At 50.5% G+C, this 141,000-nt stretch overlaps 3 protein-coding genes across 9 annotated transcripts; 2 read left to right on the top strand and 1 right to left on the bottom strand.

Annotated features, from left to right (window-relative positions):
- Nucleotides 1-86,651: 86,651 nt before the first annotated feature.
- HIF1AN (hypoxia inducible factor 1 subunit alpha inhibitor) lies at nt 86,652-96,115 on the bottom strand. Its single transcript, XM_062001273.1, has 8 exons — nt 95,903-96,115; nt 94,718-94,968; nt 93,357-93,505; nt 91,672-91,817; nt 91,076-91,182; nt 90,631-90,694; nt 90,279-90,389; nt 86,652-89,089 (listed from the first exon to the last, which is right to left on the bottom strand). Exons 1-8 carry the CDS (start codon nt 96,074-96,076, stop codon nt 89,045-89,047), a joined length of 1,047 nt encoding a protein of 348 aa, XP_061857257.1. The 5' UTR covers nt 96,077-96,115; the 3' UTR covers nt 86,652-89,044.
- A 109-nt stretch (nt 96,116-96,224) lies between these two features.
- Nucleotides 96,225-102,220, top strand: NDUFB8 (NADH:ubiquinone oxidoreductase subunit B8). 4 transcript variants are annotated; one of them, XM_062001272.1, is made up of 5 exons: nt 96,225-96,487; nt 98,371-98,497; nt 99,685-99,784; nt 101,147-101,302; nt 101,989-102,220. In XM_062001272.1, exons 2-5 carry the CDS (start codon nt 98,379-98,381, stop codon nt 102,079-102,081), a joined length of 468 nt encoding a protein of 155 aa, XP_061857256.1. In that variant the 5' UTR covers nt 96,225-96,487; nt 98,371-98,378; the 3' UTR covers nt 102,082-102,220. The 4 variants fall into 4 exon arrangements, with proteins under 4 accessions (XP_061857256.1, XP_061857255.1, XP_061857253.1 ...); XM_062001271.1 differs by having other exon boundaries at nt 96,397-96,481; XM_062001269.1 differs by lacking the exons at nt 96,225-96,487; nt 101,989-102,220 and adding exons at nt 98,128-98,254; nt 101,582-101,878.
- A 1,418-nt stretch (nt 102,221-103,638) lies between these two features.
- Nucleotides 103,639-137,449, top strand: SEC31B (SEC31 homolog B, COPII coat complex component). 4 transcript variants are annotated; one of them, XM_062001265.1, is made up of 26 exons: nt 103,639-103,721; nt 108,875-108,963; nt 109,679-109,802; nt 110,473-110,668; nt 111,461-111,556; nt 112,451-112,591; nt 113,080-113,222; nt 113,431-113,530; nt 115,486-115,647; nt 116,931-117,083; nt 117,804-118,034; nt 118,493-118,567; nt 119,174-119,257; nt 121,430-121,538; nt 121,930-122,108; nt 122,777-122,903; nt 123,947-124,092; nt 125,370-125,543; nt 126,183-126,371; nt 127,152-127,365; nt 127,759-128,085; nt 131,611-131,666; nt 132,891-133,037; nt 133,436-133,552; nt 134,886-134,957; nt 135,638-137,449. In XM_062001265.1, exons 2-26 carry the CDS (start codon nt 108,885-108,887, stop codon nt 135,815-135,817), a joined length of 3,621 nt encoding a protein of 1,206 aa, XP_061857249.1. In that variant the 5' UTR covers nt 103,639-103,721; nt 108,875-108,884; the 3' UTR covers nt 135,818-137,449. The 4 variants fall into 4 exon arrangements, with proteins under 4 accessions (XP_061857249.1, XP_061857248.1, XP_061857251.1 ...); XM_062001264.1 differs by lacking the exon at nt 103,639-103,721 and adding an exon at nt 103,974-104,078; XM_062001266.1 differs by lacking the exon at nt 103,639-103,721 and adding an exon at nt 104,088-104,567.
- Nucleotides 137,450-141,000: the final 3,551 nt, after the last annotated feature.

Here is a 141,000-nt window from a genome sequence, read left to right as displayed (position 1 = left end):
CCCCAGCCTGCTTCAATCCCTGAGCGTCCCCCTCTTTCCCCCAAGTCCTGTTTCCCTTTGTCTTCCTTCTGCATTCTCTCTCTCTTTTCCTCTTTGGAGAAGACAATGTTGATCCTCCACATTCCCTGCCCCTTGCCCCCCACCTGCCCCCTCCCCAAAAGGCTCTGGCTCAAGTCAGCCTGGAAACTGCTCTGCTCTCCTCCCCTCCCCTCCCCTTCTTCGGCTCTCTTTCGCCAGCCCTTCCTTGCTGAGTTACAGCCCCTTGCTCAATCCCTTTTCACAGTGCCTTCCTTCTCCTCCTCCTGGAGGAAGGTGATGCGGAAAGGTTGGAATTCCACTCGGGCCTTCATCCCCCATCCCACTGCCTCTGAGGGGAGGACAGGAGAGCAGAGCTCAGGCCTCAGCCAGGCACGGGGTGCAGCTCTCACCCAGTGCCCTGGGACACAGACAGGCTCCTGTGCTCTGCCCCTCTGTGCTCCTCTGCTCCCTCTGAGGAAAATACCCAAAGCAGCAGTTTGCAGGTTTCGGCTCCTTCCCTCTCTCCCCAGGCCAAAACTGAAACAGGATTTCAGCAAACTGCCTGCAGGTAGAGAAGTGCAGGCCAGTGGCTGTGAGAGGAGGCCAGGGAGGTGTCCAGGGAAGAGCCCTGCTCTCCTCTGCCGTCCCCAGCTGACACGGGTGGGGTGGCAGTGGGGCTCTGGTCCATGTGGGGCCACGGGAGACAAATCCCCGGAGGTTTTGAGGCACCTTCTCTCTTGGGCAGTAGATGATCAGTGAGGGCTGTGGGGGCTGCATGCTTCAATTCCCACTGGCTTTCCATCCCAGGATTGGCCCCTGGAACAAGGGGGACACCCAGAGACTTCTGCCCTTGTGTGTCAGGGCACTGGAGGAGAGCAGTGGGAGTGATGGGGGATGGGGTAACGTGAGCCCAGGGCTTCACACACAGGACGGGGAATTAAGCAAAAGGGACAAATTAGCCTAGACAATAGGAGATCTTTTTCACCGGGGGAGGACTTGGGAGAGAGGGAGATAATTAAATGTTGCCTCATCAAAGCGGAGGCAGTTTGCAAGCTGCTCTCCCTTGTAACTCTATCGCATTCATCTCCCCGGCCAGGCTAGGAGGGCTGTCAGCCGGCCCTGCCCAGCCCCGGGTGCCTGGGAGGGAAAGGGGTGCCCTGGCAGAGCAGGGCTGGCGGTGGGGGCTGGAGGAAGGAGAGGGTGCTGGTGTCTCATTACAGGCTTCAGATCTCTGGAGGGGAAAAGGGAAAAAAAACCCCCAACCCCGAAACCCAAACCACAGGCCTTTGTTAGAAATGCTGCCCGAGAAGGAAGGAAGGAGTCAGGAGTAGCTCAGAGTCAGTCCTTCGGTAATTAAAGCTTGCAACAGAATAAAAGGGGAGGGGGAAATAAAATAAAAAGAGCTTTCCCTCCTCCCACCTGCTCCCAGACCAGGGCTGCAGTGGCTCCCCGGGAACAAAGGGACGTGGTGAGAAGGGGCTTCTGCTGGGTCCCACAGTGGTGGGAGCAGTGGGACAAACATGTGGCCCTGCAGATGGGGAGGAAGAGTGTGTGTCTCTGTCACTGCTCACCAGAGCAGGGCTCTGCCTGATCAGGGGGAAATTTGGCAACTGAAGGCAAAAACATTTCTATTCCAAAACTGAGCAGAACTAAGTCAAACCCCTGTGCTTTCTGCTAAGCAGAATAAAGGCGAGCACAGCTACAGGGCAGCCCACAGCCTCTTCCTGTCATGGTTTGGCTGGTCAGAGCCCCTTAAAACACACATAAACCCAATTTGGGCCTTGATTTTGTGACACAGCTGGGGTCAGGTGGAGGGAATGAGGTGGTTCCCAGGGCTCTGTAGGGCAGGGAGTGGCATGGAAAAGGCCAGGGCTGTTCCTTTATCCTGCACCCACCTGCCCTGTGTCCCAGGACCTCCTGCCTATTTCTGGCTGTAAACACACCAGCATGCAGTGCAGTCATCACGAGGACTGTCAGGTAAACTGCCCCTTTTGCAGCTCTTGTTGTGCCCCAGGATCTGACTTTTCCCCCCTCCCCCCTCTGTCTGCTGCCCCTACTCCTTCTTACAGCTCCAGGCCTCAGATGGTGGGTTTTTCCCTCCAAGTGGCCTCTGGTTTTCCAGCTGAGGATGCTGCTGCTGGAGCCTGGTCTGGCAATGAGTGTGTGGGACTTGGGTCAGTTATCAGTCCTGTGCTTTTACCTGCTGTCAGGGCAGAGTGGGTGCTGCTCTCTGCCCTATGCCACCACATCTCTCTGGCTTCTTGACTCTCTGGCTTCTCTCCATTCTCAGCTACAGCTCTGCAGCCCCAGCTTTTGCAGCTCAGCCCCCAGAGGCCTGGGGCCTTTGCACTGCATGCTGCGTGTCAGAGACCAGACACACACCTGAGTGCACGTGGTGGGGTCAAATACACGTGACCCCAGTGTGGGCTGCAAGAGGAGGAAGCACTGTGCTGTGCTTCTGCCTGCCAGAAGGGAGCTCTGCTAAGAAACCTGAAATGAGTGTGATGCAAGGAGATAATCTGAAAGCAGCTGATGCTGTGGCTCGTGGGAGTGGGTGAGCAGCGACACCGCGGGGAGATGGGCTTGCTGCGTGGCGTGGGGCTCACCACTTACCTCCCCAAGGGTAATGGCACATGTCAGATCTGTTCAGGGGGAGATGGTCTCTCACGTGCCTGGGACAGGTTCCAGTGGGACCTGTGTGGCATCTGAGACTTCAAGGGTCTCTGGGAGTGCAGCGAGAGTCAGTTTGCAAAGGCTTGACAAGGTCGTGTGCTTCAGTTGTGCTGCCTGAACGAGGGACCCTGTTCTGTTCTGCAACTGTGTTCCCACTCCTAGGGCATCCTTTGCATCCTTTAAAGCTATAGGAGAATAAATAGCCTAAATGTCTCTGCCCACCCTATCTGATCCCCCCAGGCTAGCCTGGTGCGACCCAGCGATTCCTTGGTGCTCAGTGCCCTCTGATCTTCACACTGGGAGGGCTCAGGACACGAGGCCAATCAAGCAATTGGATTGCCTTAACACGCCTTAGTGCTCTGTAATACCTGCCATTCTCCATGGTTGAGTCTGTTCCTGATGCTTGCCATATTCGAGGGTTATAGTGCTGCGCGTTCCGTGGGCCACGCTGCCCTTCTGCTGAGCACTGCCTGCTGTCTCGCTTGGTTAATGGCCACGGTGGTTGCCACATGCAGCCGGGGCCGGCCCCGTGGCTGGCCCGCCGGGAGGGGGCTGGCGAGTCGCCCCCAGCTCCCCGGGAGCGTTCCACACAGCGCCTGTGGAAGTGTACAAAGTGTCAACCTCAGCGTAGTTTTTAACCTGGAGTGATAGCTTTACTGATTTGCCACTTTACTACTCTTGTTAATGAATTTTTAATCTTCTTAATGACATTAAACACAGAAAGTAATTAAGGAAAACAAGTTTGAAACTGCTGACTTAAACCCTTTATTCAGAACTATTTAATGTAGAATTAATTTGATTTTGCCCATTATTCAAATGAACACATTACCTTCCTGTGCATTGGCCTCTTTTCCTTTTTTTTTGGTGTGTGTGTGTGTGTGTTTTGTTCTATTAAATTTATCGTCTCATGCTTTGTCCTCTTTGCTCAGAGGTAAGCAGACAGTTCCTCTCTCCCAATGACAGGAAGGGTCAGCCCTTGGCATCTCTCATGGGTCTTGTAAAGTGTCCCTGCACGAGGAGCTCAGCTGTGGTGGGGAGAGGAGGCAGCGTGCCTGGAACACCAGGTTGCTGCCACCTGCTAGATCAGGAGATGCAGGAGCTTTGCTTCCCTGGGGGTCTGCTGGGCTGCAGCACAGGCACCCAGTACTGGGAGCAAGGCTGTGCCATTGGCATCCCACTGCCTGGGCCCCTGCAAAGCAGAGAGCAAAGGCTCGTGTCCTACATCAGCTTTGTCTTACAGTGGAGGAACAGGTCATTCTGTTATCCCTTCACTGACATCAAACTAGACCCTTTTTCCACATGTTCAAGAGCAGAAGTTTACTTGGTATTTTGCCCCCTCAGCCCCTGGATGATCTTTTCTTCCTCCAGCCTGGCTTTTTGTAGCTGTAAGCCCTGCTACCAGTGTGAGCCTGAGCAGGTAGCGTTGTTGTCCTGTTTCCCTTGAGATGAGGAGTCAATGTTAGAAATCAGCTGCATTCCTACTGTGATTTTGCCAACTTACTGCACGATGTCTCACAAATCCTGCTCCCCCAAAGGCTGGGACACAACCAACAGTCAATAAGTCCTTGTCTGTCAGAGGTCTCCAGGTCTGCTCCACCAGCAGCTTCTGTGCTTGCGAAGCTCTGCTTGTACTCTGTGTTGTTATCACAACACTTTCTACTTCATCTGAATTTGTTACCTGATCCCCCTGTATTTGAAAGCAGTGGAACCCCTACAAGTCCCCTGGATTCAGGCCCTAGTCAGCCCAAAATCCAGCCCTGCCCCAGCAGACGTGGTATTGATTTGACAGCAGGAGCAGGCTAGATTCCATGGCCAGCTGAGGCTGAAAAGGGTACGTGGTCCTCGTGTCCAGAGGTCTCTCATCATCTCTGCTATCAAGAATCCCCTTCTGGCATTCCAATGCATTGTACAAATAAGCCTTTTTCTCTGCAGCCACCTGCCTGGCAGAGTAGGTAATGTCAGTGGAGCCACATAGCCTAGTCTGCCTCTGAAACAATGAGAGTTGTCCAAACAGTTGTGTGCACACAGAGGATTGTTGGATGAGGGAGCCAATCTGGGGCCATAAATCCTGCAGACGAAGTGAATCTCAGTTACAAAAAGTGCAACAAAGGCACACCTCTGAACCCCCTCTCAGGCCTGGATTTGATTCCCTGTCTCAGATCTGAATTTGTGTGGAAAGGAAAGTCAATGTTCTGTACAAAAAACTTCCTGTACCTTTCCCTGAGCAGAACAGGAACTTCAGGGGGAAAGAAATTACTCACTAAACTGAACAGGGCTCTCGGGTGCTTCTGTCATCATAGACCTGTGTGTGTGTGGGCACAGAGACTGCAGGGGAGCAAGCCCCAAACCTAAAGCTCAGTATTCAGCTGTTGAAGTGATGGCTTTTTCTGCAGGTCACTGGTGAGCAGCCAGCTCTGTCCTGTGTGAGGTTTGGTCCTGTCTCTCTGCAGAGACACTGATTCAGTGTCCACTAGAAGTAACAGGATCCTTTCTCTTGGCTTCATTGTGTTAATGGATCATCCCTCAAGCTGTAATATCAAACATGCAGGCAGATTGTCATTAAAACCCTCTTTACTTTATTATGTGTTTTTGCTTCAAGAGCCAAAGCTGGAGGAAAGGATGCTTTTGCTGTGTGGTGTCTGTGAGGCACTCCCTGAGCACGGAGCTGGCTCCAGCAGCACTGTTCCTCAACAGGAGCAGCAGGGCTGGAGAGTACCACATGGGATGCAACCAGAGTTTCGGGCTGTAACGCTCCCACCATGGTACCTGATCTCCTCATAGTCAAGAACGTGTCTTAATGTGACAACATATGTCAGAATCCCTTTGGGCTTTTGGCAGGCAGCAAACTGAGGCATTGGATAAATGAAATGGCATGGAAAAAAGAATCAGCTGAGGAGCAGAAGAGGGCTCAGGTCCCCAGAGTAACTGGTGACTGATGTCTCACTTTCAGCCTCTAGTGCTTCTTTACTGCTGCACCTGAGTGTCACAGCACAGACTTGGCATGTGTCTGAACTGGATCCTGAAGGATCACAGTGGTCTCCATGCCCTGCTCAGCACTGGGGCTTGGGGAACTTGCTGAGGAACAAATGCCCATCCATTTCTCTCCTCCACTTGCCTTTGTGACTTTAAGCTTTGCATGAATGAGAAAAACATTTGCATGGCCTATGTGGCACTCACCTGCTGACCAGCAGCTGCCCTGCCAGCTCATGCACCAGCTCCTCCTGTGATGGGTCCCCTTTCCATGCCATCACCTTCCTGTGTGCTGTTCCCTCTGCTTCTCCCACGCTGCATCCTTCCTCTCTTCCTAACAGTGGCACAAACCTGAGGACAGACCCAGAGCACATTGTCACTGTAATGCAAATTACTGCCCTGCACCCAGCAGAAAAGCAACAGAAAGTGAGGAGCACAGATACCTTCTCCCAGCCTCATTCATCCTTGGGCCACGCAGGCTGGCTGCCCTTGAGCAAGCTGAGATGTTCGAGCTGGCAGGAGATGTTGGGGAAGTCAGCACCAGGACAAGCCCAGCCATGGGAGGAGAGTGTGAAGGAGAGGTGGAAAGGTGAGGGAAAGGAGCAGTGTCAGGGCAGCTGCATGTCCTTCCTGGCTCTGGGGGCAGCAGCCTGCTTGCAGGGCTCTGCCTGGTGCTCAGTTTCCAATTTGGCTTGTTTGTGAGCGTAAACCTCCCTCCAGTCTGGGCACCAATAAAGGCAGCTCTGCAGAGTCTGCACTCTGCTGTGGCAAGCTGCCCACTTTCATTTCTTTTTACTACTGGCTTTGCATGTCTCTCACCCCTTCCTCCCGTTGTGGGGACTTTATGGACTGAGACGCAGTATCATCCTTCCCCAGAGCAGGGGCTGTCTCTGGACGTGGAACTCCAGGAAGTGTCCAGAGTTGTCTCTGGCCAGCAGCTGCAAACCTCACTGCATAGGTGTGTGTTTTTCCAGCACTTCCCACCACTCTGTGTCTTTCCATTGAAGGTCCCCTGAGCAAGCCCTTGTTGTCTCAGATATTCTCTTGGTATCTCCCAGGATATTGAGAGCAGCATGACTTGTGTTTGCCTTCTACCCAACAGCTGGCCTTCTGACTCCCCCCCTCACATTCACCTTGGTTGGTTGCTTTTACCTACCACATCACATACAGATGGTTTGTGAGAGGAGTAGTTCTGTGGTGTATTTTTGCCTGGGTGGCAGTGAGTACATGAACGGTGGAAGAGGAGGAAAGATCACACTGGGAAACCAAGTATCTTGGTATTTGTGTTTGTGTTTCTTCTTCACAGGTCTTTTTTTGCCTCAAGGAGCCACTTACAGGGCTAAAATACTGCAAGATCTGGTCTTCTGGTGATATTCCCGCCAGCCAGGGAGTGAAACACCCCGTGCAGAACAGATCTTACATTTTTTCAGCTCCACAGACTGCTCCCTGAGGCATCGGTAAGAAACATAAGCACAGCCGCAAAGGCACAGAAAATGCAACACAGATGCAAGTGCTGATCTCTTAAGAGTGTCTTCCCCAGAGGAAGAAGTGGCCCCAGGTGTCTGCCCTGGCTGAGGCACACTGCAAAGCTTGGGGTGGGTGGTCCTGCAAGAGGTCTGCTTCAGGTCCTGGTGACAGAGAGCCAAGCCCAACCCAAACTGCAGGAACAGGACTCTGAGGGTGTTGGCAAGTGCATTGTTTGTGACTGGAAGCACTCAGGCTGCTCCCAGGGTGCAGAGGACACAGGACAGGCCAGGCTTGTTGCTACAGTGTCAGCTGCAAGAGAGAAGGGCAGTTGGGGCTGGAGCTGTTGCACACGCAGCAGGAATGTCCACATGGTCGATCTGTCCCCCATACTCAAAGGGGCTCAAGGGTTTCAGGGTGGGTGCTGGTGCACACCTTGGTTGAAGGTGCCCATCTCTGATACCCTGCACTCCCAACCTGAATCCAGATCACAGGGAAACAATGGGCTTGCTCTGACGCTCCTTAGTACATGATTGTTCGTGGCTGGGAGGTGGAGCTCATGCCTCTTGCAAGCCAAGGATTAATTCATTTCTTCTCCATTACGTGTCTGAAACACTCCCTTGTACTCCTGTAAGAACCTTTCAGATACCCCAAAGGTAGACGTTAGCAGAACAACAGGTAGCAACAAACCAGCAACAGAGATAGAGCTCCCAGAAGGGTGCATGTTTCAGCACTGTTTCAGACTGTTCTGTTGGAGGGCAAGGGGTGCAGCCTGTCCCCTGCTTCCGCCAGCACCAGGGGCTGCAGCTTGGCCGGTGACTGTATGCTTGCACTGCAGCTTCCTCCGCTGCATGAGCGGCTCTGGACACGAATGTAGACAAAGCCCCTGGTGTCCAGCTCTGCTGTGGTGAGGAAGGCTGAGAACTCTTTCTTTTCTGCAATAACCAAAACCTTAGAGAGAAATATTTTCCACATGTTCTGTCTTGTCCTGTCCCAGTGTTTGGGAAGATATTCCCCTGCCTGCCCGCGCTGCTGATCCCTAGAAATGGACAGGAAAGAGAATGCCAGCCTCTGGGAACTTGTGTTGGTTCTACCTTTGTTTTCACCATGAACTGAAACATAAAATGGACAGGACAGGGGAGAACAGAATGTTAATTCTGGAATTCGATGCAGAAACATGACAATGACGTTGAAGTTTGTGTTTCGGTGGCGCTGAGAACACAGAGGGGCTTGTAAGTATAACGAGAAAAGCAGAACCAAGCAACCCGTTGCACTTGAGGTCAGCTCACCTCTGCCAAAAATTCCAGTCGACATTTAATGATTCCAGAAAATGGTTCAGTTTGGAGGATTCTGCATTTTCCAGTGGAAAACTGGTACATGACAATGCCCTTTCTTTTATCAGCTTTCTTGATTGTAGTGTGCTGCTAAAGAGGGATATTTGCTGCTGTAACCATTTTCTCCTTGCTGCAGGCATGTAATTTACACTTATATTTCAACTAATACCGCATTAAGCATCCTCTCAGAACTGGACTTCCATTACCAGAGATTACATAACAACTGCAACAAAGCAGCTGCAAGGGCCAGAAAGCGCCCAGCAGCGTCCCTGGGCAGCGTCAGCGCCGTGTCCCTCTCCCCACGGCCGGGCCCAGCCGGCAGCACAGGCTGCTCTGCCTCGTGCCTGAGTCAGACACAGGCACATGGAGGAGCCATTAAAGCTCTGGGAGCTCTGGTCTTTCTCTTCTTCCTGAATTATTTTCTCTTTTTCTTGCTTTTTGCTTCTCTCTGGCCCCCTCCCGCCAGCTCTCTCACTCTCCTTTCCCTCTTCCCTGTGCTTTCCACCCTTCCTTTCAGGAAGGCATTGCCCTGTCTTCACAGGTGCACGTCTGCAGCCCGTTGTGTTGGCTGCCACTCACACAACTGGACTCGTTCTTCCCAGGGCCTGGCTTTTGGAAACACCACGTTTCCCCTTCCAGTGGCTCTGGGCTTCGGCAGGGACGTCATCCTAAACCCGCCTTTCAAATGACACAGTGGGCAGCCCCAGACAGGAGCTTTCCCCTCCCAGACACCCAGTTCACACAGCATTTCATCAGAAATAAAAGAGACAAGTTAATCTGTTTGGGCTGAAAACGAAGGAAGCGATGGGGGTAAAAAAACAGTGAGAGAAATGATATTTGTTTCCTGCGGCACAGGGGCACGTTGGGGGTGGGAAGGAGTGTGGGGGGTGGGTACAGGGAAGGAAGGTTGCTTTATTTTATTGATTTAAAAAAAAAACCCCACACACATATCCCACAGGCGCCAAAAAGCACAGGGCAATGATTAATGTCCCCTCAGAAAAAGAAATTATATAGAATAAATTAAACTACTGTGGCAGCAAATTGAAAAATAAGGATGTAAATGAGGTTTGAATACTTAATATCCGAGAAGGGAAAGCGAGTCCCGGGCACAGAGAGAGTGGTGAGAAATTGTCAGCAGCCCAGGGTCCTGAGGGTCCGGGCGGGAGCCCGGGTGAGGGCTGCCGGGGGCACGGAGCCAGCCATGCTCAGGGCTGCGGCTGCCCCGGCAGAGCTTGCACAGGAGCCCTCATTCCATGTCAACATGAAAGTTGGGCCCAGCAGCTTCAGGGGTCTCATGAGCAGCGTTTCCTGGCGCCATCCGTCTGAGGGAAGGGCCATGGCCCCGGCCTCGTCCCTGAGGGGATGGGCTGAGCTCCCACCCCAGCGGCCCCTCCTCACCCTCTGTGTGCCGTGGGCAGTGTTGCTGCCCATGTGTGGGGTGCAATGGTGTCCCTCCCTCACCCTCTGTGTGCTGTGGGCAGTGTTGCTGCCCATGTGTGGGGTGCAATGGTGTCCCTCCCTCACCCTCTGTGTGCTGTGGGCAGTGTTGCTGCCCATGTGTGGGGTGCAATGGTGTCCCTCCCTCACCCTCTGTGTGCCGTGGGCAGTGTTGCTGCCCATGTGTGGGGTGCAATGGCTGCCCACGTTAGCAGTACTGGGGGCACACAGACCTCCCGCTGCAGGGAGCTGATGGTCTGGCCCTGTTTGGCAAGGCCAGGAGTGTGCCAGGAGCAAAGGAAGCCAAACCACATGAGACAAGGTGAAGGGAAAGCCATGGAAGAGACACATGCTCTCCTCGCACTGGACTTGTTAGTATGAGGGAAATCCTTGTTGCCAGGCCGTGAGGTGACCATGGTCGGGTTCGGGTGCACGCTGCCATCTGCCACACGGCACTGCTGCAGCTCTGTTAAACCCACTGGCTGTCACCTCACCTCTCATGTGGTGTGGCCTACAGACATCAAACCTTGGCTCCCACCTCTGTCACCAATTCCCTGTGTCCCTTCTCTCTTTCCATGTATTGTCTCTAGCAGTGGGGCAGTAACGGCGCAGCAAGCTCTGGAGAGCATGGAGGAGACTTACCTTCACTCATCAGGGCTCTGGGGCTGGTGGCAAGTGCCGTGAGTGAGCAAGGATCCTTTGGGAAACCCATCCTGCTGCCTACCATCACATGCAGCCAGCCCTCGGGCTTGGTCTCCACACTGTGGGCCCAGGTGAAAGATCCTGAGGGGGGATTAAATGTTCTGTTAACATCAAAACAAGGCACAAAAATCTTTCATTGCAGCTTGTTTCTAAGAACTCACTGGCCAAAGATCCAAGAGAAAAGCTGTTGGTACTAGAGACAGCAAAGATACAAAATAATGGGGGTTTGGGGATGCCAGACACTCACTGGGGTCCTGCTGCAGGCCATGGGCTGTGTTTCTGTCCTGTCACCAAGGTGAGAAGTGATAGGGCTGGAAAGAGAAACCTGGTTAATGTCAAAATCTGCAGTCCCCACTGAAGTGGGCACTTGGGGGGTGTCCCAGGCTAGGGAGTTTCCCAGGCCAGGGGGTGCCAGCGCTGGAGCCACAAAGCCCAAGGCAGCTCCTGCTCCTGGAGCTCACTCGCGTTCCTCAGATGGCAGAGAGGCAGAATGAGGAAGGGGCAGAGCCCAGGGGGAGCAGCCCAGTGGAGTGCCTGAGTTGGGGCCAGGAGGCCAATAACTGAGCATTTCGGTTTAACCTCAGGCACAGCCATTAACCTGACCTGATGGGAAATTAATATTCCCCAAACTGCTCACTCTGGCTTATTCTCTTTCCATCTGGCTGTGGTGGAGAAGAGCCTGTCCTCAGCTTGCTGCTCAGCTGGCTTTCTTTTTTCCCTCTTGTCTCTCCATCTCCCATGCAGCCCCCTCTGTCTCTGCATCCCCTCTCTGCCTCCCTCCACCAGCGCGGGTGTGTGTGCACCTGTGTGTCCCTCTCTCTTCCCTTCTGTCTTTTTTGTTCATATATATTTAGTATTTATTTACAAGCTTGATTTTTTTTCCCTCTGAGTGAAGCCAGGCATGCACAGAAATCCTTAAGATGCTATAAAGCCGCTGAGGTATAAAATGGAAAGTGCTTAGCCTGCCTGTACAGAAATATCTCACTGCGCCGCACTGGAAGCCACCGAAGCTGGGCACTGTAAATCTCATAGAGTTTAGCTTGTTTGTTTACACCATGACGACGATCTAAAGAGAAAAAGAGAGAGAGGGAGAAGGAGAGGGAGAGAAGCTCTCGGTTCCCCTGTCAGGCCACGGCACACATCCCCTTCCCCAGGCTGTTTGCTGGGCCTCGAGCAGGACCTGGGGCCAACAGCACCTTCCTAACTGTCCCTCCCAAGCCCTGGGGAGCAAACGGCAGGAAAACCCCCTTTCACAGCTTCCCACTGGGATCAGGGAGGACCAGCAGCCAAATGCCTCCATAAGCCAAACACAGTGGTCTCCACCTGAGCCAAAGATGGGGCCACAGTAGCACAGAGGGGACAGGATTTGATGAGGAAAGGCAAAACAGTCTAAATCAGAAACTGTAAGTGCTATATATAGTACAGTAGCCGAAAGACACCGTGGAAAACAGGAGGGCCTGCAGTGACAGCACTCTTGTTTAAAAACACCTCTTGTTTAAAACATCCACCAGGCTGCTGTAGTTACTCTGACATCACCTGTGGAGAATTGAGCCTGCAGTGCCAGTGTGAGCTGACCCCAACCACACAGGGAGTGTGCTGTGCATCTGGGAGGTGAGCTGTCTCCCTCGTCCTAGACATCAGCCCTTTTCCAACATGAAGATAAAAAACCTTTGGACACAGTCATTAGAAAAAGTTGTTTCAAGTGTCCATAGGCAGAGAGACCAGGAAGGAAGGAGTCTTACCCTCTCCATGAGTGGCTGCATGCAGCTCAGGGTACCAGGACCTCCAGGCTGCTTCCCAGCTCTCTGCCAGCTCCAGGGCCACCAGGTTTATGCAGGAAGGTTCTTGTGTGGCTGTCAGTCTGCGTGGGTGCACGCTGTCCAGATACCCCAGCGGAGGAGAAACCTGGAGCTCAGTGTCTACTGGGCACACTGGTGGGTTTGCACTTCTTTCCATGAGAATCCACCAGAAAGGCAGCTCCATCCAGCCTCTTCCCAAAAACACCTGCAGGCATGACATTTATAGATAAACAGTTACAGGTGGTTGTTGACTCTCTGTTGCACCCTGTTACTCCCAAAAGCTGCTGCATTTACTTCCCAGGCAAGGGCAGGAGAAATTGGAAAAGAGCATAGAAGCCATCACTTGGGGTGCCAGCCTGTCATTGTGGCATGCAAAGAGGGTGCAAGAGTGCTCTCTGCAGGAAGATGGTTGGTTCATGTTCTTGGGCCAGAGCTGCAAGATCTGCCCCTGGAGCCAGAGAAGACAGGATCTCAAAGTCCCTGCTTGCAAGGCAGATTTGCACTGAGGCTTGTTGCCAGGAAGGCAGGGGATGTTTTTCTAGGACCTACAGAGAGGCAATGGCCTGTGTGTGCATGCGTGTTGGGAAGGACTTTTCTCCACTGCTAGAGGAGAATCTGGGTCCTGCTGCAGAGATAAAGACCTCACGCACAGCGAGGCTGGATTAGCCTTGAAATCTCTCCTCTCTGATCTTTTGCTGAAATCCTTCTTTCTTGTTTTTCTCTTCCCTCCCAAACGGCTTCCTGGCCTCTGCTTTCAGGGGGCACGCCAGAGCCCAGAGTAGGGGTGTGCACAGTGCTCAGAGCAGGCCCCCAGACAGCTGCAGTGGAAGGGATGCTGCAATCCTAAATGCCCTGTGCGCTCTACATATTGTGGAAAAAGCTGTTGCATTCATCAATGTCAGGCGCAGAGTTTGAATAAATTTGAATGCACTCAGGCGTGTTCCCTGCAGTTTTCTATAATATCACTTTCCAGTTTGAATATTTCACTTACTTTTTTCAAATTTCTTTTTATCCAGCAGTTTCTCCTCCTTTTCATCCTCTCCTCCTTTTCATCCTCTCCTCCTTTTCATCCTCTCCTCCCTTCCTCCACCCAACCCCCTCGCCAGGGTTCTGTGTTTGCAACCCAAGCAACTCAACAAGAAAGCCATGCTGCAAGCTGCCTCTCAGCAGCACCCTGGAAAAGGCAGCCACTTCTCACACTGTGCTCATGGCTTCCCAGCTGCTGGGCGGTTGGAACATCATCCCGTGGTGTAACAACACCCCACGGGACACCTGTGGCTGGAGAAGCAAAGCGTTTGCGAGACACTGGTGCAGGGACAACTTGTGAGGGCCCTACAGCCGGTTCTTGGTCGCCTGGGCCCACTGGCTGAGCTCTGTGGGTCTCTGGCTGTGGAAAGGGGACAAGCTGCTCAAACAATGAGCCATCAACAAGGTCCCAGCCATCCATGTGCCCTGAAGGTCAAGAGCTAGTCACTGAGGAGGAGCAGGTCTGCAGCTGATCTCCTGCTGGCATTGCATGGCAGCCTCCCAAAGTTACTCCAGGGCAACCTGAATTCATTATTACCTTCCTGCTCTCTGCCACCAGCCTGGAGTAAACCCATCAGCCCTTTTTGTCTCCCACACCAAGCACGCTCTTTGAAATGGAAACCCTGCTTGTAGACCACCTAGAGATGCAAAAGCTGAGAAGGCCTGCTAAAGGGTTAATTATACTCTTCACCAGCGAAAGAGAAGGGGATGCTACTTGTAACTCTGCTTTTGGGCTGGTTTTACATGCCTGCTGTACAAGTAGGAGGGGACAAGGAAGAGAAGTAGCTTGTACTGACCTGACCAGACAGGCACCTCCAAGATGGTCAGCCCTAGCTCAGGACTGTGTGTCCTGGGGCTGAGGGGGCAGAAATGTTTGGGACAGAGAGGGAAGAAAGGGCTGAGGGCACCAGAGAATGAATGAATTCTGCTGCTTGTATTGAGAATTCGCTGCTCTCCCTCCTAGTGAAAACTCTATGATCTTGTGACTAACCACTTTCCCCTTTCACTGTTTTTGATTTATATCCCATTACTTCGCCTGTTTGTGCCTTGCAGACATGAATTTTTTCCCTGACATCTCCTATGCAGCAGCCACGTCAAAACCTTTGATAAAATAATAGTGGTAAGACGTTTGCATGGCTGTTTTTATGTTTCCAGGGATATAGACATCAATTAAAACTCTTCATACAATCTGATCCGTCGTTATTAAAGGCATTAATACTGGCACGCCTCTCAGATTAGGGGCTGCTCACCGGCGAGGAGCAGCAACAGCGGCCGCTGCCGCCCCTCCGCTCAGCTCCCGCGGGCACCCGGCTCGGGGAGGGCACCCGTGGCTGTGGGGAGCTGCTTGGAGGTGGCACAGGGCAAAGCTCTGCCCCTGACACCCCCAAACCGGGCGCCTGAGCTGCCTGAATGCGTGCCCCCCACCTTGGGGCGGGCAGGGGGCAGCCAGGGGCTGGTGGCTGAGGGAAAGGCATCCTTCAGCCACCCCAGTGGCAGAGAGAGGGCTGAGGCACAGAGGCAGTGGGGGATTTTCCCTGGCAGCCCCTGCAGCGCTTGCTCATGAGTCCCAGGCGGTGTGGGACAGACGCGGCCGTGCCCGGGAGGGAGCCCAGGCTGTGGGGTCACAGAGCTGGGCAGGACCTGTCTGGCCTGCGGGAAGCAGCACGGCAGCAGTTACCCACCTCCCCCGGGGCCTCACTCACTGAGACAAACCAGAAGGGCCGAGTTACAGCTTCCCACTGCCCGGTCCAGCCCCACATGTGCCCAGTTTTGCTCATTCAGCACAGCCCAAAGCAGTTGGTGCTGGAGCTGGGAGCAGTTGGTGTCCCATCTGACCTCCCCACTGTGCCTCTGACGGAGGGAGATTGGAGTTTCTGGACGCAAGGCCCTTCACTCTGCCCTCCAGCGTCACCGCCACACAGAACCCTCGTTTCCTTCTGTAAGCACTGTAAGACACAGCCAAAAGCCCTCCTCCCTCCATACAGTTTTCCACATCTTCACTCAGTATAGCAATGAGATGTAGGAGATCCCACTCAACACATGCTATTTCACAGGCTACTGCTGTCTCTGCATTATTTCAACTTCCTTCCCTCCCCACTCCAGTCTCTTTTTTCATCTCTTCCTTTCCCTCCTTGCCGAGCAGGAAGGAAAATCTGGTCCTTCTGCTTGTCACATCTCATGATAAGAGGCCATCAATAGGCCCAGGTAACGGCCACAGAACCCCCCTGTCTCCTCTCCCAGTCACACCAGTCGCCTTCCCCCTGCCTTCTTGAGGACAAAAGTGGTCAAGAGGTGAAGGAAGGAAGGTGGGGGCAATATCTTGGGAGACAACCTCCACCAACAGTGACAATCTCTCCACACAGGTGCACATGCTTTGGGATAGACCAGCAACAGCGTGGGCCCTGAGAGGATATGGGAGGGTCTGGCTTTTCTTCCATCCCCTCCAGCCACGGGAGGGTACCAGCCCAGCAAGCACTTCTTTGATGGCTCACCAGGTGGGATAAAGAGGGAGAAAACTGCCTGGAGCACTTTGCCCTGGGATGTGAGAGATGTCAGTGGGAGGAAAAGCTCCACTCTGCCATGCAAGGAAATCCAGGAGGCTGTGTGCCAGGCCCCTCGGGGTCCCAGCACCGCCACCCCCTGCCCCACCGGTTTGTGCTGTGAGCCTGGCACCGAGACGTGCAGCCCCAAAGAAAACCACCCCCAACACAGGAGCTGGGGGGCAGGAGCAAGGTGTGTGTGCATCCTCTGTTTAAGCACTGGCTCTCCATGGCCCCCAGGGAGGCAGGGGGAAGCGTGTCTCAGGCACACGGCAGCCCTGACTGGGTAACAGTGCAGAACGTAAAGTGTTGTCTATTAGGTAGGAGACTGGTTAATACAAAGAGTTGTTGGTAATAACAATGTCCTTTCAGCAGTGACAGAGACAAAGTACCTGCGTGTGGCGTGTACCACTGCGTGCAGCGAGTGATGGTCGCGGGGAAGCTTTGGAGATCATTTGAATTCCACATCCAGGGAGAGTCGGCCTATCATTAAAAAACCCTAATTTCGGTGTCAGGTGGAGTTCCAGGTAATCGATCATGGTGTCAGCTGGCACAGGCTCTCACTGCCTCTTTGCCTTACCTCCAAGTCAGCCTTGGTTTTTTCCAATTAAACTTGTTGCTGGGCTCCAGAGGGAAGCGCAGGAGCGCGGGGAAGGCAGGCACACAGCCCCCTCCTCACCTGGGGCTGGGGGCTGGCCTGGTGTAGCTGTGGCTAGGGGGTAAGGAAAGGGGATTCTGAGGAAATGATCTCTGCTGCAGGGAGGAATCTCAGAATACCAGTGCATCTTGGGGAAGGGATTGCATGAGCCCCTCCATGTGCTGCCGATGCTGCTGAGCCCCGCCAGCCAGTTTGACTGCCTCACACATCCTCTCCACCCCTGGCAGCCTTTCAAACCTGCTGTGCTGCTCTGAGTCTCATCCTGCACTCGCTGCCATGGCCTCTTCACCTCACAGTTCTCCTGCCCCATCTCCACACAGGTATCTCAGACATAGCCAGCCCCACTCAGACAGCTCTCCAGGGCCCACCTCTTGCTCTCCAGAGTCAGGTTCCCTGTAACGGGGAGCACCAGGATCCAGGCTCCTCTCTCCAGCCTCAGTTACCAGAGCAACATTTTTGGCAAGAGAATTTTTTGGTTACAAAACAACCTTCCTCTTCCCCCAAAGGTCAAATCTGCATGAAGAATTGCCATCAACAGAAACATGCTCTGTTTTCCATCACATTCCACTCCAGTTGTAAAACCCCTACCTGCAACCAAAGTTGACTGAAGAGGCTCCGTATGGGGAGAAGAATACTTACACAATAATGCCAGTAAAAATGTGCTTTAGAAAAGTGAAGGGATCTGTTAGAAAAAGTGCTTTTTGATTCCTACACACATTCTGAAATCCCACTGCAATCCTACTACACAGAAATTATATTGAGATTGAAACACTTCTACAACATTTGCTCAGTGCTTTGACTAGTTCTGCTTGCTGCTCTATGTTGTGGCTTAGGTTTAGGAGCGGTAATAGACCCACTGTTTACTCCCACTTGTACCTACAGATCAGAAATATGAGCCCTAAGCAAGACCAGGACTCCCTGTCCCACATACCTAGTGAAAGACAGCCATTAAGCTAAAAGAGCTGAGAGCAAACAGGGCCAGACCTGTCATCCTGACTGAGAGGCAGGGCACAGGCTCACACAGAGACTTAGATGCCTCATTTTATGCAGGACCAAGGTACATAGCCTCAGCAGGGTGGTTCAGAAGAAAGGGACTGCAGTGGGGGGTAAGAGACAGGAACAGAGGATTTGGGGGCGGGATTGCCCAAAGGACTTGCAGTGCACAGGGCTTTCATGCTCAAGCAGTTCCTGAAGCCACAGTGAAGCAGAGGGAGGTGGCTCTGAAGGTCACTGTGGGGTGAAGCCAGGTCTCACAGCCACAGATCACCGAGGGCTGGCCCAGTGGGTCATTCAGGGCTGAGCAGTGGGGTTTGCAGTGTGGATGGTCAGCAGATAAGAGGTGAAGGGAGAACGTGAGGCTGACCTCGAGTGCAGGCATGGATCGAGACCAGGATGCGTCGGTCCCGTGTGTGGCAGCGCTGCACACAGACAGCACACCCAGAGCCTGGGTGGGTTTGCTGAGCTGCATGCTGCTCAAGAACCTGGGGAAGAGCCCTGTCTGCCCTCTTCATGACAGATCTGAGCCGGGCACAGGGCCAGGTGTGAGCAGCAGAGACCTTCCGGGTGCTCTTCATAGACAGAGCTTCCCTGCTGGCCACTTGGTCCTCCCAGCACTCGGGACCACTGTTGATCTTGATGGGTATCAGTGAGGAACAGAACTCCTGCAGCTGACAGTTCTGCCTAGATGGTGACTGTTGCTGTAGGGACCATGTCAAGACACTTTGATTTTGCAGCCTGGTTAGCCAGACACTATTTATAACCCAGTGCTGAGCCTGGGCACACTGCACTGGATCCCTGGCAAGTGGCCTGAACTGATCTGCCACAGTGCTCTGTGAGCACAAAGACTACTACTCATTTTTGCAGGACAAGGCACGAGGAAGAGCAGGGCTTAGTTCCTGTCTGCAAGGTGCATTAGTCACTTCTTGCCACTTCTGAGCTTGCTGATCTGCAGTTGCAGCAGTTCATTTGCCATCTGGCTGTGGGGTAGCCCTGTCCCAAACTTGGCCAGGCAAGTGTGACCCTCCCAGGCCTGCTCCCCTCTCGGTTCTGAGCCTGGCTTGAGCGGCTGGCGGCTGCAGCAGCTCCGCAGGGGGCTGGAGGCACTTGGATCCCACATGATGCCCAGAGGAGAAGAGAAACCAATTGCCTTTGTTTCAAGGACACTAAGCAAAGCATAAAGAAACTGTGTGCAAATTGAATGGGAGGCATTAGGATATATCTTTGGACAGAGCACAAGTTTCATCAGCAGTTGTATGGACTAGGATTGATTCATCTGACTTCTCCCTCTCCCATCTCCCTCTGCCCCTCACATGGCTCTTCTGGCTGACAGCTGAAGAGAGGGTGCCATGCCCATCCCTCACAGGAGGGCTGGCAGTGGCCATGGCTTCTTCCCATCACCTCCGTGACACAGATCCCCAAGGGATAATCCTCAGCACCCAGGGCAGGCTCAGAGCTATGGCAGTGCTGTGTTCCCCAGGTGTGAAACTATACCCATCTCCCACTGACACTGAGTGCTTGAGAACACAGGCACAACAGGCTCCAGGTCTGGGGACTGGAAGCGGGACACTCACAGCCTGAGGTGAGCTTGCAGCTCAGATGGTGATTCTCTGTGTGACCTCATCTCTGAGCTTTGGTTCCCTCTCCTCTTCACCACAGTTAGGGGTCCACCAATTTAAACTTCCCATGTGGTCTCTGTGGTGCTGGGAATGGCTGGCTGTGGTCTTGCACAACATCCCAGCCCATTCACACGGGTAGGAGCTGCTGCTGTGGAAGTAGCCGGTCTGGAACATGTGAGGATGCATAACGAGAGAAGGTGAGGCCAGAGCTGACAGCCTCACCTCCCGAGCTCACGGCAACAGTGACAAATCTCTCATCGCTTGTTCCTTCCTTGCCTGGCAGTTTTGTTTCTCTTTAAATGGAGTTTATCATGGTGCAATGGGCTTTTTTCCAAGTTAACGTCTGTCAGCTCCAATTTGTTCAAATGACCTTTGTAGGCTCAGGGGAATTTTAAAAATAAATAAAGAAAGGGCTGCTGGAGTGCTCAGGGAGAGCTGCACCTGACAGCCAGTGATAGAGACAGCTCGGAGCCTGCGAGGGCCAGGACCAGCCAGGGGAAAAGACACCGGGGCCCCAGGGATGTCCTTGTGATGGAAGAGAGGACAGGGCTGAGCCACAGACTGGCTGCTGCTGGCGGGGAAGGGAAGGGGAGCATGCAGCATCCGCTTCCCTCAGCCTTTCTCCAAGTCCCATCGCCCCCACAGCAGGCCATCGCACTGGGTTCATGCCCTTGGCATCTTCTCTCTCAGAAGACCTTTCTCCAATAATCTGTTGCGAAGCTCTCTTGCTGTTGATTGAATCCAGAAATCGGGTGTGCTTGCCTGGGTTGGTTGGGCGGAGGCTGGTCCAGGGGGAATAGCAGACTTCATGCTCTGCACCTTTTCAGGCAGCTGGGTGCAATCACCTGTCTCAACTTTGCCTAGAGTAATTCTGACAGAATTTACCCCAGCCAGAGTCAGCAGGTTAGGTGGGGATGTGCATGGACTTGAGTGTTTACCTGTGGGAAGAGATCAGGGCAGGAGAAGATTGGAGCAGAGGCTGAGTAAAAGAGTCCACACTTCACTTGAATGAAGCTAAAGACACAGGAGAACAGGGAAGAGTGAGAAGGTCAGAGAAATAGACACAAAGCCAACCTTCTGGCTCCAGCTAGCGTGGGCAGACTTTGCAGGGCTGTCCAACTTCCCTGAGCCAGCAAGCAGCACACCAGAATCTGTTTGACCAAAAGCCACAGGAGACCTGAAAGGATAGGGGCTCTGGAGCATTCCACAGGGATGCCCCAACTGGAGCTGGGCTGAAGGCGCATCAGAGGCCCAAGAAGATAGAGTTAGATGTGTCCCTGCTGCCTCCTTCATCCTGGTTATGGCAGCATGGCATCAGCCACCCCATGCCTGCACCTGCAGGCAGGTCAGAATGCTCAGAGGCACACCACCGCCGTCCCTGGCTTTGCAAGGAGAACCTGGAGGTTTGCTTTCTCTTCCTGGCTCTGACATTGTCCAGGTATGGAAACTCAGGCAAGTCAGATGCCTTTGTTTGCTTTCTCCCCGTGGCATCACAACAAGGGCTTTTGTTCTGAGTGGTGCTGGGAGGTAAATGTTGGTGATAATCACAGTGATACCAGTAGCCGTAAAATGGGCTGAGCTGTTCGGGATTCTTCTTCTGAACACTTCCACACTCTCAGGAAGAAAATGACCAGAGTATCACAATGAAAAAATCAGGTAGGGTCAACTGAGATTTAAATAGTGAGACAGGCTTACTGGATTTTGCTCCTGTCCCTCTGCACACCTGAGCCCTTTCCCAGCCCGTGCTGGCAGTGCTTACAGCAGCTCTCCCCACACAGCCTTCATTCCTTTCAGTTCTTGGTCTTTCCTCATTGCTTTGTGGGCTGTGAAGCAGGCTACAGAAACCACAGGGCCATCAAGAACTGTCAAACATCCACCAGCTGACGTTTCGGCACGAACAAGGCATGTGATGCATAAAGATCCCTTCGGCAGCAAAGACCCCTGTCCTTGTGAGTTGTCCCCATCCAGCCTTCCCTCCATGCTTCCCCCAAGTTGGTAGAGCTTTGCATGGCCCTTGAGATCTTGACTTCAGCCCAGACTTGGAGGATCCAGTCCAGATCTGTGCCCCAGCATTCACAAGGTCTTAGGATGATCCTTTTGTTTTAGGTAGGGCCATCAGAATACAAGACTTTTTTGGTTTGTTTTTTTCTTTACTCCCCTTAAGCTTGAGCTGGGCAAGGAGCACACCTCACCTGTTACTTCACACATGCACATGACATGTACATCCCTAGGAGGGATGCAAATAGCAGTATTGTGTTTGTAGAGCCAGTAACAAGCGGAGTGGAGGTGGGTATCAGCACTCTGCATTCAGATCCTCCTGCTTGCAGATAAGAGCCATAAACTGTGGCAAAGTGAGGGCCTCAGTGCAGTAGTGTCTTGCTAACCCATGGCAGAGGAGAAGCCAAAGTGGCCCTGTGACAAGACACAGCCTCCCACTGCAGTCTAAAGTGGTGGCACTGGGACTAGGCATACTGAGAGCAAAGGGACTTGAGGACTCAGGAGTTCTCTCCCTAACATGAATACATTGGTCTCCTGTCTGGACTGTACAGCTTGTGTGGTAGCATGGGGTTTTTACTCAGTACATCTCTGCTCTACCAGAATTGCAGCTTTAGGGCTACAATCTGAATACACCTGCATTGCCAGTACATCACAGAATCAGTCACTGAGGTTGCAAAAGGCCTTTAGGATCATCGAGCCCAACCATAAGTCTGACACTGCCAAATTCAGCACCAGTCCACGCCCCTAATTACAAACATGTTGGCGTATCTAGTGTCTGCTGTTCTCTGCTTGCAGCCTTGGGTGCAGTTTTGGAGTGTAAATGAAAGGTTGGTTTTGTCTCAGATCCTCCCAGGTTGTCAACGTGACTGTCAAGGGATTTGTGAGTTCTTAGAAGTGAACTTTGACATTATCAACTCTCTCACCATTAAAAAGAAAAAAAATAGGGAGGAAAAAGTATTGCTCTGATGAATTGTTAAAGAGGGAAAGGAAACAAACACATACAGGGCTGTCTGCCTGAGTCTGCAGGCAGCCTGGACTGTGCTGAGGAAGGCACAAGCTGCCTACACCCATCTCAGTACGTCATCTCTGAGACCTGATGCTGACACTTTAGAAAGAACCACTCAAATGGCTTTCCTAGCTGCACATTTTTGCAGATGCCTGCAACTCTTTTAATTAGACCCCAGTCCCAGGTCATTTTCTGCCCATCTCAAGAAGGTAAAACATTCAGCTGTCTCATCTTCAACAGCCAAGCCAATCCTGTGTCTTTCATGTTGCAGTCAGTTCTGTTGCACTCAGAATGAGGCACCATCGCAAAGCACAGGAAAAGAACAGAATAAAGACTTCACCATCGATTTCAGTAAGTTTAGGAATCTTGGAATGATTCTATTGCTCATGATTCTCCTCAGTTCATCTCTCCTGGTATATAGATCATGCTGCAGTGCTGCCTGTGTGCCTCCTTTTCCTTAGCAGCAGGGATCTCACCATAACACAGCCCACCTGGGACTCAGTGCTGCAGAGGTGTGACCAGGGCTGAAGGCTGCAGTCTTACAGGGGGAGACACTGAGGACAGGACCCAGGTAAGCTTTGGACTGGCTTTTAGCTTTGAAACACTAGGACTTATAATGGATTTGGGCTTTGGGTGGGTTTGGGGTTTTTTTTAAGCTGTTAAGAACATGGTTTAAAGCTGAAATGATTGTGAAAGTTGCTGAGTGCCTTGTTATGATGTTCCCAGGTTCCCACTTTCCCTTATGTTCTAGTAACACAAATGAGTAATAACCTGAGTCTGCAGACAGCCTGAAAAAAATCCCCATCATGAGTGTGCTCACGGCCCTCAGCCTGATGAAGCACGTCCACCTCCACTCACACCTTGCTTAAGTGCCTCATCCATCCCAGTGTCTCACTGGGTTCAGCCATCTCTACCTCTGTCCCATACAAATCCATCTGGAGGGCCATTCCCATCCACACCTGTCCATCTATCCATCCATCCTTCCTTCCCTAGCCGTATATCTGCCCATGAGAACTGACCCTCCAGAGCATGTAGTCAGCACAGCAGTGATAGCAGCAAATCCTCTTTGTGTGGAGAGGATGCTCCTCTCCCAGGCAGCAGCTGGGGGGACATTTGTGTTGACACACACAAGAGCTCTCTTCTCTCTCATCCCCTATTTGAAGAGGGTAGCCCTGCAACGATGAGAAGGTGCCAGCAGGCAGCACCCCACAGCTTGGCTGGGAGCGCACAGCAAGGGAAACCTCCATGCCAAGGGGTTTCTCCTTTTGTGCTGGCTCCTAGGGAGCCTATCTGGCAGAGCAAAGTCCGCTGCCCTCCCTCCCCTCGCCCTCCCTTTCCCCAGCAGCAGCCCCCAGCCTGATGGAGAGGCCAGGCTGGATGGAGAGCCTTTCTCTCCAGTGTGCCGCACTATGACAGATGATTGACTCGAAACAATATCTAAGGCGATCAGGATAAAGTACCGACCATTTCAAGGCTCAGCAGAATTCAAATTCTAATTAGACTTCTCACCACATTCCAAATAAAAATTGTTCCCCTGATATCCTTTTTGCCTATCAGGTGTCTCTCCCTGATCGCTGGAACAAAACGCATAAAGAAAGTGATTAAAGCCATAACAAAGGCATAAAATTGAAATTATCGCTGGTATCACATCTGGGAGCAGAGTGTGTCACCACACTGCCCCCTCCCCCCGGAGCACTCCCTCCCCAAACAGACACGCACATGCGGCCCCACGCTCCTCGCCTCAAACGTGAGAGAGGGGCTGAGGGAGAGGGGGCGGAGGGGATGAGAGAAGGGCTTGTTCCAGTTACCCGTCCTCGTGGTCTGGGATGGCATCTCAGCCCACACTCCCTGCCTCCAGCCCAGCGGGCTGGAGCTGCAGTGGATGTACATTGCCCCATGGGCTCCAGTGATGCTTTTACATCAGCTGAGGGTTTGGCCCGTGGCATCTGCAAATGCAACACATGCAGACGCCTGAAGCACACACACCCAGGGAGAGGAAAACACATAAGCACAGGGGCCTGCTCACTTCCAGGCGCTCTCTAATGAGCACACAGACAGACCTTCTCTAGGGCAAACACCCCCTGCATGCACACACACAGCTGAGCCTCCAGTGCGCTGCACACGCCCCAGAAGATTCCTCCTGCCCTCAGACGCCTCTGGTACAGCCAGAAAAACCGTCCCCCCAGTGCAGAGTCCACACAAAACATCTGTAAGCCTGTTATGTATCCACCACACACATAGAGCTTTGTAACTCAGAGCCCCTCACTTGTTCCCCCAAACATGTGTAAAACATATACAAACACTCTGAGCTTGAGCACAGCAAAACATGGAAACTGAATACAGCACACAAATTCCTGCTCCGTGTGCCCCTCTGCACACCCACAGCCCCAGCACATGCTGCGTGGAGACAGGCCACTGGCAATCCTCTGCATTATTGTATTCACAGCATCACCCATTTGCAACAAACGTCAATTCACACACCGGGGGGGGAGGGGGGGATGTGTGTATACACACATCAAATAGATGTCTCTCGATATTCCACATACCTCCTGTAATGGTCTCACAGTCACTGACACACAGACCTTACATACACACACACGTATGTACACACACAGAGACCCTCAGTGCAGCGCTCGCTCTGCCAGCACAGGCGTGGGCTCACCCAGACATGCCAACAGCACACGTGTCCTGTCAGGCAGGGAGGGGGCTGCCTGGTCCTGCTCCCTCCTTCCACACGAGTACAGTGCCATGGGCTGTACAGTGCCCCTCACCGGCACCCAGGGCCATGGGAGGGTCATTTAGAGCAGCGGGTGCCCATCCACGGTGGTGGGTGCCCAGCCCCAGGGCTGCCCTTTTCCCCTCCTGGCTCCCTGCCCTGCCTTGGCCCTGCTCAGGACACCCTCACAAACAGCTCATTTCATTTTTCAGATGCATGAGGGGCCACTCCAGAAGAGAGCTAAAAAGAGAGCGAGAGAGAGAAGGGAAAAAAAGAAAGGGACTAAAGCGATATAAAATTAAAAGGTAAAAAGCAGGAACGCAAATGGGAGAGAGCTCTTTCAGCTTTCACATTATTAATGACTCTTCAAAAAATCGGCGAGTTTTCCAATCTTCTCCGAGAAGCGCTTGAAGGAGCTCACAGATGAAACTGACCTTCAAAATGTTCTTTGGTCTTTAGTTAAGAAATTCGCTCGCCATTATGGCATCATTAGGGAAACAAGGATAAAATTACTCCATGGTTAATGACCTATAGTATCTCCCCACCAAAATTTGTTTCAGATCTAATAAAACTGTGCTTAACACACTCGGATGAGTTATGAGGACTGTTCTGCAGGGTATTAAAATGTGGAAAATAGATTTTCCGAAGCTGGGGGGACTGGACTTTTCGAATCAGATAGCAGAATGGAATTTTCTGGGCAATAAATTCTTCCATGTCTCAATTTCATCTCACGCTCTCTCTCTCCCTCTCTCTCTCTCTCGTGCGCTCTCCCTGAAACGCTAAAGCTACATGGAAATCTTTAAAGTGCAGAGGCTTACATAAACTTTACCCCTCACCCCCTGGAATGGGACCTCCACCCTTTTCGCGCTTTCTCTTCCTCCCACCTGAGCAGGCGGCACAGTCCCTGTCAGGAGAGCTCGGAGGCCACTGACGGGCCGCGCGGCCTTTCGGCGCCGTGGCATGGCGGGCGGGCCGTGGCAGGAGCCGGTGTCCCTGCGTGGGCTGGGGGGAGCAGGGCAGGGGGGGCCGCGGGGGGCCCTGCCCCGTCCCACACCCAGCCCGAGGCCTGGCCGGCGGCACGCAGGGCCCCGCGCCGGGCGCCTCATCCCGCGGCGAAGGCGGCCGTGAGGCGTGGGGCCTCCCACGCGTGCCCCACAGCGCGTGCCCCACCACGGCAGCAGCCCGACGCACCTCCACGGGCCCAGGGCACCGCGGCTCCGGCAGCGGGGTCACCGGCGCCCACGGGCCGGCAGCGCGGGGCCCGTCTCGCTGCCGCTGCCTGAAGCGGGAGCCGGGGACTCCAATGGTGCTTTTAGGTTAGTGAGGGCTAGTTACTGCCGCTGAGAGAGGTGGCTTGCGAGGTAATGGCATTTTGCTCTCTTTAAACTTTAATCTTTCCTATTAATTCCCTGCAACTGGAGAATGTATGAGAGTTAATGTTCCATGAACGTGTTTCTCAGCCGACAGTCTCTTCGAGCTAATTACCTTCAGGTGCTAAATGGAGGGAAATTGCAATCCATTTGGATGTGAAAAAATTTCGCCTTTCCAATCCCCTGTGAAACATTCTTTTTCCTGAGTGTTGCAGAAAGAATGCACTTGGCTTCCTTCTTTTTTTCACATGTTTTCCTCCTCTGCCCACCCCAGCCCTCCTCCCAGGGCCCCCCCGTCCTCACCAGGCACCCGCCTTCCCCCCGAGGCTCGGCAGGAGCCTCCGCGGCACGCTCAGCGGAGGGGAGCATCACCCTGAGCACAGGCACGCCGGATGGAGACGGGGGAAGGGATGTGTAGCCATGAAATCCAACCACATGGCGAAAACATGGGTGGGAAACGACGAGGAAGACAGTAAGAGACTTCCTTTGGAGGTCTGAAGTTAAAGTGTATTTACACGCTTAATAACACGCTTATTACAGCTATTTCCCAGTTGTTGGGTTTTGAATACAGAGATAATAGAATTTTACAAGCTACATAAAGCCATTATGCTTTGGGATTCAGGACTGGGGAGGCAGTTTGGTAGGACCCACAGAAAAAAGAAGGGGGAAGACGACTTGATCCAAGTGGGAGCACACACCTTCAGACTGGGCCTGTGAGTCAGTGTCTTCGCCCAGGCTGACAGAGCCAGGAAGAGCCCGTCAGGGTACACGTGAACAGAGCATGGCTAGAGCCTTTGAACAAACATCTCTCCTATCTTGAAGCCCCCGTCTCTCAAGCCCCACAGATGACCACCAGACACATTGGACATACCAAGTTTAAGTCCTAGGCAATAAGTTTGCCATTTCACCACCAAAGACCCAGAACAAGTGTTGCCAGACAAATTCACCAGACAAAAACCTTCAGTGGGAGCAGTTGCAGCACATTCAGAGGGTTCTGGGCCGTGACCATCACGAGTAGTTTTTCACTCAGTCTTTGTTGTTCACACTTAGACTACAGCATTATCTGAAAGGCTCCATACTTGTCTCAGAACCAGCCACGACAACTGTTAGGAAGAGAGGCCTTTGCCTCGGTAATGTAACTATGCTCCTGCTGGGAGAAGCGTCACTTGAGAGAATTCCTTGGAGCTTTGCTGAACCAGCAGGATGCTCCTGCAAGATCATTCAAATGCCCCATTTTTATGGCTGTGCTCATAGTCCAGATGCCACTGAGAGATACAGCCAAAGCTGCACTTTGTCAGGAGACTGAAATTGAAAACGTTTATCAATCTCTGTAGACTAAAAGATGTGCTGAACTCTCCCAGCGTCATTTCAACCATTAGCGAGTGAAGGTGCAGATGGCTTTCTATCCATCCCGCTGCCTCTTCGCTGAGACACGTTCACCCTGACACGGGTGTGGGGAGCTCGCCTAGAGACCCCATCCGGGTAAAGCAGTCAGAGGTGCTCTGTCTCTAGACTCCTCTTGCTCAATCTGAATGACCAGCATTTGACCAACTGCCCTAGCCAGGGGCTTAAATAATGAGGATGACAACAGGTCCGAGTCTTGCCAAGCACAACAACACGACAGCTTACTGGGATTGCTGCTGTGAAGCTTGGCTCTGCTAAGGATCACTAGGATGAGATACGAGGCAGCAGACTAGACAGGGAACTCACACTACTGCAAAGATTGTCAACAGTGTCCTGGCCATAGACCACATCTGTATCCTCTGCTACTGCAGAACATGAGCATCTCAGAGTCTCTGAGGGATTAACTCCCCATGGTTTCCAGTGAGACACCTTGCTGTGTTTGAAAGATTGACCCAGGGACACCTGGAAGATGACAGAAGAAAACAGAGCTGTGCCAGAGGGGTTCTGAACTTCCAGAGCATCCTCCCTGCCTGCCAGATCAGCCACGCAGGCGGGTATTTCTGTCATCAGCATGTTCAGCTGCTCCCACACACACCCATCCTTCTGCCCCACACAGCTGCACTCGCCCCAGGGCTGCTCAGCCCCTTCCCACAGCCCTTTGAGCAGCCAGCCCTCTGCTTTGCCATGTCTCCAGCCCTTCTGCACTTAATGAGATTTGCAGAGTAAAGAGGTTTGCAGTAGGTTTCTTTAAGTCATTGGGGTCATTCACAACAGTGGGGCTTTCTCCTGTGAATCACTCATTCCTCAAAACTTTTTGCTTTGAAGTTGTGGGGCTTTTTCCTCCTGTGAGGAGGAAGGCAGGTGCGGGGGGCAGTAAGGGTGGTTTCGTACAAGAAAGTACGGGGTGTTTTTGTATGTGAGCAGTATTTCTCAGGGATGTGTCTAGTATTTGCTACTCAGGATGGCTGGTAGGACTTTCCTGGCTACAACCAGTGGCATCTACTTGATGCTTCAAGCTTAGTCGGGGTTAAGCCATCGGTCAAAGGAGAGGGTTGAAGCCAGCAGCCTGTCTGAGCTGCTGCCTCCCATGTGCACAGAAGCACAAATTGTCATGAGCTGCAAAGAACCTTTTTTAAAACACCGTGCTTGTGGTACAGATGGAAATGGGCTACACAGCCCCCTCTCTTCCACCTCAGCTATGTTTTCACACAAAACCTCACTTTCCCACTCCTGACTGCCTCATTCCACATTTACTTTTTTCTCCTCTTTGCTTTCCCTCCTGCTCTCCAGCTGCTCTGTTCTCCACCAGTCCTCCTTTCCTTTTTCTCTTCCTCACCTTCCCCTCATTTTTATACACACACATATTTTAAAAAATACGGAACTAGAAATATTACAAGAATATTTAATTCCCCAGGTGGGGCTGCTGAGAAGGCTGGAGGTGGTGTTTTCCCTGCCTCACACACAGTTCTGGCTGTGTTGCAGTAAATGCTGCCTCTTTTCAACTGGCTGCTTACTTTTCAAGTTTTCTTATTTCTTTTGGTTACACTGCAAACAATCTGAACTTGAAGAACTATGCAAAATGCTGAGCAAAAGCAACTCTTCATTTTCCTTTCTCCTGAAGCTAGAAAACCATCCTCAGATTATAAAGGACAACACTGAACTCCAGACAACACACACTCTTCACTTGCTGGTTAAAAGGAAGAGGAAGAATAGCATGCTTGGGATGCAAAAGCTCCTGTGCACGTGTGTACCCACACCAGCACAGAAAAAGCATACACAGATAAAGACTGCAGCTAGGAACTGATGTACATTACTGGTGATGGTTTAAATACCATCTTTTAACTTCTTTAATCTGCTTAAAACCCCCCATGGCTAAATCTGTATAACCCCATATGTGTGTACCTAATACCTGTGTAGCTTAATTCCATGCCTACCGGAGAACAAAGTAAAACTGGTAAAGAGCCTCTTTATATCCGTGTAAAAGCTGGAGGGAAATGTACTGTGTTTACCCTGCTGCTACAGTTAACATTTCTTGTACAGATAAAGTCAAAATGGGAATCCTGCCCATCCACCATTTCTCTCCCTTCCACCCTCATGTTTGTATCAACCTTCCCTCCTCTCCAGAAATCCCCTGCACTCACATTTGTTGGAGTCCACATCCACATTTTCAGGAAGAGACAGTGAGGATGGATGAGTCCTGAGCCTCCAGCTCTGCAGCATCAAAAGGAGAACAGTGCACACCTGAGAGGAGAGACAGGGCTCCTTTCCCTCCCAGCTCAAAACTTCAGCTTCTCCTGCTTGCTTGCCCAGGACCCACTCTGTGAGAACAATGCACACCTGTGAGAATAGTGCACACCTGAGAGTCGTGATAGGCCTCGTCTCCCACCCAGCTAAAAAATTCAGCTTTTGGTGCTTGCATATGCTTGTTTCAACATCAGGAAGCCAGAACCCCCCCACCCACCCTGAGGAATATGTGATCCTCCATCTAAAAGCTGGACCCTTGGTTCCTTCACTTCATGCACTTATCTCTCCTGGCTATTTAACTTACAAGCTGGAGGTTTTCCCTTGGCTCTTTATAGCCGTCTGGGGCGGGGGGGGAAGAAGCTGTGTTTTAACAACACACAACCATAGGTCAGAGACATAGCAGCTGGACTTGAGGAAAGAGAGATTAAAAGGCTCTGCCAAAGTCACTCTTTTAGGCACTAGCACAACTGAGACATTCTAACTGTCACACCCTATGTCCTGTATATGAAGTAGGAAAGTAACGGCAAGGCAAAAAATAACCTGCTAGAAGAACAGAAGTAAAGGAACCTGTTTCCATGTAGAAGATTCTGCAGGTTTTGATGACTTGCATTGGGTGTGAAAACAATCTTAACTCTTTGTCTCCTCATTCTCAATCAAAACTGTACATCATTCCAAGACATACCTTAGATCTGGACTTGTGGGCAGACAACTAAAACCAGACCAGAAGCTTTCAGGCCAGATTCATCATCACTGGAGTAACTCCGTTGACTTCAGAGCTGTTAAACCACAGAGGGATTTGGCCTGCTGCTTTTAATTGTAGACACAAACCCCACTGCACCCTGATGAGCAGAAAATAAGACATTATCAGAACCATGTGCTCCTCTATCCTGCAGGAAGGAAAATGTGCAGGAGCAAGAGCCTTAGCTGGACTGATCCCAAGGCCATATTACTTGGAGGACTGGAAGTCTGGAGCAGCCCAGATGTCCGTGTTCTGTTTGCACCAGCATCAGGTTTAAGGTACTGTTACACACAGGATCAGTTCAGCATCAGGTGATTTGCTCATTAATTTCCTCTATAAATCATGTTCCTGCTTTTAAAATGGTAAGGACAATAAAACACACAGTAAAAGGTATGAAAGACAGACGCATACGGTAAGGGAAGATGTTTGCAAAGACAATGGTCTAGGTATAAAATACAGATAATTTCCAGCACTAGACAGAGGGCATGCAACAGTTTCCTAGTGGTCAAGAGGTACAGCCATACAAACTTCATGAGCTCAGGGCCTCTAGTAGAGGTTGGTAAAATGCAGTAAAGGACCTCCTAAATTATCTCCAAAATACAGTCCCTCCAGGGAAGGAATTGAGCATCTCGCTCACTAGTGGCACTCTGCAATTAAAGTTCTTCTTTCAGTCCGCAGCACTTGGGCATGTGCTGAACTCCTGGCACATGATTCAATCCTTCTCTGTTCAGGAATGGTTGAGTCCATGACTAAAGACACAGATGATCTATGAACGTTCAGTCCTTCTTTGGAAGATGTCTTTCAATATTTAAATGCAAAAGAAACCAAATCGTTCCCACTAAGGAAGTTTTAGCAGCGATGAGAATCAGTGTGTCTGTGCTCTCCATGTTAGGGTTTGCAACAGTTTTATAAGGCGTGAAAAACAGAGCTGAACCTGATGTACAAAGTGACAGAATTCTGAGTATAATCGGCAGGAACACGCAGACATAAACACGTATCTACCTGTGAATGTCACACGCAGTGCCTGGTATATAAACATGTTATTGCCAACTTGGATACCAAATAATAAGCTGACAGAAACATAAAGATCAGTGTTAGATGGCACCCAGAGGAAGGTGGAATTTCCAGTGGGAAGTTGTTCACTACCCCACCATGTTTTGGGGGAATTTGTAGGATACATGGGAATCACTGGGACAGAGTGTAACTGTTTATACCCTGGGGGGGGCTGGATCCTGATCCAGGTTATGGCTCTCTTTATTTTCAGGGTATACATCCGAGCTGAACTGAGTTGTAAATCCTGAGCCCTTCTTTCACTTTCTAAGAACTCAGGAGAAAATGGGGCTTTTAGGTGGTTTGAGGATAGCAGGAGAGACAAGAGAGGCTGATGGGCTGCTCTAGGCACCCTGCTGTGGTACCGCATTGTAGTGCAAGATTGGGACCATAGGAAAGGAGTATAAGGCAAGAACCAGCTGTGAGGAGCAGTGAGGCTGCAGAAGGCCTCCTCTGTGCAGGTCCAGCATGGCTTCTTTTGGCAGAGCATCCCTCAGCCTCGGGGCCAGGGCTGCCTCTGACCACGTGGACATGGTGCAGCAGCTGGCTTCAGACGGCACAACAAGAGGAATTACAGGGACTTAGCCAAGACCCAGATGTCTGAGGGCACCAGGGTAAGAGGCTGCATTAGGAGGCAGCTTGGAGAACACCTCTACAGCATTGTAACAGCTTTAGTGACACAGCAGAGCTGTACCAGGATTACTGTCCTCACAGTGCACACGAGGTACTAGCTAACCCAGGGCCACCCCCCTGCAGGTTCTCCCCTTCTTCCTCAGCAGACAGGCAGCCTGGGGCAGCTGGCCCTGTCCCTGCCAATGGCATTTCCTTGCCAGGTGTCAGGGGCAGCTGATGGCAGAGGCAGCCCATCACTGCTGAGTTGCAACGGGCATCACCACTGCAGACACCCAGGGACACCTTTCCCCATGTGCAGGAGGGGTGGGGAGCTGCTGCTTCCTTGGTTGGAGCTGCCCAGCAGCAGGAGGAAATCCCGCAGATGGCAGAGCCCAAAAGACTGCAGGCAGACACAAACCCCACTCAGTCGCTGTAGGAGTCAGAATAAATCAGACTGTGTATTAATTACTGGTTGGCCTCGCCTGAGAAGCTGGTTGTGGGGTCTCTGCTTGTGAAGAGAAGGCAGACTGCATCCCAACTCAGGATAATCTGTTTCTTCCGTGGGCCGAAATGCTCCTCCATACACTGGGTCTGGAACATGCCAGCCATGGTGTTCTGTCTGGGTCCTGCAAGTTTAGAGTGTAACCTGATGGTTTCAGTCAAGGGGCCTTGATCGGTACTGCCCATCCCTGCTGGGCTTCCTACAGACCCCTGCCCCAAAGGTACTTGCAGTGCAAAGCTCCTGCATCTCCAAAGGGAAATACACCCCTCTGTGTATAAGAAAGAGCCCAGATACGAATCCTCTCCTATCTGAACAGGCCTGATGTTAGTCTGTCGTGGTCAAGATAATGAAATCAGCCAGGGAACTTGTACTGACTCTCAGTATAGGTTTTGAACCCTCCTATATTGGGCTGGAGGCACTCACGGGAAAGGAACTGGTCCCTTACTGAAGAGCATGGGGAGAAATGCTGTAGGAGCCTCTGTGTGAGGGGGATGCTGATGTGCATCATGAGCAATACAAGGTGCAGGCCCTATGTGCCTCCAAACATCAGCTACTAGAGAATGGGTCCAGAGGACAGGAAATCAAAAAGGGAAAAAATATGTATCCCTGTGCCTGTGCTGCCACCTCCCTCTTTCTCCTCTGCCTGCGACAGGCAGCTGGAGCTGTGAAGACACAGTGCGAGGTGAGTGAGTGTGTGTGTGCCTCTCTGTGCAATTCCTCCTTCCTTGCCAAAACATCTCCTGCTGTTTATTTATTTATTTCTGCCTGATAAGGGAGGGATCGTGTTTCCGGAAGAGTGCCAGCAGATGATGGGAGCCCGGCACTGATACTGCCAGCCAGCCCCTGCCAGCCCTTTCTGCCGGAAAAATTTCATCTTTTCCAGAAGGAAGCCACGAGTGTGAAGCAGAATCCAAATCCGATTTCTCGGCAGTTTTTGTTATCGCTCAGCAGCCCACCAGGTGGGGCAATGGAGGGAGCTCACTCAGCTGCAACTCAGTGCCTTAATCCAATTTACAGCTTCTCTTGGAGAGATAATTACAGCCCTGAAACCAGTTAGCACCGTACAAAGAGGCTCTCGAACCAAAGCCCCGATCCTGTCTTTCAAATATTCACCGAGAGTGTCGGGGATGCTTTGGACAGGGAGGGGGACACCTGAGCCGATGCACTGTGAACAGGGAACTGCGTGCACAATGCCCCTCTCCAGGACACACATGCCTCCCTCACACGCTCCCACAGGTCTCCCTGTGCCCCAAAGGCCCTGACAGCGTGGCATTGTCACCTTCTGCTTCTCCAGGACGCCCAGGAAGCCGCAAAGCCTCCTCTGCCAAGCACCACTGGCGAGGTGATGGCAGCCTGAGGTGGGGCGGGGGGAGAGAACAAGGTCAGCCCTTTCCCCAGTCGTGGCCGCACCAGCTCTCGCATTGAGAGACAGCCAAACCTGTTAATTTTTGTCCCCAATGATCAGTGATAGCACATTGTTTAATACCAAGGTGCAACCTCCCTTTGCAGAGACACCACAGGTCAAGGCATCTCACATGCTGAGCAGGACACCCCCACAGTCACTCACCTCCCTGCATTTCACAGCAGCTGGGCCTGAACTTTGCACACCCCATTATCCCTCCCCTTGACCTGTGTGCTGCTGGGCAGATATGGCTGTAAGCTGCAGGACTGCCCAATAGATTCACAAGCAGTGAAGAGAAGGAGGCTGGGACGCTCTGTAGCAGGACTAAAGGCACACAGGGGCATCTGTGTTCCACATAGACATCCAAAGCCCATTCTTTCCAGCACCACAGCCCTTCCTCATAAGACCCAATGCGTGATGCCTCTGCTGTTACCATCACAGCAGCATTGTCTTTATGCCTCTAGAAAGAAAACACTTGAGAAACTGAGCAGTGGGAAAGCCTGTGCAGGGGTAGCTTTAAGATTTCCTGTCGTATTCCCACAATGAGGTGTGGGGAAGGAGACATTCAGCCAGGTGACACTTGGTGATGGACATGCTGGATTCAATATGCAAATTATCAAGGATGAAGCTGGGGGCTTCAGTGGGTTTCCTTGAGTCGTATTAGCTAACTTGTAAGCTGTAAATTAACCTCCTCTAAGTCCTTCCTGGTCTGAGATCTCCTCCTTGAGGCATGGGTCTGGAAGGTCTTCCAGGAAAGAATCAGCAAGTGTAGCTGCAGCTGCATCTGATGCAGAGCACCAGCTCAGAGGCCAAGAGGGACTTTCCTTCCCTCCCTTGCACAGATCTGAGGGAGTCAGACTGGGTCCCTGGCAGAACATCCTCTTTCAACAGGCCAGAAAAGTCATGGCAAGCCTGCAGTGACAGAGATTTCCCTGGGAAAAAATAACCTTCTTCTTCTTGTTCAAACATTGTCACAAGCAGAGAGTATGCTTGGTTGGGATCCAGGTTCAAGCCCTCACTCTTCTTTCCTCTGTGTCCGTGGCCAAGTCTCCCTGCTCAGCATCAGCAGTTGACAGCAGGCACTGTCTCTCCCTGGGTGTGCCTGTGCTGGCAGGTACAGTCAGAGCTGAGCTCTGAAGCATGGCGGTAGGCAGGAGGGGCCGGGGCTGGCTGGATGCAAGAGGCATGACTTATCTGTTCATGCATAGCACTGGAAGAATGTGCCTAGACATGGAAAGCTGGCACAGAGTGAACTTCTCCTCCCGGAACTCGGGTTGGGCTCTTCTGCAGAGCAGACATGCCCCACATGGGCTTGTATCCTGCATGGATTAAACCACGGGTGGCATTTGGGTTGGAGCCTCACAGTCATTACCTGGGCTCTGGGGGTTGATCATGTGGAAGTTTCTCTTTGCTCTAGCTGGAAAGGAAGTTCAGAAACTAGATCTCAAGAACAGTGGCTCTCCTGTCAGCCCCACCATTGCTCTCCATGGTGCAGGGGCACAGGTGCTTTCTCCCCACAGCCTGCAGGATGTGTTTCTTCCCCCCAACCACATAGCCACTTCCATCTTGTCCCACTCCTTCTACCCACCCCAAACTTGCCTTCCTAAATAGTGATGGCAGAGGCACTGGATTGGCCCAGCCAGAGTCACAGGTGGGTCCAACTCCAGAGCCAGGAGAAGATTCAAGGACTCCTTACAGGGGCCACCACTGCAGCCCCCTTCCCTGTTACCAAGAAAAAAGCTGCTCTACACAAACCCAGCACAAGGCCTCGAGATGTGTATCTGGTGTGTGTTGGGTACTCACACGCTGGACAGGTTTATGAACTCTCAAGCTGTCTTGGTAGGTGCTCACTCTGGCAGTAGTTGCAATGTGAGGGCCATAAATGCATTCCACGAGAGCAGCTGCTTACATCTAGCAGTGTATCAGCATCTAATCCTGTTAGCTCCCTCATCACTTGTGCATAATATTATTGTCCAGCAACATGACCCACAGAAGGTCTCTTTTGAACCACGATGTTCCTCCTTCAGAAGGCCCGAATCACTGCTCTAGCTGTGGCCCTTGGCTTTTCCATTGAGTGCTCCCGTGGCATTTCTGACCTGCTCGGAATGTGGCTAAAGGGCAGCAGGAGGTTCCTTCCTGGTGAGCGTGGGGCAGAGCACAGTCCGTCTGAATGCTGCCTCCCGCTCACGGGGTGCCACCGCCTCTGCACGTGACAGCGCCTGGCCTCTGTGCCACAGCTCCCTCAGACCTGCCATCCCCTAGGACTGGAACAGGGGTGTCTTGCAGAGTTGATTTGCTTGTGTAGATGCTGGCGAACACCTGGAATTCCCTGTTCTTTCAGAAGTCGTTCCACCTGCGTCTCCAGGACACCTCTGGAGGTTGGGTTGGGTTTTTCTAGAAACCTCACTTTTTGTTTCTGTTCTAACTTTGTCCAGACTCAGAAAGCATATATGGTCAGGAGAGAAACTGGAGTAAACTGGTGAGGATCCCCTGTTCCCAGCAGGGGCGAAGGGTTGGGCTTGGTAGTCTCTAGAGGCCCTTCACAACCCCAGCCGTTCCGTGATCCCGTGTTAGGGGGAGGGACGGCACAACCCTCACTCAAACCTCCCTTGGCTGGTGCAAACAGCAGCCTAAAGGCTGGTGGCAATTTTTGCCCCTCTCACGGTGGCCTGAGTTGGGAATATTGCACCAAGGATGATGGAGCCGAGTGAAACAGAGCCCTGCAGCCAGAGCAGCTGCCAAGCAGCCATCGGGCGAGCCGTGGTGCAGACACAGGGAGCTGGGCTGGGTCCTGACCCCTTCTCCAGCCCCAGCACTCTGCCCGTGTGTCTGTGAGTGGCTCAGCCCCCCAGGCCCGCTGCCACCGCCGAGCTGTGCGGCTGCAGGGGATGGCACATGGAAACAATTTGCCGGGCTGCGTGACAATTACTGACACAGATGCTCCTGTGTCAATATGGGCTCTGGTCTCCGCGCTGGCGGCAGCGATGGGTGTGCCTGGCGGCGACTCCTCTCGGCACAGGCCAGTAGCGTTATGGGGTTGGGAAGGGGCCATGTCTGCCTGCGCTTGTGAGGGCAGAAGCAGCCTCAGAGGTTGTCCCTGCTCCCTACCCTCCTCTGGCCTGTTTGTCAGGGACTGCAGCTGCCTGCCACTCCCACACGTTTCCCTCTGTCCCTCGCTACCCAAATCCTGGGGCTTTCTCTCGCCAGCACCCCTGCCTTGCTGCCCATTTGGCAGTTAGGGGCGAGGGAACAGGGCAGTGTCCCATGCACTCCTGCCCAAGGCTCTGTGTCCCTCATGCTCCCTCCTCCCTTCAGGTTTCTCTCTTCTCCCCCACCCCAGTTGTTCCCCTTCTAACTGAGATATCAGTCATTGCACAAGTGCCAGTACATTACATCCTCCTCAGACAAAAGAGAGGTGAGATGGGGTATTATTTTAGGATGGTCAGGACAGACATAAAGAATTACAGACAAACCCCTTCTGAGCAGTTCTGGGATCCATCTTCCCCCCTGCCAGTTTGTAGACCAGCATCAAAATCTATATGTTTTTCCCTGCCAAAGTCTGAAATGCAGGGAAAGTGCTCACATCCAGTATTCAAACGTCATCAACCTCCATCCAAACCAGGCTGACATAAAGCCCTGAGCCAGACGCCGTTACTGGTACACACTGCCATCACCCAGCACATGCTGCTGTCCTCCTGAATGCCTTGGGTGACTCCAAGGGCCCTGGGGATGTGGTAGCTATTGATCAGGTCTGTATGGATATGAGGGTCCTTTCTGTGGCTGCAGCGTTAGCACCAGGAGCACAGATGAGCGGTCTCAAGTCATCTGCTGTGCAAAGCTGCCTGACTTTGCCTCTGTGGGGAGGCCCAAAGGGCCTGTGTCCAGGTGTACCAGGTCTGTGTCCAGGTGTACCGGGCCTGTGCCTCCCAGCTGCACCCTCACCAGTGCCGGTCCCAGATTCTGATGTGGCAGTCAGTGCTGAACCATGACACACTCTGCCTGGCTTCTTCCAGCACATCCTGAAGTGATTTGAGATACCACTGCTTTCAGCTGCTGTTCTTTGTTTCCTACTCCTCGACTCTTGTCTCCATCGTGGAGCATGTCCTGCTCTTGGCAGACCGTAGCAGCCGAGGCACAGCCACATGTTGCCCTGTGCCAGCTTAGCAATGGCAGATGGGTCTCCAGGAGAGGGGCAGCAGGAGCAGTGATCAGACCTCATCGCCTGTGACAGACCTCATTGCCTACCAAAATGCTATCTGCGGGCACATGCTGTACAACACTGGGCTTTTCCCTTTCCTTCTACAATGCCCACCTTTGGCTTAACTCCAAGACAAAACTACCTTGGGGTACATCCCAAGTGCCTTCTGCCCTCTGAGGAAGCCAGAAAATGGGTGTCCTGCTCCTACCAGTGCTGCACTCAACTGAACAGGTCTCCCTCCACTCCAAACTTGCTTCTACCCTCGTCTGCCAAAAAAGCCCTGCACTGCTCCTTTAAACGTGGCTCACGTTACAAAAAAATTGACAAGCTCCCTCACTTTCGAAAGAGTGAGAAATTTCCATTGATTGATTTCTTCATGGCTTCTTAAACAGATAATTAATTCAGCGTGAACCTGCGGACACAGCGTCGTGAGTCGTTAATATTGTAAATCCACATATACTTCAATAATGGCCTGACCCCCCCGTCACCCCCAGAAACAGATAGCTGAGCAGCTAGGGGAGGGCAGCGGGGATCGATTCCCGAAGACAGGAAGGGATCACCCAGCGAAGGGAAGCTATTGATTCTCTTTTATAAGACACCGCTATAATATTTATTCTTTTGTAAACAGAATTAACCCAGCATCATGGGTCATTCCTATCGAACAACTTTCCCCACATGTGCACAGCAATGCTGATTGTATCAGATGAGGCAGAAACATACAAACTGCACCTCCCACCCCGGCCCGCACCAACGGCTGATGGTAAAGGAAAGGAGAGGGGGAATCGTGGCACAAAGGGGAACTTCTCTCCGTCCTCTAACCCTCTGTCACCGTGGAGAGGTTTCTTCCCTGCAGACCCCCTCTGGGGCACAAGCTGCTGCTTCTGGGGGCACAACTGCATTTCACCTTCCATCCCAGAAGGAAATAAGAACCTGGATATCAAAAGTGACAAGCAAAAGCCAAGGAGGAGACTTGTGGATCAAACACCTCCAGGAAGAGCCAAGAAGATGCCAGGGGAGGATCTGTAAGTATTGGCTGAAGATGCTTTCCTTTGTTGTGTTTGTCTGCATAAACATAGTGTCACACTTCTCCACAAGAAACTAGTCATACACATTCAAGCCTCCTGAAGATGCATCTGTGTGGAACATCAAGGTGTGTCTTGCAGAGGAAAAGATGCAAATCTTTGCCTTGGGTACAGATACACCTGAGGTTTGGCAAAGCCTGGAGGACGTAACCCAGAAGCTCCTGGCTGCCCGTCAACTCCTGAATTGTCCATCAAGTACCATCACCAAGTCCAAAGCAAAGACAGAAACTGTCAGAAAACATGGGCAGCCTTTCTCTTGCCTCCCAAATGTAAAACCGTGTTTTCCGGCAAGGTCTTCCCAAGAACTCCTGGGAAGAGCCACCAACATGCTATCAGAGCTATGACTCAGATTTGCACAAAAAGGAAAAAGAAGAAATGCTGTCTCGACCACATTTCGTGGGCCAAGCACAGCCTTGCCCACTCCAGAGACCCTGAGGTGGCCTGAGGCTTCGAGCTGTGAGCGTGGACCGTCACTCAGATGGCCAAGCCCCCAGGCCTACAGCCCAGGCCATGGCGGTGGGCCAGGTGAGATGTGTTGGCTTTGTCCCAGGCTGGCAGCGGTGGGACAGCCCCGTGCTCGCCTCTCCAGCCGAGAGCCGGACACGCCAGACCGCTGGCACTCTGGCTGGCTTCTCCTGGCCTTTCTCCTGTCCCAGCCGGCAGCCAGGCTGGGGAGAGAGCGCTAAATTGTGTCAGGGAATCTCAAGTGGTGGGGGGAGCGACAGAGGGGGATGGGGTGGCAGTGGAGGGGCAGGCACGGGCAGCGGAAGCCCTAATTAAAAGTAGGGCTGTGGGCAGGCAGGGCTCCCATTCACAGGGCTGACAAAGGAAGGGTCTGTGGAGCAGAACCAAGAGGCCATGACAGGGCCCCATGGTGCCCCTCGGCCGCCAGCACCTCACAGCACCCAGCCTGCATCACGGCCTGACCCGGCCTCGCCGGCCACCATCGCCCGCCAGCCCCTGCCCCTCAGCTGGGCCGGAGCCCCCGCAGCCTCCCGCTCCCAGCCCCTGCCTCCCGTGCCCACCTGGAAAAGGGGAGACCTGGCCAGTGGCAAGGGAGAAGGAGGAAGAGAGTGGGGAGCGCCAGCCCCCCAGGCCACCCCCAGCTCCCTGCCACCAGACGAGTGCCTTTCCACTCCAGCAGTGTCCATGAATGCACTAATTAGCCCCCAAAGCCTGGTGCTGGGAAAGGCCACACTGGTCATATGACAGCCACGAGTGGCCTGGCCCTCACGGGAGCATCGTCAACGGCCTCCCACGGCCCGGGGTGGGCCATGGCGGAGGGCAGCCCAGGCTAGGGGGGGTGCCAGCCCTGGGCACTCCTCTCAGTGGGGCGCCCCGTGGTGCAGGGGGCTCAGGAAGGGGCCTGCAACCCACCGACAGCCCAGGACATGCAACAGGAGCAGGGTGGAGCAGAGCTGCCCAGCCCTGCTTTTTCTGCTGTGAAAGGCAGGGAGGAGAAACGAGCAGGAGGCCCATAGCTTGCCGAAGGGCAGCCTGTACATCACAATTAATTCGGGGCTCTTTCCAAAACAAAGGCTCTCTATGGCTTTCGACCAGTCTCCTCAGCTAACAGATACCTTTTAAACCAGGCTGACATACAGCCTTTTGTCCCGGTGCCAATGCAGAACAAACCACACCACTTCACCTAGCTAGCTTTGTTATCAAGCTCAAGGATCCTTCAGCCCCCAGACCCTCTGTGATGGTGCTCACAGCCCTCACAGCAGTGTGGAGCACTCCAAAACCCTGCCAACAGTCAAAGCCCTTCAGGGGCTGGTAGGGAAAAAGTAGCGTAGTATACATAGAGTAACCAGCAGGCAGCAAACCAATGCCACACATTAACCAACTCATCTTTCCATTTGCTTTCCCTCTCATCTTCTCTATCCAGCTTCTGCGAGCTTTCAGCTGGGGCCTGTTTCTCATGCATACACCCCCAAGACTCAGAGGCCCCCATCGCACTCCAGGACCCTGAAAACGACTGCAAACAGCCAGGAGACCTCACACGGAAACCAAGCGCTAGTGAGGATGGCATTGCCTTCAAAGCTAGCAGTGCCAGCATGAGAGACTGCCTTTCCACCATCGCATGCTTCACCCACGTGCACAGCACCTGGACCAAAACAGCTCTGTGACGCCTTAAGAGAAGGGAAATTGCTCTCAGACACTCCTGTTGACTCCACAGCCCACCAAGGAGTTTGCTGGTTTCTACAGGCCATCCCCCATCTGTTGGAATAGCAGGAAGTTTTACGTTAGCAATAGAAAATAAGAAGCGCTGGAGTCCAACTGGTGACTGAAGGCTGGTGCCAGGCTCTGTTGCAGAGACATCACAGATGCCTACAGGTGCCTGCACTGAAAGAGGTGCACATAAAACATTTGCCTTGGGACTGTTTTCCCTGTTTGCTGAAGCCAAACATTCACAACAAAAATCTGTAAGGGAGACAGCAACCCAAAGGTTTCATTTCATAAAGACAAGTTTTACCAGCTGTGTGACTGGGCTCTTCTTCTGTCCCCTGTTCTTAGCCCGCAGGGGTTGCTTTGAAAAGCTCATGGCCACGTGGTCCAGGAGTGATGCTTATTTTCTAACTGGGAAACCTGAGATTTTCAACTAAGAGATCAGTCTTCTTGAGAAGACTTCCAAGGAGCCAGCGCACTCTTTAGAGCTGGCAAAACTGGTTTCATGTCACAGAACTACTTCAGGATGCAGAAAGGACCGTTTTCCAAGCTGCATACTTTCGGTGGAGTTCCTGGCGTTTTGCCCAGCTCCTGAGACACTCTCAAGGGTTGTAAATGCCTTCTGTGCACGAGCCATGAATGGCAACAGACCCAGGCTGAGGAGCTGGTTAACAAACTGGACCTCCAAAACATAGACGACGCATTGATGCCAGGCTGCTTGGAGAAAAGCTCTCAGCAGCAGGATCAAGACAGCAGAGCTCTGAAGGGAATTCAAAACTACTGACATCCAGATGTTAACAACCTAAGAGATGGCACAGGGAGCCCACAGCCAGGCAGCACCCATGGCTTTGCATCCTGTGGTCAATAGCATGTGGCCTTCTCCCTCACTAAATACCATTCAGCTGCACCTGAATAATTAGAGAAATTTCTTTAGCAGGTTCCACACCCTACCCTGAAGCCTGGGAAGCTCTGGCTGCTTGCAGGCCTCCCTACTGCCTGCTAAGGGCTGAGCCTTCATATCTCCCACTGCTACCATCTCGGGAAGCCAGTGCTTCCCAAGCCCACATCACAGCACTGCTGTGTAGCACCCTTGGGAGCACGACACTGCCTGCTTGCAGCCATCCTGCACTCAGAGATTTGTCTGTCCCTGGGCCTGCCCTCAGCGTGGCCAGCACCACGAGCTCTGGGCTCCTGGGGAACCCAGCCTCTCTGGGGAGCCGCGCTGTGAGGCACTGACACAAATCGATCCACAACGTGCCCCTGATGTTCTCCACTTCTGATTGCTACATTTTTTGTGACAAATTGATAAACTGCATCTCCACTCAGTTAAAGATTTGATCTCGCTCTCTTAATCCGCTATCAATAAGATATTAATCGTGCTCCCAACCTGTTCTGCTCCCCGTCTGCCTGCAAATCCAATAATCATTTCAGAATTCACAGCCAAGTGGGGCACTCCCTTCAAACAATTAATTTCAGGGGAGTCTCATTTATTTTCCCTCTAACCCTCTCCTCCCCAGCCCTTCCCTGGTTGCCTGTCTGTCCCCTTCTCCCCTCCCTACCATCTATGACTTTCCAGCTGAAACTCCTGCTCAGCAGACACGGGAGCTGGGAGTGCAAGTTACACTGGGAGCTGGAGACGTGGTGCTGAGCTCCCTTCCAGTTGATGCTCCATGTAACCGAATAAAGCTCCCTTGCTAAGCCCACAGAGTAAAGACAGAGACCAAATTCAGCCTGAAGCTCCAGCCAGCAGCCCTGCGAGGAAGGGGCTGCATCCAGGCAGAGGGTCGCCATGCCATCACCCACTAGGGGCTGAGGCTCCAGGAGCGAACTGTGTGCTCATCAGCCTTGGCTTCACTGGCAGGACATGAGGGTCACCCTGCAAGCATCCTTGTAAGGAAGTCACGGGAGAACTCCCTCCCTCAGCTCCCATCAATGTACCCATGGCATTGCCTTTGCACCACGAATGTTGCTACCCATGCAAGAAACCATTGTTGCCCACTCGCCAGTCCCACAGTGATGGTAGGGAAGGAGAGCCCCTAAAATGGGCTAATCTTGTCACCTCTGGCCAGCCAGGGCAGGGCTTGTTCATGCCCAGAGCCGCGTGTCTCAGGGCAGCTGAGGTAAAAGGGCAAGTGGGTGAGCAGCCTCTGCACAGGCCATGAGGATGGATGTGCTGATGACAATGGAGCTCTATCCACATATGCCATTGACATCTCCTCCGAAGAGCCCACACCGCTATCTGTATGTTTCCTGATTTGGACTTTAGAGCCTTTAGCTCTTTGTCATGGTCCAGAGGAGAATCGAGCTTCTTGGCCAGCTGTGCTCTCAGGCAAGGTCTCACTGCACTGTTCCTTCCCTGCCCAGCCTCTTCTGTCACTGCATCCCAACAGACAGCCTGTTTCAGGTGATGCTGGTAGGCACGTTAAGTCTATGCAATAATTTCTACCCACAACATTCACATGAAGGCCAGATGCACAAATTAGTTTGTGCCCCAAACCTGCTACCACAAGTGCTGGAGACCAAGTGCAGAGCCCATGGGGAGGTAAAAGGTTACAGAGAGAACCACGGAACACGCAAAGGTCTTCATTGGCTGTGCAACAAATACTAAGGAAAAAACCCAAGTTAGTGTGGCTCTCGCTGCCAAAGGACTCCCTTCTGAAGCACTTCTTTTGCTTCATCCTCTTTGTCATCCTCTACCTCAAAACCCACAGGAGACAGAAGTGCTATGGCTAGAGGTGGGAAAGGCTGGGAAAGCAGAGCTGTCACTAGCAATAGCTGCTCTTGGCATCTGCAGGAAGGCTAGAGGAGTGTCTCTGCTTCTGTATGGGGACAAGAGCCGGGCTCTGACAAGCTCTTTAAGCTCCCCAGGCTCCAGAAAATGCTGCGCAAAGTGTTTTAGCAACAAAAGTCTTGAGAAGAACAAACACTCTAATCCCTTAATGAGCCGGCTGATCCCCCATCTTGGCTCTGGCTTCTCTAAAGAGACACACGCTCCCCTCCTCCCTGGCCCCCAGCCCCCTTCGGAGCGAAGCACCGTGGCCGCCTCAGAACCAATTCAAGGTGCTCTTAGGGATCCAATCCAATTACCCTGCATCCTGCTGAGTGGCCCCACAGACCTACGGCTCTTTCAGGGCTGAGTCTTATGGCCTGTTAATCCTCCCCTCATTAAAAGGCCTTGTTCCTCTCTCCTCAGAGATGGAAAAAAGCAATGCACAGAAAGCCAGCCCCGCATCGGGAAGACTTTAAGACTTCCAGCACAAAGCTGCAGAGTGTGTCAGGGGAGCTGCGCTGCAAGCTGCAGGCACTCCCCGCTCCCGGGGTCCCCCCTGCGGGACTCGGGGCATCGCTGCCTCCCCCTGCCCCTGGTCCCACTCGCACCCACGGGCAGGCAGCTGGCCCTCGCACCCTTCTCGCACTGGGGCTTTATTGGCTTCTCTTTCATAGGCTTGTCATTAAGCCAGGAGGAAGCCGGGTGGGAGGGCTCCCGTAAAAGTGAGGCCTCACAGCTAATGAATGCGGCACCTAGGGGGAAAGGACACAGGAGTGGCCGTGGTAGCTGGTCACACAGGGCTGAGCTGGCCTTTGACAGCCTCGCAAGGACAGGGCCTCTCCTCGCTGGGAGAGGAAGTGTCAGAGCAGCCGCTCTGCCATGCAGCCCACTGGCCCCAGGCAGGCAGGAGAGACAGGGGCCTGCAGCACCCAGGCAGCCGTCCCACAGCCTGGGAGATCTCAGTGCTCAGCGGGAGGGATGTGCCCCAGCTCCCTCAGCTGCAACAAGCATTGCCTTGGGATGATTGGCCTCCTCCTGCTTCACAAACACCAGCATTCTCCCAACAATTGCACATGCTATCTAAAGTCTGACCACCTCAGGTTCAAATCCGCCAGTCTCACTGTAGCTACTGCTACTGGTGCCAGTACTCATTAGCCCACCAGTAGAGTGTAAAAAGGAGCAGGGCTGCTGCTCTTGTCAAGGAAAATCTGTGCATGTCCCTTCCTGCAGCAAGCATCTTCAACCCACCCTGTTACACAGGGCAATAAGGAATGCCGAGAAAATACCTCATAGTCAGCATTTTGCAAATAAGTCATAATTCTGGCTGTCACTGTCTGGAGCAAGGGATCTACATCCCCACCAGCTCATCACAGAGCACAATCTCAGTCCCAGGAGTACTAAAAGTATTGCTAAAGGTGGAGATAAACCTGAGAAGTTTAGGTGGAAGACAGTAACAGGACCGGGGTTGGGTAGGATGGGAGGATAACAGCAGGGACTTCTCTCCAAAGACAAGGAAGGAAAAATGAAGCAGAATAAAATGAAGAGAGAAACTTCCTGGCAGCCAAACTCAGCATGACTCTTCACTATTTAAAGCTTCTGAAGATTGCCCCGAGGAAAAAGGCTACAGGGAATATTTTGGTGCCAGAACAGCCTGAGTAAATGTTGTGGTACAACAGGGAGTACACAGGGCTTTGAGAATCACAGTTTTGTTCTTGGCCCCTATACCAGATCAGAGTACAGCATCATCACACGCTCAGATGCTGCTCCCATCCCTTCTAATGCCCATATACACAAGCCTCTTGCCAAATTTAGCCCAGCCAGTCAGGCTCTTGGTTATAGATAACCTAAGCATTGTGATTTCTAGGTCCAGGAGAATCATAATAGTTCCTCTAAGTCTTCTCAGAATTGAGGCAAGCTCACAATCCACCTAAAAGCAACTACAGAGGTGGCCAGCCTCCCTCCAGAGCTGCAAGAGTTCCTGGCAGCCATAGCAAACTATACAAAAACGAGCCACGGGAATGAAGCAACTCCTTTTTGTGGAGCAAATGGCTCACCCGAGCTTGGGCTAACCCAGGTACTGGTGAGCCAGGCTCTGCTCTGGCTGTGCACTATCAGGAACATCTCTAACAACACCCCTGACTGATACAACAGGGCTCAGGAGTACATGTGACCAAGAAGGCCTTCAGTGATAACAAGAGGCAGGATTAGGAGGTCTTCCCAAAATTCTGTGGTAGCAGGGAACTGGAGCCTTGCCTTACTGAACGTTTTCACAGCCAGTGTCTGATCCTTTTCCTTGTAAGACAGTTAGTGGGGAGTGAACACATGAAGCTGGAAACAAATAGTTCAGTGGGGTTCTGTTTTGAATTTTTGGGGGAAGGAAAGAGGAAAAAAAAGGGAGGGGTGGTATTTCTGACAACTTGGTTTTTTCCCTCCCCAGCAGAAAAATTCCTTACCAGTCTGTCACGGGCCCCAGGGAGGTAAACTGCATGATCTAATTGGGCATTATCTCAGTCTTCTCCAATTTCTCTCTTGTCACACAGTGTGCTTTTTGACCTATGCCAAGAGAAACAACGTTGGCATGCATCCTTTTTGGCTTTGACAGAGCCTGTTTCTGCTCAGCTCTCTTCCACAAAATCTTTCTAGTTATGCCATCTCACCCGTTCCCTTTGCACCTGCACATTCAGCACCACAGTCACAACACGCAAGGTTAGAAATGAGACTCCCCTTTTCCCACCTAGTGCTGCCTGTTTCCTGTTCTTTGCAACTCCCTTCAGTAGGACCAGTGAAGCTCAGCCAGTGTGCTTCACTTTTTTGTTAAGGGTCATTTTCTGTGCTTTTTTATTGAACCCAGCTATCTGCAGAGAACTATTGTGCTCAAGAACTTGGTCTCTTTCACTGCTGCCCAGCTCTCTGCCGCCAGCTGACAGTTCCTCCCCATCTGTCGTCTGAAATGATTTGCTAAATATTTTCGGTGAATGATTCGAACTATCTTGGTCAAGTTCGACTGGATGGAATAGTCACGTGCTCCATTCCTTTCCCTGTGGGTCCTGAGTCACTTTTAAAGTCAGGTCTCAGGTGATAATCCTGCAGTCTTTAGAACAAAATCATTTACAATTAGCTGCCACTAAATTTCACTTACAAGTGCCTTGTTTCACTAATACTGTGTCTAGTAAACCTGTCTGCTAGAATACCATCAGGACACATACATCTCAGAGAGAAATCCCAAGGAAATTTGAGTTTTTGGTTGGATGTACATTAACAGAAAATGTTTTCTGTGTGCTGATTGAAATCATCATAGGCTGAGTTCACGGTGCTGCTGCAAACACAGACCTGGGCCTTTGACAGCACAGAGAATGCTGAAAGCTCTGGATTTGATCCACCAAAATATTTAAGCACATGAGCAGCTTAAGAAATGAAGTGTGTGGGTAAATATCTAGCTAGATCGCGGCAAAGCATTTGGCATCTCACAGGATTGCTCCATAAAAATGCTCTTTGTTTTACAAAAGGTGAATTTCTCATTACATCAGGAATTACCAACGTCCTTTTAGATGCAATTTAACATGGTTATCTAACTTAACATCACTCCTGTATTAACCTCTTCTCTCTGCAGGCAGTTATTTAGAGGAAGAGCTTTTCCTCTAAAGGTTTTTAGAGGAAGAGCATTTTTAGCAGAATGTCAGAGGGCTGGCCCAGATGTGGAGGTCAGATACACATGTATAAGCCAGGCTCACACTCACTCCTTGTCAAGCAATCATTGTGGCTGGCACCGGAGCCTGTGAGATAGAGATCAGAGCCCTCTGTGCTAGTAGCCAGCATGAACGCAGAGTTACTGTCCCGTAGACCTTCTGTCCAAATGAAAACTGCAAAGACTGGGAGAGGAAACTGAACCTTTCCAACAGGCAGAGCAAAGAGCTTTCCCCTCTCTCTGTCCAGAAGCAGTTACTGGGGCTAGCACTGGAGAAGACTAAAATACACCAGCAAGATCTCTTCCTCCCCACTTAAAAACACAGCTAGCAGGTTTAATGGAGCCGGCACATGGCCCACCACGCTCTCCTCCGCCCACTCACACCTTCACCGTTCTCTCCCTGTACCAGACAGTGGGGCCACTAGAAGCCCATGAAGGCACAGAGGCACACCAGTATCTCCCAGAAAGGACAGATCAAGAGGAAGTCCAGTCCAGCTAGATGGCCTTTTACTGAATTCTCCCTCTGGAGGCCATAAGTAGCTCCTTCCTCTGTGACCCTCGGCCCCCTGCAGCCCTTCCCCACCTCCACCTCCACCCCAGCACAGGCTGCTCCTTGCCCTCTGCAGATAATTGTCCGCCTGCTAATTGCCCTGTCTAGGAGGAACAGATCAGCAGCTTCAGGTGAGAGACAGAGAGAACTGTTAATAAGTAAATGATAAAAAAAAATAAAGTTACAGAATTAACTTGTTTCCTGCCAGGCTTTGCCTTGCAACTTGGCAGACACAACTGTCCTGTTGCAAAAGGGCTCAAACCCTTTTTCTCCCCTCATCCCAAAACTCTGGCAGCAATATTAAACATGGGGCCCCAACTCCAAAACAGGTGCTACGGCACTTTCCCGTGGTGGCCTCTGCCAGCAGGAGCCTGGTGCCATGCGGGGGCCACGATGCTTCACCGGGCTCCCAGGAAATCACTCCTCAGAACCAAGCAAAATGTGAAAGAGAGACAAAGTGCTTGGCCAGCAGCCCCATCCCAGAGCAGACACTGCAGGTGAAACCTCTGATGTTAGGAGCTGTCAGAGCAGAATCGTTCCCAGTCCTAGAACCACGCATCAGCCAGAGGGTCCAAATTTCCCCTGCAAACACCACCCCGTGCTCGCTGTGCTCACAGGAGGTGCCTTGGCTCCTGCCCTCTCCGGGGCATGTTCCTTGCTGCTGCTGCCCCTTCCCAGGAGGAGGTGCCGCGGGGCGCTGGCCGGACTCCTCCGCTCCCCGCCTGTGTGAGCCTAACCCCATGGGGTCCCACAGCCCTTTGAAACCCGAGTTGTGTTGATGGATATATTTGCTGGGTGCCTCCCGTCTCTCCTGGGCTTGGGCTGCCCTGTCTGGAGGTTCTGTGAGGGAGAGGGGTCTGGAGTTTAAGAGCGTTATTGTTGCCGGAGGAAGGAATTTTCAGTCCTATAAATCAGAGCCAGGCAGCAGTAGGGCCAGCATACTTGGGCTGTGTGAACAAACTTCATTTCCTGGGAGACTGGCCTTCAATCACCCTCTGTCATACTCCACTGATCAGAGGTGGACATGAGAGGAGTTCATTAAGGTGGAAGAAAAATAATATAATAGGTCCTCCCCATGCATGCACTATTCCCGACCCCTGGGGGTGGCCAGACACCCCTTCCTTGTGCTCAGATCCAAAACACACATGCACACACACAGAGTCACTCACCCTGAATGTGCTGGTATTCCTTTGCCTAAGCAAATTTCCTTCTAAAAATGGTCACCTCGAACACAGCCCGAGGTTTTTTCTCTGGCTCCTTTTCAGATGAACTCAGTTCCACTGTCTGTTGACTCGCTTTGTAATTCTTGGCTGCACTCTGCCGGAGAAGAATCAGGCCCAGCACTTGGTGCAAAAGGAATCGACAATTTTCCAGGCAAAACAGAAAGCTCAATGCTCTCCTTGTTGATTTGGTTTCCTGGCTTCCTGAATGGGCTTGAGGTTTGGGTTGTTTGGCGGGGGTAATCTCTTCTGTTTCTCTTTACTGTCCATCAGCACTACTGATTTTGGAAATTATTGGAATTAGGAAAAGGGGCAAGAATGACAAGCACACAAAAACTAATAAAATTAAGTACAGTGAATGACAAGAGAAAATATCTTGAATAAAAGAATTGGAAAAAAGTTCCAAAGGGGACAATCATTTGCAAAAAAGTTTTGCTCTTTCAAGAACAATTCGTGAGCTGACTTGCTCTATGGAAACACAGACAACAGCTCTAATAAGGCCCAAGAGACTGAGCCAGTGTCTGGTGTGGACTGGTGCAGCGGGGATACCAAGTGGAATAAAAGCTCTTTGGACTCCTGAGCTCAGCTGAACTGGTGGCATCCGTTTGTCTGCTTTCCACAGAAAGCATTAGTGAAAGAAAAACGTCATCGATTGTTTTCACCACTGTGTATACACTGTTCTTAGCAGTTCTTACGTTTATAAGACACAAACCAGAGAGTTGGTGTTCACAGGACTCCAGCAACTGATACAACATAAATGATGTTATTTTTGAGGTGCTGCCTGAGTCCAGCTTGAGGCTGGTGGGCAGCCGGGGCTCTCCTGCTTCTGCAGAGACACCCGTGGTTTAGCGAGCTTGAATCAACGCCTAGTTGTGCTGCTGGACTCAGCTCCCCAAGAAATCTGTGGTTCTGGTCGGGCAGACAAGAGAGCACAGGCACTGCTACTCTTTGACCCAGCATCCTGACTGTCTATGATGTCTATAAGCACTGAATCCACGCAGAAGAAAACAAGAGAAGGATTTTGCCTGAACTGGAGCAGGGAACACACAGCCCTGCAGCCTGGAGACTGCACTGTGGAGCAGGAGCCTCTGCTCCCAACCCTGGCTTCACATTGCACCACCTCACCTTCCTGTCTTTGCACAGTTGTGCTGTTGATGTTTGTGCACCTCCCAGCAGCCGAGGCCGTCTGTGGCAGAAGCAATCCTTCGGGCTCTGTTGGCAGGGGAAAAGCCACAGAGCCACAGCTTGTGTGAAAAAGCAGAAAGACGATGAGCTTACAGGGACTGAGGGATACACTGATTCAGTGCGTCCTCTGTGAAGATCATGCCAAGGAAATTCCTTTCCTTATGATCTCTTTTGAGAGACGTGGTCTCCAAGGAAGGCAGCAAGCTGCATCCACAAGCAGGTGAGCTATCCTAAAGGAGAAGCAAACTGACGCTGATTTGAGAAGCAGCTCTTGAACCGGTGACTATAAAATGAATCCTTTCTGCTTAATATCAAGAGGCTGGAGCTGGATGGTGAGGAAAAACAGAGTAGTATTTAATCATCCCAGAAAACGTTGGAGGATAGTCTCAGAAGGTTTTGTGTAGTGACACTCACTGCATAGAAAACATGGAAGTGTCTGGTACCAACGTCTTCTCTAGAGAGCTGGATCAGACATTTCAGTGGCACTTGATGAATAGCCCGTGAGGGATTTCACAGGCCTCCCAGAGAAAAGAGGTTGCTGGAGAACAGGACTATGGGGATGACTTTTCCACCCTGGCTGTTCATCACCAGACAGGCTGTTTGCAAACCTGGCTATTTACCGCGTGGAATCCTTCTGAAGGGACTTTTTGAGCCAGTACCTGAAAGGACAGCTGTGCTGCTGCTAATGGATACACGTCTCTGTTGGCTTTGATGCTGCTTAGCATATCTGCATTACATAAAAGTTCACTGGGTTTGCTGAGAAGTGCCAGGGAACAAGGATGAATTAAATCCTAGCTCTGCTGGGCTGAAGAGCAAAGGGAATACTGAGCTAAAAAGCCACATCTGTGGCTGGGGCAGAGGGAAGAGAGCGGCACAAGACACTGGTGACACACTGGGGCACGCTGGCTGGGGTGAGGGGCTGTGGCTGGAAATAGCCAAGAGTGCCACCAGAAGAAAGAAAATGCATGATTGAGGTGTACCCTCTACCCAAACACAGCTCTATGCCCCAGCCCACTCCCACTACATCAGAGCTCTGTTTGGGTCATTAGTGCTTGTTTTAATTTATTTAGCCAATTTTATCGCTGGAAACACACAGTGATTTACAACCTTTCCTGAGTGCACAGATTAATAAGCCTTCTCCTCACTTCCCCTAGAGACAATTAGCACATAGCCATGATGGGAAATGACTATGAGGAACATGCATGCAATATGCTAAGAGAGCCAGACATCAGGCTGAATTCTGCTTGCAGACAAGGTCATTTGAAAGCCACCACCCGTCTTCAAATTCTCACCTGGAGAGAAAGCCATCCCCATCACTGGGCAGGACATACAGCAAACCAGACCAAACAGCTCTAGGGGCACATCTGGCTGCAGGGTGCAGAGTCCTTTGCGGCGCTGGCACTTGCTGGCCAGAACAAATGCAGACCTCAGCCTCCTGTCTGTTGTGCCATGGACTTTTTGCATGCCCTGGAAGACCTTTCTGCCTACTCAGGCCACTTCTGCTCTTGGAGAGTGGGTTCTTACCGTGTCTGATTTTGGGATTGACCTTGCTTTAGGTGGAGGCCAGTTTAGACAGCTCCCAGGGCCTCTTCCACGTGACTCTGACACACTCTGCTCTTAACCCAACCGGACCCCAAGTTGTAAGTCAATCCAAGGCAGACCAAGCGCAGGGGGTATGAGGGGGAACCCCTGAATGTGGAGGTTATAGGCAAGGAAGAGGAGGGGTGAAGAGGTTTTTTGAAGGCCACCAAATCAAAACCTCACTTTGATGCGCTTCCAGGAGTGGCTGTGGTTACTCTGTGTGCTGTGACCCTGGGCTCACCACCCCTTTCGCACTCCAGGCAGCTCTTGCACTCCTGGCAAGTGCTCTTAAAGACCTGGGTTTCAAAACAAGCACTAAGTATTCAAACTCGCTCTCAAAATCTAAGGGGAAAGAGATGGCAAACATTTGCTGACAATTTCCACCTATTTTGTTTGGGGTTTTTAGCTTCCTGAAACTTTTCTCCAGTTCCAAGCAGTCAAAAAGAATTCTGTTCTTCAAAACAGAAAAACAGACACATTTTGAGAGGGAAAATTTTACCAAGGAAGTTTAGCAAACTTGTCTTTTTTGCTGCCACAGCTATGTTTAAAAAGATCCCTGCCAGATATGCTCTGACGGAGGTGAACACGGTAAATCTCGCTTTTTAAGATAGAAAAGACTGAGTCAAGTACAGATGAATCCCAAGCATTAGGCTCCTGACACTCTGGGGGCATCTTCTTTTTTTACTGCAGTGCCATAATTAGGCAAGCAGCATGCTCTGATCTTGTAAAGCTGGGGTTGTGAAGGTGCTATTAATAACCCAACTCCTCTGCTGAGATACACTCGCACCTTGCTACAGCAGGCCCATGGGGAGGCAAAAGGCCCTTCGGTTCCCCTGGAGCACCGTGCATGTGGTACAGAGCTGTGACACTGCTGTCACCAGAGATGCTCAGGGAGTGTGTCCACCACTGTCGCTCAGCAAAGCCCTTGGCCACATCTGCTGCTATCTCGCTTTGCTCCTGAGCAGCTCGGTCTTGCCTCTCTCCTGAGACCCCATCTGTGAGCATTTCAGACTAAACCAGGAGCCCTAAGGAAAGTCTAAATGTGACTCCTGTGGCAGCCCAGCAGCTCTTTGGAGTTAGCCCATCACCTTGTGCTTTTCTATGCTTCAGGGCACCTGGTCAGTGCCCAGCAGCTCTGTATGTGCCCACTGCCCTCCTCCCTGCAGCTCCCAGAGCATAAGCCCACAGCAATGGTGCAGCCTCGCCCCAGAACACTGATGTGATTTCCCTCTCCCATTCAGGTTCCAGCAACCACCTTGTCCTGGCAGATTGTCCCCATCTCTCCACAGAGCCGAGTGCCACGGCAGGGCCCACATCTGTAGGAACAGTTTCTAGCACTCACTTGGAGCCACCATTGAGGAATCCAACCTCTCTGCTCAGGCAGAGCCTGTGCTCTCCCAGGAATGTCTTGTCTCAGCCAACAGCTCGCTCGCTTCCTCATTGCTCAGGCCACCCAGGGCTGCTTCCACTCTGGGTCTCCACAGATTCCCCTCTCCCTTCCCAGAGGCCACAGGAGGACTACAGTATGTTTCTCCTGCAGAGGATGGGTCGGAAAGGCAGAGGGGAGCAGCTTTTCGGGTGTAGCCGTGCTGACTGTGTTGCCTTTCCCTCCTCTCTGAACCCGGCCCTGCTGATAGACATTAGTGGGTGGGAGGCTGGCTCACTCCAGAGAGCCTTTGACATAAAGGGAGTTTTCAGCCCACCTCTCCATCAATCAAAACTTAAACTTATTTGTGCTTATACGCTACTTCTTAAGTAGAGAAAATAAAAACTGGGTTTAGGAGAGTGCAAATATTTAACAATAAAAAAACCACATTAATTTGCCCTTTTTCATTTCTACAGAAGGAACCTTAATGGAGTCACATGACTCTTATTCTAAGTGATAAACCACAGGTCATAAAGCACCACTTTATCACTCTGCACAAGCAGTATAAATAACAGCTATTACCCAACCTCACTCCATCTGATAAGCTCAGAGATTTTCTAATATACATTTCTGATTTTTTTAAATAATATTCATGATCATTTCCTCTTGAGCGTTATGAGTCTCTGGCTATGTGGCCCTTGAAGCCGGGGCCTGCGAGCCCTTGTACCATCTCCCTGATTTATGGCCGTGTTGGTTGGGACTGACGCCCTAATGAAATCTGTGACACTGCATTAATGGGGCTGTTTGTTACCACCGGGGTTCAGCGGGTGGCTGCGGTGTCAGAGCTGTGCTGGGGAAGGCACACACAGGGTCCATCAAAACCCCGAGCACCGCTCCACGCAGAGCTGTCCTGTGAACGCACCGGGGCCGGGTCATGGCTCTGCGCCCCACGCCACGGCCACGGCAGCATGAGGAGCGCACGGCAGGCGTGGGGTGCGCCCCGGGACCGCGGCCCTGCACGCAGACTCACGGCTCTCAAGCGTGTAATTAACACCCAGCCCCCTGCGTGCAGGCATTCAGTCGCACACACCAGGGCGACTGTGCACCATCAGACTGCCCACGAAGAAGCGCGTGCGTGTGGGGTGTAGCCGACAGCGGCCTCTCCGCGCGCCAGGGCCTGGCCGCAGCCTGCGCGCAAAGATGGTTCCACAGCCTTCGGCCATGCTGCTGCCCGGGGCAGCTCCAGGCTAAAGGCGTAAGGCAGCGTGTCAAACCCGCCCGGGGAGCGGCTGTGCTTCTGCACCAAAGCGCTTCTCGGGGGGATATGCACCAAAATGCTTCCCAGGGGAATCTGCTCCCTTCGCCCGAGACCTCTGAGTCAAGGAGCCACCCGGTCCTCCTCAAAACCCGCAGCAGTCTGGGGGACGACTCATGTCCTCGGCTCAGACAAACCAAACAAGCACGTGCACAGCAAAGATCTCACGCACCCACCGCACAACAAAGTGTATCTGCCAGGCAGTTGTCTGAATGCCAACGTGCCCTGTGGAGAGACACATTATCATCAACTCAATCTTCAAGCTACCATAGCAAGCAGAGAGGGCTCCAGCTTTCTGTAAGCATGGTGAGTTGGTACCTCTCCTTGGGCTAAGTCACCCAGAATATCTCAACATATGCACACGCTTGAGTACCTGGACATATTATGGGCTGCTTGAACCTGCTGGTGCCATTTTTTGCAACCAGCCACCACCAGCACACACTCTGTCCCGAGTTCTATTTGTTCCCCCTTGTCTTTGTTTAATTTTTCCTTTAAGAACACATTTTAGGAAACAAATGCAACACTTCACATCCAGGCAATGCAGACTCCTATACAACAGGAAGTAAAAATGCCAAAAGAGAATCCTTAAGCCTTAGTTCTATTTTGGGGTAAAACCCTGTCAGCTGCTGCAACTGCATGTTACCTACCCAATAACGCAAGAGGGTAGACACACTCTTCCACCCTCTGTACATACAAGGAAGAACCATCATTCCTGTGTGCCTCATTTTATAACTTCTGATGCCAGCCTATCATTGCACCCAAAAGCCTTCTTCAGGAACATTTTGGTGTGCAAAGGGGCAGCACTAAGGAATATTTTGTTGTGCCTATAAAAATCGTTGCCTTTCGTCAGGATTGCTTTCCTATTTGATTGTTTTCAATAGTCAAAATGTCCTACCATGGAGTCAGGAGTTTGACCAATTCACATCTGCTGGAATTATTAAATAGTTACAAATAGTAAAGCACTGAGCTTAAGATGTCCATTGAAAATCAGTGATGTTGCTACGGCCAAGTTTCATTTATCCTCAGAAGGAAACAGCTTTGGCAGGACCGTATTTTTTAACAAAACGAGTGTGGTCTTTTTCTATCAGGTCTCTTTAATTCCAGCATCATAAAAATGTGGTATATCTTTATTGATAGACTTGAGCTGTTGAATTCTCTCCTCTACAGCATATATACGTTAATGATTTTCTCAGCACTGACATACAGTATGTTTAAATGGACGGTTTCTTCCTTCCACTCAGACTTACTTCCCGGAGCAGTAATTTAGGGGGCAGTTCTCAAACGCCAGCCCTGAGAAATATGCACACCACGTCTTGTTAAAAGTGTATTTTAATGATGCCGTGCTTGACCATGTTTCTTTTTTGCAGAATTGTAAATAATTCCTACTCTTCTTATGGTCTGTGTCTGGAGGGACACATGTAAGAGGAGACAACCCATGTGATCAAGGCCAGTGCATTTGCAAACACTCTGCAGCAGGAGTTTAGTCCAAAAGAAACCACAACAGCCTCCCCTATGCCACAAACCACAGAAGATTTCCCCAAATCCTGAACCAAACCTACTTGTGCTCAAAAGACGTGAGGGGCAAAAACAACCCAGCCCTTGAGAAAAGTAATTGTACATGGCAGTAGGAGAGCAGAAGATAGCTGGAGCCACAGCAGCACCCGCTGCTGGGAGCCGCACAGGCAAGGGAGTGTGGTGAGTTAACAGTCACAGCTGATCTCAGCGCATTGCAAATGTAACTCTAGTCAGGCAGTAGATGCACTCTCTTTAATGATATTACTGAACAGATTACATAAATGAGTGAGAATTTATGTACAGAATTTGCATGTGTTTGCAACTGATCTGAAACTTATAAATACGTCTCTGTATTACACGCACAAGTAAATTAATATTGATTTCCAACCAGCAAGCACCACCAAAATGGCATTCGAGTGCATGTTTCCAGGTGCAAAGTGTTTTAGCTGGAGAGCAAAGCAAGTGAATTTGCAATGAGAACAGCAGAACTGTTGGTGCAGTTCTGGAAAGAATGATTTGCATTGTTTGTGTTGCAGCAGTGCTGCAAGGTCGCAGGCACCATGGGCTCCCCAGTCTCACTGTGCAAGAGCCCCTCCTCAGCACTGCAGTACGGCCCTCATTTCCAAGTGGTGCTCCTTCCCTGCCCAAAGAGCTTTGCTGCTTTGGGTGCACAGCTCAACCAATGGGTAGGCCATTAAAGATTTACAAGCCACTGACATTAGCTAGCTCAGGGACCTCGTGGCTACTGTGAATACCCAGCCTGCTCCTGCACTGCTTCATTTTCAAGCCCCTGCATTTCATTACCTCCCTCCATGGCTGCACTCAGCCCCCTTCTCCCCACCTTCTCACCTCCAAGCCCCAACATGCCCCTGCATTCCCCAGAGAGGACTCTCTCCCTGCCTGCCCACACTCTTGAGGCTGTATCCACTCCCTCTCTCACCTTCCTACACACCCTCTTACCTTTCCCAGCGCTGGGCTGCTGCCCTGGGCACAGGTTCCTCACGGTCCTCGGCTGCCTCCCAGCCTGGGAGCAGGTGTTTTGGGACAGAGCTGGAGAGGGCAGGGGAGAAAGAAGCTGTTGGGGCCGTGTGAGTCCCTTCTAAACCCCTCTGCACCACAGAAGGCACTCACGGAGCAAAGGTTTTACAAAGACATCTCTCTGGATTTGCTCTTTTTAACATTTCCTCTCCCTGAAGCTCCTCACGTTTCACGCATTTTCCTTGGGTATGCTTTGTTGTTTTTGGGTTGTTTTGTTGTTATTGTTGCTTGCAGCCACCGGAGAGCTCCCCTTCCTCTGGTTAATGGCCCATTAACCAGCTCTCTCGGTGCAGGGGTAGAGCCTGGGAACTGCCGAGTTCTGGAAAATCCTCACCAGCAAGGCACCTTTTGCCAGCCGCAAAATCTTGGTTTCAGAAGTCTCACGGTGAAACGGGGCAGCCAGGAGGGAGGGCCGGGGCCGGGCAGGAGGGCCGGGGCCGTGGTGGTGCGGAAACCGGCGGCCGGGCTGGCTGGAGAGAAACAGCTCCAGCTGTGGGGAAGACGGGGGAGGGGAGATGGGAGCCGGGTGGTTAGAGGATTCAATGAGCTGTGCCCAATGTATTCCAAAGGTGCTTAAGACAGCCAAATCTCCTCACCAAACTCACACTGCTGGGAAGCAGCACAGTATGTGCCCAGGGGCTGCAGAGGCAGCTCGGGTCCTCATCCCACACAGCACCCCAGGAAAGGTCTGGCATTCCCCATCCCCACACAGCACCCCAGGAAGGACCTGGCTTCCCCCATCCCCACACGGGACCCCAGGAAGGGCCTGGCATTCCCCATCCCCACACAGCACCCCAGGAAGGGCCTGGCTTCCCCCATCCCAAACACTGGACCCCAGGAAGGGCCTGGCATTCCCCATCCCCACACAGCACCCCAGGAAGGGCCCAGCTTCCCCCATCCCCACACGGGACCCCAGGAAAGGTCTGGCATTCCCCATCCCCACACAGCACCCCAGGAAGGGCCTGGCTTCCCCCATCCCCACACGGGACCCCAGGAAAGGTCTGGCATTCCCCATCCCCACACGGGACCCCAGGAAAGGTCTGGCATTCCCCATCCCCACACAGCACCCCAGGAAGGGCCTGGCATTCCCCATCCCCACACAGCACCCCAGGAAGGGCCTGGCTTCCCCCATCCCCACACGGGACCCCAGGAAGGGCCTGGCATTCCCCATCCCCACACAGCACCCCAGGAAGGGCCTGGCTTCCCCCATCCCCACACGGGACCCCAGGAAAGGTCTGGCATTCCCCATCCCCACACGGGACCCCAGGAAAGGTCTGGCATTCCCCATCCCCACACAGCACCCCAGGAAGGGCCTGGCATTCCCCATCCCCACACAGCACCCCAGGAAGGGCCTGGCTTCCCCCATCCCCACACGGGACCCCAGGAAGGGCCTGGCATTCCCCATCCCCACACAGCACCCCAGGAAGGGCCTGGCTTCCCCCATCCCAAACACTGGACCCCAGGAAGGGCCTGGCATTCCCCATCCCCACACAGCACCCCAGGAAGGGCCTGGCTTCCCCCATCCCCACACGGGACCCCAGGAAAGGTCTGGCATTCCCCATCCCCACACGGGACCCCAGGAAAGGTCTGGCATTCCCCATCCCCACACAGCACCCCAGGAAGGGCCTGGCATTCCCCATCCCCACACAGCACCCCAGGAAGGGCCTGGCTTCCCCCATCCCCACACGGGACCCCAGGAAGGGCCTGGCATTCCCCATCCCCACACAGCACCCCAGGAAGGGCCTGGCTTCCCCCATCCCAAACACTGGACCCCAGGAAGGGCCTGGCATTCCCCATCCCCACACAGCACCCCAGGAAGGGCCTGGCTTCCCCCATCCCCACACGGGACCCCAGGAAAGGTCTGGCATTCCCCATCCCCACACGGGACCCCAGGAAGGGCCTGGCATTCCCCATCCCCACACGGGACCCCAGGAAGGGCCTGGCTTCCTCCATCCCCACACAGCACCCCAGGAAGGGCCTGGCTTCCCCATCCCCACATGGGACCCCAGGAAAGGTCTGGCATTCCCCATCCCCACACGGGACCCCAGGAAAGGTCTGGCATTCCCCATCCCCACACGGGACCCCAGGAAAGGTCTGGCATTCCCCATCCCCACACAGCACCCCAGGAAGGGCCTGGCATTCCCCATCCCCACACAGCACCCCAGGAAGGGCCTGGCTTCCCCCATCCCCACACGGGACCCCAGGAAGGGCCTGGCTTCCCCCATCCCCACACAGGACCCCAGGAAGGGCCTGGCATTCCCCATCCCCACACAGCACCCCAGGAAGGGCCCAGCTTCCCCCATCCCCACACGGGACCCCAGGAAAGGTCTGGCATTCCCCATCCCCACATGGGACCCCAGGAAGGGCCTGGCTTCCCCCATCCCCACACGGGACCCCAGGAAAGGTCTGGCATTCCCCATCCCCACACGGGACCCCAGGAAGGGCCTGGCATTCCCCATCCCCACACAGCACCCCAGGAAAGGTCTGGCATTCCCCATCCCCACACGGGACCCCAGGAAAGGTCTGGCATTCCCCATCCCCACACGGGACCCCAGGAAAGGTCTGGCTTCCCCCATCCCCACACGGGACCCCAGGAAGGGCCTGGCTTCCCCCATCCCAAACACTGGACCCCAGGAAGGGCCTGGCATTCCCCATCCCCACACAGCACCCCAGGAAGGGCCTGGCATTCCCCATCCCCACACGGGACCCCAGGAAAGGTCTGGCATTCCCCATCCCCACACGGGACCCCAGGAAAGGTCTGGCATTCCCCATCCCCACACGGGACCCCAGGAAAGGTCTGGCTTCCCCCATCCCCACACGGGACCCCAGGAAGGGCCTGGCTTCCCCCATCCCTAACACTGGACCCCAGGAAGGGCCTGGCATTCCCCATCCCCACACAGCACCCCAGGAAGGGCCTGGCTTCCCCCATCCCCACACGGGACCCCAGGAAAGGTCTGGCATTCCCCATCCCCACACGGGACCCCAGGAAGGGCCTGGCATTCCCTATCCCCACACAGCACCCCAGGAAGGGCCTGGCTTCCCCCATCCCCACACAGCACCCCAGGAAGGGCCTGGCATTCCCCATCCCCACACGGGACCCCAGGAAAGGTCTGGCATTCCCCATCCCCACACGGGACCCCAGGAAGGGCCTGGCATTCCCCATCCCCACATGGGACCCCAGGAAGGGCCTGGCATTCCCCATCCCCACATGGGACCCCAGGAAGGGCCTGGCATTCCCCATCCCCACACAGCACCCCAGGAAGGGCCTGGCTTCCCCCATCCCCACACAGCACCCCAGGAAGGGCCTGGCATTCCCCATCCCCACACGGGACTCCAGGAAGGGCCTGGCTTCCCCATCCCCACATGGGACCCCAGGAAGGGCCTGGCATTCCCCATCCCCACATGGGACCCCAGGAAGGGCCTGGCATTCCCCATCCCCACACAGCACCCCAGGAAGGGCCTGGCTTCCCCCATCCCCACACAGCACCCCAGGAAGGGCCTGGCATTCCCCATCCCCACACGGGACTCCAGGAAGGGCCTGGCTTCCCCATCCCCACATGGGACCCCAGGAAGGGCCTGGCTTCCCCCATCCCCACACAGCACCCCAGGAAGGGCCTGGCATTCCCCATCCCCACACGGGACTCCAGGAAGGGCCTGGCTTCCCCATCCCCACATGGGACCCCAGGAAGGGCCTGGCATTCCCCATCCCCACACAGCACCCCAGGAAAGGTCTGGCATTCCCCATCCCCACACGGGGCCCCAGGAAAGGTCTGGCATTCCCCATCCCCACACGGGACCCCAGGAAGGGCCTGGCTTCCCCCATTCCCTCAGCAGCATGGCAACACACAGCCAGTGCCCCCAGCCAGGCACACCTAGGCCTCCCCCCACCCCAAATCACCTGTGGTGTGTTCAGGTGTGCCCAGGTCAGGGTGCACAGCTCAGACTTTTTCCCTCCCTCCCATCTCCTCCCTCTTCCTCCCAGCTGCACTTTTTCAGGTAGAAAATGATTCACAGCTTCAGGTCGTCTCACTCAAGCAACCCCCATGGACAGGCCAGAGAGGAGGCGCAGGTGAAACCTGATTTGTAATGCCTTTGTGTCCTGATTCCTTTGCCCTCTGTCACCACTGCTGTAACTGCAGTGACCAACCTCTCCTCCAGTGCCTCCCCTTGCCCTAGAAGGACCCTCAGCTCACGTGCTGTCACTGGCTTCATGTTCCATTTGGCCACTGGGCATGGAGGTGTTGGCTGGGCAGCAGAGAAGGACAGCAGAGGAGTCTGTTGTTGGCACTAACGTGGATCTCTCTTCTTTACCCCATCATTAATTTTGACACATCTTGCAGGCGTGGAATGGTTTGTGGGCTCTTCCCTTGTGTCAGGTACGGCTGACATTGACAAGTAGGTTAAACACTGTGGTGAGGAAGGGGACAAATGACAGACAGTGCAATTGCCTAGGCTGGATTACTGAGCTTAAACTTACAAAAAGGTGATGGTTTCAGTTTCATCAGTAGAAAATAGAAGTGTCAGCGTACCACCTGCCAGTTTCCACGCTCAGCCAACCGATCCCAAACACCGCAAACACGCACAGCCACTGTCACTGTTTCTGGCACCATGTCTATGCTTACCTGTGGCATCCTCCAGTGCAGGAAACATTTGCTTTCTCAACACTGCTGTGGCAGTCTGGTACTGTGCCCTCCAGACCAAGATGAGATAAAGGAGAGAGACCAGGGCTGACTGTGCCTGCCCAGCACGCCCAGACATCTTGCCAGGGGGCATTTTGGAGCTGTGTGGTACCCACTCACCTGCAGATTACCACAACTGATGAAAGCTGCAGTTTCTTACCTTGCATTTTTCATACATCTCAGTGTTCATCACCAGTGAAGTAACCATGATTGCCTTAATTGTAAAGGTGGGGAAACTGAGGCACCGGCAGCATAGTGTCTCCTCGCAGGCTGGTGGCAGGGCCACGGGCACACCCAAAGTCCTCCAATTTCAATCCAATGTGCTTATCATGTGAACCACACTCAAGAGTGACTTGTCTCAGTGGTGGCTTCTGTGAGGCCAGCTTTCAGCCCAGGGTGGTCTGGGGCCTGAGGGTGGCAGAGCGGGAAGGAGACGTTCTCTGACAAGCTTTCACCTCAGAGAAAGACCTGAAAAAAAAGTTCATTTGGAGGTCCCAATGCAAAGGGTGAGTGCAGGGCCTCCCGATGCAAAGGGTGAGTGCAGAGCCTCCCAATGCAAAGGGTGAGTGCAGGGCCTCCCGATGCAAAGGGTGAGTGCAGAGCCTCCCAATGCAAAGGGTGAGTGCAGGGCCTACCGATGCAAAGGGTGAGTGCAGAGCCTCCCAATGCAAAGGGTGAGTGCAGAGCCTCCCAATGCAAAGGGTGAGTGCAGGGCCTACCGATGCAAAGGGTGAGTGCAGAGCCTCCCAATGCAAAGGGTGAGTGCAGGGCCTACCGATGCAAAGGGTGAGTGCAGAGCCTCCCAATGCAAAGGGTGAGTGCAGGGCCTACCGATGCAAAGGGTGAGTGCAGGGCCTACCGATGCAAAGGGTGAGTGCAGGGCCTACCGATGCAAAGGGTGAGTGCAGGGCCTACCGATGCAAAGGGTGAGTGCAGAGCCTCCCAATGCAAAGGGTGAGTGCAGGGCCTACCGATGCAAAGGGTGAGTGCAGGGCCTACCGATGCAAAGGGTGAGTGCAGAGCCACCCGATGCAGAGGGTGAGTGCAGGGCCACCCACACCGTGCTCCAGTCACTCCCAGGCATAGGACTCCTCTGGCTGCAGTTCTGGGGAAAGTGGAAAAAACCCCGTATGTGGAGACAGAAACCGGCCCCACCGACCACTCACACTGTTTGACATTAAAAAGTGCTGACAGCAGAGAGGGAGGAAAGGAATGGACCAAGGGCCACTTTCATCTCATGACAGTCTCCTGCCAGCCCCAGCCACTGTGTCTGCCTCTCACCCCCCCCTCCTGGCCCCTTGCTTTCCTAGGCATTTTATTAAACAGGGTCACAGCCCGTGTTCAAGTCCCTCCCACAGCCCTGGCAAAATGAGAACACTCACCCGTCCCCATGACCCCCACCCTCCCAGATCTCTGGCTCCTCTGCCATTGCCCCCTGCTCCAGGACTGACATCTCCACCCCACTGCAACCTTGAACTTTCATAGCCCAACATCAAGACAAAGGGCTCCAGGGAGAGGGAAGGTCTCACCCTTTTTTTCTACTCTTACATTTATTATCTCATTTAGTTGAAAGAAAAGTCCAAAAGTGTAGCTTTCCCTTGGCAATTTATGATGCTGGAGCAGTAATTTATGGCTCCGTACAACTGTATTTTGCTCCTTTACACACACACACAGAGATACACACACACATACATACACTTAAGGAGACACTAACCTGAATTTATCACACTAAGTACCTGCCTCCTAAAAGTAAAGGACTGAACATAATTTACAAGGCAGGATTGGGATGGGTTCACATGTGGGGGGAAACATTTAGAAGAGTTAATGTTTGAAAGTTGGTCTTTGAAGGCAGGAAGCACCTTTAGATAGAAAGAGAAAACCTAACTAATTAAAACTGATGTATCAGTTTCAGAAGAAGAATGCACTGGCAGTGAAACTGTACCTGGGCAAAAACAAGGGGTGGAAGGGTTAGCGAGGACAGCTTAGACACTCTCTAGGAAGAAGGTCCCAATTCTAGCATCAGACCAACAGTCTGAGATCCAATTCGCTGGGGCAGTTGCCAAAACCTCCTGCCAAAGTGGCTGCTCTGGTGCAGGACACGCAACTGGGCTGCAGAGGCAAATGTGGGTCACCAGAAGCGTCTGAATCATGGCCATGGCATGCCAGCAATGTGGCTGGAGGAGCAGGGAGGGGACCTCCTGCTGCACATGTGCTGGTTGCTTCAGAAGCAACCAGGCACTGCGGATGGCTGAAGGAGACAACTTGCCTGCCCCAAAATGCTGACCTGCAAGGCAAGTCACAAAAGGGAAAGAGCAGAAGGCACAGAGAGGACTAAGTGATGGTTCCAAGGTGACCTTGCAAGAGTCATGAGAGAAAACCCAAATCTTGGCTTGGAAAGGAATTACATCCATTATGCCACTCCATGGGGGAGACTATCAGCAGAAACAGCCCATCCCAGGCCTGTGCTGAGACAAACAGCTGCACAAGGCACAGGCAAGCCAGCGTCTTTGCAGGGCTGGGGCATGGGCTCAGGCACTGAGGCCTTGGCTGGGCATCACAAGCCATGTGAAAGACGGTTTGGGGCTGGCCTGTCTCGATGATGCCTGCCTGCGTGAATTGATGGGTGCCACCTGTGAGTGACGGCTCTCCCTTTCCGTCTGCTGCTCTGGCTGAGACCTCTGTCGCTGCTGCACTCATCTCTTTCCAGGGAAAGCTATGCCACCTCCAGGAAAACAGGAAGGAGAGATCACATGGGAACATCCCAGCTTCATACAGTGTACCTTTCTGGAGCATTCCCCCACCTGTGGAGGCTCCTGTAGTGCCTTCACCAGCCAGTCCTCTTTTGCAAACCTCTGTGACTGATGCCCAGGAGACAGGTCCCTCCACACACTGTATCCAGGAAAATGAAGGCAGTGAACTCTGAGCAATTAAGCGTGGCAAGATGAGAATCATGTGCAAAGCATCTCAACTGCTAGTTGCTTATCTTCTGCATGTATGAACTTCTGCAACTTCACAAGGCACCTCTATTTTCCAACTAGGAATCTGAGCCATAGGACTCATCCTGTGACTTCGACGTGGGTCACATAGAAAGAAAATGCCATTAAACCTGTCAGCCCAGTGCCAGCTGAGCCCCCTGCAGCCAGACAATTCTTCCACTCCAGGCCACCTGCACTGCATTTGCTTGGGCACTAGCCCCTATTCCGCTTTGTACCGAACCACATATATATGGTTTCCTCTCTATGAAAATCTGTTGCCCTTAGAACACCCAAATCCATAAAACCATTAGGATGGGAGGTAAGTAGAGGTGAGGAGGAAGGAGGCAAGAGATGACCTTTTGTTTAAAAAAGGGGGGAAAAAAAGGAAGGAGTCATATTTGAGAAGTGTTTCTTACCCAAGTGCAGATTCTCTCCAAAACGTGCCTATCTGGAAGCTGTGGTCAAGCTGTCAATGTCCATTTGAAACAATGGGCCTCTGCATCAGGCAGAAGCAAGCAGAGAACAGCCCCTGCTTGGCAATCCACTCCTCAGGTTTCTGGAGCCAACCAGCAAAGCCCCAGCAGGTGATTTGTCTGTAAACACAAACTCCCTTTGCTAGGGCAGGTGTTCTTTTTCTTACAGCTTCCTCTGTTGGCATCAGCTTGTTCACAAATCTTATAGCAGCCTGCAGCTGTGGCATTAAACAGGTACAGAGAATAAGGGGGTTTTCGTATTGATTTAGGGACAGTTTCATTTGTAAGCAAAAGGGCAGCTGTCAATAGGCTGCATGATCTAAGGCACCAATCCAGAGCAACCTTAAGCACATGAGTGCTTGGGAGCAAACATGGAATTCAGGGTGGAGAATCGGGGCCAGCAGCCTAAACCAGGCTCTCTTTCATATTGCATCATAGCTCTACTGTATGCATGAGAGGGAAGCGTTATTAAGTGGGAGGATGGAAGGGGAAGAAGACTAAAACATGTCTATTTCTTGTCCAATAATGTTAGCAATATATTTATTAAAATGAAACAAGACTAATCTTCACTCCTCTGTGCTTCTCAGGGAGCCCTGTCTGCATTGTCTGTTTTGTTTAGATTGTGCACTCTTCATGACAGAGATTATCTGTACTTTGTGTCTTGTAAAGCACTGGGCACTTTTATATAATGGTAACGATCTATAAAATACACAAATAAAAGGATAAGAGTGAGCAAGTGATGTTGCAGATTTGCTTCTGCCTGAAAAGAGCAGTAAAAATCCAGCTACAAATAGGAATAGTGTGTGCATGTGACTGTGTGTGCACATGCAGATATGCATACATACACACATGCATACGCTGGGCAAAGAGAGTCAGAGAGAGAATAAGTCCCTCAGATCTGTAAGTGTGCGGCACCTTGGCATCACGCAAAGCGCCCTGGGCGCAATCAAAGCCTTCCGAGGCTGCAAGGGACTCGCTGGCAGAGAGCAGGATATTAAGAGTGACAAGCCATCAGCACTGCAATATCAGACCAGTCGGGAAGGAAAACTGAAGCAGTGTGTCAGCTCGAATTGTTGTTATCCCCGTTCAGGAAATGCGTCGGGCAATGCAAAGCAGTGGCGGGAAGAAAGGAGGTCGGGAGCCAGGGCACTAATCCCCCATCCCCCAGGGATGCTGCACCCGGCTAGGACCTGGAGCCAACAGCCCCCTCGTCGACCCCAGCACTGCTTTTGTCATCCTGAGCACAGTGTGAGCACTTGCCTTTGCTCCCTGCCAGGGTGTGAGTGCAGAGGAGCGAGGGGCAGCGCCTGCCCAGGGACGGCTGTGACTGCGGTGTGGCGGGAGTGTGCAGCACTGGGCAGCACCGGGGAGGAAGGGAGGGTGGGAAGGGGAAGGCCTATAATCCCCTTGGTAAATCCATGCCTGAACTATAAAAGGATAATCCATGTGCAACCCTGGCCCCACTTATAGGATTTAGCTCTTAGTGTGGAATACTAATATTTGGCTGTTTGTTTACCCCTGTGAACTAATTTGGCAGATTCTTGTGATTCTCACAGGGAGAATTTATTTCGATTTTGATATTACTCAAAGCCTTGGGTCCTGGAGTCATAGGATTATATGCAAAGCTCTGAGCAGACTTTTTAAATCTTTTTTCTTAAGAAATAACTGCTTGTTGTATGTGCAGCAGAGAGCTTGAAAGCCGGCCTGCTGTTCCACAGCACAATGGCACCAGAAAAGAAGCCACTTGCTATTTTTTTTCCCCTTTCTTTCTTTCTTTTTCTCTCTCTTTTTTTTTTTTTTTCCTTCCCTAACATGGTGATTTTAAAGCCAGTTTTGCAACTCTGAAAGGTGAAAGGGGATCAAGCCCATGATTTCTGAAGAGTTGGCACGGTCAAGCCAGGCTGTGCTTGTAGATTCACAGTGGCTTGGTGAGCTTCACTGCCTGCTTGCCTGCTCCTGGCCCAGTGGCACTGCCTGGGGAGAGCCACATCATGGGCAGAATGGAGATCCTGGCAGCTGAAATAGTATGCAGGGTCTGGGCAAGAAGGAGAAACAGGAAGAAAAAGGGCACGTGTTAGGATGAGGAATTCAACGTTCAATTAAAAAGTAACTTTCTAACCACAGACAATGCAGAGAATGGCTTGAAAATGTGACACACGCACCCTCTCAAAACAGAAAGCTGGCACAGGAATCCCAGCTATGTTATTTTTATACTCTCGATGGTTTGAGGGCTCGCTCTTTGATTTTTGAACAGTTGTTAAGGAAGAAGTGTCTTTTGTTAAAAATGCAAAAAGCAGCTTTCGTTGCAAAGTGTAAAGAAAGGAAAGGAGATGGACAGTTCTCTCTGAATGTATCTGTGGAAGTTCCTCTTCCAGGATCCTGGAAGAAATGAAAGGCTGCAAATGTAATGACAGCTCAGAGCTGGGCAAGGCAGGGTATTTGCTGAAGATCTGACTCTCGATTCGGGAAAACATTTGATTTTCATTCCATGTCCCAGATCGTTTCTTCTGAGAAGCTTTAAGCACATGCCTAAAGTGGAACAACTGCAGAAGGGCTTCAGCAAACGAGGGCCTTGAGCAGAAAGCTGGCAGTAAAACGCTTGTCACGATAAAAAAAACTCTCTCCCTCGGAAAAAAACAGAGGCAATGCCTAAAAAACCCAAAGCTTCATAAATCAGGTAAACAAGACAGGCAGACAAGAATCATATCAGACAGTGGAAATGAGGCAAAAATAATTTCAATTACTCACACATTTTGAAACTTTTCAGGACTGAGAAGAGAAGGTGTGATTTTGGATGAATAAAGTGGGGACACAAGCGAGATTTGTACCTGTCCGTTTGAGCTGGAAACGCTGGGGACAGGTCTGGGAGTCCAACGGCAGAAAAAAAGTTTCTAGAGGACGCATATGCATCACTAATACCTGCTTTATTTTCCTCCTCTTCAGATCCTGCCGTGACCGGCTCTCTCTCTCGCACACTCCAGCTCCAGCTCCTCAGGCTGCCTGGCTGCCAGAGCCGGCCGAGGACCGGCTGCCCCCGGGGCTCATTCGCCGCCGTCCCCGCCGGCTCTGCAGCAGCGCGGGCGGCCCCGGGCCGGGGAGCTCCGGCGCGCCGCAGCCCGTCCTGCGCTGCCACCGACACCCTCAAATCCTACATCTGCACAAACACACGGGTCTGCTGCCGTTCTAACCCTCACTCAAACACCGACAGCTGGTTCCATCTCTGGCAATAGCTGTTAATAATTAATCTGAAATGATACAGAGCCTTGGAAAGCATCTTTTAGACGAGTGGTATTGCCCCAAATTTGTTTCCCAAAGACAATGGGAGAGGAAACAATGTATTCATATAGACAAAGGGGAGGCAGGGTTTTTGGCTGTCTGATTTTCCAGGGATTTGGACTTATTTCTGTTTCCTTCTCTTTCCACCTCAGCTTGTTTTCTGGCGACATGATTGAAGAGTCTCAAACATTACCCAAAACTGGGGGAGAAATGTTACTACACCGAGGACTGGAAGGGAGCCATTTGTTTAGTTTATTAAAAAGATCAGAAGGTGACTTGCTTCCTGCATATAAATTTCTTCCCAGGGAAGGAATACCAGGTACTAAAAAGCTCTTTAATCTGCCAGAGAAAGCCGTAACAAGAGCCAAAGGATAAATGCTGAAGCCAGACAAGTCCCAATTAAGAAAAAAGTCCTGAACCTTTCTTATGTTGTTTTACTTTGTCCGAGGAAGTGGGGGTGATTAACCATTGGAGCGGGCTGTTACGGGAAGTGATGAATCCTCCCTTTCTCAACATCTTCGGCTCAAGGCTCGTATTCTTTTGGGAAGAAAGTTACTGTGTTTAATAAAGCAGTAACAGCGGGGCAATCTCTGGCCCGTGTTTTGCAGGCAAGTCAACAAAATAATCGGGAAATGATTTGTGAGCTGAAGCTGAATGAACAGCTTCACATCCCTGAGCTTACCTTAAACACAACAGTTTTTGCTGAAAAAACTAGGAGAGAATAAAAAACCTTGACCATCAAAAAAAATATTATAAGAACAGAGAACAGAAGGTGAAAATTTTGTAGCAGCAGGGAGGGATCTGAAGCAAAAGCGACGTCAGGGTGTGGGACAGAGCGAGGCGGCAGGCTAGCTGCCGGCCGGGGCCGGCTGGGCTCTCCCCAGCTCCATAAGCCTTTGGGGAAGGAGCTGCTCAGGCTCCATGGAGAATCCTGCCCTGCTGATTTCCAGCTGAGCAGCTTTCTGCACTCAATGGCCGTCCCTGCTGCTTTCATGCAGGGATGTACTCTAGCTCAGAAGAGAGCGGTTCTGTTTAGATAGCCCCCAATCCTAGCTTTACCTCATCCCTTCCAGCAGAGTCACTGTAATTAAGATTTGTTAAGGTTTGGAAGAAATCTCATTAATCAGATAAGATCTGAACTTTATTTTCTTTTTAAAGACCCAATTTGATCTCTCTTGCTTGTGGTAATTGCTCTCCTCTTCTGACATGGAAATTCATTTTCCAGGCACATAAAACACAATAGATTTCCATTGTCAACAGCAGCAACCCCAGAGGAGTTTAAAATATTCCTCCAAAGGCTAAAGAGAGTGTTGGGAGCAAATCCAGACGCAGGCAAGGAGAGAGAGCATGAGAAGGGATGCTGCTAAAAAGAGGCTGGGTGGAAGAAAGGGGTTTGTACTGCTCCAAAAAGGAGCAGGGATGTGCCAGGAGAAGGGGGGCAGCAGAATCCCCACTGACACCCTCAGCACATGGGGTTGAGCTGGTAGGTTCTACTGACGGACTCTGCACACAGAGAAGAAAAGTTGTCACCAGTCCTGGACCCTGACCTGGTGGGGGAATAGGCATCCTTCTCCCGAGTTTATCAGAAACCAGTACTTCAAAGAGCCATCAGGAAAGCTCCTGGATGGCTGACATTTCACACGAGGCAGCACCAGAATAAATGACACAGTGTGAAATATACTCCGCCACATCAAATCCTATCCATCAGCAGGATTCCTGGTTTCTAGATGTCAGGTGTGGAATGGGAACTCCTCTGAAACATCTGAATCAGAGGGCTGCTCCCTCGCCCACTGCTCCCCAGCACGCCTCGGTGGGCTCTGCCTCCCACAGCCCCACGCCAAGCTCCAGCAGCTGAGCACAGGGGCCAGGCTGGGAGGTGTGTGGGGCTGAGGTGTGTGGCCACGGGACAGTGCTGGGGGCAGGTGTAGCACCTCTCAACCCAGAAGAGACAGGACAAGAGCACGTGGCATCCCCCTGCCAATCCTTCAAATTCAGCCTGTCAGGTCAGCCCTGTGAGCAGGCACCAAGCCAGGTGCTGGGCTCAGCATCTGCTCCCTGCCCAGGGCCTCGTGCCCCTGCCACCCTGGTCCCCCCAGCCTGTGCCCTGCTCCTTACACCTCCCTATTCCTGACTTCAACCTGAACCAGGAAAGCCCAGGTCCCAGCTGCACCAAAAGGCCAGTGCCCACAAGCAGCTTCTGCTATGCTGAGCTGTCACAAGGAGAATGAAGCTGAGCTGCAGTTTTCTGGCCCTTTCAGGGACCACAGGATGCCGTGTTGGGAGCTACCTTTGTCACAGCTCAGCCCAGACACCTTCTGGGGATACTGATACTGTGAGGAGGCAGACAGAAACAGAAACCACTACTGGATGCTTTGCAGCCTCCCAGAAACGTGCTCCCTCTGGGGCAGCTGGCCAGCAAGGCTAGCTGTGGGCAACCAGGGTGGCCAAAGCAGGGAGAGTCTGCACAGCAGAAACCAGGCACAGCTGGTACATGCAGAGGTGCTAATAGAGACCTAGAGCAAACGTCCCGGCCCTGCATGCCTCTCTCCCTCTCTTTGCAGAGAGAATCTGCAAACATATTAATCTCATCTCACACACAAACCCTCTGTCGTGATCCCAGAATCCATATATTAGGAGATTTACATAAATTACCAGCTATCAATAGGGCACATGAGGTGTGGGGGCTGAGAGCCAGCACCCTTGCCAAGAAAATGGTACAAGAGGATTGGAAAAGAGAGGAAGGGAGGGGGCTGCAGAGATAGGCTGGGAGCAGCGCCCGGAGAGCCGAGCTGTGGGGTGGCAGAGGCTGGCTGTGCTATATCTGGGTCTCTTGAGTCGCTCACCACAGCTGCCATACCCTGTTTTGTGGAAGCAAAGGCCTCCTCCTCCACACACTGCACTGTGCTACAGCACACCTTCCACCCACATCCTTCCCATGAAGAAATGGCAGCTCTCTCTCCTCCTCTGTGGGGTCCAGGGAGCACCTGCTGGGCCCAGGCCCCCCTGTGGTGGGTACATGACCAGCTCTTCACGGCACTGCCTGGCTTTGTGTGGGGTTTTGTGTTTGCAGTCCAGGTCATAGCTTGCCTTAGCCTCCAACATACCCAAGCCTCAGAGGTTCTGGGGAAGCAGAACTGTGTGTCACCACCAAGGAGTTCAACAGATGCTTGACTCTCTCTCTTGTTTCTCCCTGAGGGGCTTTGCCTCTCCTGGGAAAGGAAGAAGCTGCAAGCTTGGTGATCAGCCACAGCACTTGGATAGAGACAAAAAGCTCTCCACCTTAGAGGTGCACTGAAAGGGCATTCATGCTTCTCTGAGCCCTGGCAAACACACTTGATGCTTGTCAAGGGTTGTGAGAACTGTGGACAGAGCCCTGGCAAGAAGATACAGAGAAAACCACCAAAAGAGATCCCCTCCAATGTTTTTTTTCACCAGCTCTGAGAGGAGGCTGATGGCCGAGCATAAGGCAGACACAGATCCAGCGAGTACAAGGGCGTGGGCACACCAGGGTGATGCCAGTTTGCCAGCTCCATCCCTTTAGCATCAAGGTCTGGGGCACCACCCTGACCCAAGAGGGAATGGAGAAGGATCCTTCCAGAGGCAGGCAGTGTGCCTGACCTCTCCGTCAGCATCTTCTGAGCCTCCCGGGCAGCAGCATCCTGCCCAGCGCGGCAGAGCCCCGAGCCCGGGTCCCTCTTGGGCGCCGGCGGGCAGCTCTCCTCACCCGCGGTGCTCTGCTGCCCTCCTGGGTCCGGCGCGCACATTGCAGCCTCTTCATCCCGCACCTGCCCCGCAGCACCTTCCACCGTAGAGAGGGAGACGGGGCACAGGCTGGTCACAGAATGGTAGCGGTGGCAAGGGACCTTTCTCCTCGAAGCGGAAGGGCATGAAGAAAAGGGCATGAAGAAAAAGGCATGGGCTTGGGTCTGGAGCAGGGGAAAGAGGGGCAGGTCCCCATCCCAACACTGCTGGTGGTGAATAGGGGATGAAGAACAGGAACGGATCACAGGCCATATCTTTCCTCTGTTCCTCTGCACAGGAAGCCACCACAGATGAGCCTGATGTGTTCAGGGGCTGCTGGGGCTGTTCAGTGGACAGCTGTGAGTACAGGGAGGTCCTGAAAACTTCTTTCAAGCCTGAAGTACACCCCAGTGTAATTTCTAGTGCTGGGAAAGAGAAAAGCACAGTGGTGCAAAGAAACAAAGCAATATGAGCCATAGAAAATAGGCCTGGACTTGATGTAGCTGCTAGAGAAACAGAATAAACAGGGGAGAACTTTTTGCTTGTTTTATGGCAGTGGGGATAAAAACCTCTAAGGCAAATATGAGTAGCCAGGATGAGCTCACACACAAAAGAACTCTTCCCCACAGTGTGGCTGGAGCACACACAGACCTCAGCAGGATTCTGCTGGCACAGGAGAACATGTAACAACAATGAAAATGTGACTGGCATCTCGTCTGCTTGTAATTGCACAACATCTAGCACAGCAGCCAGCATCCAATGTTCAGGTGTAGGTACCTGTTCTTGTGGACATGCCCAGCACCCCTGTGCATGATCTAGAAGAGGCCAACCCCAATCCAGGTCTAGCATCTGTGTTCCACAGCTGAGGCTGAAACTGGGCTCGGGTCCATGCCTGGTGACTCTGACACATCGAGGCTCTGTGTCAGGGAGAGGGTGTCCACGGGAAAGCTGCTCCTGCGACACTTTAAGTTCCCAGTTAGGTTTTGGACCTTCCCGACAGCTTGAGGCCCCTGCAGCGCCGTGGGCACGTCTGCGGCCGGCAGCATCCCACTGCAGGGCTCGCAGCAGCCCCGGGGCCGCCTGTGGCGGAGCGCGGGCTCCACACCGCGGCCAAACCGCAGCAGCACAGGAGCAGGGCAGCCGCGGGACCCGCGCACCCGCACCCGCCACCGACACATGCTCCTGTGCCCGCGCGCCCCATCCCTTCTCTCGCTGTCTTGCTTACGAAGGAGGGTGTTGGTTGCCTTCCTCTTAGGAGGGTTTTGTCTTTGTTCTCTCCCTCTGCTTAACTCAGACACCTCCATCTTCATCCACACTGGTGTCCCCAAAACCTGACCACAGCACAGATGCGTCAACATTCAGCCCCTTTGTGTCTGAACTCTCCTCTTTTGCATACACAGGATAGATCCTCATTTGCTCACTCCCTCTGATTATTCAGTGGCCTTTTAAGCATTCAAAGAGCAATGCCACCCCCATAGCTGCCAGATCCTGGGGCTTTCACATCCTGCCAGAGCCACCTCCTTGCACTGTGACCCGCATGCAGGGCCATACCATGCTCTCCCCCCTGCTCTTTCGCTGTCCCAGAATGCCTGGGCACTTGCAGACACATCCAGCAGCAGGCAGGCACATTTCTCCCAGTGCCTGCAAACTGCCGGTCAGTGACTCTCTGGTTGCGCTCAGGTGGCAAGACCAGTGTTTGATGGTGCCTTCCCAGGACAATATCTAATAAGCTAGCAACAACAGTCCAGCCTCTTGGATGCAGGAGGCTATACCATCATCAGCTGGTGCTGGCAGCAGCTCTGCCCTTCTCAGGAAGGAGGGAGAGGGTCTTACAGCCACACAGCAACTGCCAGAGGAGACAGGAATGCCTTGGGAAAGACAGCTCAGCACAGCTCCTCCTGAGGCACAGAGTGACCCTCACAGAGCTGGAGAGCCTCTCTGGGAAAGGCAGGTAGTCATTGCAGCACCAGAGGCTGTGGGCAGGGATAAAAGCAGTAGCTGGCCTGGTAACAAATCCTCCTGGCACACTGGGCCAGACTGACCAGCAAAGGTTTGGCTGCTGTTCAGCAACGGCAGCTGCAGGCCAGATAACCTAAAATCAGCACAGAAGGTGGACTGGTACCCAGAGGTCAAAGGCAACTTGAGTATTTGGGCCAGGGGAGCACACTCATTCCCACACAGGTCCCTAAAATTGACAGAGAAAGAGAAGAACTTAACAGTCATCCCAGAAAAATTCCAGTAAAAGGTGAGATCCAGTGATGGGTTTTATACAAAGTGATTGAGGCCTTTCACCTCTGGAGGAAATTCCTCAGCACAGCACTAGATTTTCTATCCCAGTGCCTTCAAACCTTGACAGGAGGTCCTTTGGGAAGGAGGGCTTTAGTCAAAAGAAGCCAGGAGAAGTCCCTCAGTTACCCACAAGCTTACACCGAGTGGCTGAACAGCTGCTTCTTGGCTTAAGATCTCTCCCTAGCCGTGCTTGAGCTGTACAGATCTTTCAGGTGTGACAGGCAGACCTGCCTCCAGCACCACAGCCTCCATGTGCGTGGGGACAATCGGAGAGTGACTCGGGTGGCTTCACTACTTGTCATAGGAAGAGCCAGCGCGTGCACTCTATCAACCTCACCATTTCCAGTTTGCCTATCTGAACATCAAACCACCTGGTCCAGCAAGCAAAGGGAGTGTTTTCCTCTTCCTGACCTGTGCAGAGAGTATCACTGGTTTCCTTTCTCAGAAGAGCACTTGAGCCATGAGAGAGGTGGAGGTGAATGTACTTACTCAAAGGGAGCAGTCTTCTGGTTCATCAGCTGTCTACAAAGTCTCTCACACAACTGTTTATGGACTTTCTCCCCTCCTCTGGTCAGAAGGCAGAAGGAAGACCCACATCTTTCTCCCAGGGAACTTTGCCAGGGTGACAGCAATTGTACTGTAATCCCTGTGCACAGAAGGAGCTGCCAATGCAAGAGAGGGCCTATTTACACTTCAGGCCCAGAGGCAGATACCAGCTCTCCACAGGGAACCACGAGTCTCTTCATCTACTGGTCCTCCTCAGAAGCATCCTTGTGAGCAGCTCAGCAAAGGCTGCCCCATCTAAGCCCACATTTACCCAGCAGCTCCCCAAGGAGCCTGATACACATACACTCACCCACAAGTGCAGGGCCCTGATTCAGCCAGAGCATTCACTCATGCTAAAGGGCAGTGCCATGACCGAGAGCTCATGTAGAAGGCTTTTTGAAGCCAGACACTCCAGACCTCTAGCTACACCAATGCATGCCTCAGGGAAGCACATCATAACAAAAACCTTCAAGACAATCCAGGCATCACACTTTTACTTCCATTTGCATCTGAATCCGCTCAGCACCAGATCTCAGATCTGCACTCTTCACCCAGAAGCTTACCACCTAGCAGGACTCTAGGGCAGGACAGATGAAGTTACCTCTGACACACTTGAAACAAACATAGATAGCAGTGAGAGCCTTGAGTGTTCCACCAGTCCTGAGGATGAATTTGTATGTAGCACCACGCATGCAAGGCTTACAAGAGAGCTTCTGTGATGGACAGAGAAGAGGGCAGATATGAGCTGGCACTGACAATACTGATGTACCCAGAAACAGAAAGCCTTGCTGTTGCACAGTCCCACGCTTCCCTGTGGAAACTGAGCATTACATCTCCACCCACATCCTAGCAGACACGATCCTCTCTCTCAGCTGGCAGGAGGTAAGAGCTGTTGTTCTCAGCAGAGAGCTGAGGTAGGTAAGTAAAGACTCTGCTACTCTGGGTACCAGACACACAGGGTCTAGGAGACCTCAGACTCCAGACCTACGTGCAAATTGATAAGATGAAGCAGACAAAGGACAGTGATTATTAACCCCTTTTTTTCATGTGCTGAAGGGATGCTCAAACCCCATGGGTTTAAAACTGCAGCAGCATGGAAATACCCAGAGAAAAGACGTAGCTGGCAACAAGCTACAGTCCATAGGTAGCAAAGCAGAGAGTGGAATATGCAGGGAGTTATTAGCTCAAGCAAATGCAGAGCCCTTTGAAAGGGGCAAGTCTTGAGAAGAACTTCACATTTGAAGTTTGACCACAACAGAGTACTTTGTCGGTTTTCTGGGCAATCCTTTGAGGGATGACTTAATCTGAACGTTATAAAGACAGAGGAATTCTGTAGGTGAATGTATCTGTACCCAATAGAGGTAGCCAGCAGCTTGACTTGCTCATGGGACAACAACTTCCCCTATGGTACTTATGTATCAGCAAGATTAAGAATCCTTATTGAGATGCAACACCACAAGCAGCAGGTGACACAAGACAAGAAATATAAGATTTCTTTCTCATATACTACAGATTAAAATCAGGAATTTCTTAAATGGACACAAACATGTCATAAACTTTAACACCAAGTCACTAAAATGCTTCTCTCACCATTATTGCCAATTCTATCTTGAGTTGAATGCACAAGTGTGGCAGGTGCATTCTCTTACCAAAGTCCACCCATAGGCTGTGTGCCAGACGAAGCCAAAGGTCATCAATACAGGCCTGCCTCACTTTGCTACTAAGGTACACCTTGCTAATGATTCCAACACCCAGGTCTCAGTTTCTGGGATCAGAACCAGGAAAAGGCATATTTTCATGGCTGTGTATGAACTAGCATGAAAATGAGAGGTCCTGTGCAGGGAGGTGAAGAAAATGTACTGCTCTACTCACATCAGCTTAGGGTCCCACTGTGTCCCCTACATTCCTAGAAAAGGAGTCACGGCCCAGAGACACTGATTTTGTTTATTTCTGTTTCATTTGGGCAGTTTGGGAAGATTTCTGCCTAGACAGGACTGGAATCTGCCAGGCTTTGCTGGACTAAGCTGGCAATGCCCTTGGGGTTTCCTATTTGTTGCCTTCTTCACTCCTTCAGAAGTTGTTTGCTTATCAGCTGCTAAGCAAGTTTGGCCACCAGATTCAGGACCTCAGGGCGGTCAGTAGAGCCATCAAAGCTATATTCCTCCTAGTATCCAAGCTGTTTTCCTGTGTCCCTTGTGAAAGCTACAGCCAGGTGACACTGGCAAGGCACATTTCTCCTCCCACTCACAGGTAATCTCCATGTCAGCATAAGGCAAAAGAAGAAAAACCCCTTTCTGGTACTCAGCAAAAATGCCTTTCATACGCTGGCCTCATATGCCTTTGTTCACTGCAAGCAGACTGGTCAGAGCATGAGGTCTGGAGACAGACAACTAGCTCAGGCAGGGAAGTCCCATGGTGTTAGATGTGAAAGACCTAAGTGCAGATCCAGCAGAACACAGAGCTTCTTGGCAGGGCACGACATAGCTGTACCCAGGAAGGATTCGGACTGCTGCAGGCCCTGCAATAGCTGGGAAGGTGCTGTCCTGGGCAGCACAAGCAGATGGAGCCTGGCAGCACAGGAGCTGAATGAGACCCAGCTCTCTCCCTTTCTGGGAGGCCAAGCCAGCCACGAACCTGCAGTGCCTGAGTGGCTCCCAGCCTGAGCCAGGCCTGATCCACCTAGCCCATCAGTTCTGCCTCATCGACCACACACAACCTCTTCCAAATGCTGCTGTAAACAGCAGGCTCTTGGAGGAGGATGGAAGGTGGCACTGGTGAGGTTCACGGGCCACCTCCTGGCTCTCTCCTCTCCAAGCACAGCCACCTTGCCATGTGAAGGGAACCTTTGGCAGCTGTCTTGTGCTGGGAGATGGGGCCTGTTGAGCTTGGCTGGGTAATCCCAGCCGCTCCCGTTGCTGCAGCTGCCTGCATCCTCATTCTCCCAACCCAAGGATGGCTGCCTCGCTGAATCACCCCATTAAATTGCTAATATCTTATTGTTCTTTAAGATTTCGAAACTTGCTGCGAAACGTTTACAGATAATTTTTTTTGCCTGCAGTCACTGTGCCTAATGCCCAGTCATTGAGTGCCATATGTGTTTATATGCACTGCAATTTTCCACTTGATTACATTTTACCACAAACACTTTCATCCACTCCACAAAGACAGCAGCAACACATCCATAACATTCAGAGCAGCCCAGACAGACAGCGCCCAGACACAAATGTCTCTGCTGGCCAGGGCACCTCAAAATAAGATTCCTAAAACCAAACAACTCTATCTCCAATTGTGAAGTCCCCAAGCGCACAAGCACCCATCTCATCTAAAGGAACATGCAAAGTTAGCTTCATGCTCCAGCTCTAGCGTGAAGCACTGGGTGCTGCTCCTAAGTCTGGAGCAGCTGCACCACATGAAGATGCTTGCCAACAACCAAGGATATGTCCAATTTTCCAGGAGACAGAGGATGACCCAGGCCACTACAAGGATGCTTAGCACCTGAACCTCAAGCTCTAGAAGCCCATACGGACAGCAACAGAGCATCACAGACCAGTTCTGAAATTAGATCCTGCATCCCTGAAAGCGGGGGCAAGTTCTTCTTCAGCTTCCAACTCGCTGGGTATAGTCCAGCTTGACCAGAGTGAGGATGACAGCTTCTGATTGCAACACCTTCCCATTCACCTTGCCACAGCACAGAGTACCCTGGCCAGAAGGTCAGCACTGGCCTGAGAATAGGTGTCCCCTTGACTCTGGCTGCCTCAGAGCCACAACAATGCTCATGCAGTCAGGCCACAGCCTGCCAGGAAAGGACTGACAGTAGATGCAGCTACACAGCACCACGGACTTCCCCAGGCAAGCTCATTTGTGTCACCAGCTCAGCACAGCACCAAGCAGGCAACACCAGCTCAGCAGCAGCAGTAAGACTCCTGCAGCAGTGCTAAGACTCCTGTAGCAGTGAGCCAAGCCTCAGTATCGTGCTGACGTGGCAACTCTGCTTTGGTTCTGCAGCCATACAGCTCTGTTCTTGCCCTGGGATGTCCAATCCTCCCTGCTGCATGGTATAGATGCTCATTGGCAGAACTAATAAGCGTCAGGAGCTCTCAATCCACTACCATCTACCTGAGCCTGCCTTACTGACCAGCTCAGCTGACAGACACAGTCTGAGTTCAGTGAGGAAACTTCATAACCCTGAGGTCCAAATAAAGTGGCCTACAACATCCTGACACAACAGAGAAATTCTTCTTCCACACAGAGAAACTACATAATCTGATACTTCCCTTATATGCTGGGTTATCTGGGCTCTGTAACTGTTTTATGGGGTGGACTGAAATCAAACCCAACAGGTGATGAGTTTTCTTGGGAATACCCATAGGACCATAGAACAATTTGGGTTGGAAGAGGCCTCAAGAGATCATCTAGTTCAACCTCCTCTTAAAGCAGATACAGATCAGATTGCTTACAGCCTTGGCCAATCAAGTTAACATTTCTAAGGATGGAGACACCACAACCTCCCTTGGCAAGCAAAGCTGGATTTAACAGATGAAAGGAACAGTGAGAACCCAATGCTGCACACTTCCCAGCTCCTCTGTCTGTGGTTTGGCGTTGTAAAGAGAGAAGGAGGGACAGATAGCATTGCATTCTGCTTGCCCTCCCAAGCCATGAGCAGTAAAGACAAATTTCTGTGTGATTCAGAGTCTTGAGTGAATGCAACAGGCAGGAGGCCTTAATGACTGAGGTCTCAACAGGGTTGTTGAAGATCAAAAACAGCCTTTCTAGGATGGCCAGCATTAACTGCATTGGTTGGAATCAATTTTTGAAGATCTCATATAGTCTCTCTGAAAACCACCAGCCATGACATAAACTGTTTAAGACCTCTGCTGAATTCCATTCTTATGTTATATTCAAGAAAGAAATGTTACTGCTATTACTGGATAAAACTGCCCAGAGATAGCCTATTTTCTCCTGCTAATGAACATCTCCTGCCCTTGACAAGAGAGCCAACATAACTATCCTGCACTGGAGAAGAGGCACTGAAGCCACTAGTGGTTACTAGCCTGGATGCCCAAGGTCTGTCTGTGTTCCTCACTTTGGACACAAGAGTACAAGACTGTAGATCAGCACAAGCCAAATCAGCGAGCCTAGCTGCCAAGAAGGGCCACCACGGTGCTGCCAACCACTTACAGCCTCTGGTTCAACAACACTGCTTAGCACCACCAGCACAAAAATCAGTATTTCCTTCAGAAAAATGCTAGTTCAAGAGAAACCCAGCAGTGGCCTTGGCAGAGGTCTCTCCCAAGACACTGGGCAGCACGTCTGTCAGAGGGAGCACACATCTGATGGAAAGTGCCTGTTAACCCCCCTTTAGTTTAAGTCTTCCTACTTTCCAGAGATCTGATGCAGTCAGCCCATGAGAGGCAAAGAGGTTTATTCCAGATGAGTTCATTGCCCTCCCTTTGGATTTAGGCTGCATCAGCTTTTAGGTCTGTACCTGAAGGGCAACCTTTTCACAAGGAGAAGAGAACCAACAGAGAGGCAGAGGGGTGAAGTCATGGTTTTTTCACTTGCTTTCCTCAGCATCTTCAGTGAATCAATCCAGCCTGGTGTTAAAACTGACTTTCATGTAGAGCAAGAACTCAAGCTCATTTGGTATACAGGGAGAAGAGATGTTTCATAAGAGGGCTTGAGCTTCCCAGAGTCAGTTGGGAGCTATCATCTGCCTGGCTGCTACTCAGAGAGGTGCAGCTGCAATGAGCAAGGGCAGCTGGCCTTGTTGCTGCTGTGTCCCATCTCAAGAGGTGAAGACTGCAAAGCACAGACACTTTATTCTATGTGCCCTGCTGTCTGACTCGAAGACTTGTGACAGTCTTACTCTAGGGACTTCAATCCAGACCGAGTCTATTCACTGTCTTCTAGACTCCACTCAGGGCTTATTTACTTGTATAATGGGAACACGAGACCAGAGAGGACTCCCTGGGTTACTGTATTAGTCCCCTGTCTTATGACACCTTATGCAAGGTCTTGACATCACATCCCATCTGACTTCTAGCGCATCACCTTCAACTTCTTTCTCTCCTTTGCTATCTCCTCCCCTTCTGCAAATGTTAGTTACCATCCATTGCTCCACACAAAGTGTCCCTAGACATCTATGATGCTATGATCTCCAGAGGCCCTAGGCAGAAGGGTTATTCCTGGGCCTCTCTTTCCCACTATGGAGGAAATCTGCTCTCAGGCTAAGAGGAAAAGGAGTAACTCTAGAAGTACAGCATTCCTTGGTTCTATGCCGAGAGGAGGGAGGATGCTGTAAAGATTGATTAGAGCAGATTAAAAAAAAAACCATTTGGGAGCATCATGTACCCTGATCCACCCCATTTTCATTCTCGTTAGATAGCAGGACATTTGCAATAACATGTACTGTGGCCCAAGAGCTACCGTGGCTACAGAGGAATGGAAGGCATCCTCATGACAAGACAAGTCCAGGTGAACCATGATGGAGACTCACAAGCAACTTCCTGCACAAGACAAAAGTGAGTGTCCCAGGAAGCTCTCCATATCTGTCCATAAAATCGTCCCCATTCTTTTTCCCCTGATAATCCCAGCCTGCTCTTCTTTCTTCTACAGCTTTTCCCTCCAGCCACTCTGCTGGAGGCTGATATTTTTCTGAGCAGCCTGATTTCTCCCTGACTGCCTTTGCACTGAAACCAAGATTTGAAGGGGAGCCTGGGGAGGGAGTAAAGTATGACATATTCAAGCTATAGTGAAATGACATATTCATCACAGCTAATGGGGTCCCACACGACATCCCAACTGGATGCTGCCCCACTGCCCATTTCCCAGCTGGCTCTGCTAGAGTTTCTCCCCTCACTGTTTCTGGTGGTGTCACTCCAAGCCAAGTGGCTGATCTGATTGGCGAGAGAACACGAGGAGTGTCAGAGAAGGTGCTCACAGACATTTCTTGGCTGCCTCAAGGAAATAAAGGCCATCACCAAGCCTGTCAAAATGATTAATCGCTTACAGGGAATGAGGGGGAGGAGGGAGAGGGAGGGAAAAGAAAGGGGAGGAAGCAGGAGAGAAAGACAGATGGGATGGGGAGAGCTATAAACAAACAGCAAAAGCAGGAGACACAGGATTGCCTTTGTACTGGGGAGGAGGTGGAAGCAAGGGACCCCAGGTTGTGCTCCAAGTGAACTGGTGGCAGATGAAGGGGCCTTTCAGAGCCCTGAACTCTACTTGGAGCATGCCAGGTTTGCCCCACTCCTGAATACAGGCTGAAAGAGCACCAAGGTCTGCCCTGCCAGAGCAGTGTCAGACCTGACAGCCCAAGTAACGTGGCCCTAGGACTCCCCAGCTCTATGAACCTCTGCAGTTCATGTGAGCTGACAGACCAGCAGCTCATTATCTCAAATGCCAAGTAAGGCCTTACTGGCCCATATCCTCCAGCTCCACAGCCTGTAGTGGCTGGCATTTGACTTAAATACCCACCAGCATCAGCAATTCTTTGCTGTCAGAAGCCAGTTTACCCCAGTGAAACATGGATGGATAGGAGTAGCTTCTGAGAGAATGTCAGAGGTCCTGGCAGAGCAACTTGGAGCAGAATTAGTCCATTGTCTGTGGTGCTAAGCTCTGGCACAGAAACAAACCCCTCAGATGCTGTTATAACCCCACCTGCCCTCCCCATGGGCACGAAAACTGTCCTTTTATAGAAGCAAATGGTATGACCTCACCCCTTTAGCTGCTTTCAGATCAGCTAGAGCCCTCACACGGCTCACTGCATGGGGCCAGCAGTGCTTAAGAAGCTCAAGGAGGACAGAGTGTGCAGCAGATCTCATAACACAGATGACCTGCACATGTAGGACAGCGTACCCTCCCTTCCTTGCTTCCCAAGGGGTTTCAAGAAACATCCAAAGGTTCTCCCTGTCAAGGCATTCAGTAGCAAAAAAAAAATCACACCTGAAACTGTGAGATTCAAGTGGCACCTGTGGCTCCTGCCATCGAGCACAGTGACATTGCCCACAGCAAGGGCCACACCCTGCCATGTCAAACTCTGAGCTTTCTCAGGGTTTACTGCAAGTTTGTGAAGTGGATTCCAACAGTAACCCCACAACATCACAAACTGTCTTACTGTCCTCAAAAGGCTGCACCCCTCCAACTGTGAACACACATCTAAAACGCTGCTGTGAGCGAGGAGCAGCCCTCCCTCCTCTCACACGCCGAAGAGGGGATGAAAGTCACTACCTGACACATCTCCTCACACTGAGCAACGTTACTGATGATTCTCCTAACTTCTGTCATGAGGAGCACCGGTTGAAAAGTCCTGTTAGACCCTGTCTAGAGATCCACTGTTTCCTCTTTGAGTTCCTGTGGTGAACAACACAGGAAGACACTGCAAACACAAGTTGCCATCATCCATCTGAGCTCAGAGCCAGCTGGGAACAAGGCAATACAGCTTTAGCTCCTCCCTTTGGAAGTATCTGCTTTGATTTCCAGACACAGAATAATCAGCCTAACGGAGACCTACACCTCAAGCAAATGACCTTGCAAAGCAGGAACTGTCACTGAAACCAGTCAATCCAGTAAGCTTAAGCCCAGATGAACCAACCAAACACAAAGTGCCCCACAAAGGGTCTGTCATCCCCAACTCCCAAGTTGATATAACCAGAGGCAGCACTTCCTCACATAAAATATACCAAAACGCTGAACCTGACAAGATTCTGAATGGCAGCTGTAAGAACAGGTAACAGGTGTCACGTGTGCTGAGAATTTCATCAAAATCCACAAAACTGAAACAAACGCATATCCTGCATGGTGAATGGCTGGACGATGAGCTAAGCCAGCAAATGACACAGAGAAGTCACAACTGCCTTCTTTTCTCTACCCGTCTTGCAGCCCATCAGCTTCCTTCTCACCCTGTAGGAAGTGACATTCTCAGGAAGAGAGCCTGGAACTGCTTTCATGTTGCTCATTCTTATCTTTCTGCACGCCAGACAAGGCCCACATCTGCTCCCCTCTGCACCAGCAACTGCAAGGCTGAATGTCAGGTGTGCTGAAAGGAGACCTCAAAAATGCAAGAAGTTGTGGGTTTTTGCTAAAGTTGGTGGTTCCTTCTCAGCGCCCGGCCACAAGGTGCTGATGGGGCAAGGAGAGGGCTCCGAGATGTGCTCTCTCCTTTACTAAGCAGGGGATGGGACACAGCAGCACGGGGGGATTTTGACCAGCTGCCTTCCTCTGTGAGCTTTCCAACCCGACCAAGACGCTCGCTGCCGCTCTGTACCTCGGTGGAGGGGGCTCTGGAGAGCAACTCAGGAGGTTGGCATCTCGCGGATGTCGCTGCGGCTCCAGCGGCTGCCTCCATTGTTTGCAGGATGTCCTCCCCCCCTTCCCTCTTTCTAACAAAGATTCTGATTAATGATCGCTCATTCCTAATTGTCAAATTTCTTTTCCTTCATCCTGTGTCTAATCACCAGTGACAGAAGCCATTACGCAAATGAGAGCAGACGACTTCCCACAACTGTTCTCGTTGGTAAAAGCCTTGTAATTTAAAGCTCTGATTTGTAGAGGAAAGCTGCGTTTCCCCAAGGCGTCCAGGCATCTGTTCTACTTACACTCCAAGCGCCTCGACTTCCGCTCCCTCCCCCCACAATTAGTCCTCTGCTTGCAACAAATATTTGACTTTGCGAGGCAGTAATTAGAACTTACTTTGCATGCGTTCGGCACAGCAACAGCATCTCTTCCCGTCTCCTCGGCAGCACCGATGCCAAAGAGCATCCAGGAAGACGGTGACTTGAGGACTTCCCAGGACACCGATGGGAGAAGTGCAGTCCCCAAAGCAGGAACAGAAGACGAAGACCCCACAAACCAGAGCGTGAGGAAGCTGCTCACACAGGTGTGGCAGAGGGAGGCTTGGAGAAGAGCACTTTGCAAAAGCCACGTGCGCAGAGGCAGTGCCCACGGCGGCAGCCGCTGCTGTGCTGCCGGCGCTGGGACGGCAGCACAGGCTGACCACACACCGACACGGAGGCCTGCCAAGAGCTTGAGCACACCATGCCCATCCTGGGACTTTAAAGAGCAGCTGGCTGTGCTGAAGGTCGGCTTGCTCACCAGTAACTGCTGCAAAGAGAAGCAGCAGCAGTCAGAGCCCAGGCCTGCCCCTCTTTACCTCAACAGCTGCTTTGACGCTGAGGGTCTCCCCCCTCACCCCCACCTGTGTCAGACTGCCCCTGCATTTCAACCATGTCTCACACCTCCTCAACCCTGATCCTGATCCCGATGCCAACCCACTGGCTTCCCCCTGAGCCTGCTTTATCACTCCAAAGTTCCTGTGCAATCACTGAACCGAGCCTGACTCTCACCACCATGGGGACAAATCACTGCATCAGTCTAAAAAACCCACACTCCTTTGCCACGGGAAAGGTCCTGCCACAATGATCTGCAAGGATCAAAAGAAAGGCCCCTTCTCCATACAGAAAAGGCAGGAACAGTGAAACAGGAGAAACAGAAGAAAGGTGACATAGGACCCAAGGCAATAAAAGCAAACAAGAAAAAGACTGAAAAGCACAAGCAAAAAATTCTGCAGTCAGTATTGCTGTTTCAAGGCAGCTCTGGAGATCAGCAGCTTTCACCAGTGAAGAACACAAGTGGAGTTTTCAGACTGAAAGGGAGCTTTATATGCACATCTCCTTACAGAGCTCTCCTATAGAGCTACTCATAAAACAAAAACCCACACAGTTCTGTTGTTCAACATTGGTTGTATTTAAGAACTACACTTCAGAAGGTACCGTGTGTTTGTCACACCCCACCCCTTGCACACACACCCCTAGCAGAGAACACACACAGCTTCCCAATACCATGGCAAGGGGCATTGAAAGCACAAGGTGAAAAGGAAAAGGGGACGGGGTGGGGGGAAGTCAGTCCATCAGTGCATGGTAAATGAGCTTTCATAAAGTCAAGTGCAGCAAAACCTGTTCAGACACTTTAAAAGTTAGACCTTTGGCAAATAAAGAAAAAAAAAAGGATCCTAAAGTTCTGTAAGTACCATTCTCTCTCCACATGGGAGATTAACTCCCACCCTGAGCTTCAAGAGTTGATGGCATCTAACAAGTAGCACTTGAGACTACCATGTGCTGAATAAACAGCAGAGAGATGGGATTTCATTTGAGCATCTTTCAGCTAAGGGCACGTGCTCAGGGTTCCTGGGAAGGCCTCACTTTTAGCCAGAGCCAGCAGCTTAGCCTTCTTCTCCACCTGCCCAAAGCCTGAGCAATGGATAAATGTCCATCTGAGTAACTTTCATTTGGATTTAACCACAGCCCTGGAGAGTCTGTAACAAGTAACACGGCAGTCAGATACTCAGTGACACAGATGTATTTCTTAAACATGGACCCTGAAGCTGCCAATTACACTTCATTTGTTCTGACAAAGTGGCCAGAAAACTAACCTCAGAGACCTTCTGTTTGAGAAGCCTTTCACCTTTATGCAAGACAAGTTCGCTTCAAGTGGTGCATGAGCTGTCCCACCAAAAGATGGGACCCGCAGCCAAAGATGGGGTGCTTTGTCAGCAGAGTGCTCTCACCACTTTTATCCCAATGACGTGTCAGAACAAGCTCCAAAGGACAACAGGGAAAACACTGGCAAGTCTCAACAGAACAAATTCTCCACTATTCTTGGGATGAGCTATATGGGCTATGAAACAGCTTCTCCCACCTCTAGCTCTTGGAACCCATTACAACCATATCAAATACACAAGGCCTTTGCACAACCCCCCCAAATCAGGGACAGGAGTGCAACACACCAGGGAGCAAAACGCCAGCCTCCACACGAGCTTAAGGCTTTCACACAGAAGAGGAGGGGGAAGAAAGCAAAATGCTCTTTCAGGGTGATTGATGAGGACCCTTGAACAGAGGTTTGTCTGGCTCCTGTGCCCTGGTCTTCTTGCTTCCCAGCCAGCCACATCGAGTCCCCAAACGTAAAAAGGATCAAGATAAATTTAACCACATTGAAACAGAAAGCCCTGATGTCTTTCACGTGACTGTACAAGGAAGATAATCACACACTGGCATGTGTGACTGATGGACAGGAGCCACGCATCACACAAACATGCGCACGTGTGCGCGGCCACACACACTTGAGTTCTTGCAGTTTCAGTAAAAAGGGCACTTTCCTGTGTTAGTGCGAGGAGCCAGCACCCCTGTGGGGAGAAGGGAGTCTCTGTACCTATCTGACACTGTGTTCTGACCGTCTACCTTGGTACCCCTGGGGAACTTCCTTTAAACATGTGGCTTAATCATCCAAGATGTAGACAGTGCCCTGGCATTTATGCATCTCCCTTCATAATGCTACACTCTCTTTTAAGCACACTGTAGCTTTACAAGAGTGGGAGAGAAGCCTTCACTCCCTAGAGAAAGCTGCAAGGAACGAGGTTTATCTAGACTCCTACAACACAGATGTTATTTGGAGAGCATAGGACTTGGTGCTCACACACTACGTGAACTCACTCTGGTTTCTACCCTGTACTAAGTCTGAAGCATAGGTGTCTTAAAGTTGAGGAAATCAAATCATTTGCCCAGCTGCTCATCACACACAGGCCATCTCACATGCTCGTTTCCATTATACAAAGAGGTGCCAGAGCTGAGCATGACGGGTCCTTCAACAACTGAGGATTGAGATCCCTATCACTTCCCATCTTATATCCACTGCAGGCACCAACACATAAACCCAGTCAAGAGGCCCAAACCCCGTGGGGCTGAGGAAGCGCGATCGTTCCTGGTTCTCCTCCAAGCTCTTCTTCCAATGCCTGAAAATCCCGAAGCGACACATCCAAGTGCCAGAAGCCATGTTCCTTGTTGTGGCAAACAGGGCAGAGGGAGGAAAAATGAATCAGTGAGCATGAATCCAGCTTCCAATAAGTGCAGACTCTTTCTTGGGAGGTTCAGATAGATGAGAATGGAGGATGAATGGGGTACTAATGGTTTTGCAGTTCCAGTAGCCCCCTTTATTGTAGTGGGGCAAGGACGGGTCAGGAAACCCACCAGTCTAAGTGCTGCGTGCAATACTAGCGCTCAGTATCTTCCATTGCTTGTGAACAAAGCAGCTCCAACATCAGTCACCCGGGCAGCCAGACATTAGTCATATCGTCCCTTAATCATCATATTCAACAAGGGACCCACCTGTTCAAAGCAAAAACAGATTGTTAGTTGGGTCAGCCACACAGCAAGGGCAGCTGCAGAGCACGCTCCCTCTGCGCCTCACGGGACCCGATGGTCTGAGCAGCCCAGGGCAGAAGATCTCGGCACACAAACTGAGCCTAAGGCACACTCAAATCCCTTTGAAAGTACTTTCTAGATGAAACACTGGGGCACTCTCATATACCCTAAAAAAAATAAATAACTCACAGGGTTCTCTGCCAACAGCCAACTTCAGATGTCACCAGAACAATGCATGCACAATATCTGTTTAAAACTTTCCCGCTTCCCACCCTAGACTTGTGATTTTTCCAGTAAGCACTATTAAAAAGAGACAAGAGCCATCGGGGCTTGCTTTTTGCAGGGCAGGGGAGAAACAGTCTTGCTGAATCTTCAGAACTGATTGAATCCTCTCTGGTCCTCGGCATCACTTGGAAGAAAGGCTAAGACTGAAAATCTTTGCTAAGGTTTTGGTTTCAGTCAAGACAGTGCCCATTTCTCAGCACTGAGGGAAGTTCAGCATGCAAGATAATCTCCAGGGGAGAGGCAAGACCTCACATGGGTGCCTGAAAGAAGAGCTCCTGTACAGTAGTAAGGGTCACAGACCATGACAACATTTTTTAGTCACATCCAGTATTTCCTTCCAGATCAGGAAGAGATCTTCAAAAGCATGCTCTTAGCAGTCCAGTTTCGATTTTGAAATAGCAGTTGGTTAAAACTGCGAAGAATTCAGAGATGATCAAGACATGCATTAAGGGGGAAGCATGTGACTTAACAGAAGATTTGGATTCAACAGGTACAACAGTTTCCTTTTTTTAGCAAATACTCTGTATCGTGGCTGCATAGAAGGGTAAGGAGAGTTTGGGTAAGGAGAGTTTGGGAGCAACACTTTCCTGGCAACCTTCACAGACAAAGCACACTTTACCCCACATGCAAGAACCACTAGTCCATTGTTTACAGTGGTCCTCTCCAGAATTTCAACTAGAAGAGCTTGCCTTTATTGTAGCCAAAGGACCTTCTGAAGACAGCAGGAAGAACCATTCACAGTAGCAGAGCAACCCTGCTTTCTCCTACCCTCACTGCAACATCTGCAGAGTCACATGGTCGGCATCTCAAGTTTTCCAGAAAGCCATAACAATTTCAAGAGCAGTGACTATATGGTTCTTATTTGTACCTCTTGTGGGTTTCCTAAGGCTTCTCCCAACATCTTCTCAATGTTCCTCATTATCGCCACTTTCTGATGAGCCTTTAATGGATATTCAATTCTCTTTGGGGTTGGGGCACCCTGAAATACCAAAAACAGTTCATTGCACGTTTCCTGAATTGGCAGATTATTCCACCTTCTCCCAGCCACTCAGCTCTTCACACACCACTTGACAGATGGAAAGTAGCTTTCGGCTCTAAAGCAAAGGATTTGGTGCAATGAAATTCTCTCACATTGACAACACGTGCCAACACACCTCTACCCCCCAAAAAACCTCTGGGACTGAGCTGTCCAAGTTGTGCAGGAAGGTGCTTGTACTCACCTTATACCAGAAGTTCACAGTGATGGTAATTCCTCCATTCAGAAGAGACTCAATGTGGTGCCACCTGCACAGAAACCACACACACACAAAATAAACTATTGTTGTAGTTTATAGTGAAATACCATGGATGGGTGAGTTCAGGCTGCACTAGACAACCCCTGCCCTATACCTCCACCATCAAGACCTCAGAACTTCTGGAAAGCTCTTGTTACTTAAATGCAGACGATTTCTCATACATGGTAACGGAGTACTCACACAATAACCTAGTGTGGGGACTATTACCACTCCCATCCAACAGAGAGGAAGCAGAAGCAGATGGGCCCAAGATATCACAGATAACATCATACTTGCTGGAGAAGTCAACTCAAAATTCTCATAAGAGCCACCATAACACTTGGAGCAGAAGTGTTTGCTGGTCGCCGTGCAGTCCCACCATCCTTCTTACCAGTACATGGGTATGTAGAGCACGTCCCCCGGGCCCACCACTGTCTCATAGCCAACCACACTCCTGAAGTTTGGAAATTTCTCATAGTCAGGATTGTCAAAGTCCACCTGATAGAAGAAAACATTAAGAAACTCAGAACCTTCTGCAGTGACAGTCCTCATTACTGGCTCTCTGTATCTGATCATCCTGACTTTCCCTATACAGCTTTTACGTACCCATTTGTGCCTGAACTCCACTGCAAGGCCCTGCAGTACCCTTAAAGTACCACCAACTCAGAGAGGGATCCTGCAGTTTGTCTCTGGGCAAATCTGTGACCAAGTGATCAATGGAAGCAGAACACAGAAGACAGCAACTGCAGTCCAGCTGTGCTATCAGCAGGGAGATGCTCACAGCCCAAGTCAGGAGCAGGCACAGAACCAGCACCAGTCCTTCCATCTGTTTGCAATGTGTTCACCAGATAACAGATCTGAACACAGGTTTTGCAAAAGCTCAGCAAGTGGTACACAGCTTTAACTCCAACGCACCTTCCTCCTACCTAGCATCTTCCCAAATGCCCTTTTTTGGCAGGGAGCAGAGAAGGGATCTGCTAAGCTCACCTGGCTCTGCCTGTCGCACGGATGGTGCACAGGGTAAGGGTAGAGGCACTCAAACTGGTCTGGAGGGAACAGGATGCACCGCTTGTAACCCTTGATCTGAGCAAAGAAATTCTGCTGCTCGTCGTAGTGAGCTGGTGTCACATTCCCTACACAGGGAGAAAAGGTGAGAGTCAAGAAACTCACCTACAGTTACGAAAGCAAGTTACATGGCTTGCCAAAGACAGTGGATACAGTCCCACCTATACCAGACACCTAAACAAGGAAAAAGACCACAGGAATACTACACCCTGATCGCTGTCACTCAGCCTTTATTGAGCAGTTGCTGCTCCACTTAATTGCCATTCTCAACTGACATTCAGCAACTCAGACTCTACAGGGTTAGGACTTCCAGCTTGTTTCCATGAACAGCAGACGGTGAATGCTGATGGGAAGCTTTCTCATTAAGCACTGTGTGGATGATCTAGAGAAAAGGAGCCTAACAGAATGATGCTGAAAAAAGTCCTAGTAGTTTGGCAAGCAAAGAAGTAAACAAATCTCTTGTAACTGGGGCTCCCAAGAGCAGTTCCTCAGTCTGACCAACAGTTCTGGAGCGTGGCTGTCACCACCAGGTCACAAATTTAATAAACTCTTTAAATGCAGTAAGGCATTTTGTAGCCCTCACAAATATTACTTTTAGCTTGCTCTTTACATCTACAGACCCTAAAGATAACCAAGGGAACAGTCAACTCTGCAACTTCATTAAATAGGTTCTACAATAACATACTCATGTAAAGACATCCTTTTTCTAGCACACACTGGTTTGAGACAGTTCCTTGGTTCTTGTGCATTATCTGTTGAAGACAAGCCACAAACTACTTTGAGTATGACTTTCTGCAAAGGGGGAAAAACATCAGCTGTCAGAGTTGAACTGCAAAGTAACTGTAATTGGACATCTACCACTGTGCGTGACAGGCCACCCCATTTCTCAGGACTGTGTAGGTTCCTTGCCCAGTTATTGAGACTACTTCCCACCAGAAGGCTCTCCTTGTCAGCAGCACAGCAATCACTCTGCCTAAGGCACCTGACCATGTCAGACTGCACATGGGCCTGGAATGTTGCTCTATCCAGACATTTTTAGGATTTATCCCTCTTCAAGTTCTCCAGTGCCCTCCAGCCTTCCAAGAAGAAATTCAGCTCCCAGTTGAAAGAGAATCCCTCTCCACAGTGCACCAGCTCAAAGAAGAACAAAGGTTTCATAGCATTTGTTTCAACATTTCCTCCTGGGCAGGCACTGGACACACCAAGAGCAGCCCAGGAGATTAACCCTGCTCAACTCTCTGGCATTTTAAATCTGCAGCATCTGAAGCATTTAAATTAAAAGAAGCTCTCAGAATATGATTACCCATTACTGGAAACACAGCCCTCCCACAGAGCCTTTCCACGAGCGGATTCCACATAGGCATACACAGCATGTCCCTTGGGAAATACAGGCTGTTCCTTTGGTTTGTTTTCTCTCTATAACCCAAGTTAAGCTGTGACAACAGTCCCCTCCCAACCCACAGCTTTAAATAAAGCAGGAGCTTTAAACAGAGAATAAACACCAGGAAAATAGTGGAAAACTCAATTGAAAGGCCTTCTGGAACTGAAATACAGAACTGCTAAACAAATCTTCTCCCCTTCTTCTGCAGTCAGAGGACACTGCTTACCTTCCATGCCAATAAGAAGCAAGTTAGAAGTCAATTGACCCCAGCCACGTTTCCCTTGCTGCTTGTTAATCCAGTTCCAGTTGAAGCCAAGAAAATCCACTACAATCTTTCTTCCAACTGTGTCATTCAGGGTTTGCTGCAGATATAGCCTGTATTTTCCCAGAGACAAGCAGAAATCAAGAGTGAAGCCTTGTGATGAGCAGAAGGACATATCTCTGCATCTCCTCAAAACAAATGTCACAACAAAGAATAAATTCTGTTCTCTCACCACACCCCACAAACATCTGTGAAAGGAAACAGTTCCAAAAACCCCCTGACTTTGCTGAAAGGTTTTGTGGCACAGAAGGAGATAGAACTCAGTTCTGCCTTAACAATCACCAGAGAAGAGGAGAATTTTAGGGCAAGAACAACACCCTGGCAGTGCAGTAGGAGGAAACTAAACAGACTGGCCACTGTCACATATCAAACACATTCAGGAACAATGCCCAGACAAATGTCACCCCTCTAGCTCTCCCGCCCCTGGAGTCACCTCTTCTGCTGCAAGTGCACAACAGCAAAAAAGGGCCCAGGAAACACATTTAAAGCCACACTGGCATTGAGACACAGAGCACCAGAGGAACCAAACTTCTGTGCTAACCATGGCAGTGCTACAGACTGCTGCGTGCAATGCTGGAAGGAAAATGCACCAAGCTCAAGGATTGCCTGCTTTCTTGGAAAAAGGGCACCCCCAGCTGACAAAGAGGAGCAAGGCATGGAAAACAAGCACACATACATGTGGAGTTGCTTCCAATTAATAAACAATTAAGCAGCCTTTCAAAGGGCTGGTCACTGATAAAATTAACTGAGACTTAAAGGGCAGTTTCTAATACTCCATTGTACACGTGAAGCTCTGCTCAGCACCTCACAGCTCTGAGGGTGGTGAAGCCCATCACCACCAACAAACACAGAGCACACATGGAATCCTTTCTTATCTTTCTGGGAGACAGTGCCCACCAGCTGCCTTGCTCTGCTCTAAAAAAGACTAAGTGCCACAGTCTATACCTTTCCATCAGAGAACTAAGCTCCTCTACCACTACCACAGTCTGCCAAGCAAAAGTGGCTTTTTCCATCCAAACTCTGACTTGGACAGAAAAGAAAAAACAAAGAAACCTCTGCAGACAAAGTGAACATTTTGATTAACTCATGGTGTGACTTTTTTAATCAGGTAACCAGGCTGCTGTCAATTAGCAGTCCTGCAGGAAAAACAGGGCTATAAAAAAAAATGAAACAGCTTGAGAGGTTTTGACAATCAACACACACTGAAGAGAAATTTATCCCCTACTTAGACCTTCAAAACAGAGGATCCTTGACACATCACTTACCTCTCAGTGCTTCCTTTTTGTTGTATTTCTTTGAGTCTGTCCACAAACTCAGAAAACTTCATCTCTTCCCTGCTTGACTTGGGTTTGAAGTTCTTAAAGTTGGCCATCTTCTTCTCATCGTAGTACAAAAACTTGTGTGTGCTGGCACTGTACACGGAGAAGTCCCCATTGCCAATGTTCTCCTGCAGGTAGTCCAGGTCCCACTTCAGAGCAGGATAAACCAGATTTGTATCTGTCAGCACCACTGGCTCCTGAAGAGAAACAGTAGGTTTATTGATTCAAGGACCTCTTGAACTGGAGAATGATCACACTTCCTACTGCAGCCATGCAAACTCTCCTTGAAAACAGGGAATTGGGAAAGGCATTTAGAGCAGTTAGATACCTTGGTCTGGGGAGAAAAACAAGCAAAATGCGTCAGGAAGTTTTAAGAGTGGTGGCCTGCTCTTACAGCAAGCTCCTGCAGCAATGGGACAGACTCCGCTATCTAACTTCACTGACCTCTAACGTATATGAGGTTGAACATCCACTAGATGGGAACAGTTTTAGGTCTACTTGGTCCTGCCACATAGCAATGAGACACAATACATTCATCTGTTCACTTCCAGCCTCCCTTCTTGCAGGCTTTCATTAAAAAAAATGAACCACAACAACCAGCAATCTTAATAACATGAGGTTGAGCTTGTCAACCCAAGAGCAGCTACCGCCAGACAACTGTCCCATCTGTGGCGACTTGAACTTAGAAAGCCATAAACATGGGCTCAGGGTTCTGCACAACACTTCCACGGCTTCCAATCCTGACAACAAGCAGCTGAAAGCAGGTGCTTCCCGGAAATCTCATAGCTCGGCACTGGGGCACGGAAAAGAAACGTCCGCTACCGCTAAGAGGAACGGAACGGCGGCAACGACCAAGCCTGCCCTGGGCCGGAACACGGCGGGCGCTCCGCGGCGGCAGCCCCGAGGGACAGCACCGGGACCGGGGAGGAGGGGAGCGCTGCCGGGACCGAAGCGGGAGCCAGAGGAGTCTCGCGCGCATCACGCCGCTCTGTAGGGGCTGCCCTGCCCGCAGCCGCCGCCGGGCCCCGCCACGCCGGCCCCGCAACGCCGGCCCCCGCAACGCCGGCCCCCGCAACGCCGGCCCCCGCAACGCCGGCCCCCGCAACGCCGGGCCGCCGCTGCCCACCGCACCTCGTTCTCGATGAGCTCCTCGGCGCGGGGGTCGCTGTGGCTGAGGCGCGGGATGGGCCGCGTCTCGAAGGAGTACCGGCGGAACTGAGAGTCGCTCCAGCCGCAGCCCGCCGCCGCCGCTGAGCCCTCCCGACAGCCCGCGGCCGCCGCCGAGGAGGAGGAAGCCGCCGCCATCACCGCCGCCGCCGGACGACCCGGAACCACGGAAACGGAAGCGGAAACTACCCGCCCGTCACCACTCCGGAAGTGAATGGAGGGGGCGGGAGGCGGAAGGGGCACCATCGAGAGGGCAGGGCGGAGCGGCCGTGGCGACGGCAGCGCCCCTGCTCGGGAGGGAGGTGCGGTTGGGCCCTGCCCTGGGGGTGGCCGGGGCCGGCGGGGCCGGGCGCTGCTCCCCGGGCTGCTGCTCCCCGGGCTGCTGCCCCCGCCGCTCCTCCGCTGCCGTGTCCCGCTGGGGACAGCAGCCTGACCGCAGCCCTCCGCCCGCCCCCAGCACACGGGCGGCTGCGTTGAGGCCTGCCAGCCACAGGCGTGGAACGGCCCAGGCTGACGGACGCGGCCCGCCTTTGGACAGCCGAGGTGCGAGTGAGTGAGGCTCCTACTCTGCTGTGTTTGTCGCGGGAGATAAAGTCTGCATTTTGCTTTTAACCTGGAAGCACCAGGAGCAATGGTTGGTCTTTCCTGAGGGCGACTGCCTCGTTAGGCATCAGCTCTTGAGGAGGACTTGGGTCTCTGGCCCTCGGTGGTTTTTGTCTCACACAGGATGGGTTTGCTGCCGTGGCTGTGCAGAACTTTGCCGTTGTCAGAGTAATGCAGCGGGTTTTCCACTCTCCCTCCAGAACGTATTTAGATGCCCGGTTTCTAGGAAAACAAATTCCCTTCCACCTTTTCAGTCTACAGTGCTACAGATTAAGAAGATTTACAACATATTTGCAAATCTGTTTGGGTGCTTAGGAAGCCCGAGCCACATCAGTGGGAGACTCAAACATAAGCCAGAATGTGAATACCCTGAGGTGAAGAGCCTGTATAAGTAAGGAACAGCTGACCACAACCCGAGTCTGCAGTGAGGCCTGAGCCCAGGCTGGTGGTGCAGTCAGGAACTGAAGGTCTTCTCTCCCAGGGCAACACAGTTGCCCCCAAAGCACCCCGTGCTGCAGAGGCGGGACGGGCACCCAGTGCTGCTCCATGGGAAATGCCAGCAGCCTCTGCACTGGAAGTCTGGGCTCTGAGTAGTAACCTTATTAAATAACTAATTGACGTATGGTGTACTTGGTTGTAAGGGAGCTGGCGGAATTAAGACACTGTTCCTAAAATGACGTGATGAGGCCTTACTTTGAGGTAAGTAGAAGGATCCTGTTGTAGCCTGTGACAATGCTCCCACCTCAGGCACGCTGTATCTCAGATATGTTTTTGTGGTTCATCACTCTCTTCATGCAATTAGTAGGTTTACAACTAATGTTGTTATTAGAAGGAATGGCTTTGATGACAGATTGTCCATGATAGTTTTTGAGCTGCAAAGGTTTATAATGTAGATCGTTATAGAGACATTACCCATTACAGTCGATGTGAATAACTGAAGCAAAATGAGTTCAGCTACCACTGGGTTTACATAATGAAGTAAACTGCAAAATCCTTTAATGCTCACATTGATTTTATCTGCGATGATGCATTGCCTACGTTTGAAGGATAGCATAGCTAAATTAACATGCCACGCCAGCTGCCTGCGTTGTCCTGGTTTCACGGAGACAACGTGATTTCTTTTGGGTATTAACTTTAATACTATTGATAGTGATACAAAGAAAGCAATTTGCATAACACCGCCAGCCACGGCATCGACCCCATGGAGCATCGACCCGGCTGCTCCGCGCGTGGGAGGCTGCCCCGCGTCTGGGAGGGGTGACCCGCCATAAATCCCCATTACCCCGCTCAGACAGAGGCAGCCGGAGTGAAAGACCGCACCGCTGCCCCTGCTGCCCATCAGCCTCTCTGCTGGTACTGTAACAACCGCGGCTCGTTAGTGAAAGCCCTGGACGGGCGGTTGCGCCGCGCCCAGAGAAGCCCCGCCCACTGCGGGGAGCTCCGCCCCCTGCTACACCGCCCCCTGGAGCTCCGTCTCCCTGTGGCCCCGCCCCCTGTAGCTCCGCTTCCCTGTGGCCCCGCCCCCTGTAGCTCCGCTTCCCTGTGGCCCCGCCCCCTGGAGCTCCGCCTCCCCGCGGCCCCGCTGGCGTGTCTCTCGCGGCCGCCGTCGCTGGCGCGTGCGCGCGGGGATGATGGCGACGGCCGGGCTCCGCCGTGCCCTCTGGCAGCGGGTGGCCGCCCGGCTGTGGGCAGCGCCTCCGGGGGCGCGGGCAGGTGAGCGAGCAGGGCGGCGGGGGTTGGGGGCCGGAATGGGGCGCGTGGCTCCGGGGCCGGAGTGTGAGCGCGGCGCGGGCTCCCGCGCCCAGCCCGCCTTGTTGCTCTCCCGCCAGCCTCGGGGATGTCCAAGGACATGCTGCCCGGGCCGTACCCTCGGACGCCAGAGGAGCGCGCAGCGGCCGCCAAGAAGTACAACATGCGGGTGGAAGACTACCAGCCCTACCCTGACGACGGCTTCGGGTGAGCCGGGGGCTCCCGCGGCTGGGAAGCAGGCCGAGGCCAGCAGGGCCCGGCGCCGCGGGGACGTGCTGCAGGCTGGTGCCGGTCTCTGCTGAATGCACGGACGTGCTGTGCTGTGGGGGTAGGGTTTCGAAAGGCGTACATCTGTGTTTTCACACAGGAGCAAACGGAGTGAGTCGGAAGCCCGTGTGCATAAAACACTGTATGAGGGAATTCATCGGGAGCTGTAATGCAAGACTAAGAGGGATGAACTGAAAGTCATCTCTGGAATTAACTTTTCATAGAATCATAGAATGGTAGGGGTTGGAAGGGACCTTTAGAGATCATCTAGTCCAACCCACCTGCAGAAGCAGGGTCACCTAGATCAGGTTGCATAGGAACGTGTCCAGGAGGGTCTTGAAGACCTCAAAGGAAGGAGCCTCCACAACCGCCCTGGGCAGCCTGGGCCACTGCTCTGTCACCCTCACAGTAAAATAGTTTTTGTCTTGTGTTTAAGTGGAACTTTTTGTGTTCCAACTTCATCCCATTACCCCTTGTCCTGTTACTGTCTACTATAGAAAAAAGGGATGTCCCAACCTCCTGACACCCAGCCTTTAGATATTTATAAATGTTAATAAGATCTCCTCCAGACTAAACAGCCCCAGTTCCCGCAGCCTTTCCTCGTATGAAAGATGTTGCAGCCCCCTGATCATCTTGGTGGCCCTGCACTGGCCTCTCTCCAGCAGTTCCCTGTCCCTCTGCAGCTGGGGAGCCCAGAACTAGAGACAGTACTCCAGATGAGGCCTCATCAGGGCAGAGTAGAGAGGGAGAAGAACCTCCCTTGACCTACTGGCCACACTCTTGATGCATCCCAGGATTCCATCAGCCTTCTTGGCCATCAGGGCACATTGCTGGCGCAAAATGTAGGGCAGCTAGGATCCTGCATTTAAGCTCCTGTTTTCCTTCCAGCTCACATAACCCACAAAGGCCACTTTGCAGAATGCTGTTTGTTACAGTGGCTGGGATGAAGGTGGTGGTTGTGGTGCTAGTCGTATATATTAATTTAAACAAATGTATACACATTGGAGCTGCGCAAACAAAGTGATGTTTAAGTCTTCTGTTTCTATAGTCCAGTCCTATAATGCCTCCTCCAAAATGTGTCAAACAATACAAATTTCTTGTATGTTTTTTTTGTCTCTCTTTCACAGCTATGGTGACTATCCCATGCTGCCTAATAAGTCTCATCATGAGAGAGACCCCTGGTACCAGTGGGACCAGCAAGACTTGAGGCATAACTGGGGAGAACCGGTAGGGATGCAAACATGCACAGCTTTCTAGTACTTTCTGTTTATTTTGTGAGTGTGTGTTGCCCGAACAAGCAGGGACAGTCGCTTGGAGGGAAGCTGAGTCTGTGGCCATCATCAGGGTAAACATTTCAGGAAGTGCTGAGGAATGTTAACATTGAGGGGGGAGACTTTATAAACTTAAGTGTCTGTGTAGGCATAGGAAAGTCTTGTCCATAAGAGCTTACTTCAAAATCATTTAGTAAAAAAGCCATTGTTTGAGTGAAAGCCTTGTAGTACAAGCCAAGTTTGGTTGAGTTCTTTTAGGAGTAGGTATTGCTGCTACTACTCCAGGGTTGTTTAGGGATGGAATACAAATAAGGAGGTTCTCTGAAGGAAGTTTGCAAGATGTCCTTAAGAGAAATGGAAAAATAGAGCATCTGTGTTAACTTTCAGAATCTAAGGTCCTCAAGGTCCTTTTCAGCTATAACAAGTGGCTTTTCACTTAGACTGTGGTGTTGCTGTGAATGACTGTGGTTACCAAGCTTGGTGATCTTGATGTCTCTTTAAGGGAAGTGGAGATTATGTAAACATGTGTATGTGATATAGCATAGCATGAACATGCAAGAGCATCATCGCATGTGTACAATGGTAAAGTTTAAAGGGCATGACTGTAGAAGCACGTGAAGAAACACGTGGTGATTCTGTGTTTCTTGGTACAAGAGGGCTTGTATAGGTACACTTGCCCACGGGGCTGGTGATGGGTGGGCAAGTGGAGAGCTGCAAATTAAGGGTTCCCTGCTTTCATTAACGTGAAAGGACACTACGGGCAGAGCTTGCTTTGGGCTTGCCTATGTGTGCTTGAAGGCAGAAGCTTAAATGCTCTTCTGCTTCAGTCAGGAAGCCTGCCAGCCCTGCTTTTGTCACAGAGTAATGGTGGCAGGTACTCTACCTGTTTGAGGAACCAGCTTCCATGTAACAGGTGGTTTCTTCTTTGTTTGAAATAGCACTGCTGCTTATGTCTGGGTGTGTGACCAAGCTTCCATCACTGGGGGTGCTGGTTTATACCGTACCTTTGTCACAGTCTGGGCAACAAATCTAAGGTGGAGTGATTATGTATATCAATAAAAGCTGCTGCTACTTTATAACTAAGCATATATATTGCCTGGTACAAACATAAGATGGAATCTGGAGTCCTGACTTTCATACGACAACTTGCTATGATGGTAGGTAGATCACTTATCTCCTTTGTGGCTGTATCTCTACCTGTGAGATGGAGATGAAGCAGCTTCTAGCAGTTTTGTGAACGTTCCAAGGCACTCTTCCCCTGGCAAAAGCAGCTTGAGCACTCTTGGTATACGTTCAGCCGTTTTCCTTTGTTCTTTAGATGCACTGGGACTTTGACATGTATATCCGGAACCGTGTCGATACATCCCCCACTCCAGTTCCCTGGCACATCATGCGAAAACACTTCCTTATCTTTTTGGGTACCATGCTGGTCATGTTTGCTGTTGGAGAGATCTATCCATCTTACAGGCCTGTGGTGAGTGATGCCCTGGGTAAGGGGAGGAGAAGCAGCTGTGTTTCTTGTCTCTGCCCATGCCCAGGAGATTGGTTTTGCTGAAGCTGAGTGATGTGTGACTGCAGAGCCTGGCTGCTGGCAGGGGATGGGACAAGGCAGGTCCTGTGGCCCCGTCCAGTCCAGTTTGTTCTTTTGACTGGCTTGACTCAGCTCACATGTTCTGTTTCATAGTGAGCAGTCCCTATTAACAGGCAACTAATTTTAAGTTATGCTTCTTACAGTGTTCCTTCTTTGGTCTAGGTACTCCTTCCCTAAGTGCATCTGCCTGAGGGAGATCCTTTCTGTTCTCTTGCCTGGTGCTTTTAGTTATATCTCATGACATGTATCATTTGGAATGCAATTCTGAAAAATCCATGAGCAGCTTTTGCAATGTGTTACCCTCGTGCTGTGAGATGGTTAAGATGAAATGCAAGACCACCTTGATGGATGTTGCTGTTAAAGGACAACAATTTATACAAAGAGCTCTGTCTGAATTTACTTTCCTTGCACTCTAAATGTTCCACTGAAGCCCTTAAGAAATAGAAGTTTCTCATAAATGGCAAGTCTTGATTTGTGTGGGGCTGGGATGGGATGAGGCATTTTCCCCTCAACCCTTCAGTTGCTTGGTGAATGTGATTGAGTTTTCCACTTTTTATCTCTCCTTGTAGGGACCGAAGCAATATCCCTTCAATGACCTGTACCTGGAGAGAGGAGGAGATCCCAATAAAGACCCACCAGTGGTGATACACTATGAACTCTGAAAGATGTTAGAAGTGATATGCTTCTCCCATATCAGCTCTGCTGGGGATGGCATCTTTAGTATTTCACTGTGACGCATGTTAATGCTTGTTCTTCAACGTTCAGTCACCAACTGCATTGAAATATATCAGTGATACCTACGGTGCTAGTTGTCTTCTGTTGGTTTGAGAAGGCTGAACAATGGCTAATGAAGTTCAATGACCTTTGCTATTCGTTCTGAATGGGATAGTATCTGTGGGGCAAAGTTCTAAGTGTGATTCTAGGACTGCTGCTAGTTTATATACCTTGTGCACAAGCATTCCTGAGCTAAGCCTGTTGATGTAGGACGTCTTGCTAGTCACCAAGTGTTCACCAGGCAGGTGCTCCTTGGAGTTGAACTCAAGTGTCACATTTACTGGCAAGTGCCAGTGCTTGGCAGTCTCATACAGTGTGAATAACTGTCTGTCCTTACTGGGATTTGATCTCCCCCTGGTCTAGGCTTCAGTGAAGCTTGTGCAACCAGAAGGAGGCCCTGGTGAGGCACAGAGCCTGTGCTGTACAGCTTCATGATGACAGCAGAGCTGTGGACAGCAAGGTACAAAAAGGCCAGTGAGCAAGTCCAGCTCCAGCCAAACCTGTTCTGCTGCACCTGGACTTTAGTCCAAGAAGACAGCTGCCCAGGTTGCTCCTGTGTGGTCTGAGCTCACTCACCAGGCTGGAAGTTGCATCTGACCCATGAAGTCTGTCTCGCTGCAAACCACTGGACTAGGGCCCCTATGGCCTCATCAGCAGTCAGCTTGGGAAAGTTACACACACAATTTTATTAACCTCCTGGATTTTTCCAACTCTGCTCTTCCCTTAACAAGATTTTCCCCTTGATGCCGGAGGAGACAGTACCTTCAGTACTGATTTACAGTGAGAATTCTCAGCTCCCCTGTGCTATGTCTTAGACCCGGCTGTTTGGCTGGAGGAGTGGGTGATCACAGAGGGTGAAGCGCTTGGGCTTTACTGGGTACTTCCTATAAACTGGGTGCTGTACTTTACTCTCAACGCCCTGTCGTGACTCATAGTTTTGTGCTTTAAGAGAAACAGGTTTTAAGACAGTGACTCATGGTTTTTTCAGCCTATAAAGATTTTTAACCCCAGATTCTAAAAAGGACAGATAGCTTGCTCTCTGTGTAGGGGTTGCTGGGAGGGCGTTGTTCAAGGGAATTACAGGATTGAATGCTAGGACATGCGAAAAAGTGTGTGAATGAAAACTAAGCTCTTGGAAGGCGCTCAGCAATCACCATACCCCGTGCCACGGCTCAGGCAGAGACTGTGGGTCCAATCCTTACAAATGGGGTTTGTAGCATTAGGCGCGTTTTCTCTAAGTGGGAGAGAGGTGAGGGAAGGAGGTTTGGGCCTCTCTGCCTTTTAAATTTTTTTAAATCATTTTATTCCGTTAATTACAAGCTTTTATGAAAAAATATTCCTAAACTGTCCTGCTTTCCCTCCAGCCTGCCCTCGGGAAGGCTCACGGCTGTAGCTGAGCCGAACCTCTGAGGGGAGGGACCTGGGAGGCAGCAGCCCCCAGCTCCACCTACGGTGTTCCTGGGCCTGCAGGACGAAGCAGTTCCGACCGGTGGACGGATCGAATTCGAGTCCCTTCAGAACAGAGAAGGTGCCCGACGGCCTGTCGGCTGCGGAGCCCCGCGCTGAGCCCCGGCTGCTGCTGCGGCCGCCGGGCGCGGTGCCGCGGCTGAGGCGGTGGGCGCGGGGCCGGGGCAGCCCGGCCGCTCGGGTGGAAGGGCCGCAGCAGCGGGACCGGGGCCCCTTGGCGCGGTGCCGGATTGGGGCCGGCCCCTCCGGGCCCGCCGCTGCCCCCGGGGCCGGCGCCTGCGCGGGCTGCCGCGGGGGCGGAGCCGCGGGCGGCGCTCCGCGCGCGGGGGCTTTTGGGCTCTCCGCAGCCACCGTCGGCGGGGCTGAGCTGCGGGAGCCGGTCGGGCCCGGGTTGGCGGCGGGCGCGGGCAGTGAGCCGGTAAGGGCGCCCGCCCACCCCCTCCCTCCTCTTCCCCTGCCGCCTCTCCTCCTCTCGGCCTGACGCGAGCGGCCGGACCCGGCGTCGGGGCCTCGGGGCAGGAGCTTGGGAGCCGTCCCCTGGCCGGCCCCGCCGGGGCCCGACCCCGCTCCCCCGGCGCGCCCCGGCCTCGGACTGCGGCGTTGCGCTGCCTGTCCCGCTGTCGCCCTGACGGCTCTGGGCCCAGGGCCCGTGGCTTCCTCCCTAGCCCTCTGCTCGGGGGCCCCGGAGCTTCTTTCTCTCCGCCGGCGGGCAGGTGTTGGGTAGGAGCAGGCGGCGAAGCGCTTGAAGGGAGCCGGGCTGTTTGACTGGGCCGCGGAGAGGCCCCGGGCGTAGTCGAGATCCTGTTTGTTACAGCCGATGTCCGAAGCCAATGCTTTCTTCCTGGACCCCTCTTTCTCGCGGTGGCACAGTGCAATGCTGTTGTGCAGTGCAAGCTGTCTGCTCTAGGTACATGTGTATGAACTGCCATTGTGCAGTGCCGTGGCACTTAGCAAGAGCTTTTGAAAGTGCTCAGAGGACAAGAAGTTTCCTTACATACCATGGGAGTTGTCATGGAGGAATGTACTGAGCCCTGCCTGCAGCAACCCCGCCTTGCAAACAGTGATTAGCTCAGATTAGTGTCTCCGTGCCTTCTGTAATCCGGGTTTATAATAAGCACCTATGAGAACAGAGTGGCAATAGGATATTGGGGATCTGTGAAAGGAGAGTGTGAGAGCAACACATGGGGAAGGGGCAAGTACAACACTGTAGTGGGTCTGGGATGGTAGTGATTTTCCAGAGCAGCTCTTGCAGTGCTGTGCTTACTGTTGGTATTGATAGCACATCAGTGTTATGACTACTACTCGCACAGCATCAGGGCTGTCCCTCCAGCATTCCTTCCCCCACCTTCACCAGTAGTTGTGGGTGGGCATGATCTTGGGAGGGACCATGGCCAGGACAGCTGATTCAGGCTGACCAAGGAGATATTCCATACCATATGACATCAGCTCAGTGACGTAAACTGGGGGAGAGGAGCAGGAAAGGGTGGCAAGGTTCATTTTTGGCCTTCCAAAAGCAACCGTTAACGCGTATCAAAGCCCTGCTTCTCAGGAGGTGGCTGGACGTGGCTGCTGATGGGAAGCAGAGTAACATCTTTACTTGCTTTTGCTTCGCTTCTTGCACATGTGGCTTTGCTGCTTCTTTATTAAACTGCTTTTATCTCAACCCACGAGACTCCCATCTTATTTTCTCCCCTGCCTTGGCTTGCTGAGGAGGTGGGGGACAGAGTGGTGTGGTGGGCACCTGGCATCCAGCCAGCGTCAAACCACCACAAACAGTTTTTAAGTTGGCCCTGGGACATGGAGGCTGGAGGATGGTTTGTGTCTTAACTGTTGGGATATGGCTGAGAGGCCTTTTTCAATTTTCAGGGTGGCTGCTTGTCACCTAGGTGACCTTGGACATGTCTTTTCTGTTCTGCCCAAGTTTCATCTTTAGCTAAGGGGCCTCAGGGTACTAGCTGTGCTGTGCTCTATACTGGTCATCCAACATCATCAGGAACCACGCAAACGTGGTTGGTGCCCAGTAGCAGGAGGAGGATTGGGAAAGTCAGGAGGAGGGGATTTCTGATTGACAGTGTCTGGGACGTACAAGAGAGAAAAGGCCTTACTGGAGTGATACCAGGGATGTTTAGCATATCAGCTTTGAGGGTCATTTAGCTGATACAACAAAAGCCACAGCTAAGGCACAAGTGTTTCAAGTTAGTGTGGGTGAGGGATTGTGTCAGCTTTGTGTGTACATCAGTCATGGTTTGAGAGCATCTGCTGTTACTTGTCTCTGTTTAGCTGTGTGCCCTCTGTTTCCCAGTGGTGGGAATGCCCTGACCTACTGGGTTTTGCTTTGCAGACAGTGCTAACTTTTAAGGACACTGGATGGGAAACCGTGGCTGCCAGAGGCTGTGGGGAAATGCTGCTACTATTCTGTGGTTCCCCTTAGGGCTGAAGTTTGTTAATACGTTAGATTCATGATCGGATGTCTGTAGGAGGAGGAGGAATTGTCATGTTTGATTAATTAGAGAACCTGAGAAAAGCATGAGCTTTCACAGAAGTATTAGCTGCTCTCTTGGGAGATGACACCAGGTGGCAACCTCTTCCTAAAAATTCTCCTACTGCAGCGTTCAGTACTTGTGACTTTTTTCTCAGGCAACCACAAGCTGCTAAAGAAGGGGATTTTCCTGCTTTAAGGCTCATAAGTCCTGTCCTGGCTACAGACATGCACAGTGCATAGAAGGATTACTTCTCTAAGAATAGGACTCAGATCAGACTGGGGTTTTTTTCCCTCCAATCTCTGAGCCCATTGACTTCAGGAGGAGGTGCTGCTGTCTTCCTGCAGAACCTCAGCTGCCTCCCCGCAGAGTGGAGCTGAAGTGGTAGGAGCTGCTTAAGTGATGGTGCAATACTGTGATCTTTTGGCTTCTTATGCCCCTCCTGTGGGCCTGCTCAAGTCTGTTGGCACTGCTGCTGCTTTGCATCAAGCACCAGGGACACAGTGTACCTGTGATCCAGCACTTCTGCCGTTGCTCTATTGAGACTGAGTAACTCTTGAGGATGCCTGTCTCGCTTGCTTTTCTATGTCTGAGTGAGTTACCACAGGCAAGACACTTCACCTTCATGTTCTGTCCTGAGTTAAGTTTGTGAAAAGAGCACAGGAATGTTGACTTTCTTATGCATAATTGACAAGAAAAGATGGACAATTGATTAATACTGTCCCACTAGGTCAATACCCTTCTGCACATTTTTTGTGGCTTAACTTTGTGCATTAAATGCAAATTGTCCCATCCACACAGGCAGGCCAGCACAGAGGGTCTGAGTGGGAGCTTTCACCTGGCTAAGGCTGTGATGACTGGGCTCTTCATGGCTTCTTTACCAGTTAATTTTTCAGAGGAAAGAGATCCCTTGTCTGTGTTCTAATAGCATTCCCAAGGGAGTTGCCCTGTCAGAAGCCCAGAAGCAATGAGGCCTCTTTGTGCAGCCAGCTCCTACAGCTGGTGGACTGGAAGCGGAGGAGGAAGAGGCAAGAAAAGGACTGCTAAGAAACGTACCAGCTGTGGGATTTTTGGTTTGTGTTTTGGTTTGGTTTTGGGGCTTTTTTTAATCTGGCTTTTTTTAAGCCAGATAGTGGGATGGCCACAGCAAGCTACCTTTATGGTCTTGGTTACAAATAAACATCCATACTCCAGCCTGAGTAAGGCCAGACCGAAGCCCTGACCCTTGTAGCTGCACATCTAAAGAGAGTGCCACATCGTGCAGACTGTGGCTTAACTGTCAGCGTGGCTGACAGTGTCCAGTAGCCAGGAGAGGTTAATCACAGAGAGCTGGTTAAGGTGTGGTGCTGTGCTGCCTGCTGATGGTTTTAGTTAGTTCAGCATGACATCATCTGAGTGCATAGTTAGCAGCCCTGTTTAGCTAGAGTTAAAAAACTGCACTGCAGCCAAGTTTGAAAGCTTTAGGCACCGCTCAAGAGAGCAGCCCTGCTAGCCTGTGTATGGTATGTCCATGCATCATTTACGTTGCTGACATGCCTAGAAGGCCTGGGCATAGTCTGGGGCAGAGAGGTGCTGGGTGCTTTTCCTCAGCAGGAACGGAGTCCTAATTTGTATTTCTACTTAGTTTTGCAACCTCCTGGCTGCCTGCTGTTGGTGTACTGTCAGCTCTCCAGCCACACTGTTGCCCAACTAATCTCTTTCCAGTGACATGGGGAAGTTGTGCTCCTGTTTTATAGATGTCAATTGATCTATCCAGAGTAAATAAAAAGAATTGTTAGAGCTGAGACTGAAACCCAGCAGCCACTTCTGGATTGATCCTTCCCACCCTCTACCATTTACAAGCTCAAGCCGAAAGTAATATTTTCTTTTCCCTTTTGCTTCTCAGAGGCATGAGAGCAAAGTACATTTACTGATTTGGTGCGTGGTAGCATTGCACTTTGTTTTCTGTTGCCACGTCACTTTTCTCTCTGGAATTTAGCCTGCCCTGAGTTTCTCCCTAGTGACAAGCAACAGAACAAGAGGAGACGGGCTCAAGTGGCACCAGAGAAGGTTCAGGCTGGATCTGAGGAGGAATTTCTTGCATACAAGGGTTGTGAGGCATTGGAACAGGCTGCCCAGGGAGGTGCTGGAATCACTGTCCCTGGAGGGGTTTCAGAGGCAGGTGGATGTTGCACTGAGAGAAATGGTCTAGTGGTTGATAGGACTGGGACAAAGGCTGGACTCGATGACCTTAAAGGCCTCTTGCAGCTGAAACATTTCTATTGTTCTTTCTCTCCTTTTGCTTTTTCATATATACTTGCTTGTTCAGAGAGAACAACTAGTGCTTTGCAAATACAGTTGTTCAATTTCTGCAGCTGCTTCAAACCAGCCTGGACTCAAGACTTGAGCATGTTGTTTAACTTAGATCCCCTTCCTTTTACTGAAACTCTCCTGTAACTGGGGAATATGAAAAAGAGAAAACCTGAGATCAGAGAAGGAAAACCTGAGATCAGAGAAGGAAAACCTGAGATCAGACAGCTGGGAATGTTGTTGCATTGTGATTTTTTTCGTGAATTCTCAAATACCTCAATTACTTCTGTGAAACTGTATTCACTGGCTCAGGAAGTAACTTCTCTCTTCCGAAGGCAACTTGTTCATGTGGTACCTCTGTCAGGGAGATATTTTGTTACTGATGTGCTTATTTTCATGTTGACTTCATCCAGCTATTCCAACCACTGTGTGAAATTCCTTCTAGGGCCTAGAAAATGAAACTAAAGGAAATTGAGCGAGCAGCTGTCCAGGCATGGAGTCCAGCAAACAACCACCCCATTTATCTAGCAACAGGTAAAGTTTTTTGCAATTTGTGAAAACTGAAGTATGGGTCACAGAGGGATGTTAGGTACACTTGTATTGGCTTTAACTTTCAACCCTCGCCACCTTAACAGCGTCTGGGAAACTAACAAGCAATATACTGAAAACATCACTGCGTTATTTCTTTTCCCAAGTAAGCTGTGGAGAGTTATTTGTATGCCCAGCTTTGGTACCTTAGAGGACAGTGATTTTTTTCAAAGGTTGGCCACAAGGCTTTATTGATCTAATTAAGTCCAACACCTGCTTGTTTTAAAAATTACACCAAAATAAGGTTACTCACTTTATATGTCTGTTGGGGAAAAAAAAAAGTTCTGATGGTGTTGATTTAAGCTCGTTTTTGCTTTGTAGGTCTGCAGACATTGTCGCACAGTTTGACCATCAAATAATAGAAATCTCTTCTCCCTAAAGTTGCATGTTTTGGTTATTGTTTAATTTTCAGTATTTCTGCAAACCCTTACATTTGAATTTGGATTGAACAGTGGCCATCGTGCCCAGAATTCCTTGAAAGCTCTAGTTTCTTTCAAAGTTGTAATTGTCAGTTCCCCTTTCTGAGCTGTTCAGACATGTCCTGTCCTTGAAGAGACACAACCAAGGTGTCAAGGAAATGTTTCCAGTTTGTTTCTCTTTTTGTATCTTGCGCTCTTGAAAAAAAAAAGTGCCTACTTGTTTTGCCCTTGTATTTGGCTAGGAACATCTGCCCAACAACTGGATGCATCCTTCAGTACAAATGCCACCTTGGAAATATTCGAGGTTGACTTCAGGGATCCCTCCCTGGACATGAAGCAGAAAGGAACACTTCCTGCCTCCAGCAGGTACTAGAGGACTGTACTTGACCTATCAATCAGTGGCATTGAAAAGGGCTTTTCTGGTACAGGGAAGGAGAGGAGGAGATGGCATTTTTGGGGGTACAAAGTGATCTTTTGGATTGATTGGCCTCCTGTCTTCAATAATTGAACTGTTTTGTTGACACAAATCTTGTGGAGTGTAAAAGTACAACAGTCAGACCATTGTAGAAGTCTGAAAGGACTTAGATGGTAGTCAGTCAGGAGAGTTGTTCTGTGTCATGTGAATTTGCTGGGGTAATGATTTGCAATAAAGACACTAGAGCAGAGTGAAACTTGTCTTCCAGTCTTTAAAGACAAGGTGATTTCTTGGGCATGTCAGTGTGGGTGATATTTATACCCAGTGTAAAACACAGACTCCATTTGTAGCTTAGCAGCTTTTACAGTGGATAAACGTCTTTAGATAATAGTTCTGGGAGAAGACACATAGTCCTGTGACCTAATTTTCTGTATATGCATCTTCTTAGAAGAAATGGCGTTGGTATCAGGATGCAGGGCAGAGGCCCAGTCAGCCAGATTCAGACCTGTGGCAGGGTTCCACCAGCCACCTGCACACGTAGCTGGCTAGACAAATTTGTCAAGGTGACTTGACTTCCGCCAAATGTTGTGGCCTATGTGGCTTTATTTTCTTCTTCTTTAGGTTCCATAAGCTGATCTGGAGCAACTTTGGAAATGGGTCTCCAGAGTCCTCTGGAGTGATTGTTGGTGGAGGGGATAATGGTGTATTGACGATGTACAGTGTGCACCGCATCTTGGCTTCAAAGAGTGAGCCTGTAGTTGGGCAGACAGAGAAGCACTCAGGGTCTGTTCGAGCTCTTGACTTCAACCCTTTCCAGGTATGTGACATTAAGACACCTGTAACAAAATTAAGATTACCCTTCATATTAAAAAAAAAAATGTTTTTCCCTTGTCTGTAGAGAGTTTTAAATGGAAGGAACGGTCCTTAACCTGAAAGAGGCATAGTAATTGTGGCACAAGGCTGATTTGGGACTCAGATTTGGGTTCTGTCCACAGCGTTGCCACTGAATTCCCCTGTGACCTTGATCAAGCCTCTCACCTCTCTAAAAACGTGTCCTGTAATGCTGTTACAGGTCAGACCACTACTACCTGAAAGCAGAACTTTTTCTATTTGTTCATTTAGTGTCTAATTCACTGGGACTCTGATCACATGTAAAGGGATTTCAATGTGAGTAGTGAACAGAATGTCAGTTTTTGTAGTAGCACAAAGGCACACTGAAAGTTGTCTGCAGACCTGTGTTCGAAGCCTGCATCTTCTGAGCAGAAATGTCCTTGATGCCAGGATGCAGGGCAAAGGTTCAGCCAGCCAGAGTCAGAGGCTTTGAGGCCTGTGGCGAGGTTCCATCATGAGTAACACCAGCCACCTGCACATGTCGCTTGCTAGACACATTTTAAACAAGTCTGCAGCATGGCACAGCCAAAGACACGGAGGCCAGAAGTGTGCTTGGTTTGTAGTCTAGTTAGGATCTGTTTGCTTGGGAGTGGTTGTGAAATGCAGCTCTCATCTGTCTTCGGAAGCTTTTGGAATTTTTACTTATGTTTATTTTTAAGAAATCCATCTTCTTTCCCTGTGAAACTCAGCTGAGCTTTTCTCTTTTTTGTTCCTGCAGAGTAACCTCTTGGCTTCTGGAGCCAATGATTCTGAAATTTTCATCTGGGACTTGAATAACTTCAGTGTGCCTATGACTCCAGGGGCTAAATCCCAGGTAAACGAGCGTGGTCAGGGCAATACCCCTGCAGTTTTATATCTCAGTAGGCAAGGCAAAAAGATGTGACTGCGTAGAGTCATCCTGTTCTAGTTAGTCTGTGAAGTGGGAATGACCTTTATGTCTGTCAGGAGAAAGGTGAATTAGAACTGAGTGATCAACTTCATTCTGTGGAGGTGGAAAGAGTGTTATAAGGGAAGGGGAGATAGACTGGCAAGCTCTGGAAGGATGCACATTGCATGGATGGGTAAGCTCTTTGTGGATTTGAATCAAGTAACTTGCCAGTTTATCTTGTTATCCAACTGGAGCATGTGTGATGGATTCAAAAGGCTTATTGGACCTACTCTGAGAAATGAATTTACTTCAGGCTTCAGCTGAAGCTTTTCATATCTCTTAAAAGTAGTATCCGTAGCAGAGCCTGTGAGATATTTAATGCATCTGGGCTATTACGCCCAGGTAATGGTTCCTGAGTTTGAGGAGGAAGAAGCTTCTGATCTTCTGATGCTGATTGTGCTATTCAGGACAATCAATGCCTGAAAGTGGAAAAAAAACATAGTAAACTTGCCTAAAAGCAGGCCAAACTTTTTCTCCAGTTCTTCCTTCCATTTACCTCCTTGCATCGCGGGAGATACAGTAACGGCATTTTCCATCTCACTGCACCCCTGAAATGTTGTTGCACAAAGTCATCTTTCAGGTGACATGTCACCATAGAGTTTGACTGTCAATCCACACTCCCTAGTCTTTCTGGTCAGTGCTGCTGATATTTCCAGTCAGGTGATCAGTGGTTGAAGAGAGGAGTCTATCATCAAATCTCTTAAGCTAGTGACAGAATCCTGTGATTAGTGTTCCCTCAATGTGAGGATAATGCATGTGTGGCCTTTCCTGTCCTGGCAGCCTCATGAAGATGTCAGTGTGGTGTCCTGGAATCGACAGGTGCAGCATATCCTATCCTCTGCCCACCCCAGTGGCAAGGCTGTGGTTTGGGACCTCAGGAAGAATGAGCCTATCATCAAAGTCAGTGACCACAGCAACAGAGTGAGTGGAAGAAAGATTGTGCTTCTGCCTAGCTTACAACATGCCATATGTGACTGCAAAGCAAGCTCTTGAGATCAAGAGTTTTTATTGTGGCAGCTGTTGGGACTGGTTCTCTTGGACCTTCAGCATCAAAGCACCTCTCTCCCTTTTTTTTCCCCTAATGAAATGGAGAAACAAGACCCCTAGCTATTCCTAAAATTAGGGCACCATTGCATTCAATTTTTGTGTTCACAGCTCATTTATGAGAAGCCTCCTGCATTTTCTTGCCATCTTCCTAGGTCAACTTTGAACTAGTCCTTTTTACTTCTGTATGGTTTGTGGTTGGTTTGTTTGGGTTTTTTTCTCTATAGAGAAGACAGAAATACTTGCTTCCAACAGTAAGACATTACTAGACTTGCTTTGTGTCAAGTATTCTAGGTCTCTGGGTTGTTTGTGCTGTTGCCAGCGTGATGCGCTGAATTTTCAGCCTTTGCCACTTTTGTCCCTAGATGCACTGCTCAGGAATGGCCTGGCATCCTGAAGTTGCAACCCAGCTGGTCCTTTCCTCTGAGGATGACCGCTTGCCAGTGATCCAAATATGGGACTTGCGTTTTGCTACCTCTCCTTTGAGCCAGATGGAAGGGCACACGAGGTAAGGGTCTGCTTGTTGTATTGCCTCTTCAAGGCAGGTATCTGGGAGTTTGGACGTAGGACAGCAGTGATTATTTGCTAGGCCTGCTTTGTTTCACAGATGAATCTGGTAGAGGGTAGGGGTGAGAACTAGCACTTCTGAGCTTAAGACAGCGCGGGAGAGTGGACTGGGTATGAAATACGAGTGATTTCTTTCTGATCTATTTCAGGGGAGTTCTCTCTGTCTCTTGGTGCCAGGCTGACCCCGAGCTGCTGTTGAGTAGTGCCAAAGACAACCGTATCCTGTGCTGGAACCCAGGCGTGGGGGAGGTACGTAACCGCAGCTATTAGTATACATGGTCTGGTTCGTACAGAGTTGTGTGCTGTGCTCTGTATGTGTCCCTTCTCTCTACCTCTGGGGACTGCCAATGTTGTTTTCCCCAGTGTGTCTTCTGCACTCTTCCTGTTTGGAGTGGGTGAGAGCGTTGTCTGTATCCAGATTGAAAACAGCAGAGGCAGGATTTTCTCTGATATGTCTGTGTCCAGAGATCATAGAGTGAAGAAAGCTTTAACTAAAACTTGGTTTCAGCTAATTATGATTACTCCTGCTCTGTTCACACATGTAGTGTTCTCTATGTTTGTTTCTTCTGTGTCTATTTCTTCCTTCTTCTAGGGTGGCAGGTTTTTTGGGGGGAAACTTGAAAGAGAGTGAGGAGCATTTGTTAGGGTCATTGAAAGGGGAACAATACAATTAAGTATGTGTGTAAACTTTACTCTTAGTGCAGTGGTTTCACGTCTATGTGCTCATCTAGTCATGTATCTCAAAATCACAATCTTTTAAATATTTTGTTGTCAACTGAATTAGAACAGGACTGTGTAAAAGTTATTTTTCCTACTCATTCAGTGCTGAATCGCTGGATGCAACCGAATTTTGAACTATGAACAACATTAATGCAATTGATCTTGATAACAGCACGGGGAAACTACTCTGACAGTACTGAACAGTATCCAGCTGAGAGCCCCAGGCTGGATTAATTTCCCAGGATGATTTTGTTTACCTGACCACCTTTGCCTGGGAGGCGTGGAAAAAAATGAATCCAGTTTCATAAAATGCATGAAATGCTCTGTTGTGGTTTTTATGGGACTTGATGCTCACTCTGTACAGATGTCCAGTGGTTAGAAGAGAATCAGACTCTGGAGTCTGGTTTTCACTGAAGTCTCTTTGCCGTGTTTTTTAGCAGGAAAAATTAAAACCCCAGTTTTATTGCAGCTGGCTTATCTTTATGCATGGTGCTATAGATTTGCAGAGTCTGAATTCAAGTCGGGTGTTTACACACAAACTATTGTTAGGAGACTGTTCTTGGCTGGTACCAATGAACAGGAGATTTTCAGGTGACACAGAAATAGGAAAGATTTTCAGTAGTAAGAACAGTTATGCAGAAGGGCTGATCTACTGAGTTTGGAGGAAGGACCGGTTTATTTTTTGGAGGAAGGGGGATATTTGGGCACTGTTTTTGGTTTTGGTTTTGTTTTTTTAAATTTAGCAATCCAGATTTTAATATGACCAAATGCAAGGCTTTATCCCTAGGAACTGAAAGCTCAGGTCATGTTCCCCCAGAGAAGGGAGCTGTGATACTCTGTGCTCCGTGCCTGTGAGGTGTAAGAGAAATCTCTTCATTTTGCAAACTCATACAAGAGTTCAAAGTCAAGGTTGTGTTAGGGAGTTACCCAGCACCAGGCAGGAAGCCTGCGACTGGGCTTTCTGAACTTTGGGTTTCTGAGTGCTGGACCAGAAGCTGCTAGACTGCAATATCCTTCATAGTTCACCTGCAGCTATCAGTGTCCTGTTTTGTCATTCTGCTTTTTTCTGTAGGATTTTCTTTTTCTTCTCAAATTTGTTATTCCAGACTCTTCTTTCTGGTTACATGTTCTTGCTCGTGACACCTTCTTGCCTGTTGGCTTCTGATTCTCTTTAGTTGTTTGCTGGTGTCTTGCCTGGTTAACAGCAGGTGTTGACAGTACTAAATTGATGGGTTTGCATTTTTTTTCCCCCTGCAATCAGGATCCTGTGGCACAGCAACTTTTTGGGACTTTTTGTGACTGTTTGGGCTCAGTGTGCTATAGCTTGGTTGCAACCGGTCCTTCAAGAAGCAAAAAGAAGAGACTTGTGTAGAGTGGTGATATGTAAATAGAGTGTGACACACTTGCTGTGGGCAAGTAACTTGGGGAAAATTGGGGACAACGCTATTTGTGTTGTCCTTGTGTCTTCTCTCTTTCTGTGATAGGTGGTTTACGAGCTGCCCGTTCGGAGTCAGTGGTGCTTCGATGTCCAGTGGTGTCCTAGGAACCCTTCAGTCTTCTCTGCTGCCACTTTCGATGGGTGGATCAACGTTTACTCTGTTATGGGTGGGAACTTAGAAGCTCAGCAGAAGACGCAAGCTGACAAGGTAAAGTCCTGTGAGCGTGTTCGTGGATTGGCAATCACTCACCTGACTTCTGAGAGCATTAGAAGCACGCGTGTGTTACCAGCAGGATAAGTGATGCAGTTTGTCCCAGCCACTACAATGTGTAGCTGTATGGTGCAGGAGCCAGAGGCTGCCTGTTTGGGGACTTAATACCCACCAAGTGCCAAGGTGACTACCTCGCCTCTTCACAAAGGTGCCTCCATATTTCTTGTAAAATACATTAAAGTGTGCAAAGAGAACAAAGATGAGGGGTAGTTTTGATGTAATATATATTTTACAGTTACCAATACAAGACTAAAAGTAAAGCAGCACACCTGTTACAGCAACAAGCTTGTCTTGACACTAGATTAAAATGAAATATGTTGACACTCATTAATACAACATCTTATTGTTCATCAGAAGAGGTTTTTTTAAAAATAGCTTATAAGCCAAAATTAGCAATATTCCCCAAGGCAATTGACTGTAACGTGGGGCATATTAATATCTTGATACTGAAAGACTAGAAAAACAAAAGATGTAGGTCTCACCTGTGATTCTTGGCAGTCGCAGCTTGACGAGCCTCGTGTTGCTTCTTGTCGAGTATGCTGGTCAGCCGTATTCTGGAGCTATACCCCACCATCCAGTCAAACGTGAACAGGGCTGTCCTTATCAAACAACAAATCTATGCCTACAGTGTTAAAAACTGAGAATGCTTGTGAGTAGCATCGTGTATGTCCTCACTGCCTTCCTGAGTGTCAGAAATCGAGATCAAAGGCCATTTTTGACACTCTTTTGCCTAGGCAAGAAAGTCTGGAGAGATTCTTTCATGAGCCTCATCTAAGCTATGAAAGTTTGAGACAGTCATTAAAATGAACCCATTTGAACGACTCCAGCTACAGAAAGGGAGTCAATGTTCCTTTGTGAGGAAGACAAAGCATAAGTTGGATGACTTTGGACTATGTGTTGTCATGCATAAAACAATTTATAACTCTCATGTTTATGAGCTGGGTGCTAAGCCAGGAAGTGTTTGTTAGGGAATTTGTATGTTTGCATATTACCTTAAAATCTCTCAAGGTAAAGCTTCTTGGGAAATAATTTCTGGAACTGTTTAGAAACACCATTTCTCTTGTGTGGAGGCTTGGTGGCATTCCAAAAAGAGAGGCTGTAACAGCCTTTTCTTTTCATCAGCCAGGAAAGTAGTGAATTACTAAGCAACAGTTTTTTGTGCTTACTCTGTACAGAGAGAAGTTGAGTTATATCTTATTCCTTTCTCCATCTGGTTCTAGATCTCTTCCTCCTTCAACAACCTGGATCCCTTTGGCACAGGACAGATCCTTCCTCCTCTGCAGGTGCCAGAGCAAGTAGCTCAGATCACCTCGATCCCACCATTAAAAAAGCCACCCAAGTGGATTCGCAGACCTGTGGGGGTTTCATTTGCTGTAAGTGAATGAAGCATCCTTAGCTTAAAATGCAATAGCTGTGTCATCTTGTGACACGTTATTTTCTTTTGCTGGAGAAGCCTTTTGATCTTGCTATAGGAAGTTGTTTTGATGTCAGTTTAAGGTGCATTGTGATGTCCCATGGAGCAAAGCTCTTTTGCTCAGCAATGAGATACATTTCCAACGAGAACTCCTGTGGCAGAGGAGGTTATAAGTAAGAGCTGTTAAAGCCAAGGAAGACTCAGAAAAGATGTCCTTGTAGGCTGTGACGTGAATTCCCACTGTCTCCTGTCTTTCTCCTTCCTATCCAGATATTTAATTTTCTTCACCTCTTTGCTTCTAAATAGAAAGGCTGAATCGTTTTAGCTGGTGGCTAGACTTGTTCTATATCTGTCTAGGGCCTGCTGTTCACATGATAGTTTTTACCATTGCAGCCTGCCTCTCCATGCCAGAAATGAACAAATAGTTCCACGTGGTACTTTCTCCTTTGTGCCTGCCTGGCATTTGCAATTGGTTAGGCCGTACACAAATGTCCTCGTTGTCAGTCTTCAGCTGAAAGGCTTGTGATGTAACTCCTTTGATGACCCTGCCATCCGTACACATGGGTTCCTTGTGATCACCGCTGGAGTTTGACTCCACCTTGCTGGATGAAGAACCAAGTGAGTTGCTTTTACCTCTGTTGATAAGAATGCTTACTGTGTCTCCCTCTGTCTTTCTCAGTTTGGAGGAAAACTTATTTCCTTTGGTCTTACCAAAGCTCCTCGACAGCAAGTGCAGCAGACTCACCCACACCAGGTATTCATCAGTCAAGTCACTACTGAAACTGAATTCCTGCTCCGATCCAGAGAGCTGCAGATGGCCTTGCAGTCAGGGAACCTCCTTGATTACTGCCAGGGCAAGATCCAGACAGCCAAGCTGCCCTTTGATGAGAGCCTTTGGAAATTCTTGAAGGTAGGACCGTCTGAAATCCCCATCCAGGGAGCTTCTGGAACAACTAACTGAGTCTTGTGAAGCCAGCTAGGGGTTCAGGCAACTACCTTGTCTCAGTGTCATCTCTAGACTCAAATCTGTCCGTTGTCTCTATGCAGAGATTAGCTTGGCAATTCCTAGACCATCCAGGAAATTAATGGCCAAGTACAGTAACTATGCATACAGTCATAGCCCTGGCATACGGTTGTACCTTAATTGTAACTATGTGATGAGCTTGAATTTCACACTTTTATCATGGTTATAACTTGAATTCCATCGGTTTTCCCTCAGTAGACATCAGGTGGACTTGTCAGAGTTGAGTTCCTTATCTATAAACTGAGCTCTAAGCTTTGTTGCTGGCGGAAGCAGCCATCTGTTGGCAGTGTGTAGATGTCTAGGATTTTACGTAATTGTCTTTTTCCATATCCTTTGGGACTCAGGTGAATCTGGAACAGGAGTCCAGGACTAAACTCCTTAAGCTGCTGGGCTACAGTAAAGAGGATCTGCAAAAAAAGGTAAGGAGTCTTTCCAATAGAGAGAAACCTGTACAGGCTATAGCTGCTGCAGGAGGGCTGTAGGGTCTCTCCTGGATGTGAGTGAGTGATCTTGCAGCACACAAAAGACTAAACTGTACGAAATTTCACCTGAGAAGCACCTCAAGTATTCTCCATTAAAAAGCAAACGTGGGTACTTCTATGGGTATAACTGTAGCTGTGTTGAATCAAACCAAAGGGCTCTTGAGCCCAGTTATCTTGTTTCTAGTTGCTGGTGCTGTAGTAAATGTATAACAACAGTGCAGTTGTGAGAGCTTCTGGCATCCAGCTCTCTGCATCTCAGGGAATTCCTCAGCCAGGAAGAAGGTGACAGATGAAGACAGTCTGGCATAGCACTGATGGAGCTGCAGGCGAGGAAACTGTTGCGGCAGCATTGATAACACTCTGAAAAAGATAAATAACCTCTCATAGGCAGCCAGCCAGGAACAGGGACAGGTGGAGCTTTTCAAACATGTGAAAGAGTTGGGGGAATTGTGTCTGGGGCTTACCTGTCACTTGGTGACTTTGCTGCCTAGGTGTTTAACTTTGATAAGGACTTTAATCTGTGAATATCTGTTACTTTTCTAGATCACCTCATGTTTGAGTAACGGGATCCCAGATAAACAGACCCTTCCTGAGGCAGATGAGACAAATGCTGCACAGTCCGATCAGGTATGTCCAGTATGTCTTGCTAATCTGGGAGAGAAGTAGAGGGCAAAATGAACAGGAAGGTTTTAACACTGACTCTTTTTCTGCCTTCTGACTCCCCTGGAGTCTGGCCTCCTCACTCTCTCAGTGATGTTCAGCTTGCCATGTAGAGTCCTTCGACTCTAGCAGGCTCCTCACTCCCTGTCGTTTTCGCTTCTAGTTGTCTTCAGTGCTGTCAGCTGTCAAAGACTGTGACTGAAAAGTCCACTGAGGCAGCTTAATAATTGAGGGCCAAGGGTCCAGTTTTTCAGGAATTTGGTGCTATTGCCAGTTAACAACGTCTCTCAGATGTTGCCATTCTGAGCTAAGAAGAAATATCGTATGCTTCGCCTTCAGAAACTAGAAGAGTTAGTTATGGCGGCACGATGGAAACATCAGAGAGTTTATAGCTGAGGAATCTCGGTGTCCTTGGGCATGAGAATTGGTTTGGGTGTGGTAACAAGCATCAGTGAATATTTTTGTGGTTACTTTGATAAGAAATGTCATGGGCACAGCCCTTTAATTATACTGGATACTTCTTTCAGTTTGCCGTGGCTTCACTGTGAATCGATACTTGAAGCTCACCTTTAGGATACTTAATTAGTTGCTATAGTCATGGGCAATCGGCACCCTTGACTTATAATTGATTGAAATTGTATGTTAGTATTTTTGCACTGGTTTTTACAATTCAGATTGACTCATAGTTGCTGTGTTTGTTGAGTTATATAAATACTTCAAGTATCTGTTGCAGACATTATTGATACATTTGGTGAGACTATCTTCAAAGATTATTGTCTGATCAATTGCCAGTATACTCAGTAGCTCTGATCTACTGTTTAAATACAAAATTTAAGTTATATTTTTTTCTTACTGGAGAGTCAGAAAAAGGTCATAGTATTTTCAAGCTGTGAAATTCCTTTAGGGGATCAGTAAACAGTATCATTTGTAAGAGATCCACATTGAAGTTGTTTCTGTCTTACTATTTTACCTCTGTAGTACTGAAGCACAGAAGAATTAACAATGGTCCATCTACCCCAAAATTCTACCCTAAGCAGTGGCTATCATCACATAGTTAAACGTCTTCTAGTATAAAATTCAAGAGAAGCACATATGCAGAGCACTTTTTTTGCATGCTGCTGCCCTGTCTTGGAATTTTCCAGCATTAAATAAAACTCTCTCACAAATACAAAGAGGGCAACAATACAAATTGAATTGAATAGTAGGGGTTGGAAGGGACCTTTAGAGATCATCTGGTCCAACCCCTCTGTGGTTAATTCCAACCACAAGTTGTTGGGCTCCGTGCAGGCGTTGCAGAGGCAGTTCACAGTCCTGTTGGACCCTCACAGGGTCAGGCTGAATGATCATAGCAGTCCCTTCTGGCTTTAAACCAAATCAGCAAGTGATGAGGATGGGCTCTGGGCTGTTAACACTACAAGATGACTTGCTTCACCACTGCTGATTTCTTCACTGATAGAATTAGCCTCACCTTTATGCTACAAATTAACATGCTACACTTAACTTGATGCTACAATTCTGGATTTCCTATGTGAAGCTTCTGCTGTGTTATTTCTTTAACGCTTCTTTCCCTTTCACCTCTGTCCTCTGAAATGTATGCTCACATGATTTTGTGATGTCCACCTTCAGATGTGTTCCAAGGCCTGATTCACCATGCACTGTAAATTTTGCTCCTCTAAGATATCTGAAACTGATATCCTCAAATAAGTAACCTTCTTCACAAACCCTAAACACTTCTTGAGGTTTGCTAGGGCTAGCAGTTGTCTCCTGTGTTTCAATAGACCACCAAGCACAGCTGGGGTCCTACCTGTTAGTTACAGATATCACTCGTTGGACTTGTCCCTGTTTCATCCAAAATTGTTCAGCTTGCTCAAGGCTGGCAGTGAACTGATGAATGTTGGCCAGTGGTGCTGTTGGTATTGCATGTCTTACCATCAATCTCCTGAGCTTTGTCAGGAGAAGCTTTGCAGCTTGATTGAGCAGTAACAGGAGACATGATGGGTCTCTAAGTTGAAATGGGATTTATATGAACATGCTCAACCAAATGGAGAGCAACTCCATCCACCTAGTAATCCATTAAAATGTTTTGGGCAGTATCTGTGTGTTAAGTGAATTAATGAACCTCTTGCACCCTTTGCACAGCCTTTGGTAAATTTGAGTGACGATGTAGCTGCTGTTTCCTCCTCTTCAGCCTTTTTTGATAACCTCATCCCACAGAATATGAGCACACTGGAGATCCCTGTCACAGAAGGTATGTTACATGAAAGTGCTTCTGTTCTCTTGGGAAGAGGGGAGAGGAGGGAAGCCCAGAAGATTTAGAGGTACCAGGAAGAATCTGGTCCAGCCCACTTCAGGAGATGGGTAGTTTTAAAACACATGATGCATCCCAGTGTCATGCAGCATCTCTCAGCCTTGTGCAAGGAAATACTCTTCACAGAGAAAAGACTCATTAAAAATATAGGAGAATGTTTTAGATGGTGGAAAATTTACTGTCAAGTCAGGAGATTTTTTTTTTGAAGTGCAAAACCCGATTTGGGTTTCCAAGCCTTATTTTGTTTTTTACTGCCTGCTCTATAAAATGAGCATCATTGATGCCTCTGGATGATGGCTCTGTGGGTTAATTCTGCTTCACACCTCTGTAGATATGGATGGACTCATCAGCCAAGCCCTTTTGTTGGGGAATTTTGAGGATGCAGTGGAACTGTGCATACAGGCAGAGTGCTTTGCTGATGCCATCATCTTAGCTATAGCTGGTGGGGAGAAACTTCTAAAGGAGACTCAGAAACGCTACTTTGCCAAGCGTAAGACGAAACTGTCCCTGGTAAGTGACAATTTTTTGAGTAGCTACCAAGGAGGGGAAGGTGTAGGATATCTTGTCACATGTTTGTCTGATTATTTGTGGAAATGCTGTGATGAGAAGTAAAATGTCAGGAGAATCTGTGCATCTCCTTTTGGCTAGACCTTTAACATTTGGGTGGTTTTATGACAACTTCATGTTGACCATCAAGAATGTCTGTGTTCTCTGTTCCTTGTTTTGGGTTTTTCTGTAATCTAATGGTTTCTACCTCAGCTCCCCGTGCTTGTAACCTATGGCACATGCTGCCCCTTCACAGCTCAGCCAGGAAGGTCCTAGCTTATTAACTGACAAAGGAGGAAGCGTAACAGGGATCAGGATATCCTAACACTGAGTTGGCAGCTATTAGCTACTCTGAAACAGGACGTGTGATAGATCTTTAGTTTGGCCTAGTGCAGCTATTTTTATATTCTCTTAAGCACTTTCTTGGGCTTTTTTACCTTCTTTAGAGGCGTCAGGTTCCAGTTACTGTTGGCACTGGGATACTGGGATTGGTGGACCTCAGCGTACAGTGAGGTAGTTGCTGCATAGTGGGAAGTGTGCCTGAAAGTGAGCTGTCCTTGTGGGTGCCCTTGCTTAAGTAGTCAGCTTATCTTTGTCTTCAGTGACTGACAGGCCTTCTGCTTCCCTTACAGCTGCTTTCCTCTATTGTGCAGCAGAACTGGAAAGATATTGTGTGCACAAGTGATCTACGGAGCTGGAAGGAAGCACTGGCCATCTTGTTAACATACTCAAAGCATGAGGACTATACCCAGCTCTGTGGTATGCAGCATGCTATGTTTTGATACAATTTCCCTTAGAGGAAGGCAACTCTGGACTGCTTTCAGAAAGAAGTGGCTACTGTTGAGGAAGAAAAGCACACCTTGCTCGTTATAGCTAGCTGGAACTTCTTAAATAAGTGTGGGCTGTTTAGAAGAATGATATATGCACACAGTAACTGAGAGTCACAGTGTAAACTTATAGATGCTGTTGTTTTCTGCCACTTCTACCAAAATCATGGGAAAAAAGCACAATAGGCACTGGACTGAGATGCTAAAAGGAAGATATTTATTATTTTATTCTGGGGTGAAAGGGACTTCCCTGACTCTAAAAGGCCAGGTGGCTTCATTCCATCTGAAAGAGGTCTACCATTGCAGCACATTCCCTTCCCTCTTAAGCTCAGAAACAGAGGTTGATGGATGTTGGATGACTTCAGTAGTTTCCTCAACTCTGTTAATAGTCCTACAAGCTCAGGAACTGATTGTTCCTGTTCAGGGTCAGTCTCGGGACTGAATCTGAAGAAGTTACTCGTGTCACTTAGGTGGGAACTAGTTCCTGGCTGATGGTTAACATCTAAGGGCTGTTGGAGAAATGCCAGCACTTTATACAAGTAAAATGACACAACTGAAAATACAAGAAAACATGACATCTTTTACAGACCCGGCTGTAGGGGTGGGAATTGGCGGTGGCAGACGTGAGGTAGCTTCAGCTCCTGACATTTGCTAAACATTGACAAGTACCAGATTGCTAGCTGTTCCCTGGTACTGGACACTTCTGTTGCCTAGAGATTCCCTACCTCTTTGGAAAAAAAATAAAGAAAGGAAGGCATTGGATAGTATCTTCCACTTTTAAGGATTTTTCTTTCTTTTATGTGTCTGGGCAGACATACAAAAATTGGCAGATATATTAAAAATTACTTCTTCATGAGGAGAGTGTGTTAATTGCTGGCTGTGTTTTATGGAATCAAAGAATCACAGCATCATTTTGGTTGGAAAAGACCTTTCAGATTATCAAGCCCAGCCACTAACCTGTCTCTTTCTCTCTAGACATGCTGGGTGCCCGCCTGGAGTCGGAGGGAGGTGCAGCCCTGTCCAGTGACGCCTGCCTCTGCTATATCTCGTCAGGCAATGTGGAGAGGTTGGTGGAATGCTGGGTAAAAAACCATGAGACTTCATCACCCCTGGCCCTGCAGGTACAGGTGCTATCCTGTTGTTTTGACTGCTCTTTAGGCTGGTCTGGTAGCCCTGATCCGTTTGCGTTTATCGCATCAAACGGAGTTTCTGGCTCCTAGCAGACAGTGAAGACAAGTTGTAGTCACCAAGGTGTCTCCTCCTAGACTGGATTACAGGCTTATAAAAAGGAGACTTGCACACTTAAACGTTAAATGTTTGTGTGTTTAGAGAGTGGGGATTGCATTGCACATAAATCCAGCTATGGATGCAAGTTACAGTCTACCCACCTGTCTTTATCTACTGATGTCTTCTCTGAGCTTTCTTTTAATCAGGGAAATTTAGACTGTACCTATTTTCTTACTGGGAAACAGTTTCCTGGGAGTACCTTTGCTGCTATGCTTACATGTCTAACTGTAATGCTCCAGTTATCTAGTTGTAGCTTCAGAACAGCCTCTGGCAAAAGGAAATAAAGTCTAAACAATATTATTCCCACTGCAAGCAGAATGATCGTGTGTGGGTAGTCACAGATTGCTGGTGAATCAGGGCTTCTAAGTCAGTGTTGTTAACTACCTGTTACACCTAAACCAGTCCTGGCTAAGTCATGAACCCTAGTTGTGCCTACCAGTCACTGCAGTGAGATAGACAAGTCTTCCACTTGGATATCTGCAGATAATGCCCTCTGCTACAGAGTTCCCTGGTTTTGCAACCCTACTAGTGAATAACAACAACAAAAAGGCGTCTTCAACATTCCTGGTGATGTTTGAAACTGGCCTCCTCCCAGTTACCAGTTGTCAGCCAATGATGCGTATATCATTCTACAGATGCAAGTATGGCTTTGATATCTAGGGGCTGAAGGGGCTTTGATTAACTAAAGGCCTTGTGGTCTGTTTGTCAGCAGGAATAGTTTTTCCCTAGTGATTTTCTCCTGGTATTGTTTTAATCCTTCATCTTCCAAGCTGACAGCTTGTAACTCCTAGAGCTGTGGTAGTAACTTCTTAGTGGAAACATCAGTTGATTGGAATGTGAAGTAGCTTCAGGTTTTCTTCTTTTTTCCCCCATACATTAAAAGTAGCAGTGTCAGGGTTTGCTTCCTGGTTACTGGTTTTCTCCGCAAAGTGCACCTGAGGAAACAGTGTTCAGTGGTAGCGTCAGGTGCAAAGTGGCGTAACTTCTGTTCACACTAGACCTGGTATCAACTGAAAGTGGGAAATACCATCTGCTATGGTCTCAGCATGAGATATGCCAGTAAGGCAAGTCAGATTCTAAGTGATCTATTTCTTCCCTCCCCCTTATTCAGGATCTCATAGAGAAGGTGATGGTGCTGAGCAGGTCCATTGAGATGCTCCGAGGCACAACAGGACAAGCGCCAGGCCCGGTCTTGGCAGAACGAATCACCCAATATGCCAGTCTCCTGGCATCACAAGGGTGCTTGGCAGCTGCAATGAATTACCTGCCCAGCAGCTCTAAAGAGGTGAGTGAGAGATGAGTTGTTGTGGGAAAGAGTAGTATAGGAGCAAAAATGGTACTTTGTACAAGAGCTTGGGTTTTGACATGCATCAGGACTTAAAGTTGCAGCTTAATTATGGTAACTTGGGAGTAGAGGTGTGGAGTTCTTTTCTAGGACACAGCTTTTGTCTTTATTTGTTTTTTTTTTTCATGTAGTGCCTTTGATTCAGGGAAAAGGAAGGAGGCTGTAGAACTGTGAAATATTTCCTGGAGAACAGTGCTGGGAAGCAGCTCACCAGGGAAGCTGTATCTCTTCCTGAAACTAGCTGGTAGAGGAAAGGAATGGGGAGATCATCCTGTAGCTTGAAACAAATCTGTCTAGTGTCCAAAGATGCGCTGGGGAGGGGAAAGTTTAAAGACTGGAGGAGGAGTCAGTGAGACCTCATCTGCCTGGGAATACAGCAGGTGATGTCCCAGATTGTCACTTACAAATTTGTTGGGGTTTTGGGGAGGTTTTTTGTTTTATTTTTATCCCAGTGACTATTGGGGAAATTATTAGTTTTGCAGGTTTAATGCTTTGGGTCAGGGTCTGCTTTGAATGCCTCCCTGGCACCTTCCACCTGAGGCTCTCGAGGCAGTTCTCCTAAAGCACAGTTTGTTTCAGCTCCCGATTGAACAGCTCAGAGACCGACTTTTCCATGCTCAAGGAGAGAATGTGGGTCATCAGCAGCCACCTCCCTTTCCCTACACTCGTGTAAATGTAGGTGTCATCAAACACACATCTCCAGCAGCCAAGGGTAGTTCTGTGCCTGAAGAAGCAGCCCACAAAGCAGATCCCAGGCATCCCGATAAGGTAGGCCTTAAACTCTCGTGTTTATGGCTTGGGGAGATGAAGGAGGGATGATAGGGTTGTGGATGCCTATGAAGTAATATGATGTTGTTGTTTAACTCCAGTTAGCAGCTAAGTACCAGGCAGCTGCTCACTCATGCACCACCTCCCCCTCCCCAGGTGGGATGGGGAGACCCAGCCAAAGCCAGGGTGTGGGAGATGATGCAGACTGCAGGCACTGAGGCACTCATCAGTGATGTCCTTCAATGGAGCAAATGCAAGCTCTGTAGTGATCCAAAAGCAGGCTGTCTGGCATACACAGAAGCCTTTTCTCACGTGCAGTCACTGGAGGAGACTGTTACTAGTGATCCACTGAGAGCTCAGCGCACATACTGAGGAAAAAGAGTGCTGTGGTTCACACTCACGTGGCCACCTCACCCTTGCATCTCAGTAGAAACAGTGTGGTGCTGCTTCATCCTTGTTCTTGCTCCCAGCCTCTTTTACTCATAATTGTTCATTATTTCCACTGGTGGTGCTTCCAGGAAGTCACTGTATGGGAACAGGCTCCTGAGGGCTAATCCTTGTGAGAGCCAGAGGATGCTCTGAACAGAGCGATGCCCAGTTTGTTGAGCAAGTTATGTGATGGGAAAGGCCTTTGATTCAACCCATCCAGGGCATTGGCAGCAGCAGCATCTTCTCTTGCCAGAGAAGCGGCAGGGACAGAAGGTGCATGTGCTTGTGTGTGTGTGTGTGTGCACGTGACTGTGTCGGCCATGGGCAAGTTTTTGGTTTTTTTAATTGCAGCCCAACTATCCATCATCACTTGCCCCTTCAGAACCGTCTCAGCCTTCAGTGCCTTCTCTCTTCACGCCTCAGCCAGTGCCAGTGATGTCTCTGACACCTCAGCATGTTGCCCCTCCGCAGCCCAGCACGGGTCCACAGACGAGTGTCTATTCCAGAGGGCCCCCGTACCCACAGTACAACTTGGGCTTGTTTCCAGCAACTGTTCCAGGGCCAGGTAAGCAGTGTCTCAGAGTCATGTTCATTTTCTGGGCTTTGTTAGACTAAAGCCTTCAACATGAATGGCTGCGCTGCGTTCTTTTTTCACAGGTCTCTTGTGTTTGCAAAGAACAAGTCCTCTGTCTGAGAGGCTTCTCAGTGCTTCTGATACGTCTGGTTCTAGCAGCTGTTGCTGCACATCCACTGTTATTAAGCATATACCAGGATTGGGGAGGGCACAGCTAACTGTGGTAGAGGCTGATGATTTAGCCTGGGTTATGGGGGTTACCCCTGACATGGATATTTTAGGGTACAACTTAGAGAAGGACAGACTTATTAGCATGAAGGAGAGAATCAGGAGTGGTTTGCACATGAAATAAGTGATTCTGATACACTCTCTTTCTCTTTGTAGCTGTATCACAGACTCAGCCATTCAGACCAGCAGGAGTCAGACCTATTAGTCCTGCTCACTTCCCCAGCCAGCCTTCTCTGACTGGACAGTCCATGCCTGTGACAGCTCCTGGAGTTCCACCACCTGGACCTGCCCTCTTCACTCCATCCTCAGTCCCATCTTCTCAGCATCCCACAGCTTGTCCTCTGCCTGTGGCAAGCCAGTCTCCTCTAGGTTACTCTTCAGCACCTTTCAACTCCCCCATGAATGTGGGTTACCCTCAGGGAGGTCCTGGAGCTCCATCTACCAAGCCACTGCCAACAGCCAGCATTCCTCCTCCTCCCATAGGCAAGTACTGCTCATGTGACTTGCGTGTCCAGGACACTCCTAGATGATGTCTGCAGTATATAATTGACATGGACCTTCTGGAGCCTGGTCATTCACCATAAAGGCTCGATATGGTGCTGCCACATTGTGCTGAGGCTTGCTGTGGTGGTGAAACACAGCACTGATGACAGTTTTGTTCAGCCTATTCAGCTATTCTGTCCCTCAGGTCCTGATTACAAGATACTATCTCTCTAGGTCCTCAGTGATAGTAGTCATCCACTCTAGAGGCATCTGCTCTGACGGAAAGGGTGGTGGTTCCTAGGGAATACCTAGTTGGAAGGCTTGCAGATCTTGTTCCTGCTTATGTAACTTACACAAGAAGTGCATCTGAAATGCTGGGAGAGCAGGCTGCTCCTCTGTCCATGGGATACCCCTTGCTTATCTTCAAGATAAAATTCCTCTATCTGCTGTGCTCTAGTTCTCACCATTTTTTCCTGTTGTCATAAAGTGCTTGCCTAGGAATCACTTCTGGATTCCTCTGTGCACTGCTCTAGTTTGAAACCAGCCCAGCCTGCAAGTACTGTGAAGTCCTTGCTAGTGTGATGAAGAAAAAGAGAATGTTGTTGGACCTAGTCCCTGGGGGATGAGCATTCCCTCCTTCTGTTTCCCACAACATCACCACACCTGTGCTTGTTGGTTGTTTGTTTGCTGTCTTGGGTTTAGCAAGACTGTGAGGGATCCCCAACAACAAGGCTGACAGTCCTCAGATTTTTGAGCAGATGCTTCTCCAAGCCATGCCTATTCCGAGAGTGAAGGAACTGAGGCTTTGAGGTTTGCATCCACCTGGGATCCTTTGCTGAGCTGTGTTTAGCCAAGGATAGCAAACCCCATTGTGTGAAGCCTGTAGTGAGTACATATAAAGGCTCTACGCTCAGACTGTGCAAATTCCTTCTGGAAAGCTGGCGGGGATAATAGTCCAGGGACATTATTCACGGAGTAAAAGCTGTTGGTGATGATGACTCTCTCACCCTGCTTTGATTTTCAGGTTTCTTCCCTTGGCTAGATCCTCACACGGATCATGCAGGTAGTACCCAGAGAAGCCTCCAGACCTGTGGGGGAGGCAGTGTTGCCACTCCCAGTGAAGTGTGGGCTGTGTGCATGTTTCACTGTGTGCGCATGCCTGCTCATTGCTGTTTGCTGTTCCTGTGCATGCCTGGGGAGCTGTACAGCTGGAGTAGTGGACATACTTGTTCTGAGGACTGCTAAGTGACAGCTGGGGATGTTGAAAGTGAAATGAAGACACTGTGCTGTTACTAATGGATTTGGGTAGAGAAAGCAAGAGGTCCATGTTTCTGACCTAGAAGACTTTATCCCCTTTCCTTAAATGTTTCCCTGTCAAAGGAAAGATAATTCCATGGCAAGGTTTTCAAGCACTTTCCAGCAGTGAATTTCCACAGGGCATCTTCAGCTTGAGGAAGTTCCCTTCTGGCAGCATTCATCCCCAGTTTTATTTTCCTTATGTTTAAATCACAAGGCACTTCCAAGCCACTGATGTGGCTAAAAACCACATCAGTTTTTGAAAGGAGAACAGATCTCGTTCACACAAGCTGACAGAAAAGCATAATCTACCAGACAGGTAGCTAAGTAGCCTCAGAAAGCAGCCACCAGCCTATACGATCCAACCAACAAAATCCCCAGAGTATTAACTCACTCTATATCAGTCTCCCACTCCTTCTGTTGATCATCACCATAGTCATGCTTCTGGGCTAATACAGTGACACAGACTTACTGCCTCCTCAAAAGAGTACTGTAAGCCACTGTTTTAATGGCAGCTATGGCATGCCCAGATCAGCAGTGCAAGCGGGCTTTCCTGCATGCTGTTATTGTTCTGGTTTTGTTGGGTACTTTTCTCTAGCCTGGAAAAGGACTGTAAGATCACTCAATCTGACAGGCCAAACTTGCTTGATTTGGAAATTCCCCATCACAGTCTGAGGGGCTCATAAACACATCCTCAGTGGTAACAATAAAGAGAGATCTCAACTCTTTAGAAATCCCATGCCCCTGGGGAGCATCAGGACAACAGCTTGTTGTCCAATATCCCTTCTGGCCCTGAGAATCCCTGACCCTAGCCTGGTGTTGTTCTAGGACAGACATTGCTGGAGACTGCTGCTGCAGGGCACTCCTTTCAGGGCTGGTGAGAAATCCTCTTTCACAAGCAGTATAGGCAAGATAATCAGAGTTTCATCCCAGCAAAATGCAGCAGGGTCCTGTAGTCTCATGTCCGATGATTAAGTACCTGGCATAAAGATTATAATTAAAATAGCTGTTTCCTATGAGGATTCAAAGTGCCACTGGGTTGGAATAGTGTCAGGCACTGCTGGGCCACAGGCTTAGTGGGGGCCAGCAGCGTCGTACTGCACGGAATCCCCTAGCTAGGAATAAGTGCCAACTTAATTAAACTGCTGATCCAAACTCATCAGAGAGCAAGTCTTGAAGTCATGGGAAAAGGGAGGGCAAAAAGAGGCAGCCAGAGCTCTAATAGTAAAGGTAATTAAAGTAATGAAGCACCTTTTGCCTCTTTCCCCTGTGATTTTTTTGAAGCTCAGTTCAGAATCGGTGGCTCGTTCCTTGGAATTAAACCACTTTCCCACAGACTATTCCAGTCTCATAGGCTTGAGGTTATTAATACTGGGGTGACAAAAGAAGCTCTGTGGTTTTGTCCAGAGGTGCAGATACCCTTACAGGCCATTAGTAGACAAGGTAGTTGGAATTTGACCTTTGCAGAATGAAATGTGGTCACAAGTCTTCTGATGTCATGTTGTCTGATGGGTTTTTAATTACCTGGAGCGAGGTTGGAGGCTAGGTACCACAGAAGTGTCTGCTGAGAGCCTCCTCTGCTCCCCAGGCCTTCATTGCTGAAGTCTGTTCCCTTCTTTCTGTGAAGCCAGCCAAGCTCTGGATCTGAACATGATTTTGAAAGGGGAAGATGAGGACCCACCTCGCTTTTGCAGCAGCCTGCACTGCTGTGGGCTGCTGCCCTGAGACACCCCTGAGCAGTGCTGGGCAGTCCTCACCGTGACACAGCCCTCGCTCTGGCACCACAGCACCAGTGTTTGTGTCTGAGGAGCCCCTGGAGATCCCTGAACCCTGACATGCACACACGAGCAGGTCCCCACTGAGACGCAGGCCTGGTGCTGAGCTTGATGCCACGGACCATGCACAGTGCAGAAAGCCTCAGCTTGCTCAGATAAACCTTTCTGTGTGGGAGTGGGTGTGTGCCAGCTCAGTGTGATCAGACATCACCTTGTGAAGCCTGTGTGCATAGTCAGATGCTAAAGATGTAATTAAGAGAGAGAAAAGGAAGCAAGAGCAGTTCTTGGGCCTGTGAGCTTAAATTCCTCAGTTGAAATGGCCTGAAGGTGCAATGATGGGGGAATGGGAGCCGTGGGCCCTTTTGCTCAAGGAAGCTCCAAACCATGCAAGCAACCATGAATTGTTGCTGTGGCCACCTTCTCAAAGTCTGACATTTGTTCTCTTTCCTGGCAGCTCAGGAACCATGGACTGATTCCTCTGCTACAGGAGGAGGCCTTCAGAAGAAAAAGGTAAGCTTTCAGCTGCGATATCCGTTGGTTGTCTTTTAGCCAGGGAGCTCCATGCAACAGATACATTCCTATAAATGATTCCTGTTGTCCTCAGCAGATCTCAATCCATGTTTATCTGCCTGCTTTTGTGTTACATGCATAGCTAGGGCTGAAGTCTAAGACATCTTGACTCTTTGCCATCCAGACTCACAGGCCGTTCTCCAGGGTGCCCGTTTTATAACATGATTATCATCTGTGATGCTGCATCATCTGTCAGTGCTTAGACTGACCACGGTCTCTTGCTGCTAGAGATGTGGATTTCACCTTATCCCCTTGCCCACACGCCTTTTTCCGTGGTGGCTGGGGAGATCATGCTCACCTCATGCCTGGCAGCTGGGGGCAGCACTTTCCCTCGGCAGGCTGAGACCCACCGCGATTTTCCTCAGATGCTGATGCCAACTGATAACACACTTCTGCTGGAAGAAGCTGGGAGAGGTGTTTGCAGTGAGCTGCTTGGCATGTTGGCCCTGCTGCTCTCTGCCTTGTAGGGATTGCACTGAGCTGAGCTCTTTTGCAACAAATGGTCTCAGTACTCATTTCTGTCCTTGCTGCCTGCTGGCAGGTGTGACAAGGAGCTGCTTTGGCACCATTCCCATCCCCCACTCCTCTTCTTTATCTTGGAACAGACTTCTAGCCCTTTTTCTGGCAGCATAGCTGGGAAGCTGCTTCAGGCTGTGCTCACTACAACAGGATTATCCTCTTGTTAAAGCCATCTCCTTTTGATCTATCCCTGTCAGAGTGAATCTGTCCTGACTCTCTGGCTTAGCAGGGGCACGATGAAGTGTTTGCAAGAGGATTCTCCCCCCATGTTGTGGTATTTTCCCCAACACTTGCTCTGTTGGACACTTTACTGCTGCTAATCTCTGCATTCAGGACTCGTGCCGTTGCAGAGCCAAGGCGGCTTTCTGAGGACCAGTGCTCTCAGGGGCAACAGATCCATTTGATTGAACAATTCCAGAGGAGTTTTCTTGCTGTCGCTTTGGCTGTTCGTCTAGGATGCAAGAGGAAGGGCCCCACGCTCTGAGCCAGGGGCTGAAAGAACAGGAATGTGTTACACACCATCTTGGGAACTGGGCACTCTGCAAGTTAGAAAGGAGGGCAAATTTTCCTGTGGGGAGCAAAACCAACCCCCCTTCCTGGGACTGGGTTTTCTTGATTTTTTTTTTCTTTCTTTCTTGCTGACAGATGCCTGAGAAATTTACTCCTCCAGCCCCCATCACAGCTCCAGTAATGAGCCTGCCCACTGAGCCCCAAGGGGTCCATCCTCAGCTGTCCAGGTTGCAAGAATCTGGCCAGTCACCCCCAGGAGCACCCAAGGAGGGCAGCCCACAGGTACCCATGGAAAGTGGGGCATTCCTCAGCCACCAACTCCTTTTCAAGTAGAAAAACAGCAACTCGGCTTGGCATCTGCAGGGCTTATGTTGCTCCCCAGCCATTATAAGACACCTCTGCCTGAGTGTTACAGAAATTGCCAGCGTGGAAAATGACACCTGGGTAAGGCTGGGAGAGGGAGGCCAGGCAGGCTGCCAGACTGCTGGAAGTCGAGAATCCACAGAGGCCTGAAGCTATACCACAGTCTCTAGATGATAATCTAACTGTGTGCTTCCCGGTATTCTCTGGGTTTGTGAAGGGATGAAGTTGTTTCTGTTTATAGTTGCAGGAGGTGGATCTACCTGCTCCAGCCTTTCATGCTTCTATTGCATTCATTCACCTGCTTTTCTCTCTGTCAGTATCACCAGCTACCTGTGGAGAGGGTTGAGAGGAAGGAGGTGCCCCCTGAGCACCAGGCCCTGAAGGCCACGTTTGAAGGGCTGGTGCAACGCTGCTCTGCTGTCGCCACTGACCCAGTAAGTCCTTCCAGCTCTGATCTTTGCCTCTTTTGCCTTCATAAATGTTTGACTGGTGCTTCCTTCTTTTGGTTGAGAGAAGAGTCTTGTCCCTGTAACCAAGTTAATCCCTACCTGCCATAGGCTTGTCCATCTCTTGGGAACAGAGACACATTCTGTAGCATTTATCCACTGCTTCTTGTTACCTCTGTGGAGCAATGGTTCTGTCCTTCTCGCTCTTTCATCTGAGGAAAGCAGAAGAAAAGACATAGCTAATTCAGCTTTCTTTTTCACTGGCTTGATCTGTAGGTAGATCCTTACCACCGATCCTCTGAGCTTAGAGGGAAAGGCTAAGATACCCTGACTGGAAGAGAGAGCCAGATAATCCTTGTGTCTGAGTCCCTGTATTTTCTCCACTCTCGTTCCTGCAAGGCTGTTGGCATACGTGGCACATTTGCATGAATGTGTCAGGCCAGGATCTTTGGAAGCAGAACAGCGATGTTTGCAGCCTCTTCTTCCCAGAGTCTGGGGATACCTTGAAGCCTTCCAGAACACTTCTACTCAGTGGGTGCTGGGATGAGCACAAAGCTCAAACTTCTGTCCCAGACTCAGACCATTTGTGTGTAGCAGCAGCTTTGGCTTGTTTGCTCTGTACTTTCTGAGGGTGCAGTGTAGCAATTTGTGGGAGACAGCCTGAAAGTTCCCTCTGTGGATAGAAAGGCCCGTTGGTTTGGGTTTAAGCACCCAGCTTACATTAAAGTTGAATGCCTGGGTTGGTCCAGCAATGCAATGCACCTGAGTTTCAAAGGCTGCCAGGCCTGTCCCAGCGCTGCCCAGAGCCAGACTTTTCTGTCAACAGTTTCATTTACTTCTGAGTGAACCCCACCTTGGTTCATGGGGTTAGTCCCACCAGAGCTTCAGTACTTGGCCTTGGTGGTTACCTAGAGTGGGAAGGACATTCCCCCTTTTTCTCAAGAGACCAGGAAGAAGCTGTTGGTTAGGTCAGCCAGGGCAAGGCTGCCTTAATGCCCCTTGGGCCAGCTAGTGGCTGTTTTACAAGCATTGGAAGTGATCACTGTGTCTTGTGGACTGCAGGCACTGGCAGAAGGGAGCCAGCCTGGGCTGGGAGATGGGAAAAGGGGCAAATCCAGCCTCCTGTCTTGGGGAGAAGAATGTATGTGAGGGCATGGCTGGCTTGTATCACAGCCTCTGGCTGGCAGAGGCTGAGGTGCAGCTGAGTTGTAAGATGCTATGGGAAGAACACAGAATAGGAGACATTGAGTGAGAACAACCTGGTTCTGTGAGAGGTGACTTTGAAGCTCTGGCAGAGCTAGCAATACCTGTTTCACTTCAGAAAACACGAAGGAAGCTGGAGGACACGCTGCAGCGTCTGGAGTGTTTGTATGAGAAGCTCCGTGAGCAGGTGGTAAGTAGATGCCGCTGTTTCCTGTGGTCCAGCCACATTCCTGATCCCAGCTTTGCACGGGGTCTTGGGCCTCGGTGTGTGTTTGCAGCACATACTCTCTTGAGAATGCTAGGGGAGTGCCAAACCTTATAATGCACCTTGAATCCAGGCAGCCTTATCTCTTCTTCCGTAACCTTGTCCCAGCCATCATGTTAAAAAACTGGGGAGACATTTGCAGGGCACTTGTACCCCGAGGGTAAAGTATACTGGCATATAGACAGGTTCCAGATGGGAAGGGGTAGTTAAGTGTGAATCTAGTGTAACTTCTGCTTCAGAAAACTCTGGAACTGCTGATTGCTGGAGGGATAGCTGTCAAGGGAAGAATTCCTTTGACATACAGCCTTTCCCCAAGTGTCCATGTTAAGCCTGAACAGGGAAGGGATTCTGTGCTAGGTGGACCTTTGTCTTCCTCAGATGTATCAGATAGTCAATTAAAGCTGAAATGCCATTACCTAGGGCCTGCATTTGCTGTAACCCAGCCTGGGTATTAGATTAATGTTTGCTATAGCCTGGGAAATGTGGGAGGAAGCAGCCTTCCTGCCAGTGCTCGACTCTGTGGGTATTATTTGGTGAACAGGAGGGAATGGGGCATTTGTTGCAGTGCTGAGCATGTTGACTCATTTCTGCTCCTTCCCCCACAGCTCTCTCCAGCCATCCTCATGGGTCTTCATGAAATTGCCCGCTGCATTGAGGCCAGGAACTACCAACAGGGACTCCTGGTTCACACCCAAGTGGTGAGCAGCAGCAGTTTCAGTGAGGTGTCTGGATTCATGCCCATCCTGAAAGTCCTCATGACCATTGCTGGCAAGCTGAACGTGTAAAGTGTGGAGCAGCTGGAGCAGTGCGCAGTGATTGCTGATGGACTTCCTCACCTGGTGATGTGCTGGTTGTGGATTCTCCTTCTGACTCTGGAGAAATAAATCTGTGCTGGTGCCCAGACCTGTGCTGGGCCAGCATGCCTGGCCCTGTCTCCTCTCCAGACAGTCCCCTGGTGCCCGAGACCCCTTGAGACTGTTCTTTCTCTCCTTTCTTACTAGTCTGGGGGCACTTCCCAGCACAGGGATCTCATTTTCAGGTTGTCCAGATTGCACGAGATCCTCCCTCTTCCCTGAATCCCCAGCACAAAGGGAAAACTCCTTCCCTCCCAGGAGACAAACGAGGCTGGCACCTGCAGAGCCACAAGACAGAAAAGCCTCTGGCTCTATTCCCTGCTGCAGTGTACGCTGCCTGAGTGGTAGGTGGGCTCCCTGGGGACCTAAGAAGGAGTGTCCCATCTCTGTTGGACTTCAGTGTGGATCTGTGCTCTGGTTCCTTCTTTCTCTTCATCCTTATCCTTGACTCACCTTCTCACCCCTCTGTACTGGTATCTTGCTACAACTAGGGCTAACTGCCAGCCTGCTCTGGGCTGGCTTTAGTTCTCTCTCTTTCATGCAAGTCTCTCTTTTCATAGTCAAGACTCCTGCTTACTCTCTCTTCCCCCCACCTTTATATCTTTTTTTTCTTCCTGTCAGCTGAGCCTTTGTGTTGCAGACTCAGAGCTGATTCCTCTTTCCAGCTCCCGGGACTCCCCTATTCAGGAATGTTAGCAGGTTGGATTGCTTTGTGCCCTCCTCCCCAGAGCCAGTCACATCCTGGGTTTGAGCTTTAAGCCACCCTCTCTGTTTCCTTGCCTTTTTCCACTTCCTTTATGTTAGCACCAGTTGGCCTTTTGCCCACCGGTGTTACCTGTAGACTTTCAAAGCTGGGCTTTTCAGACAGTCTGGAGGCTTAAAGAGCAGCAGAGATTGTTCGTAAAGAATCCCCTCGAGCTGCTCTGACCAGCCCAGACTTGAGCAGGGGGAGGCAGCTCATTGCTCCAAGTGGTGCGATCACTCTGCCTACTGCAACAGTTAGATGCAGAGGTGTTCTCAAAGGCCCCTTGGTGCTGTGGCGGTAGGCAGATGCTGCAGGAGGTAACACTGTAAGGTCTCTCTGCTGAAGCTTTTCATCACTGTGGCTTTTCCTCTGGGGTAAAGTAGATGAATGAAGCATATCTGTCCTGGGTAAGAAGTCTGGGAAAGCAGATGGGATTTGAGGGCACATCTTAGTCTGTGTGTCTTAACCTGTCTTCTTCCCTCCTTGCCTTCCTCTCTCTCACCCTCTTTCATGCTAACCAGGCAGCGTGATTGTTGGGCCTTAGCTGGGAGCAAGGCTTTTTCCCAACGTCTGCAGTCAGCCCCTGCTTCCTCTGCTTGCTGCTTGAGTGAGAGTGCCATCGTGGGCCTGTGGTGCAGTGACTTACCCAAATCAGCCTGCTCTGCCACGAGACTTAAGAGGGAGGAGAATTAGAGAAGGGAGGGAGAGAACAGGTCTCATTCTCTCCTTTCCAGGTCAAAGTGCCTCCTTGTTACTGCTGTGCTGTTTCTATTGCTGCGGTTTGATGCACTGAGAGATTACAGAACAGTGAAATAAAAGCTGTGTTTTGTGATGCTAGCTTTTTTGCATAGGCTTGTCACCTCTGGCTCCAGGGGGCTTTCCTCAGCCTGCAGGGCCACCCACTGAGAGATGAGTTCTCAGCTTTGGTAAGGAGCGCAACTGAGAACAGTGTGGGGCAAACCAGATCCAGGGCTCTGCTGCTCTGGACAGCAGCTGTCCTGCAGCGAGGCCTCGGGCGTTACCCACCCACTAAGGCCACAGAGTCGGAGAGCTGATCTCCGGATCAGCCACCTCAGCTGTTGCAGTTCATCTGCAATATGGTGTCAGAAGGTCCCTGCCACATCTGAGCTTCTCTTGGGGGGGGGATTTTACACACAATTTTACACTTGGCATTGGGAGCTGGAAGTACATCAGTGAGTAAACAGAGGTCCTCTCCTGTGGGAAATCAATGCTGCCCCGCCAAAACCATGTCACTTAAACAGGGATGAGGGTCTGACCTGTGTGGAAATCAGATTGATACCACTGGATTGTCCATTCTTAACATTAGTGAATAACTGCTGAATCTGTTGGCTGATTTCATTTAAGTTTTTAAGGAGGTAAAAAGACTGAAGTGAAACATTGGTACTGAGATGAAGTGTGTAGGGGGGAGACCAAGCTAGCTGCTGCAAAAAGACTGATGCCAGCTCAAAAAATGTTTGTTTCATTTTTGCAGTGAGCTGGGCTGCACAGGGTGTATATATGTTGTGTGTATGCACAGGGCAGCCAGTCAGCACACACAAAGCACCACAATACAGAGAACTGTATTACCCAGCATGTGGTTGGGGGACTTGGGGGGGAAAGTAAAGGCTGGGAAAGATTGCTTTGATGGGGAAGATTTGAAGGGCCATTGCTGGGAAGGGACCAGGGTTTATGAGAGTTCTGGGGTATTGTGGACACAGCACGCGCAGCCGGGAAGAACCAGCCTTTGTTATTCTGCTGCTGGCAGAGGTAAAGGCTGAGAGTCCTGCAGAGCTTTTGCAGCCTGGTCAGGGCGCAGCTAGCAACCAGTCTGGCCTCCTAACTGTCTCCCGTCTGGGAGGTGCAAGATGATTTTCAAAGGCAGGATTTGTGTTCTGACCCTTTCTGACAGTGCACAAGTGAGCCAGTAGCCCTGGAGGCATTCTTTTCCTTACCCAGTATTAAGTGATGAGCCTGGTATCTCTTAGATCCTGCCTTTCTCGATCCAGTTACAGTACCCTGTGCCTGCACCTCTGTGAAATAAGCACACGTTGCCCATGTATTTCTCAGGTGCATTTCACTGTAGCTCCCTCCAGCACGTGTGGCTCCGGATACCCATGGATCTGCACAGACTGGCTGTCAGTCCTGCCTTGGCTGTGAGTCCTGCCTGCTTGTCCCTTTTTTTCCACTGGTGCTCAGTTTTGCTTCAGGTTTACCCCAGTGAACACTGTCCCTAAAACTCTTGGTGGACAAACCAGGGAAGAAGTGAGGTGACCCTCATGAGGGTCTGAGAGGCTTGTGGTGGAAGCCCTGGCTCTGTGGCCTCGGCAATGTCCTCACGAGCCCCCCTAGAAAGCAATCCTCAATCTATGGCACTGCCTCTGCTATTTGGTGTCAGCTTCTGGTCTAGGGACAGTGGCTCTGTGGCCTGGCATCCTCCCACAGGGGCATCTGCTGCCATGGCAGCGCTGCACACAGAAAGTGTTCTGTTGGGTGGATGAGGTGAGGTGGCCTTTCTGGTTGACAAAGAATTGGGGGTGTAGTAGGAAAGGATCCCTGTGCAGGGAGAACAGAGCTCTAATCCTGTTGCAGATAACATCATGTCTGCAGGCTAGGCTTGTGTGTGTTTGAGGAGCTGGAGGGGCAGAGATTGTTAGGCAGTATTTGTTTGTAAAGCCACTTGCTCTGAAGATAATGCTTGCACTAACTTCTATTGAGGGAGCAGTGTGAGTCCCCACAAAGTCCTTTCCCAAAGTGTCTTTGAAGCCAAGAACCCATTGAAAGGAAGAAAGGCCAAGAGAGGGGATTAGTTTGTTCAGCAGCTGTGAATTTCAGTGGGAGGCTGATGAACTCCAAAGTCTTTGTTGAGATGTGTTTTGTAAGGAGCCCCGCTGGAGGGAGAGACCCACACGGGGGCCACGGCCTTAGACAAGAAGGAATCCGAAGCGGCAGGGAGCTGTAAGCGGGACACAAGGACTTTTCCCAAACACTTTTCGGAAAAGGTGTTGTGAAGAGATCGGAGGGGGATTAGCATATGAAATGACACTTTTCATTGACTCCACGGAGGGGAGGGGAGGGGAAAAGGACTGGCTGGCCGATTTATTAGCATTTTGTTCCCTTCTCTATTCTGCTCCCGCAGCAGCCCCTCTCCCCTCCTCCCTGAGCCCTCTAAAGAGGTTTGGATTGGAAAAGGGAGCGGGGGGGGGGGGCTGCCTGTTTGTGTGTCATCTGGGCGAAGGTGGCCACCTGGGAAGCTGAATGTAAATATTTCTCCTCTGAGGAATGCGCCTTCATTAAACCGAAATGAATACATGGAAGCATCCAATGCCGCTGCACAATGGCAGCGGTGCCTTTCCCGCCGCGGGCCCGGTGCGGCAGGGCGGGGGGACCCTCGGGCCCGACCCGCTCCCGAGGTCAGCACATTCGCAGCTGCACCGCCGCCGTTCCCCCTGCCGGGATCCCGCTCGGGGGCTCCCGGGGCCCCTCGGCAGCGGCGGCACGTTGCCCGGCGGGCACGCTGCAGGCTGGGCCGTGGCCTGTGTGGGGCAACTCTGAGGGGCAACAGTGTCAGCTGGGGAGGGATGGGGCAGCACGGAGCGGGGAGGGATGGGAAACGGTGCCCGTGTCGTCTTACGTTTCCAGCTGGCAGGGGAACGGGACACACACACACACACACACACACACACACACACACACAGAGGGACCATCCTTTGCCTTGCGGTGCTAGAGTTTCCCTGCTGAGTGAGAGGCCTTCTTTGCCTTTCTGCCTGAAGATGCGCTCCTGACGCAGGGAGGTGGGGAACCGCTGATGGAGATGCAAGGGAGGCCGAAGGCAGGGTCCCCGTACTGATAAGGACCTTGGCCCAAACAGCCGGTAGGTTGTGTGTGAAGTGGAAGTGTCTCAGCTTTCCCTGAGACGGGACTAAGGTTGTTTCTTGCAGTATTTGAAAGACCAGACTCTTGCTGGATGTGAATTCTGTTGCTCTGGTGAGACCCCAGCTTGCCCTAACTCCAGATTCCCACTCCCACCACAGCAGTATCAAGACCAAGGGCATATTTGATATCTAAGATTCATACAGTCTGCTCGATGTCCTTAATGTATCATCTCTCAAGTGGACAGTGGGCCCTTGTCTGCCCACCTCCCCTCCCTGTTCCTCCTGGCAGCTGCATTGCAGTTGGATGCAACCTCAAGTGAGCTCAAGGAGAACACAGGCCTTTTCCCCTCCTGGTCAGGGCTGAGGTTATGCTGGCCGGAGGGAATGGATCAGCTCTTGTGCTGAACAGATGGTAAGCTGCTGGGCTTTAGTCTCCAGAACTGTTACTACACTCACCCCAACACACAGCTGAATGAAAAACACCACCCAACTACTTC

The sequence above is a fragment of the Colius striatus genome, chromosome 8, assembly GCF_028858725.1.
Source record: "Colius striatus isolate bColStr4 chromosome 8, bColStr4.1.hap1, whole genome shotgun sequence".
NCBI lineage: Eukaryota > Metazoa > Chordata > Aves > Coliiformes > Coliidae > Colius > Colius striatus.
The sequence above is the reverse complement of the archived record's forward strand: the minus strand, read 5'-3'. Positions and strand labels throughout refer to the sequence as shown.

Coding starts and splice junctions, on each gene's coding strand:
- HIF1AN (XM_062001273.1), bottom strand. CDS start 96,076: ATGGCGGCGGCTTCCTCCTCCTCGGCGGCGGCCGCGGGCTGTCGGGAG. Junction 94,969..95,902: donor AGGAGCTCATCGAGAACGAG/GTGCGGTGGGCA, acceptor GTTTCTCTTCAG/GAGCCAGTGGTGCTGACAGA. Junction 93,506..94,717: donor CAAAAAGGAAGCACTGAGAG/GTAAGTGATGTG, acceptor GGGAAAATACAG/GCTATATCTGCAGCAAACCC.
- NDUFB8 (XM_062001268.1), top strand. CDS start 98,170: ATGATGGCGACGGCCGGGCTCCGCCGTGCCCTCTGGCAGCGGGTGGCC. Junction 98,498..99,684: donor TACCCTGACGACGGCTTCGG/GTGAGCCGGGGG, acceptor TCTCTTTCACAG/CTATGGTGACTATCCCATGC. Junction 99,785..101,146: donor GGCATAACTGGGGAGAACCG/GTAGGGATGCAA, acceptor TTTGTTCTTTAG/ATGCACTGGGACTTTGACAT.
- SEC31B (XM_062001265.1), top strand. CDS start 108,885: ATGAAACTAAAGGAAATTGAGCGAGCAGCTGTCCAGGCATGGAGTCCA. Junction 111,557..112,450: donor CTCCAGGGGCTAAATCCCAG/GTAAACGAGCGT, acceptor CTGTCCTGGCAG/CCTCATGAAGATGTCAGTGT. Junction 127,366..127,758: donor AGCAACTGTTCCAGGGCCAG/GTAAGCAGTGTC, acceptor TTCTCTTTGTAG/CTGTATCACAGACTCAGCCA.